At 43.3% G+C, this 121,896-nt stretch overlaps 1 protein-coding gene and 1 long non-coding RNA gene across 2 annotated transcripts; both read left to right on the forward strand.

The window, feature by feature from the left end:
• Nucleotides 1–3,875: 3,875 nt before the first annotated feature.
• Nucleotides 3,876–13,130, forward strand: LOC130360834 (uncharacterized). The gene is made up of 3 exons (XR_008890817.1): nucleotides 3,876–3,919; nucleotides 11,300–11,406; nucleotides 12,217–13,130. It is a non-coding gene; the product is annotated as an uncharacterized LOC130360834 (long non-coding RNA).
• A 29,413-nt stretch (nucleotides 13,131–42,543) lies between these two features.
• ISM1 (isthmin 1) lies at nucleotides 42,544–121,268 on the forward strand. Its single transcript, XM_056567880.1, has 6 exons — nucleotides 42,544–43,229; nucleotides 90,480–90,701; nucleotides 111,167–111,431; nucleotides 112,203–112,346; nucleotides 118,569–118,658; nucleotides 120,252–121,268. Exons 1-6 carry the CDS (start codon nucleotides 43,113–43,115, stop codon nucleotides 120,767–120,769), a joined length of 1,356 nt encoding a protein of 451 aa, XP_056423855.1. The 5' UTR covers nucleotides 42,544–43,112; the 3' UTR covers nucleotides 120,770–121,268.
• The last annotated feature ends 628 nt before the right edge of the window (nucleotides 121,269–121,896 follow it).

A 121,896-nucleotide genomic window follows, 5' to 3' on the forward strand; every position in this document is an offset into this window, starting at 1 on the left:
CAGATAGAGAGGAGGGATAAGCCACTGCCAGAGAGAGAGAGGAGGAGAAAGCTACTGCGAGACAGAGAGGAGGGATAAGCCACTGCCAGACAGAGAGTTGGGGTAAGCCATCGCCAAACAAAGAGGAGGGGTGAGCCACTGCCAGACAGAGAGGTGGTGTAAACCACTGCCAGACAGAGAGGAGCGGTAAGCTAATACCAGACAGCAAGGAGGAATAAGCCACTGCCAGACAGAGAGGAGAAGTAAGCCACTGCCAGTCAGAGAGGTGGGGTAAGCCACTGCCACACAGAGAGGAGGGGTAAGCCACTGCCAGACAGAGGGGAGGGGTAAGCCACTGCCAGACAGAGAGGTGGGGTAAACCACTGCCAGACAGAGGGGAGGGATAAGCCACTGCCAGACAGGTGGGGTAAACCACTGCCAGAAAGAGAGGAGTGGTAAGCCACTGCCAGACAGAGAGGAGGGGTAAGCCACTGCAAGACAGAGAGGAAGGGTAAGCCACTGCCAGATAGAGAAGAGGGGTAAGCCACTGCAAGACAGAGAGGATGGGTAATCCACTTCCAGACAGCATATCATAGAACAATAGTGTAAAGCAGTTGAAACCAACACACGCCTGACCCTTTCCTCCCCTGATATCATCTGTCTCTGCAGGGACGGCCTGCTTAGCCAATCACCGGTTGACGCTGGAAATGACTGTGGTTGGTGATTGGCTAAGCAGGCCGTCACTGCAGAGACCAGTTCATCTTGAAAGATTTAGGCTGGAGCGCTTATCCAGATGAATGGGACACTATTCTGGAGATCGGAGGGAGTCCCAGCGGTCGGATGGGGGTTACGTTTTTATGAACCGGATAATCCCCTTCAAGCAGAGTATAGGGACTGCTGAGGGGTGCCCTTTTAGCCTCTACCCTTCCCTCCTAAACACATGTATAGAAATAGTTTGTAGTGTTTTGTTAGGACGTTATGTACCTATTTACCATAGGCAGGATTGATTCATTCTTGTGCTCAGTAACCAGGGACAATTGTGTCTGAACATGTACTGTACATATTGCTGCTCAACTCTGACAAATTATGAATGAATACTGTCCTGTGTCTGTGACTCACATTGTAGCTTTGATATGTTGCCTAACCCCATTCCCACATCTACAAATATTCCCGTATACAGTTTCTAGCCTTTCATATTATCAAAAAGGAATGACCTGGATTACAATACAGTGAGTGTACAGAACCGGGAAAGTTCTTGCTAAACTTCAATGGGGAAACCCTGCAGGTCGCAGTCCGACTGTTGTATATTCCCGGCTAAATTTGTTTTATTGTAGTAATCCAAGCAAGACGCGGCCTCAAAGTAAAGCTGATTTACACAAAAGGTTTTATGTCCTAAGGCAGTGGTCTTCAAACTGTGGCCCTCCAGATGTTGCAAAACTACAACTCCCAGCATGCCTGGACAGCCAACGGCTGTCCTGGCATGCTGGGAATTGTAGTTTTGTAACATCTGGAGGGCCACAGTTTGAAGACCACTGTCCTAAGGTAAACTATTAGTAGTTCTTATCCATCTGTCTTTGTGCAGGTTTTTTCTTTTACTTCAATGCACTAAAAGCATTGATAGATTTAACAGTTCGCAGTCTCGAAGAGCCAAAATGACTGCCAGAAGGGAGTACCCAGCTCGGTTTACAGGGTAGATAGGTCAGGCCATGCATAGTAATAACTACTACCAATAGAAACACTATCTTCAGCAGTGTTTCTCAACCATAGTGCCTCCAGCTGTTGCAAAACTACAACTCCCAGCATGCCCGGACAGCCTTTGGCTGTCCGGGCATGCTGGGAATTGTAGTTTTGCAACAGCAGGAGGCATCCTGGTTGGGAGACATCATGCTACAGCGATTTCCGTTTGTAACCACACCTAAGGTTCTTGTGTATGCTTTCTTTTTACCTGTGCTAGCTGATGTGGCATGCAAACGATAGGTTAGCAAACGCACAGTCATGTGGTTCTTTAAAGGGGTACTCCGGTGAAAACCTTTTTTCTTTTAAATCAACTGGTGGCAGAAAGTTAAACATATTTGTAAATGACTTCTATTAAAAAATCTTAATCCTTCCTGTACTTCTTAGCTGCTGAATACTACAGAGGAAATTCTTTTCTTCTGGAATGCTCTCTGATGACATCACGAGCACAGTTCTCTCTGCTGATGTTATAATAATAATAATAATAATAATAACGCTTTATTTATTGTTGTACTTAGTGGGATTTGAACCAAGTCCCCAGCACTGCAAGGCAGCAATGCTAACCACTGAGCCACCATGCTGCCCTTAGCATACATCTGCTATGCATCTGCTATGCATGGTTGCTAAAATGGACCAAGATGTCAGCAGAGAGAACTGTGCTCGTGATGTCATCAGTGTTCCAAAAAGAAAGGAATTTCCTCTGTAGCATGCAGCAGCTAATAAGTACTGGAAGGATTAAGATTTTTTTAATAGAAGTAATTTACAAATATGTTTAACTTTCTGCCACCAGTTGATTTAAAAGAAAAAAGGTTTTCACCGGAGTACCCCTTTAATGCAGCCTACATGAATCCTCTGGCTGAGGATCTGGTGTTTGATCACTCCAGCTGGTCATCTAATTAAAGGAGAACTCCAGCAAAAATGAACTTATCCCCTATTCACAAGAGAGGGGAAAAGTAGCTGATTGCGGGGGGGGGGGGGGGGGGGGGAGTTGCGAGTGGGTGTTGCGGTTGGGTTCCGCCGTGATCTCTGGGACGGGACCCCAGCTCTTTCAGTGAGGAGGGCGTGTCGATTAGACAACACACACTCCATTTATTACTATGATGCTGCACTCGGGTCATTTTACCACTCTCATAGAAATGAATGGAGCGCGTGCTGTCTGCAGCACTTGCTCCTCACTGAGAGCCGGGCTCTGTTCTGGAGATCGCGGGGGGTTCCAATGGTCGGACAACCCCCCCAGGATTAGCTACTCATCCCCCTGTCTTGTGGATAGGGCATAAGGTAAAGGGGTACTCCCATGGAAAACTTTTTTTTTTTTAAATCAACTGGTGCCGGAAAGTTTAACAGATTTGTAAATTACTTCTATGTAAAAATCTTAATCCTTCCAGTACTTATCACCTGCTCTATGCTTCACAGGAAGTTCTTTTCTTTTTCAATTTCCTTTCTGTCTGATCACAGTGCTCTCTGCTGACACTTCTGTCTATTTTAGGAATTGTCCAGAGCAGGAGAGGTTTGCTATGCTGATTTGCTCCTACTCTGGACAGTTCCTAAAATGGACAGAGGTGTAAGCAGAGAGCACTGTGGTCAGACAGAAAAGAAATTCCAAATCTGTTTAACTTTCTGACACCAGCTGATTTAAAAAAAAAATGTTTTCCAATAGAGTACCGCTTTAAGCTGCTAGTGCTGAAGGTTACACTAGGTAAATTCATTAGACTCAAAAATGGGATGGGGTCAATTTAAATGTCATGCAGCTTAGATACATTTTTGTATTAAAAGTGCATTTTTTAGAGAAATGTTGCTTTGAGGCAAAAGTGATTTGACCTATAATCACAACTGATTGAATTTTTATAACATTTTTGCATGTTTTTACTACATTTTGGCAGTTTCTGCTGCAATTTAAAAAAAATGTGATAAAAATTAGATATTTTTACTGTGATTTGTGCTTTTTTTCCCCAATTTTAGGGAAAACAGCAAAAAAGTAAAACATTTTGCAAAAAATGCAATGCTTGAACAGGGTGCTTGATAAATTGATATTTACTAAATATCCTGATCCCATAGAGGTAGCAGATGGAGATGGTAAGGGAGGGCATCTGGAAGGTGATGATGTCATCTTGTAGTTTATAGGAAGTCAGATCCTATACTGACATCCTGCTCTAAAGCATTAAGCACTGGAGGATTTGGACAGTCAGACTGGTGATCACATGACCAAGTAAGAGTAATGAAACACATGGATGCAGCTATGGTGGAATAAAACAAGGGCGCTGTACTAGTGATAATGAGGGTACATGATATAGGCAAAAAAAAATATCCTCAAGTCCTTCTTTGAAGAGATTATGGTGCTCACGCCATAGCACCGTCTAAACAGCTGATCAGCAGGTGTACCAGAGGACAAGCCATCTATACACAAAGTCTGAATAACCCAATAAACAACATAACACTGTTTTTGTATCTGTTGTATTCTTGGAATTACCTTTTAAGGAACCTGTTAGTGTGCAGGTAAGCATTGCTAAAAAGAATGGACTTTAACCATGCTCGCATTGTAAATGCCAGGTGTGCTGTTTCAAGCAAAATCTCAAAAACATTTGCCTTTTGGGACTTAAGCATACAGCTGACTCAAGAATAGTATCACAAATAAAATAATATCAACCTAAACATTCCTGTGTCTCAAAACAACCTCTACAAACAAAAGAATCGACGTGCATTGTGCAAGCAATTGTGCCTCACCAATAGACAAATTGCATCTCAGTGGGACAATAGTGTGCAGGCAACCGTGCCAAAAACCATGACCCTTCTGTCCTTGTAACCAATGAGCTTCAACAGCAATTAAACAACATGTCTACTGCTATAATATAACAAAAAAAAGACTACAAGAAAAGCTTAAGGGGTTACTCCACTCCCCAGCGTCCGCAAAATTCCACCTCACACTGGAACATTGAGTTCCTGGACGCTGTGTGCGGGGCTTCTGTGTTCAGGCCCGCCCCCTCGTGACGTCACGGCCTGCCCCATCAATGAAGGCCTATGGGAAGGGGCGCGACGGCCGTCACTCCCCCTCCCATAGACTTGGATTGAGGGGGCAGGACGTGACGTCATATGACGGGGCATGAGGTATCGAGGGGGCGGGCGTGAATACGGAAGCACAGCGTCCAGGGACTCAATGTTCCGGTGTGAGGTGGAATTTTGCGGACGCTGGGGAGCGGAGTAACCCTTTAAAAATAAGTACTAAAACAACAACAAGTTAATACGATTTGGATTTAAAATAAAGCCACTGATTAGGTACAGTTACATGTACACAGGGAAGGTCAAATATATTAGAGAATATTTGTATAACCTGGTGCACCTCTCTATGGCTACTTCATTCCCTGCATTCGAGAAATACTTCAAGAATGACCTTTCATATTCACCATAATCAAAAAATATATAGTTCATTGCATCCCAACACTTTTTTGGCCTTACTTATGAATGTTGTGTCGTAGAACATTTTTGAGGTTATCTGAAAGATTATTCAGGACTTGAGCATAACACCCGGGCTGGCTATAGAGCAGATGGAAGGATGTGTGGAATTTCTTTTGGTGCTTTAATGAGAGAACATTGATATATTACAGCAGCGGCTGCCATCGATGTATGCCCCTTATATGTCTTATTATTGTCTGTTTGTAACCTAATAAATAGATACAGACAACAGACGTCACACTAGATCCAAACCTCAGACAAGACTCCAAAATAAATTCAGGTTCCAGACCAGACACTAAAATGTATTAAAACTCAAACCTTATAAATAACCCCAGGGCAAACTCCACAATTACTTTTTTTGTAACTTTGTTTTCAAATAATTTTATACAATAGTAGTAATAACAGAAAGTACCAATAGTTGCATGCAAAGGCAAGTGGGTAAAGCAGTACCCATGGTGCCACGAACAATAAGAACATAAATAACGGTACAATTAAGGCAATGAATAACATGGTCTTAAAAGAACCTCTCCCACACACATACACCCATACACACCTCAGACAAAACACACAAACCAACCAACACAAAAAAAAAAAAAAGAGAGAGAGAGAATAGGAGCAGATAGATCAGATGGAAAGAAAAACACCTAACACCCCACAAAAGGCTCCACCATCGGACAATTAGCAACACTCAGCCCAGGGGCAGAGTCACAGAGACGTAAAGGACCCAGGGTATTTCCCAGAGACGCCAAGCAGTACCACTCAGTGTGGCGGAAGGGGAGCACAAAAGCATCAATCTGATCCCTAGACTAATGGACAGTCAGAAAAGTATGCCATTTAGCTGAGAATTTTTTCGCACAATGTTCCTTATGCCGTTCTGCATCCATTAGCATATGCAAAAGTCGTGAAACACCTGTGGGGTATTAAGGCTCACTTTATTCCTTGTTATGTTCCTCAAGGGGTCTAGTTTCCAAAATGGTATGCCATGTGTTTTTTTTTTTTTTTGCTGTTCTGGCACCATAGGGGCTTCCTAAATGCAACATGCCCCCCAAAAACCATTTCAGAAAAACGTACTCTCTAAAACCCCTTGTCGCTCCTTCGCTTCTGAGCCCTCTACTGCGCCCGCTGAACAATTTACATAGACATATGAGGTATGTGCTTACTCGAGAGAAATGGGATTACACATACAAGTATACATTTTCTCCTTTTACCCCTTGTAAAAATTCAAAAATTGGGTCTACAAGAACATGCGAGTGTAAAAAATTAAGATTTTGAATTTTCTCCTTCACTTTGCTGCTTTTCCTGTGAAACACCTAAAGGGTTAAAACATTTACTGAATGTCATTTTGAATACTTTGGGGGGTGCAGTTTTTATAATGGGGTCATTTATGGGGTATTTCTAATATGAAGACCCTTCAAATCCACTTCAAACCTGAACTGGTCCCTGAAAAATTGTGAAATTTTGTGAAATATTGGAAAATTGCTGCTGAACTTTGAAGACCTCTGGTGTCTTCCAAAAGTAAAAACTCGTCAATTTTATGATGCAAACATAAAGTGGACTTATTGTATATGTGAACCCAAAAAAAATTATTTGGAATATCCATTTTCCTTACAAGCAGAGAGCTTCAAAGTTAGAAAAATGCCAAATTTTTAATTTTTTCATCAAATTTGGGGATTTTTCACCAAGAAAGGATGCAAGTTACCACAAAAATGTAACACTTTGTTAAAGTAGATTATGTCACGAAAAAACAATCTCAGAATCAGAATGATAAGTAAAAGCATTCCAGAGTTCTAAAAGTGACAGTGGTCAGATTTGCAAAAAAGGGCTTCGTCCTAGAGGTGAAAATGGGCAACGTCCTTAAGGGGTTAAATGTCTCCTTTCCTGTGCCCACTAAGTTTTTACATTGCCACCTGAACCCAGTGCCATATAGAAAAAAAATTGCCCCGTTGCAACCCCCCCCCCCCCCCCCCCCCCCCCCGGATTCGCCACTGGCCCTGAGCCCCACCTGCCTCTTACCTCTGCCCGGGATGGCCCCGCTGCTTCCCGCTGCATGGAGCCGGAAGCCAGAGCACTGACAACCGGAGCTCCGCCCACAGGGTGAGACCAATGAGAGAGGGGGGGTGTTGGTCTGCAGGAAAAACCGCGGTGACGCTTTAGCCGCAGCGCATAGGCCCTGAGCCCCAGGAATGTAGGAATTCAAAAAAATCAAACTGCCCTGACATTCGGGGAACCAGGGCTTAGCATTCGGGGAAGGGGCCCCGAATGATTTGACCTAGTGACGCCCCTGATATCAGTAAAACTCCACTTCAATGTGTATGTCCAGAAAGGTCTCAGCTACTGGGTCAATGGCTTCTGTGTTCTAGGGTTGCAATAAATGGCCTCCACCTCCTGGTGATAACCTGAGCCAAGACTAGTTCCTGCCCAGAGTAGACCTTTGCTGATGACACATGGCAGACTGGAAAGACATACAGTATAGTATGTCTTTCCATATGTCTGTGGCTCTTTCAATGAAGGCATATTTAAAATGCCCAAAAAGGGTAAAAACATTGCAGCAGCACTTGGCAACACTGCAGTGCCACCCACACATCCTTCCCAGAAGGACTGCAGGAATGGCAAACAGTACAAGGATAAACAGCGAGCACTGTACGGCTATTGTGTTATTGTTTATAGGCATCTTATAAACAGTGTTACGTTAATAGATGAATTTTAAAATCACTCTTTTTAATGCTTCTCATTTTGCACGCAATTTGCCATAAGGAGTGGTCATGTTAAAGAACCTTTTTTTCTTTTAAATCAACTGGTGGCAGAAAGTTAAACAGATTTGTAAATTACTTCTATTAAAAAATCTTAATCCTTCCTGTACTTATTAGCTTATGAATACTACAGAGGAAATTCTTTTCTTTTTGGAATGCTCTCTGATGACATCACGAGCACAGTTCTCTCTGCTTACGTTATTATAATAATAATGCTTTATTTATTGTTGTCCTTAGTGGGATTTGAACCCAAGTCCCCAGCACTGCAAGGCAGCAGTGCTAACCACTGAGCCACCATGCTGCCCTTTGCATACATCTGCTATGCACAGTTGTTAAAATGGACAGAGATGTCAGCAGAGAGAACTGTGCTCGTGATGTCATCAGTGTTCCTAAAATAAAGGAATTTCCTCTGTAGCATTCAGCAGCTAATAAGTACTGGAAGGATTAAGATTTTTTTAATAGAAGCAATTTACAAATATGTTTATCTTTCTGCCACCAGTTGATTTAAAAGAAAAAAGGTTTTCACCGGAGTACCCCTTTAAGTCTGTATAATGTAGCTGGTGCATTCTGTTTGTGTGTAGTTTAGGTGTGCATAGTCTGGTTGTGTTCTTAGTAGCCATGTGCTATTTGTTCAGGGTAGTTTTCCACCAAGTGTGTGTGTGTGTAGTATTCACTGTGTGCACAGGTGGTCAAAAAGACCACTCTCATAAGTTGTCTATCGTGTGTAAATGAACGTATTTGACTAGGAGTTCAACACTGGACACCATCCTCTAGGTCAGTGGTTTCAAACTGTGGCCCTCCAGATGTTGCAAAACTTCAACTCCCAGCATGCCCGGACAGCCGTTGGCTGTCCGGGCATGCTGGGAGTTGAAGTTTTGCAACATCTGGAGGGCCACAGTTTGAGACCACTAACCTAGGTCCTATGAGCCCACACAGATTGGGGACTCCTGGACATTGCTTATGTGTCGTGGCAGCTCAGTCCTTCCCTTGTTCTTCTCCAAGTTAGCTGTGTTGTGCATGTTCAGGGATGTTACAGGTTAAATTAGTACTCCTGTGGAAAACTTTTTTTTTTTTTTTTTTAAATCAACTGGTGCGAGAAAATTAAACAGATTTGTAAATTAGAAGGAGAACAGAGCAATTCGGCACAGCTTACTTCTGATCCTCTGGACTATATAGCTCAATATCGGGTATGGCGATGAGGTGTGTGTGGTGTTCAGACTGGCGCGTAGTTAAATCCAAACAATTCTTAAAGAAGAAGAAAGAAGCAGTCGGCAACTCACCAGTCCTCGGTTCAGCAAACTTCTTTATTGCACATACTCACAAACTGGGTTGCCCAGGGAGAAGACATGAAGATGGCACAAGCGGGGGGGGGGGGGTACCACAGAGGAACGACAACGTTGTTTCGCACTACATAGTGCTTCAACTGGCCAGTTGAAGCACTATGTAATGCGAAACAACGTTGTCGTCCCTCTGTGGTACCCCCACCCCCCCTTGTGCCATCTTCATGTCTTCTCCCTGGGCAACCCAGTTTGTAAGTATGTGCAATAAAGAAGTTTGCTGAACCGAGGATTGGTGAGTTGCCAACTGCTTCTTTCTTCTTCTTTAAGAATTGTTTAGATTTGTGAATTACTTCTATTAAATCTTAATCCTTCCAATACATTTTAGGGGCTGTATACTACAGTGGAAATGCTTTTCATTTTGGATTTCTCTGGTTTAAATGATTTTAATTGGTTTTTGAGAGCATTTTTAGAACAAGAAATGTTGGCCAAAGAAAACAAAACACGGCCAAAAGAACATTACAAAACAATGTATCATATTCATATAGAATTTGAATCGAACAAACACTCAGTAGTATTATAGGTTTGTCTATCTAAAAAATGGAATCAAAAAATTATAAGGATATTGTATAATACGGTTAAATGATATAAATTAATTTGAGTAAAAGAATTAAAGTTGCATATGATCATAATCACTAAGTATTATGTAATCATACTTATGATGCGTCAGCAAACGAATTGCTGACGCATCATTTTGGATATCTCTGATGTCACGACCATAGTGCTCTCTGCTGACCTCTGCTGTCCATTTTTGGAACTATCCAGAGTAGCATATGTTTGCTATGGGGATTTTCTCCTGCTCTGGACAGTTCCAAAAATGGACAGCAGAGGTCAGCAGAGAGCACTGTGGTCGTGACATCAGAGAAATCCAAAAATAAAAGCATTTCTTCTGTAGTATATAGCCCCTAAAAAGTACTGGAAAGATTAAGATTTTTTAATAGAAGTAATTTACAAATCTGTTTAACTTTCTGGCACCAGTTGATTTTTAAAAAAAAGTTTTCCACGGGAGTACCCCTTTAACCAGCCTCCGTGATTTCCTGAGTATCCCTTTTTTTCTTCATAGAATTCCATGTGTGTCCAGGACAGATGTGGTCAACGTTTATCCAGTGAGACAGTTCTTTAGTTTTTTCATGTCTGTCCATAGTAATAAATGGTGGTTGGTCTTCCAATAACCTCCCTGTTAAAAGTTAGGACAATGTCAGATTCTAATCATTATTCTTATTTAAAGGGGTACTCCAGACAAAAACATCTTATTCCCTATCGAAAGGATAGGGGATAAGATGTCTGATCGCAGGGAGCCCACCGCTGGGACCCCCCGATCTCCCTGCAGCAGCCCGCATTCTATGCATAGCTGCCTCTGCAGTTTTGGAAACCGCCGGGCTTCCGAGACGGGGAAGTGACGTCACGCCACGCCCGCTCCATTCATGTCTATGGGAGGGGGCGTTGGGGCCGTTACGCCCCCTCCCATAGATATGAATGGAGGGGGCATGGCGTGACATCACGTCCCCGTCTCGGAAGCCCAGCAGTTTCCGAAACTGCAGAAGCAGCTACGCATAGAATGTGGGCTGCTGCAGGGAGATCGCAGGGGGTCCCAGCGGCGGGCCCCCCACGATCAGACATCTTATCCCCTATCCTTTCAATAAGATGTTTTTGCCCGGAATACCCATCTAAGATAACAACATAGTCCCAAAGATCCTATGACCAGAAGATTGTTTTTTCTGTCTTGGGGTTCACCTTATAATAACCCTGTTTTCTCCTGTCGGATTCTTTAGACTACACCTTACATAAAACATCATGATAAGACACAAGCAGTGTTGTGATGTCATCCACTGTCAACTCAATAGGGTTCAGGGGCCTTATTGGAATCCATGGGTCCCAGGGCAAATTTGGGACTTGCCCCCAATATTATTCTGGGTTCCCCTCTCCTGCCTAATATCCCCCAATATAGTAATGATATAGCAGTAGATTCCTGCAGTGACTCACAGGTGACGTCTTCTTGGAGTCATTCTCTTTCCTTTTTTATCTCCAAACCGCCATGATGACTTCTTCCAGCCATGACTCTTTTCTGAAGAATGTGCCACAAAACCATCTTAGGCTCCTTCTTTTTCCAACACACAACCCACCTCTGGAAGGTCTACCAATTCATAGTCCCCAAAACGGTAAGTGCACAGGTAAGTAGGTCCCCTGAAATAGGTTTCCAATTATCTATTTCTCCTACAGCAGCTCAGGTAATTCTACCCAGTAGACAGGTGTAGTGCTCCCCCCCCCCAGTAGATAGGTAGGCTCACCATTAGCCAGGTATGCCCCCCCCCCCATTAGGCAGGTCATTTTACACAGTAGGCAGCTGTAGTCCCCATTAGGCAGGTATGTCTCACCAGTACAGGATAGTACAGGCTAGCTGGAGGTGGTAGTCCCTTGGTAGCAAAAGATAGTAGCGTCACATGGCAGGGTGGTTTTGCTAACCCTTGTGATCCCCTGTGAGCCCAACAATCCTTTCGTCAAGTAGATAATACTTGAGCTGTCAGATGCAAGGATATGAATCCTGACACTTGTATAACTTGCAACCAATAAAAACTTGAATGTTCTGTACAGATCCGAACAAAATATAGTCCCTGTAGCACAGAATTGTTGGTTACAAGTTTTTAAACAAATGTGTGAAGAGTTGGTCACTGTCCCTTTAAGAGATGCTTTACAAACAGATATACTGACTGGAAAGTTTTTGGTGTGCTTGTTTCACAGAATATAGTATGAAGTATCCAAATAGAAGGGTCTACATAGGTTGGCATACTGTGGTGTAGATACTTGAACTTTACTCATGGTTTTGCAGCACAGAACCATGCAGAGGATATGCTGAAGAACATTTGTGGACATGTTCAACCACACAGGGCTAACTCCAAACCTAGTTCCTTCAAGAGGTTAGTGGATGCAGAAGGGTTATTGTACATTGATTCTCCTTCTCTGACTAGTAGATCCCTCTTCTTGGAACTGGAACCCCGATACAAGAAGAACGATGTCCTAACACCATGGAATGGAGATGATCTTTTGCGTGAAATTCTCCAAACTCAGTCACTGCAGAGGGCCCTGCTTACTGCACACATGACCCAAATCTGTCTCAAGTTAGATGGTTCTTGCAACTGTAACAGGATTTGAGACTTGCTTGTAGCAGACTTTGGCTTGAACAGACAAAGGAAAGATCTGAACTGAATTTAACTGAAGACATAAATTCATGACCACTGCAAAGTGAAAACGGAAATTTACTTAGGTAAGGCTGTTTGTAACTTTTTGCTTACCCACAAAAGTCGCACAAAAAAGTGCTTAGGCGCATGTGCGAAGGCTCTAAATACCAAGATAAATGTCCCCCTATGGTGATATACGAGGTCTGTCTGGAAAGTATTCAGCCATGTAATATAAAAAATTGTAACATTTATTGAAGAATATACAGCGTACAGCAGCCAAAACATCATTGTTTGCGCATGCGCATTCCATGTCACTCAAACAGCAGCCAAATCATCATTGTTCGCGCATGCACATGCCATGTCACCCGACAGGCAGGCAAAACATCATTATTTGCGCATGCACATTCCATGTCACTCAAACAGCAGCCAAATTATCTTTGTTCGCGCATGCGCATTCCATGTCACCCAAACCGTTTTTGTTAAATCAGCAATGGTTTGATAATTTCTGGACATACCTTGCATAAATGCAGTACAATAAGTTTTGATTTGTGGAATTTGGGTGGTGTATTTTTAGGTAAATGCTGTTTTCTTTTCTTAAATGAGAGTTATACAGAAGAAAAAAGGGAAGAACAAAGCTCTCTATGTGCCGTTACTCCAATAAAAAGATATGTATAGGTGTATTAGACTTTTTTTTGTGCTGCTTACCTGGCTGTGTTGCACTATGAGCACACCTCCATAGTTGGCATTGACACAACAACTGGTGTGTCAGCAGGGTCCCGGGGATCAGCTGTAGTGTTTGACCCCAGACTCCTAGGGAAGTTGCATCTGGCAATATCGACTTGGATTTCTCCACGCGCTCCACCACCGGTAGAATCTCCATTGAGCGGACAGACTCTGGGCGTGTGGGGAGAGTGAGGAGAAGCGAAAGAGAACGCTATGTATGTAGGCGCTCCCAGGAACTTGTAATAATTAATCATTTGAGGAACGGACTTAAAATAAAAAAGATTTATTGTTCAGTTATAGGACAACACATTTCGAGTTGAAAACTTGGACCTGATGAAGTTTTCAACTCGAAATGTGTTGTCCTATAACTGTACAATAAATCTTTTCAATTCAATTCAATTCTCCGGGAGCGCCTACAAACATAGAATCCTCTTTCTCTTCTCCTCACTCTCCCCACACCCCCGGAGTCCGTCCGCTTAGTGGAGATTCTTTTCTTAAATAAAACTCCAAAAACAGTATGTTACAAACGTAATAAAAACAAAAAAATTTAAATAAAAACTTGTAAAAAAAGTTATGAAGAACACTTGTAAAATCTAAGCAATCAACATCCACATTGCAATTCCAATATATAGTAACAAATGAAATCTAGGTAGACCAATAAATATTGCCCGGCCTATATGAGGCCTAGTAAACAGTACATACGTGTATAAGTGTCACACAGTCGCCTTAGTGACACAACAAGCACAAACAAGTCCTGAAATGGAACTTGGCATTCAGTACAAATGGTGCTGACAGTGCAAGGGGTCACACGATGGTAGATCATCTCCAATGTGTATACACTAGCTTAATGGGATGTATGTTATGACAAAGTACAGGTTACCCTGCGTGTCTGCACACCATTTGCAGGATACAGCTTTTTTCTCTGGATTGATGAGTTTCTTTCTGACGTTGCGGGTTTTTCTTACCACGATGAACTGGACACCTGCAAATATTTTTAGGGGAAAAAAAAAAATGTGTCCATAAGGCTGCAGTCACTTAAGACATTTATCTTTTTCTTGAGCCACAGAAAGAAGTGGATTCAAAAAGAATGGTTAAAATAAGGCTGTGTTTTCCAAACAGTGTGCCTCCAGCTGTTGCAAAACTACAACTACCAGCATGCCCGGACAGCCTTCGGCTGTCCGGGCATGCTGGGAGTTGTAGTTTTGCGACAGCTGGAGGCACACTGTTTGGAAAACACTGAAATAATGACAAGATATAAACTTCTCCCCATTTTACTGGATCCACTTCTGGCTTTGGTTTAATAAATGTGGCGGCCGTTTTGGGAAAAAGTCTGATTCTTTGCTAGATATAGGGCACAACTGCAGTTTACAAGTGGCACGTTACTTAGCTGTGCAGATACAGTGATGGGTGCAGATGCAGACCTTAAAGGAGTGTTTCTTTTGGATTTTATTTATTCAATAATTTATTTTATTTATTTATTCATTTTTATTTATTTACTATTTTATTTATTATTTTATGTATTTATTTAGCTCTATTTGCATTTAAAAATTAAAAAGTCTTTTGAAAACATTGTATTTGTGTTTGGTCAGTACATATTCTCAACCTTTGTACCCAGTATCAAAGCTTGCACACTGCATGCACAAGAAGGAAGTTTAAAGGGGTACTCCGGGGATAAGATGCATGATCGCAGGGGTCCCGCCGCTGGGGACCCCCGTGATCTTGCACGCAGAACCCCGTTATAATCAGTCCCCGGACCATGTTCGTTCCGGGTCTGATTACTGGCGATCACGGGGGCTGAAGCATTGTGATGTCACGGCCCCGCCCCTGTGTGACCTCACGCTCCGCCCCCCCAATGCAAGCCTTTTGGAGGGGGCGTGAAAACTTTCATGCCCCCTCCCATAGGCTTGCAATGAGGGGGCGGAGCATGAGGTCACACGGGGGCGGGGCCGTGACGTCACAATGCTCCGGCCCGTGATCGCCAGTAATCAGACCCGGAGCGAACATGCTTCGGGGACTCATTATAACGGGGTGCTGCGTGCAAGATCATGGGGTCCCCAGCAGCGGGACCCCTGCGATCAGGCATCTTATCCCCTATCCTTTGGATAGGGGATAAGATGTCTTAGTGCCAGAGTACCCCTTTAAGGTATGTACAGGTTGTAGGAAAATGAGGAATGGGGCGGACATTCCGCACAGTTCCGGCAGGCACTAGGGTGCTTGGAAATGCACTGTCTCATAGACGGCAATGCAGTTTCGAGCGAAATCTGTAGAAAGACTAGACATGGCTATTTTTTGGCAATTCAAAAAAGAAAAAAAGAGAAGAAAAAACACTCCAAGATGGGGCACACGAAATAATGAAAAATACAATAGTTTATTAATTACACATGATACGCAATACACAGAAACCTTCTAAAATCTATTAAAACATGCCCATAAAGGCATAAAAGAGAGATTTTATAATAAACATAGTAAAGGAAAAGAAAAACATAATAAAGTTAATAAAAAATACCATGTCATCAATGAAAAGATCCAAATTGAGGTATCAAAATGAGGTATGATTTACACATGGACCATAAACAAAGCATATATAAAGAATAACAAGAAAATATATAACAAAAACAAAAAAACTAACAAAAATGTAACAAAAATGTAGCCAGCACCTAAAGCCAATACACAGGTGCACGCTGCTGTGGCAAGTTCAAAACATGTAAAAAAAGAAAATGGCAGCAGCACACTTGGTCAACAAAATGGAGGCTCTTAGCGCACTTTTTGATCAAAACGTCTCCCCCCATCCACCACGCGGTGGTGGCCTCGTATCGGATGGGACCCTAACACTCACTCACCTCAGACTGGGTGACATGTTGGATCCACTAACAATCCAAACCACCTCCTGTGAAATAGGGGAGGGGATGCACGGCTACAGAGGGAGCCACTCCCCCCAAATTGCACAGCAAAAACAAAAAACTAACAGAAATGTAGCCAGTACCTAAACCCAAAACACGGGTGCACGCTGCTGTGGCAAGTACAAAACGTGTAAAAAAAGAAAGAAAGAAAAGAAGAAAAGAAGAAGAAGAAGAGAAGAAGAAGAAAATATATAACACAAACTGAAAATGCCTTCATGATTTATGGGCAAACAAACCCCCCATCACTGCCACCACCCCAAATGTTGGCTATCCCTCTACTATTAATCCATATTTAAAGTGTTATTCCAGGATTTTTTTTTCTTCAGCTTTTGAGTCCATGATGCCAAGTTATAATACTATATAATATATTCTAATACCTCCGTGCGTCACTTTGTCCCATTTTCATGCACAGGGCCCAGACCTGTAAGTGTTGTAGTTCAATACTTTTTATTTTACTACGATATGTAGAAGAAAGATGCTGCACTCACCAATATGTTGAGACATCAATGTTTTATTACATCTTTTGGGATGTTACATGAAGCAGGCAGAAACGAACAGACAATGGGGACGATGCCTGGAGACAGACGTTTTGTGCGGCATCATGCACTTCCTTAGGGCCAATTCAGGTGTGTAGCAAAGAAATGGATGGGGGCAGTTTTTTCACCTCTTGCTGTACCTTTTTTTTTTTTACTGTTGCCTCTGACCTTTTCCAGCATTCCATGCGGCCAGAGACAATTTGTCATTAGTCATATTTTCTCCAGAATACCCCTTTACAATTTTTTTAACATGAGACAAAAGTTTTGACTGGTTAGGGGTCTGAGTGCTGAGACCCCGAACAATCAGTACAACGAGCCAGGAGAGGCATGTAGCTGTGTGCTTCACTCCCTGGCTCGCTACCATCTCTTCCCAGTTGCAAGATATGGAACTGGATGTAGAGCTGGGGAGTGAAGTACTCGCTCAGTCTAATAATCGTAGGTGTCTGAACACCCAGGTATCTGTGACAAAGTTTGGTGAAATGATAAGGACACTTTAAGCATTACAGTCAATGCTCATAGTTATATATTATATTTCCACATGCTTGTCTGGTTATTTTTTGACACATACAATAATGTTCTATATGCCCTTTATTGATTGTAACAGTGGATGCTGTTCACAAAGAAAAAAAGAAAAAGTAAAATAGCTTTTTTATGCATTTTTCCAATACCAAAAACATAAATTAAATGATACCATGTAGTTCCCCAAAAATGATGCAGGGAAAAAGCAAGTCTGTAAATAGATACATAGCCCTAAAAACATGGCTGCCAGAATGTAAGGAGGCAAAAGGTAAATAATCAGCTGGGACAAAGATGATGCTGCAAACGGGCAGGATTATGTTCTGGATGGTATGGGGACCCCTAGTGGTTTCTATAAAAAGAGATACAAAAAAAATTATGAAGTATATTAGAAAGTTTAATGTTTTGCCAATATAAAAAGTTTTTTTTAAGCTGACAATGCCCTTTATGGGGTTAATTTATTAACATATAGCTGTTTAGGCTGTTTTTAGGCTAATGTTGTGTTGTAGTTTTGCAACAGCTGGAGGCACCCTGGCTGGGAAACACTGCTCTAGTATTTTGCACCTATTTAAATAGAAATCTAAATGTACGACCTACCAAACAACCTGCGTCTGCAAACCTGTGTGATTCTGCTGGCTATTACAAGGTATGTACAGGGATATTTTGTTTGCCAGCAGTCCAGCAAGTTATTATAGAATTGTTCCTTCTTGGAAAAAGGAGTAATCCCTTTTTATTTTATTGAAATGCTCTTGTGCTTCCAAAGTATTTTTGCCTGTGTGTAAGAAGCCTAAGCATTGCTGCATACAGAATACTGTCCTTCTGACCCCAGTCTATAATATGTAGCATGATCTAGGGAATACACATCAAGATTTCTGTTTTTAACATACATTTTCTGCATACCTATAAAACTGCAGTCTGTGGAAGTTATACTCAGTCTATAAATAATTTTCTAACCTATTGATTTCTGTGCCTGGAAAAAATTCTGTCAGAAATCAAAGAAATATGGAAAGATTAAAGTATAAACTGGCTGCATTTTTCTCAGAAGTCAAAGATCACAGGGTGTCAGTAGCTGCTGGTATCAGTTAATATCTAGAAGCATTAACATAAGATCATTGAGTTAACCTTGTTAAGTTGGTAAAAAACAAATTCTATTCAAAATGTTTTATTAGTTATATTAGTTTTAAAGTAGCGTAGTCAGGAACATAGCAGATAGTCAGTGGGCAGGTGGCTAAGGAGCAAGGTCAGGTTAAAGAGCAAAGGGTACGATACACGGCAAGGCAATACTCAGAAATGCTTTCTCTCAGGCACTAGGGCAACAAAGATCCAGCAGGGAAGTGTGGGAGGTGGAGGAATATATTAAGTGAGCCACAGGTGTTAATTAATGGGCACACAGGCCCTTTAAATCTCAGAGCTCCGGCGCTCGTGTCTTTGGTGATGGGTACACGCTTCAGAGCAGAGAGGCAGACGAGGAGGCAGGAGGAGCAGGAGGTGAGTGAAGGGCTGGGATTCGCATGCGGATGTGTCCTGTGATGAGAATCCCAGCCCCGCGGGGCAGCAGGAGGAGACGGGGCCATGCGCTTACGGTCAGCGTGTGTGGCCAGAGCGCAAATCCTAACAAGAATGTTCTAAAATTTCTCCAAATCAGCCCAAATTGGCAGTGATACAGTGTAGTGTGACCAAAACAGTGGGCTCATCTGGTTCCTATGGATTTGGCTTTGGGTAAAATCAGGTTTAAACATTTTGCATTCTTTACCGATAAATAAATATTTCCCGGCTCAAGAAATTGTCTCCTACCTGCAGGATAAGGTATAACCTGTTGATCTTGGACCGACAAATGAGACCCCTACCGATCACGAGATCAGATACAAAATGTCCCTCAGTATGAATGGAGCACACAGAATGCAAACGCTGAGCTTGGCAATGCTCAGAAGCCCCATAGAGAATGAATGAATGAAGTATTGTACATACACACATGGTGTGCTTAATTTATTCCAGGGACAATTTTCCCCCCATTCTCAGTATTGGTAGGGATCTCAGAGGTTGGACCCCATTGATCACCTTGTTATTTCCTATCATTAGGATAGGGGGTAACTTCTTGAGATGGGAATACCCCATTAAAGGAGTAATAGAAACAAAGACGTTGCAGGCCAGAGACATGCAAAAACTTAAGATTTATTGGATAAAACTTGCTTCTTGGAGACATACACGGATAAAACCTACCATAGAACAGGAGAAACACCAATTTCAGGTCCTGTGACCCTTCGTTGGAATGATTTCACAAGGGAAATTCACAATTCACTATTTAATCGGTATTCCACTGGTGAGGCAGGGAACAGTCAATTAGAACCTTCATTAACTCCTATCCTGCCTCAGTAGGGAAATCCCTTACATAGTATGACAACTATAAAAATCATGATCATAATAAATAATCCCTAGGGGATAAGGGGATAAGTTATAGATCGTGGGGGGGGGGGGGGGGGGGTTGGTGTCCAATGGGACCTCCTGTGATCTCCTGCATGGCAGCCCAGTAGTCCGCACGAAGGGGGTGTGCCGACCCCCTGCAGGAAGCCACAGCCAACATGTCACCTCCATGTTTCTCTATAGCATACATGGATGGGGAATGTTGGCTTCTGCTTCGTGTGGGGGTCTGCACGCCCCTTTCCTGCAGACTGCTGGGGCGCCGTGCAGGAGATCGCGGAGGGCCCCAGCGGTCAGACCCTCCGCCATCTATAACTTATCTCCTATCCTTTGGACAGCAAAGAGTCATGGACAGAAGCGTTTGATGAGTACCACACTCCTCTGGATTGGTGCTTATACAAGTAGACCATTGCACTCCAAAGAATGAATAACAAGACTTTGGCCAGATATGGTCCTAATGATATCACAGCCCTTTTAGACCCTTGTGTAGATCAAGTTAAAACCATTATTTATTGGTATGCATTAAAAGGATTCAGATAACTATAATTGTGACTACACACTCGTGACAATTAATTATCAATAATGAACAATAAACACAGGCAAGTGAGACCTCATCACACTGATGTAGCAATATGCTGTCTTGCAACTGCGACCATTTGTTTACCATTGTGTGTAAACTGTAGTAATGTCATTTGTCGCTATACTGTTTTGTCAGTGATAATGGTGACAAAGACAGATAAATGCAACTTTCACTAATGATAAGGTATTCACTCACCATAAAAATCAGGTAATTACCACAAACGTAAACACCTCATGTGAATAGTGATTAAAACCAAAGTTACAGTTTTATATCCTCTTGTTCCGACGCGTTTCTCCTCATGATATTGGGGTTTCTTAAGGGACACCTGGGTAATTTGTCCAGTAGCTAAGGACCGATGTCAGAGAGTAAGGCTGACGTGTAAACGTCAAAAACCCCTGCAATCAAGACATCATTGAATGAGCGCGATTGCGTCCAGTGCACGTCCGTGCCCATCAATGCGTCGCCTGTGTTTATTGTTCATTATTGATAACATCAGGTATTAAGGTATCATTTTGGAGGTGTCGTGAGTGTGTAGTCACATTTATAGTTATGAGAATCCTTTTAATGGATACCAATAAATAATGGTTGTAACGTGATCTAAACAAGGGCCTAAAAGGGCTGTAATATCATACTTTAATTAACCTTTTGAGTTATATTTATTGCTTTTTTTTTTTTGCTGCCAGATATGGTCCTAGACAGATGAAAATGTCTTACACCTGCCTGGGTGCTCATACAAATAAACCTTGGCAATCCCAAAAAAATGCATAACCACACTTTGGCCAGATATGGTCCTAGGCAGACCAAAATGTCTTACATATATCTATTGTAACTGGACTGAAAATAGTTACTAAAATACAATTAGATGTAATGCATTTAGATAACCATCTATGAACATGTCATCCCTTCGGTCTTATAAAGGGCCAGTGGCACCAAATGTCTCTGTTTTCAACAAATTCTCTGCATTCAGTTTTTAAGGAACCCTTTCCAGTTGCTATGCAAAGTCGTAGTGTCTCCTGATTTATTTGGCATCGGCCTGGCTAGTTCATTGACCACATCTATTGCCCATCGTGACTTCTGCCTTCCTCTCCCTTTTTTTGCCCATTGCATTGGTACCTTTTTTTTGCCCATTGATTTGGTGTCTTCAGCCCGTTGTCACGATGCCGGCTGGCAGGTAGTGGATCCTCTGTGCCAGAGAGGGATTGGCGTGGACCGTGCTAGTGGACCGGTTCTAAGCCACTACTGGTTTTCACCAGAGCCCGCCGCAAAGCGGGATGGTCTTGCTGCGGCGGTAGTGACCAGGTCGTATCCACTAGCAACGGCTCACCTCTCTGGCTGCTGAAGATAGGCGCGGTACAAGGGAGTAGGCAGAAGCAAGGTCGGACGTAGCAGAAGGTCGGGGCAGGCAGCAAGGATCGTAGTCAGGGGCAACGGCAGAAGGTCTGGAACACAGGCTAGGAACACACACAAGGAACGCTTTCACTGGCACAATGGCAACAAGATCCGGCAAGGGAGTGCAGGGGAAGTGAGGTGATATAGGGAAGTGCACAGGTGAACACACTAATTGGAACCACTGCGCCAATCAGCGGCGCAGTGGCCCTTTAAATCGCAGAGACCCGGCGCGCGCGCGCCCTAGGGAGCGGGGCCGCGCGCGCCGGGACAGAACAGACGGAGAGCGAGTCAGGTAGGGGAGCCGGGGTGCGCATCGCGAGCGGGCGCTACCCGCATCGCGAATCGCATCCCGGCTGGCAGCGGAATCGCAGCGCCCCGGGTCAGAGGACGTGACCGGAGCGCTGCAGCGGGGAGAGTGAAGCGAGCGCTCCGGGGAGGAGCGGGGACCCGGAGCGCTCGGCGTAACAGTACCCCCCCCCTTGGGTCTCCCCCTCTTCTTAGAGCCTGAGAACCTGAGGAGCAGACTTTTGTCTAGGATGTTGTCCTCAGGTTCCCAGGATCTCTCTTCAGGACCACAACCCTCCCAGTCCACTAAAAAAAAATTTTTCCCTCTGACCTTTTTGGCAGCTAGGATTTCTTTGACCGAGAAGATGTCCGAGGAGCCGGAAACAGGAGTGGGAGGAACAGATTTGGGAGAAAAACGGTTGAGGATGAGTGGTTTGAGAAGAGAGACGTGAAAGGCATTAGGGATACGAAGAGAAGGAGGAAGAAGAAGTTTATAAGAGACAGGATTAATTTGACACAAAATTTTGAAAGGACCAAGATAGCGTGGTCCCAACTTGTAGCTAGGGACACGGAAGCGGACATATTTAGCGGAGAGCCATACCTTGTCTCCAGGGGAAAAAACGGGAGGGGCTCTTCTTTTCTTATCCGCGAACTTCTTCATGCGTGATGAAGCCTGTAAGAGAGAATTTTGGGTCTCTCTCCATATGATGGAAAGGTCACGAGAAATTTCATCCACAGCGGGCAGACCAGAGGGCAAGGGAGTAGGGAGGGGGGGAAGAGGGTGACGGCCGTACACCACGAAAAATGGGGATTTGGAGGAAGACTCAGAGACCCTGAAGTTATACGAGAATTCGGCCCATGGGAGGAGATCTGCCCAGTCATCCTGGCGGGAGGAAACAAAATGTCGCAAATAATCACCCAAGATCTGGTTAATTCTTTCTACTTGTCCATTGGACTGAGGATGATATGCAGAAGAAAAATTTAATTTAATCTTGAGTTGTTTACAGAGAGCCCTCCAGAATTTAGACACGAATTGGACGCCTCTATCCGAGACAATCTGCGTAGGCAACCCGTGAAGACGAAAAATGTGTACAAAAAATTGTTTAGCCAACTGAGGCGCAGAAGGAAGACCAGGAAGAGGGATGAAATGTGCCATTTTGGAGAATCGATCAACGACCACCCAAATAACAGTGTTGCCACGGGAAGGGGGTAAATCAGTAATAAAATCCATACCAATCAGAGACCAAGGCCGTTCGGGGACAGGCAGAGGATGAAGAAAACCAGCGGGCTTCTGGCGAGGAGTCTTATCCCGGGCACAGATAGTGCAGGCTCGCACAAAGTCCACAACATCCGTCTCCAGAGTCGGCCACCAATAGAAGCGGGAGATGAGTTGCACAGATTTCTTGATACCCGCATGACCTGCGAGATGGGAGGAGTGACCCCATTTGAGGATTCCGAGGCGTTGGCGAGGAGAAACAAAGGTCTTTCCTGGAGGAGTCTGCCTGATGGAGGCAGGAGAAGTGGAGATCAGGCAGTCAGGTGGAATAATGTGTTGCGGAGAGAGTTCAACTTCTGAGGCATCCGAGGAACGAGAGAGAGCATCGGCCCTAATGTTCTTATCGGCAGGACGAAAGTGAATCTCAAAATTAAATCGGGCAAAGAACAGAGACCACCGGGCCTGGCGAGGATTCAGCCGTTGGGCAGACTGGAGGTAGGAGAGGTTCTTGTGGTCGGTGTAGATAATAACAGGAGAACTTGATCCCTCCAGCAGATGCCTCCATTCCTCAAGTGCTAATTTAATGGCTAGAAGCTCTCGATCCCCGATGGAGTAGTTCCTCTCCGCTGGAGAGAAGGTCCTAGAGAAAAAACCACAAGTGACAGCATGCCCGGAAGAATTTTTTTGTAGAAGAACAGCTCCAGCTCCCACTGAGGAGGCATCAACCTCCAATAGGAAGGGTTTGGAAGGGTCAGGTCTGGAGAGGACGGGAGCCGAAGAAAAGGCAGACTTGAGTCGTTTAAAGGCGTCTTCTGCTTGAGGAGGCCAGGACTTGGGATCAGCATTTTTTTTGGTTAAAGCCACGATAGGAGCCACAATGGTAGAAAAATGTGGAATAAATTGCCTGTAATAATTGGCGAACCCCAAAAAGCGTTGGATAGCACGGAGTCCGGAGGGGCGTGGCCAATCTAAGACGGCAGAAAGTTTGTCTGGATCCATCTGTAGTCCCTGGCCAGAGACCAAATATCCTAGAAAAGGAAGAGATTGGCATTCAAACAGACATTTCTCAATTTTGGCATAGAGTTGGTTGTCACGAAGTCTCTGAAGAACCATACGGACATGCTGGCGGTGTTCTTCTAGATTGGCAGAAAAAATTAGGATATCGTCCAGATATACAACAACACAGGAGTATAACAGATCACGAAAAATTTCATTGACAAAGTCTTGGAAGACGGCAGGGGCGTTGCACAGGCCAAAGGGCATGACCAGATACTCAAAGTGTCCATCTCTGGTGTTAAATGCCGTTTTCCACTCGTCCCCCTCTCTGATGCGGATGAGGTTATAGGCGCCTCTTAAGTCCAATTTAGTAAAGATGTGGGCACCTTGGAGGCGATCAAAGAGTTCAGAGATGAGGGGTAAGGGGTAGCGGTTCTTAACCGTGATTTTATTAAGACCGCGGTAGTCAATGCAAGGACGTAGGGAGCCATCTTTTTTGGACACAAAGAAAAAACCGGCTCCGGCAGGAGAGGAGGATTTACGGATAAAGCCCTTTTTTAGATTCTCCTGGACGTATTCGGACATGGCAAGAGTCTCTGGGGCAGAGAGAGGATAAATTCTGCCCCGGGGTGGAGTAGTGCCCGGGAGGAGGTCGATAGGGCAATCATAAGGCCTGTGAGGAGGTAGAGTCTCAGCTTGTTTTTTGCAGAAAACATCCGCGAAGTCCATATAGGCCTTAGGGAGACCGGTTACTGGAGGAACCACAGAGTTACGGCAAGGGTTACTGGGAACCGGTTTTAGACAGTTCTTGGAACAAGAGGACCCCCAGCTCTTGATCTCCCCAGTGGACCAATCCAGGGTTGGGGAATGAAGTTGAAGCCAGGGAAGTCCAAGGAGAATTTCCGAGGTGCAATTGGGGAGGACCAAAAGTTCAATCCTCTCATGATGAGATCCGATGCTCATAAGAAGGGGCTCCGTGCGGAAACGTATGGTACAGTCCAATCTTTCATTATTTACACAATTGATGTAGAGGGGTCTGGCGAGACTGGTCACGGGGATGTTGAACCTGTTGACGAGAGAGGCCAAAATAAAATTTCCTGCAGATCCAGAGTCCAAGAAGGCCACTGTAGAGAAGGAGAAGGCAGAGGCAGACATCAAGGACTGTCTCATCTTTGTGCGGAGTCAGCGTACGTCTTTCCAGGCGGGGAGGACGGATAGGACAATCCCTCAGGAAGTGTTCGGTACTAGCACAGTACAGGCAGAGGTTCTCCATACGGCGTCGTGTCCTCTCTTGAGGTGTCAGGCGAGACCGGTCGACCCGCATAGCCTCCACGGCGGGAGGCACAGGAACAGATTGCAGGGGACCAGAGGAGAGAGGAGCCGAGGAGAAGAAACGCCTCGTGCGAACAGAGTCCATATCTTGGCGGAGTTCCTGACGCCTTTCGGAAAAACGCATGTCAATGCGAGTGGCTAGGTGAATAAGTTCATGTAGATTAGCAGGAATTTCTCGTGCGGCCAGAACATCTTTAATGTTGCTGGATAGGCCTTTTTTGAAGGTCGCGCAGAGGGCCTCATTATTCCAGGACAATTCTGAAGCAAGAGTACGGAATTGTACGGCATACTCGCCAACGGAAGAATTACCCTGGACCAGGTTCAACAGGGCAGTCTCAGCAGAAGAGGCTCGGGCAGGTTCCTCAAAGACACTTCGGATTTCCGAGAAGAAGGAGTGTACAGAGGCAGTGACGGGGTCATTGCGGTCCCAGAGCGGTGTGGCCCATGACAGGGCTTTTCCGGACAGAAGGCTGACTACGAAAGCCACCTTAGACCTTTCAGTGGGAAACAGGTCCGACATCATCTCCAGATGCAGGGAACATTGGGAAAGAAAGCCACGGCAAAACTTAGAGTCCCCATCAAATTTATCCGGCAAGGATAAGCGTATCCCAGGAGCGGCCACTCGCTGCGGAGGAGGTGCAGGAGCTGGCGGAGGAGATGACTGCTGAAGCTGTGGTAGTAACTGTTGTAGCATAACGGTCAGTTGAGACAGCTGTTGGCCTTGTTGCGCTATCTGTTGTGACTGCTGGGCGACCACCGTGGTGAGGTCAGCGACAACTGGCAGAGGAACTTCAGCGGGATCCATGGCCGGATCTACTGTCACGATGCCGGCTGGCAGGTAGTGGATCCTCTGTGCCAGAGAGGGATTGGCGTGGACCGTGCTAGTGGACCGGTTCTAAGCCACTACTGGTTTTCACCAGAGCCCGCCGCAAAGCGGGATGGTCTTGCTGCGGCGGTAGTGACCAGGTCGTATCCACTAGCAACGGCTCACCTCTCTGGCTGCTGAAGATAGACGCGGTACAAGGGAGTAGGCAGAAGCAAGGTCGGACGTAGCAGAAGGTCGGGGCAGGCAGCAAGGATCGTAGTCAGGGGCAACGGCAGAAGGTCTGGAACACAGGCTAGGAACACACACAAGGAACGCTTTCACTGGCACAATGGCAACAAGATCCGGCAAGGGAGTGCAGGGGAAGTGAGGTGATATAGGGAAGTGCACAGGTGAACACACTAATTGGAACCACTGCGCCAATCAGCGGCGCAGTGGCCCTTTAAATCGCAGAGACCCGGCGCGCGCGCGCCCTAGGGAGCGGGGCCGCGCGCGCCGGGACAGAACAGACGGAGAGCGAGTCAGGTAGGGGAGCCGGGGTGCGCATCGCGAGCGGGCGCTACCCGCATCGCGAATCGCATCCCGGCTGGCAGCGGAATCGCAGCGCCCCGGGTCAGAGGACGTGACCGGAGCGCTGCAGCGGGGAGAGTGAAGCGAGCGCTCCGGGGAGGAGCGGGGACCCGGAGCGCTCGGCGTAACACCCGTCTATGCAGCATCTGGTTGGTGCTTTTGGAGACAAGACCAGGGATGATGACTTGTGAGAAAGTCTACATCTTGAAATGGTGTGAAAAAGTGTGAATAGCTCAAAATCTCTTAGACTTCACTCCCAGCGGTTGAGCCCCACATCAAATCCATTGGCAACTCAGAAGGTCCACTTTATCTCCAGTTACATAGTTACATAGTTACATAGTTAGTACGGTCGAAAAAAGACATATGTCCATCAAGTTCAACCAGGGAATTAAGGGGTAGGGGTGTGGCGCGATATTGGGGAAGGGATGAGATTTTATATTTCTTCATAAGCATTAATCTTATTTTGTTCCAGGAATGTATCTAATCCTGTTTTAAAGCTGTTAATTGTTCCTGCTGTGACCAGTTCCTGAGGTAGACCGTTCCATAAATTCACAGTCCTCACGGTAAAGAAGGCGTGTCGCCCATTGAGACTAAACTTTTTCTTCTCCAGACGGAGGGAGTGCCCCCTCGTCCTTTGGGGGGGTTTAACCTGGAACAGTTTTTCTCCATATTTTTTGTATGGGCCATTAATATACTTATATATGTTTATCATATCCCCCCTTAAACGTCTCTTTTCAAGACTAAACAATTGTAACTCCTTTAATCGCTCCTCATAGCTAAGATGTTCCATGCCCCATATTAGTTTAGTGGCGCGTCTCTGCACCCTTTCCAACTCCGCAGTGTCCCTTTTATGGACAGGTGCCCAAAACTGAACAGCATATTCCAGGTAAGGCCGTACCAATGATTTATAAAGGGGGAGTATTATGTCCCTGTCCCTTGAGTCCATGCCTCTTTTGATACATGACAATATCCTGCCGGCTTTGGAAGCAGCAGCCTGACATTGCATGCTATTCTGTAGTCTGTGATCTACAAGTACACCCAGATCCTTCTCTACCAGTGACTCTGCCAGTTTAATCCCCCCTAAGACATACGATGCATGCAGGTTATTAGTACCCAGATGCATAACTTTACATTTATCCACATTGAACCTCATTTGCCAAGTGGATGCCCAGACACTTAGTCTATCCAAGTCATCTTGTAACTTATGCACATCCTCTATAGACTGTACTGTGCTACAAAGCTTGGTGTCATCTGCAAAGATAGAAACAGAGCTGTTAATACCATCCTCTATATCATTGATAAATAAATTAAACAACAGCGGGCCCAGTACTGAACCTTGGGGTACACCACTAATAACCGGGGACCAATCAGAGTACGAATCATTGACCACCACTCTCTGGGTACGATCCATGAGCCAGTGTTCAATCCAGTTACAAACTAAAATTTCCAAACCCAAAGACCTTAACTTACCTGTCAGACGTCTATGAGGGACAGTATCAAACGCTTTAGCAAAATCCAGAAACACTATATCCACAGCCATTCCTCTGTCAAGGCTTCTACTCACCTCTTCATAAAAGCAAATTAGATTGGTTTGACAACTTCTATCCTTAGTAAACCCATGCTGGCTATCACTTATAATACAACTATCCCCTATGTATTCCTGTATGTAATCCCTTATAAGTCCTTCAAACAATTTACCCACAATGCACGTTAAACTTACCGGTCTATAGTTTCCTGGGGAAGACCTAGAGCCCTTTTTGAAGATTGGCACCACATTCGCCTTGCGCCAGTCCCTTGGCACAATACCAGACACCAGAGAATCTCTAAATATCATGAACAGGGGTACAGATATTACTGAACTTACCTCTCTAAGAACTCTTGGGTGTAGTCCATCCGGTCCTGGGGATTTGCTTACATTTATATCACTTAACTTACCTTGTACCATCTCTACATTAAGCCAGTTCAGTACATTACATGATGTGTTACCAGCACTGACCTGGCCAATGTCAGCTCCTTCTTCCATAGTGTATACAGAACTAAAGAACCCATTCAGTAGCTCCGCCTTCTCTTGATCGCCTGTGACAACCTCCCCATTATCATTATTAAGGGGTCCTACATGCTCTTTCCTTGGTTTTTTTGCATTTATATATCTAAAAAAATATTTAGGATTAGTTTTGCTTTCTTTGGCCACCTGTCTCTCATTTTGAATTTTTGCTGTTTTTATTACATTTTTACAGATTTTATTAAGCTCCTTGTACTGTTTAAATGTTATAGCTGACCCATCAGATTTGTATTTTTTGAAGGCTATTTTTTTGTTGTTTATTGCTCTTTTAACATCATGTGTCAGCCATGTAGGATTTAGTTTTAATCGTTTATATTTGTTCCCCTTTGGTATATATTTAGCTGTATAGTTATTTAGAGTTGATTTAAAGATGTCCCATTTACCTTCTGTATCAGTATTTGAGAACACCTCCCCCCAGTCTATGTCCTGTAGTGCAGCCCTCAGCCCAGGGAAATTTGCCTTTTTAAAGTTATATGTTTTTGCCTTCCCCGCCTGTCTTTGTTTTCTACATTTTAAGTCAAAAGTAACTATATTGTGGTCGCTATTACCAATGTTTTCCCGCACAGTTACATTACCAACCAGCTCTGCGTTGTTGGAAATGATCAGATCCAACAAGGCATCACTTCTTGTTGGGTCCTCCACAAACTGGCCCATAAAATTATCCTGCAATAAATTTAGGAATTGTCGCCCCTTTGTAGTTTTAGCCAACCCCCGACCCCAATCTATATCTGGATAGTTAAAATCTCCCATTATTACCACTGTACCTGCCCGGGCGGCCCTCTCTATTTGTTTATACAGCCGACCGTCTATTTCCTCAGTGATATTAGGGGGTCTGTAGATTACACCAAATACTATTTTTTCAGTATTTCCCTCCTTTTGTAATTCTACCCACAGTGATTCCACATCCTCAGAATCATCACACACTATGGCATCGTTCACACTGACTTTCATACCACTTCTTACATACAGACAGACTCCACCACCTTTTCTGTTCATTCTATCCTTGCGAAACAATGTAAACCCCTGCAGATTGACAGCCCAGTCATGCGAGGAGTCCAGCCATGTCTCAGTGACCCCAACTATATCAATATGTTCCTCCAGTATCAAGGCCTCAAGCTCCCCCATTTTATTTGCTAGGCTTCTGGCATTTGTGAACATACACTTTACATTTCCATCCTTTATGTTATTGGGGTTAATGGGATTCAAGGGTGTAAGTTTTATTTTCCTATGAAGCTTATTCCTATTAACTATTCTAACCCCTCCCTCCGCTCCACCCCCAGGTACATTTATAATTCCCACCTCTCTATCTACACTATCTTCCCCTTCTTTGCTGTAGGTTCCCTCCCCCCAAGTCCCTAGTTTAAACACTCCTCCACCCTTCTAGCCATCTTCTCCCCAAGCAAAGCTGCACCCTCCCCATTGAGGTGCAGCCCGTCCCTACGGTAGAGCCGGTAACCGACAGCGAAGTCAGCCCAGTTCTCCATGAACCCAAACCCTTCCTTCCTACACCAGCTTCTGAGCCACTTGTTTACCTCCCTGATCTCCCGCTGCCTCTCTGGTGCGGCTCGTGGTACTGGTAGTATTTCAGAAAAGACTACCTTGGAGGTCCTTGCCTCAAGCTTGCGGCCTAAGTCCCTGAAATCATTTTTAAGGACACTCCACCTACCTCTTACTTTGTCATTGGTGCCAATATGTACCATGACTGCTGGGTCCTCTCCAGCCCCGCCCAACAACCTGTCAACCCGATCCGCGATGTGCCGAACTCGTGCGCCAGGCAGACAACACACTGTTCGGCGATCCCGGTCTTTGTGACAGATTGCCCTGTCTGTCCCCCTAATAATTGAGTCCCCCACCACTAGTACCTGTCTGGCCTGCCCTGTACTCCTCCCTCCCTCCTTACTGGAGCAGACACCCCCCTGGCGGTCAGAGGCGGTATCCTGCTGCAGTTCTGCTAGCTCTGTAATGGCATCCCCCTCATCTGCCAAGCGGGCAAACTTGTTGGGGTGTGCCAGTTCAGGACTAGCCTCCCTGACACTTTTTCCCCTACCCCTCTTTCTAACTGTAACCCAGCTAACTGCCTGACTGTCCTGCAACTCCGTCCCACTGTCCTCCCCCACCTCTATTCCCGAGAGTGCCTGCTCAGTGAGCAGGAGACTCCTCTCCATGTTGTTAATGCTTCTCATTGTTGCCAGTCGCCCCTCTAGATGCAGGATCTGGGCTTCCAAACGGACAACTAGCACACATCTCGCACAACAATATGCACCCTCAAACTGTTGTTCAAGGATTGCATACATTGAACAGGATGTACATTGGACAGTTGATCTTATGTTACCAAAATCACCCATGCCTAACATTATCTTAAGCATGTGTTACTGAAATACTGACTCAAGATGGAATCATCAGCAAATAATCCTGTAAGACTTCTTTGGGTCTGAAACATTAAAGAGTTTGTGCAATACTCTTTTGCTAGAATCGTGTTCCCCCACAGGGGAAAGTAAATGTTCTCCAAACAGCATGTTTCCAGCTGTTACAGAACTACCACTCCTAGTATGCCCCGACAGCTGGGAGTTGTCCCAAGATGCTGGAGGCACACTGTTTGGAGAACATTGGTTTAAAGGAGTAGTGCAGTGAAAGATAACCACGATGAAAGATCTAAGTTATAGATCACGGGGGGTCCGACAGCTGGGACGTTCGCCCCCCTGGCGAAGCGCAGCAGCACGAAACGTACATTGGGGTAAGTGCAGGTGGCATCTGGCTCTACATTGGGTTACTTATATGTCTTTATCTGTGCATTTTCTGTAGTTTGTACCACTCTGACTTTAGTTATTTATCCTTATTGCTGTATCTTCAGTTGACTACACTTATGCAGCCATACGCACTGTTACGCCGAGCGCTCCGGGTCCCCGCTCCTCCCCGGAGCGCTCGCAACATTCTCGCAATTGCAGCGCCCCGGTCAGACCTGCTGACCGGGTGCGCTGCGATACCTCTCCCAGCCGGGATGCGATTCGCTATGCGGCAGGCGCCCGCTCGCGATGCGCATCCCGGCTCCCGTACCTGACTCGCTCTCCGTCGGTCTTGTCCCGGCGCGCGCGGCCCCGCTCCCTAGGGCGCGCGCGCGCCGGGTCTCTGCGATTTAAAGGGCCAGTGTGCCGCTGATTGGCGCCTGGTTCTAATTAGTGAATTCACCTGTGCACTTCCCTATATAACCTCACTTCCCCTTCCCTTCCTTGCCGGATCTTGTTGCCATCGTGCCAGTGAAAGCGTTTCCCAGTGTGTTCCTAGCCTGTGTTCCAGACCTCCTGCCGTTGCCCCTGACTACGATCCTTGCTGCCTGCCCCGACCTTCTGCTACGTCCGACCTTGCTCTTGTCTACTCCCTTGTACCGCGCCTATCTTCAGCAGTCAGAGAGGTTGAGCCGTTGCTAGTGGATACGACCTGGTTGCTACCGCCGCTGCAAGACCATCCCGCTTTGCGGCGGGCTCTGGTGAAAACCAGTAGCAGCTTAGAACCGGTCCACTAGCACGGTCCACGCCAATCCCTCTCTGGCACAGAGGATCCACCTCCTGCCAGCCGAATCGTGACACGCACTTTGTTCCAATGTTCTTTGCCTATGCCTCCTGTGTTCTTTCAGTTCTGTGCACCATGCTTATGTATTTTGTTTTTAACATTTATGTATTCATTCAATAAAATGTAGCATTTTTCTGTATTTTATGTACTGCTAAAATTTATTTAGGTGTTGGATTGTACTTTATAACATAAACACCTATGAAATATTTTTCTTCCACTTTCGGAGACACCAAAAATTTGTCCTCATTGAAAAAAAGTGATTTTCTTTAAAGTATGCACCAAGCATTCCTCAGTTATGAGTTGCCATATTTATGTGAAAGTCAGTTGCTATTAGTCAGCATGCTCGGAACGTGAGGATGAACCCACCGCCACTGTTTATAATGCCATTTGGCCCAGGCACCATCTGCAAATCCTTTTTTACAATCCCGAGGAGCAGGGGCCACATTCCCACTCCTTATTCATATTTCTATTAAGAACGCCTAGAGAACACTTACAGCGAAGGCACTTGGAAACCATGTGGCAAAAATTACAAAAACCACAATAAGGCTCCTGTACACGCGCTATTCCGGGTGGACCTCGCTGACCTTTCGCTACAGTTTATTTATTTTATTTTTTTGAACACTTATTTGAAATGTATTGTAACCCTGTGTCTGATGTCACACTTTATGTATTTCTATACTGTGGGTATGCCAGCTTGTCACTTCTTATATAGTTATAAAATGGAATCTTCCTTTCTTACAGGAAATTTAAGCTGTTTAGAATTCACTTCTCTGACACGTGTGAAAAATGTTCTCTAAGAAAGACAGAAATTTCTATTGGTTGTAAAAACATCCCAGTCCTTGATGGAAAGCATCAGTGTGACATGAAAGATCAGGGCTGTAATTCACTTATCAAAGATCAAACTTGGGGCAACTTTCCAGAAAATATTTGGGAATTCTTCAAAGAGGATCTGTCAGCTCTCCTGACATGGTCTAATAAAGACTTGTATTTTACAGAAAATAACAACTCTGGAGCATCTTGTAAAAGAACTCTGCATTGTTCTTCGTTCTTCTGTTCTTCCTTTGGGAAATGTAAAACTAAATAGAAAACTAGGAATTAGAATGCTCCTTGTAAAGACGATATGGGTGCTACCAAAAACATAGCAATTTATAGTTTTACAAGCCACCCATATTCAGTATGTATTTTTAGCTGTATAAGACGCACTTTTTCTTCCCCAAAACGGGGGGGGGGGGGCAAATACACCATAAAACCCTGTCACATCGCGGCGGTCCCAGCGGCCATCAAAGGCCGGGACCCGTGGTTAATACAGGACATCACCGATCGCGGTGATGCCCTGTATTAACCCTTCAGACGCAGCGATCAAATCTGACCGCTGCGTCTGGAGACAAGGTGAAACTAACCCGGCTGCTCAGTCGGGCTGTTCGGGACTGCCGCAGTGAAATCGCGGCGTCCCTAACAGCTTACAGGACACCGGGAGGGACCGAACCTGCTTCCTCGGTGTCCGATCGGCCCTTAAGGGGTTATATGGCAAAAAATACGGTATTTATTAGGGATGTAAGAAAAAATCGATTCTCGCGATAATCGCGATTTTTCATTTGCCGATACAGAATCGATTCAAAATATTTTTGAATCGATTCTTTTAGGGATGTGGAATTTTTAATAAAACGCACTTTATCTTACCTGCCAACGAGCCCGCGGAGCTCCGGTACAGTCCGGTACAGGTGTTGGGTCCCCGGGCTGTATTCTTCTTACTTCCTGTTAGTCCGGCACGTCACATGGAGCTTCAGCCTATCACCAGCCGCAGCGATGTCCCGCCTCCACTGGTGATAGGCTGAAGCTCCATGTGACGTGCCGGACTAACAGGAAGTAAGAAGAATACAGCCCGGGGACCGAACACCTGTACCGGACTGTACCGGAGCTCCGCGGGCTCGTTGGCAGGTAAGAGAAAGTGCGTTTTATTTTATTTTGCAGCCCGGACGGGATAACATGAGAAAAGTGTGCACCGGAGTACTAGATCGCCGCTGTCAAAGCTGACAGCGGCGTCTATTGGGATCTATGAATGCTCCCAGGTGGGCGATATATCGCGATGTATCGTCACCTAGACGGTATCGCGATATATCGGGATATATCGAATCGCCACACTGGTATCGCGATTCGAATCGAATCGCCAAATTCTTGGCGATTCACACCCCTAGTATTTATTATTTGTTCTAGCATATACAGTGGTCCCTCAACATATGAGGGTAATCCGTTGCAAACGGACCATCGTTTGTTGAAACCATCACATGTTGAGGGATCCGTGCAATGAAAAGTATAGGATAGTGGTCTACAACCTGCGGACCTCCAGATGTTGCATAACTACAACACCCAGCATGCCCGGACAGCCGTTGGCTGTCCGGGCATGCTGGGTATTGTAGTTTTGCAACATCTGGAGGTCCGCAGGTTGAAGACCACTGTTAGAGGAAGTTGTACTCACCTGTCCCCGCCGCTCTGGACTGTCACCGCTCGTCACTGATGCCCAGGATGTCGCCGTCCATCGCTGTCGCCGCGTCCCCGAGGTGTCCCCGACGCTCCGGCAACCTCTATTTCCCCGGCATCCACGCTCTCCGTCGTCACCATCACGTCGCTACGCACGCCGCTCCTATTGGATGACTGGACAGCGTGCGCAGCGACATGATGACGTCGATGGAGAGTGCAACGATGCAGGGGATCCCGAAGAGGACGCGCCGGAGCCCCGAGGACAGGTAAGTGATCGTCAGCGGACCACACAGGGCACCGTAAACGGCTATCTGGTGGTAGCTGATGCAGTCTGCGCTGCCGGATAGCCATTTATGCGATGGCCCCGACATAAAAAAGCATCGTATGTTGATGCTGCCTTCAACATGCGATGCCGTCTGAGAGGCCATCGTATGTTGAAATTATCTTATATCGGGGCCATCGTAGGTCGAAGGGTCACTGTACAGTGCAACTGAAAATGCTCAATTACTGTGCGAGGGCAGGTTAAAGGGGTATTCCCATCTTGGGTAATGACTTCTCTGCCCCCTTTGTTTCCGGAGTTGACTGAAAAACCAAAAACAGACAAGGCGGTTGAGTTACGCAATTTGCTTGAAGGGGTAATCTGCCCCAAACATCTTATCCTTTGGAGAGGGGATAAAATGTCTGATAAAATGTCCGGCCGCTGGGACACCTCCATGATCTATGGGGTGGAAGCCCAGACATTCAGTGTACGGAGCGAACTCCACTCTGTGCCGGGTGATGGGCGACCACAGCCGTCATGCCCCCTCCATCCATGTCTATGTGAGGAGGCGTGACGGCTATGTACTAGCCATGACGCCCGCTCCCATGGACATGACTGAAGGGTGCGTAGCGTCACATCACGAACACAGAAGCTCCAAACATCTGAGTTCAGAACTCTGCAGTGCTGGCCCGGAGATCGCGGGGGTCCCAGCAGCCAGATCCCCCGCGATCAGACGTCTTATCTCCTATCTTTTGCAACTTCCATTAACGTTAATGTTCAATCTATGGCATGGTGTGGCACTCAAAAACAGAGAAGAAATAAGGAAAGCTTTTTATAGGGCTAAATGTCTTTAAAAAAACGTATTGTACGTTTTCTGCTCCTTTTTATGTGCTGTACAACATCTCATATCACCTTACATAAAGGAAGCCGCTGCCGTCTCTTCGCTCTGAACACTTGGCAGAGTCACAAATGCATCAATGCCTGAAAAGTGCGGGGGTCATGGATGTGCAGCTTCTGAACGACTTCTGAAAAACTATCCACAAAAATAAAGACTATACTTTCCTATGATCCATCAAAGTCGTTCAGAAGCAGCACATCAATGACCATGATTTAATAGCATTGACTTTATTTATAGCGTGAATATAAAGTTCATCAAAAGATCACATGACATTTACACCATTCAGATGGAAATTTATACATAAACATCCAAGCACATTACATGCAAAAAAAACCTACCCATAGAGCAGTGAAAGCTTTGTGACTCATATATCAATGGGATTGATGAAGGAATATTTTGATATGGACACTTTGAGTAACTTTGTTCTTAAAGGGGTACTCCCGTGGAAACCTTTTTTTTTTATTTTTTTTTTTTTTTTTTATTGACATGGAAATAATGCTTTAATGGGGTACTCCCGTGGAAAACTTTCTTTTTTTAAATCAACTGGTGCCAGAAAGTGAAACAGATTTGTAAATCACTTCTATTAAAAAATCTTAATCCTTCCGGTACTTTTTAGGGGCTGTATACTAAAGAGGAATACAAAAAAGAAATGCATTTCCTCTGATGTCATGACCACAGTGCTCTCTGCGGACCTCTGCTGTACATTTTAGGAACAGTCCAGAACAGGAGAAAATCCCCATAGCAAACATATGCTGCTCTGGACAGTTCCTAAAATGGACAGCAGAGGTCAGCAGAGAGCACAGTGGTCATGACATCACAGGAAATGCATTTATTTTTTGTATTCCTCTTTAGTATACAGCCCCTAAAAAGTACCGGAAGGATTAAGATTTTTGAATAGAAGTGATTTACAAATCTGTTTCACTTTCTGGCACCAGTTGATTTAAAAAAAAAGAACGTTTTCCACGGGAGTACCCCTTTAAAGCATTATTTCCATGTCATGAAGCAGTGGCATACTGCTGATACATGACATCACTTTATGGTTGGTGAATGCCTGACCTTTAAGACCCCCAGTGATCCTGAGAATGAAGGGGGCTCTGAAACAATGTACCTCTTAACTATCCTCCAGCTGTGCAAGGAACTGCACCTGGACCCCAGCAGTACTGCAGTCCCCCCCGGACAGTAGGTGGCTGGTGAAAGTCACAGAGATCGGACCCTTACTGATTATATAGTGATGGCATGTCATAGAGATATACCAATGCCTTATAAGATTGGTATAACTTTTTTATTTTTCAAAATTAAGTTCATTTTGGAGATATTAAAGGGGTATTCCAGGATTTTTTTTATTTGACTATTGAGCTGTAAAGTTAGTGTAGTTCATAATATACCGTATATACTCAAGTATAAGCCGAGTTTTTTCAGCATGATTTTTCCTGCTGAAAACACCCCCCTTGGCTTATACTCGGGTGAACTCTCCTCCGCCTGTCAATCCCTTCTCAGTGGTCTTCAACCTGCGGACCTACAGATGTTTCAAAACTACAACTCCCAGCATGCCCGGACAGCCGATGGCTGTCCGGGCATGCTGGGAGTTGTAGTTTTGAAACATCTGGAGGTCCGCAGGTTGAAGACCACTGCGGCCTTCGTCATCATCCAGATCCCTCCTTTAGTTTTCTACTCACCTCCCCTCGGTGGGAATGAAGGGTGAGCTGGTCTGGGCCATCTATACTGCAGAGACCGTCCGGTGGGGAGGGTTAGTCGTTCCTAGCTGTCCACTTTCACTGGGAGGCCCTCTTCTCCGCTCCGGGCCGGCCCCGGACTAGTGACGTTGCCTTGACGACGACACGCAGGGACGTCCGTGCGCAGCAGACCAGCTCACCCTAACTTCACACAGAGGGGAGGTGAGTAGAAAACTAAAGGGGGGTCTGGATGATGACGAAGGCCGCAGGGGTCTTCAACCAGTGGACCTCCAGATGTTTCAAAACTACAACTCCCAGCATGCCCGGACAGCCGATGGCTGGAGGTTCGCAGGTTGAAAATCACTGAGAAGGGATTGACAGGTGATGATGATGAAGGGGGGGGATGATGACGAGGGGGATGATGACAGGGTGATGATGATGGGGGTCTGGATGATGATGACAGGGGGATGATGACGGGGGTTTGGATGATGATGACAGGGGGATGATGACGGGGGTCTGGATGATGATGACATGGGGATGATGACGGGGGTCTGGATGATGATGACAGGGTGTAAATGACGGGGGTCTGAATGATGACGGGGGTCTGGATGATGACATGGTGGGATGATGTATTTCCCACCCTAGGCTTATAGTCGAGTCAATAACTTTTCCTGGGTTTTTGGGGTGAAATTAGGGGCCTCGGCTTATATTCGGGTCGGCTTATACTCGAGTATATACGGTAGTGTCTGTACTGTACCAGTGTTTCATGGTTTTCTCGCAATCCTTATGTGATCTTTGCCCCGGATGTTTATTTTTTAGCAGCATACAAAATGAGTGTCAACCAGAGCGTGCTCAGGACGTATAAGTAGGATAGACCCCCATACAGGGGGATGTGAGCGTCCTGTACCCCCCCCCCCCCCAACCACCCAGGAATAGAGGATAAGTTCACTTCAGAGTATCTACACCAAATAGGGGAAACAAAGGGGAAAGAATTATCAAACTTTTGCAGAAGAACATTAGAGAAGTTGCCCATAGAAACCAATCAGATTCCAGTTTTTATTTTTCAGAGGCCTTTTAAAAAAAGAAAACTGGAATCTGATTGGTTGCTATGGGCAACTGCTTTACTGCTCCTCTGCACAAGGTTTGATAAATCTCTCTCAAAATATAAGTTTACCCATACCCCTTCCCTTTATCTAAGTCCTCCTCCATCCCCTGGTTGGACTTGATGTATATATGTACACGCATATAATCATTTCATGATCAGACACTGATATAACAATTTTAAAGTGGGACAGATAGATATGAGGTAGGTAGATAGCTAGATATGAGGTAGGTAGATAGATAGATATGAGGTAGGTAGATAGCTAGATATGAGGTAGGTAGATAGATAGATATGAGGTAGGTAGATAGATATGTGGTAGGTAGATACATAGATAGATAGATATGAGGTAGGTAGATACATAGATATGAGGTAGTTAGATAGATAGATAGATATGAGGTAGGTAGATAGATATGTGGTAGGTAGATAGATCTGAGGTAGGTAGATAGATAGATCTGAGGTAGATAGACAGATAGATATGAGGTAGGTAGATAGATAGATATGAGGTAGGTAGATAGATATGTGGTAGGTAGATACATAGATAGATAGATATGAGGTAGGTAGATACATAGATATGAGGTAGTTAGATAGATAGATAGATATGAGGTAGGTAGATAGATATGTGGTAGGTAGATAGATCTGAGGTAGGTAGATAGATAGATCTGAGGTAGATAGACAGATAGATATGAGGTAGGTAGACAGATAGATATGAGGTAGGTTGATACATAGATAGATATGAGGTAGGTAGATAGATATGAGGTAGGTAGATAGATATGAGGTAGGTAGATACATAGATAGATAGATATGAGGTAGGTAGATACATAGATAGATAGATATATATGAGGTAGGTAGATAGATAGATATGAGGTAGATAGATATGAGGTAGGGGAGGTAGGTAGATAGATAGATATGAGAAAGATAGATGGATAGATAGATATGAGATAGATAGATAGATATGAGATAGATAGATAGATATGAGATAGATAGATAGATATAAATTGAAAGGAGAGCAGCACCCGAACAAACAGGAATTGGTGCACGCAGAGTCCAGACCCGGGTCAGGGATCCATATATAAACAAAAATTGGAAATATCCGCAGCACACTGAATGATAAAATCCAAAAAAAAGTTTTATTCCATCACAGTGAGGGTGTCCAGAACAACGTTTCAACCAGCTCCCTGGTTGTTCTGGACACCCTCACTGTGATGGAATAAAACTTTTTTTTGGATTTTATCATTCAGTGTGCTGCGGATATTTCCAATTTTTATTTTTTTTAAGATAGATAGATATGAGATAGATAGATATAGATAGATAGATATGAGATAGATAGATATAGATAGATATGAGATAGATAGATATAGATAGATGATAGATAATAGATCGATAGATGAGATAGATAGAACTTTCTACCATCAAAACTCTTCTGCATATATGTAAATGAGGTTATTTCTGCAGCATGTCCTTACATTTCTGTAAACCTGATGGGGCAGTCAGAAAAATGAAACAATCCAGACAAGTAATCTAAGGCTGACTATACAGATGAGATCTCCGGTGCCCCCAGCACTGCCCATCAGTCATCTTATACAGGAGACAATATTAGATGTTTGTAGTTTTCAGACATTTGGATCCATCCGAGAAAAACTAACTCATATATGTGGACAAGGTTTTGATAAATTTCTCTCATTGAAACTTTACTGAAAGAACGCTGTTATGTCATATGGGACCGAAACCATAATTTAACTTCGGAGTAACAAGTCATTTAGAATAACGAATAGGATTGAAAAACAAAAGCGACAGAACGAAAAATCCATTCGACAAAAACTAAACTTTACAGAAATGTTTCTATAGTGTGAATAGCGAAAGCAACAGAATGAAAAAGTGTACTTAACAAAACAAATGGATCCCACTATAAGATAGACGGATAGATAGATAGAAGAGATAGATAGATAGATAAGAGATAGATAGATATGAGAGAGATATATAGATAGATATGAGATAGATAGATAGATAGATAGATATGAGAGAGATAGATAGATATGAGAGAGATAGATAGATATGAGATAGATAGATAGAAGAGATAGATAGATAGAAGAGATAGATAGACAGAAATATAAGAGATACATAGAAGTGATAGATATGAGATAGATAGATATGAGATAGATAGATATGAGATAGATAGATAGATAGATATGAGATAGATAGATATGAGAGAGATATATAGATAGATAGATAGATAGATATGAGATAGATAGATAGATATGAGATAGATAGATATGAGATAGATAGATAGATAGATAGATAAGAGATAGATAAGAGATAGATAGATAGGAGATAGATAGATATGAGAGAGATATATAGATAGATAGATAGATATGAGATAGATAGATAGATATGAGAGAGATAGATAGATATGAGAGAGATAGATAGATATGAGATAGATAGATAGAAGAGATAGATAGATAGAAGAGATAGATAGACAGATATATAAGAGATACATAGAAGAGATAGATATGAGATAGATAGATATGAGATAGATAGATAGATAGATATGAGATAGATAGATATGAGAGAGATATATAGATAGATAGATATGAGATAGATAGATAGATATGAGATAGATAGATATGAGATAGATAGATAGATAGATAGATAAGAGATAGATAGATAGGAGATAGATAGATATGAGAGAGATATATAGATTGATAGATAGATATGAGATAGATAGATATGAGAGAGATAGATAGATAGATATGAGAGAGATAGATAGATATGAGATAGATAGATAGATATGAGATAGATAGATAGAAGAGATAGATAGACAGATATATAAGAGATACATAGAAGAGATAGATATGAGATAGATAGATATGAGATAGATAGATAGAAGAGATAGATAGAAGAGATAGATAGACAGATATATAAGAGATACATAGAAGAGATAGATATGAGATAGATAGATATGAAATAGATAGATATGAGATAGATAGATATGAGATAGATAGATAGATATGAGATGGATATATAGGAGATAGATAGACGAGATAGATAGATAAGAGATAGATATTAGATAGAAGAGATAGATAGAAGAGATAGATAGATAAGAGATAGAAGAGAGATATATATGAGATAGATAGAAGAGATAGATAGATAAGAGATAGATAGAAGAGATAGATAGATATTAGATGGATAGATAGATAGAAGAGATAGATAGATAAGAGATAGAAGAGATATATATATGAGATAGATAGAAGAGAGATAGATATGAGATAGACAGATATATATGAGATAGAAGAGATGGATAGATATGAGATAGATAGATAGATATGAGATAGATAGATATGAGATAGATAGATAGATATATATGGGATAGATAGATATGAGATAGATAGATTGATAGTGTTCCAAAGAAAAATGGAGAGAGATATGGCTGGAAGAGAACTGTTGCACAACTACATCTCCCATGCTGGCATGCTGGGGGTTGTAGTCTTCCATCATGAGGAGAGCTATCTATGTCGGAGTTCTGTCAGAATCCCTTGACATGACCCTTCCAGCGACCCCCGGCCGCCATGTTGAGCAGTGTGGGGCGGCATCGTCCCCCTGTGGAGAAGAGAGAGGAGATTGTTTGTAAACTATCCCTGACTGAGCTGGAGCAAACACCACAGGGGAGAGAGGGGAGAATGGAGGGGGTGGGAGGGCAGGGGAATGACAGGGGGAGGGGGAACACACAACAACCCTGGGACCGCCGTACTATAAAGCCCATTTGACACGCTGGGCGTCTGTGTGCAGAGACCAACAGAGCAGAGAGGCTTCTGCCCAGGAGGAGTGGTAGTGGGGGCAGGCGGTAGTGACCGGAGGAGGGCGCTGTGCTGCAAGGGGAAACTTTTTTTCTCGGTGCGGCAGGTAGGAGATCGCATGGATTCCTGTAGGATGGATACACAGCGGAGCCCTTATATGTGACTGTCGCCTGTCACATTGTATCAGTGCCTGAGAGACACAGCGACCCCCGCACTGGAGCCGGTGGATCGCGGTACTGCACACCTGTGCACGCTACTTGGGGGACACGTCGTGGTGGGGTGCAGCCCATGTTGAATCTGGATCTCCGCTGGCTCAACCAAGTCCTGCCCGCTACCGATCCGCCTCCACCCCCGGCTTGGGGAGACCCTGACTCGCCTCCTCCCTCTGCTGAAGCTTTCCCTGGGGCTTTGTTCCTTCCTGTCCCGCAGTGGCTCCCAAGTGCTGCTGCTGCTGCTGCGGTGGTGGTGGCGGTGCTGGCGGCGGCTCCTCCACCCAGCCGGCCCCCCTGGACCCGGAGAACGGGGGTTCAGCTGGCCCGAGCCCGAGGGCACTGAAAGCTGGACGGATCAAGAGGATGGTGCGGCTGGCAGCGGAGCTCCTGCTACTGCTGGGACTTGTGCTACTTACACTGCACATCACTGTGCTGAGAGGGAGTCCTGCCAGCCCTGCCAATGTCAGCAGCCAGCACCAGGTGAGGACGGGGGCACCAACCGCACTCATTCATTGTGTGAGGAGATGGGGCACAGCCGACATTGTCTTCTGGGACAGCTCATGACGGGGTTTCCCAACCAGGGCGCCTCCAGCTGTTGCAAAACTACAACTCCCATCATGCCCAGACAGCCGAAGGCTGTCTGGGCATGCTGGGAGTTGTAGTTTTGCAACAGCTGGAGGCGCCCTGATTGGGAAACACCATCTCATGATCTCCATGTGTAGAGAACTTTCTGCAGGGAATCTTACTATTCCGTCTCACTATCTTGCTATTCTTAATGGCTGTCCCAGCTCTGTTATATTGTCTAGTTTTCTGGTTGTTGTAATTGTGCAACAGCTGGAGGCACCCTGGTTGGGAAACACTGTCTCACGATCTCCATGTGTAGAGAACTTTCTGCAGGGAATCTTACTATTCCGTCTCACTATCTTGCTATTCTTAATGTCTGTCCCAGCTCTGTTATATTGTCTAGTTTTCTGGTTGTTGTAATTTTGCAACAGCTGGAGGCACCCTGGTTGGGAAACACTGGCTCGTGATCTCCATGGTAGAGAACTTTCTGCAGGGATTCATACTATTCTGTCTCAATATCTTACTATTCTAAATGTCTGTCCCAGCTCTGTTAAATTATCTAGTTTTCTGGTTGTTTGTAATCTTGAAACAGCTGGAGGCACCCTGGTTGGGAAACACTGGCTCGTGATCTCCATGTGTAGAGAACTTTCTGCAGGGAATCTTACTATTCTGTCTCAATATCTTACTATTCTAAATGTCTGTCCCAGCTCTGTTATATTATCTAGTTTTCTGGTTGTTGTAGTTTTGCAACAGCTGGAGGCGCCCTGGTTGGGAAACACTGTCTCACGATCTCCATGTGTAGAGAACTTTCTGCAGGGAATCTTACTATTCTGTCTCACTATCTTACTATTCTAAATGTCTGTCCCAGCTCTGTTATATTATCTAGTTTTCTGGTTGTTTGTAATTTTGCAACAGCTGGAGGCACCCTGGGCAGGGATAGGTTGCCCTAGTAAGATCTAGTGCAGTGTTTCCAAGCAGGGTGCCTCCAGCTGTGGCAAAACTGCAACTCCCAACATGCTGGGAGTTGTAGTTTTGCAACAGCTGGATGCACCCTGCTTTGGAAACACTGATTTAGCACATAGTATTTTAATTAGAGAATTTTGTATAAGATGAAGCAATAAATGTAAATATTATCAGGAACTATTTTTAAATCTTATTAACAATTTCCTTTCTATTTGGAAAAGTATTCAGCACCTTAATACTTATCAGACATCCCAAGTAATGGCATTTCCCAACCCTTGCCAAACTTGTGGGGCTCACATAGTCTGTGGCGGTGTAGCTCCCATCACGCCCTGTGTCTCCAGCTGTTGCAATAGTGTTTTTCACCTATTTAGATAAAAAACAAGTTACCCAATGTATGATCTATGAAACAGTCTATGGAAAATACTATATGCTAGATCTTGCACTTCCCAGCCAGGGTGCCCCCAGCTGTTGCTAAACTACAACACCTAGTCTTCGGCTCTCTGGGCAATGCTGGGAGTTGTAGTTTTGCAACAGCTGGAGGCACACTGTTTAGAAGACACTGCCTTAGTGTGACACCTACGGGGGAACAGTTTTCTATGGGCAGCTTTACATTTGTAGGATGGCTGTAGTGCAGTGTTTCCTAACCTGTAGCTCTCTAGCTGTTGCAAAACTCCCATCATGCTGGAGGCTGTGAGGGCATGATGGGATTTGTAATTGTGCAACAGCTGGAGAGACACAGGTTGGTGAACACTGCCTTAGAGCAGAACTGAAGGGCATTTACTATGTCCTCTTTTCTTTCCCTGCACACATGGCATGATGGGGGTTATAGTTTTGAAACAGCTGGAAAGCCCCAGGTTGGGGAAGCATTAATCTATGGCAGCTTTACATTTGCTGGGAGTTGTAGTTTTGCAACAGCTGGAGGCACCCTGGTTGGGAAACACTGGCTCATGATCTCCATGTATAGGGAACTTTCTGCGGGGAATCTTACTATTCTGTCTCACTATCTTGCTATTCTAAATGTCTGTCCCAGCTCTGTTATATTGTCTAGTTTTCTGGTTGTTGTAATTTTGAAACAGCTGGAGGCACCCTGGTTGGGAAACACTGGCTCGAGATCTCCATGGTAGAGAACTTTCTGCAGGGATTCATACTATTCTGTCTCAATATCTTACTATTCTAAATGTCTGTCCCAGCTCTGTTATATTATCTAGTTTTCTGGTTGTTGTAATTTTGAAACAGCTGGAGGCACCCTGGTTGGGAAACACTGTCTCACGATCTCCATGTGTAGAGAACTTTCTGCAGGGAATCTTACTATTCTGTCTCACTATCTTACTATTCTTAATGGCTGTCCCAGCTCTGTTATATTGTCTAGTTTTCTGGTTGTTTGTAATTTTGCAACAGCTGGAGGCACCCTGGGCAGGGATAGGTTGCCCTAGTAAGAGCTAGCGCAGTTTTACCAAGCAGGGTGCTTCCGGCTGTTGCAAAACTACAAATCCCAGCATGCAGGGAGTTGTAGTTTTGCAACAGCTGGGGGCAACCTGCTTGGGAAACACTGTCTCACGATCTCCATGTGTAGAGAACTTTCTGCGGGGAATCTTACTATTCCGTCTCACTATCTTACTATTCTTAATGGCTGTCCCAGCTCTGTTATATTGTCTAGTTTTCTGGTTGTTGTAATTTTGCAACAGCTGGAGGCACTCTGGGCAGGGATAGGATGCCCTAGTAAGATCTAGCGCAGTGTTTCCAAGCAGGGTGCCTCCAGCTGTTGCAAAACTGCAACTCCCAGCATACTGGGAGTTGTAGTTTTGCAACAGCTGGAGGCACCCTGGTTGGGAGACACTGGCTCATGATCTCCATGTGTAGGGAACTTTCTGCAGGGAATCTTACTATTCTGTCTCACTATCTTACTATTATAAATGGCTGTCCCAGCTCTGTTATATTGTCTAGTTTTATGGTTGTTGTAATTTTGCAACAGCTGGAGGCACCCTGGGCAGGGATAGGTTGCCCTAGTAAGATCTAGTGCAGTGTTTCCAAGCAGGGTGCCTCCAGCTGTGGCAAAACTGCAACTCCCAACATGCTGGGAGTTGTAGTTTTGCAACAGCTGGATGCACCCTGCTTTGGAAACACTGATTTAGCACATAGTATTTTAATTAGAGAATTTTGTATAAGATGAAGCAATAAATGTAAATATTATCAGGAACTATTTTTAAATCTTATTAACAATTTCCTTTCTATTTGGAAAAGTATTCAGCACCTTAATACTTATCAGACATCCCAAGTAATGGCATTTCCTAACCCTTGCCCAACTTGTGGGGCTCACATAGTCTGTGGCGGTGTAGCTCCCATCACGCCCTGTGTCTCCAGCTGTTGCAATAGTGTTTTTCACCTATTTAGATAAAAAACAAGTTACCCAATGTATGATCTATGAAACAGTCTATGGAAAATACTATATGCTAGATCTTGCACTTCCCAGCCAGGGTGCCCCCAGCTGTTGCTAAACTACAACACCTAGTCTTCGGCTCTCTGGGCAATGCTGGGAGTTGTAGTTTTGCAACAGCTGGAGGCACACTGTTTAGAAGACACTGCCTTAGTGTGACACCTACGGGGGAACAGTTTTCTATGGGCAGCTTTACATTTGTAGGATGGCTGTAGTGCAGTGTTTCCTAACCTGTCGCTCTCTAGCTGTTGCAAAACTCCCATCATGCTGGAGGCTGTGAGGGCATGATGGGATTTGTAGTTGTGCAACAGCTGGAGAGCCCCAGGTTGGTGAACACTGCCTTAGAGCAGAACTGAAGGACATTTACTAGGTCCTCTTTTCTTTCCCTGCACACATGGCATGATGGGGGTTATAGTTTTGAAACAGCTGGAAAGCCCCAGGTTGGGGAAGCATTGATCTATGGCAGCTTTACATTTGCTGGGAGTTGTAGTTTTGCAACAGCTGGAGGCACCCTGGTTGGGAAACACTGGCTCATGATCTTCATGGTAGGGAACTTTCTGCTGGGAATCTAGTTTTCTGGTTGCTGTAATTTTGCAACAGCTGGAGGCACCCTGGACAGGGATAGGTTGTCCTAGTAAGATCTAGTCCAGTGTTTCCAAGCAGGGTGCCTTCAGCTGTTGCAAATCTGCAACTCCCAGCATGCTGGGAGTTGTAGTTTTGCAACAGCTGGAGGCACCCTTCTTGGGAAACACTGATCTAGCACATAGTATTTTGAATAGAGAATTTTGCTGTAGTGCAGTGTTTCCTAACCTGTAGCTCTCTAGCTGGTGCAAAACTCCCATCATGCTGGAGGCTGTGGGGGCATGATGGGATTTGTAGTTGTGCAACAGCTGGAGAGCCCCAGGTTGGTGAACACTGCCTTAGAGCAGAACTGAAGGGCATTTACTAGGTCCTCTTTTCTTTCCCTGCACACATGGCATGATGGGGGTTATTGTTTTGCAACAGCTGGAGAGCCCCAGGTTGGGGAAGCATTGATCTATGGCAGCTTTACCATTTGTGGGGTGCTAAGAATCTGCCTGTCAAAGATTTATCTCCTGTGTGTGTATATGTGATTACTACTTTATGCTATCGTACATCCTTCTAGCTTACTTTGGGTGATACCTTGTAGTATGTTCTAGTAACTGTTTAGCTGCCACACACAGGATGATGTCAGATTTTTGGTAACTAGTACTGGGGGCAAATAGCTGTATACAAATGCCAACGTGAGCCCGGGACGTGCAATACTTTTTTTAATATATTCATCTAGGACAGATGTCATCAATACCATGAATCCTATCACAGACATAGTGAAGATTCCTACTAGGGTTGGGCGGTATACAGGTTCATACCTCGGGAATTAATTAACAGCCACAGCACGCTGCCCCCCCCCCAATTATTAGCCCAGCGCTGCACTGTCCCCATCGGGGTACTACTCACATATGTCACCCGGAAGCGCTGCCCTCTTTGTCCTCCTGTTTGTTGCGGCTGCCGGCGCTGATACTCTATACCAGTGGTCTTCAACCTGCAGATGTTGCAAAACTACAACTCCCAGCATGCCCGGACAGCCGTTGGCTGTCCGGGCATGCTGGGAGTTGTAGTTCTGCAACATCTGGACGTCCGCAGGTTGAAGACTACTGCTATACTGTATCCCTATGCCCGGGCTGCAAAAGGTAAACAAAAATAAACTAACGCATGTTCTGACGTCAGCCTTACGCTGGGGACGGGAACGTCGGACAGTCGTCATCCTATCACTGGCCGCAGCGATGTTCCTCCTCGGCCGGTGATAGGTTGAGCGCACTGTCATGTGAGAAGCCGGCCCCTTACATGACAGTGGGCTCAGCCTATCACCGGCCGAGGCGGAACATTGCTGCTGCCAGTGATAGGATGACGGCTGTCCGACGTTCCCGTCCCCAGCATAAGGCTGACATCAGAACATGCGTTAGTTTATTTTTGTTTACCTTTTGCAGCCCGGGCATAGGGATACAGTATAGAGTGTCATACAAGGGATAGGGATACAGTATAGAGTGTCATACAAGGGATAGGGATACAGTATAGAGTGTCATACAAGGGATAGGGATACAGTATAGAGTGTCATACAAGGGATAGGGATACAGTATAGAGTGTCATACAAGGGATAGGGATACAGTATAGAGTGTCATACAAGGGATAGGGATACAGTATAGAGTGTCATACAAGGGATAGGGATACAGTATAGAGTGTCATACAAGGGATAGGAATACAGTATAGAGTGTCATACAAGGGATAGGGATACAGTATAGAGTGTCATACAAGGGATAGGGATACAGTATAGAGTGTCATACAAGGGATAGGGATACAGTATAGAGTGTCATACAAGGGATAGGGATACAGTATAGAGCGTCATACAAGGGATAGGGATACAGTATAGAGTGTCATACAAGGGATAGGGATACAGTATAGAGTGTCATACAAGGGATAGGGATACAGTATAGAGTGTCATACAAGGGATAGGGATACAGTATAGAGTGTCATACAAGGGATAGGGATACAGTATAGAGTGTCATACAAGGGATAGGGATACAATATAGAGTGTCATACAAGGGATAGGGATACAGTATAGAGTGTCATACAAGGGATAGGGATACAGTATAGAGTGTCATACAAGGGATAGGGATACAGTATAGAGTGTCATACAAGGGATAGGGATACAGTATAGAGTGTCATACAAGGGATAGGGATACAGTATAGAGTGTCATACAAGGGATAGGGATACAGTATAGAGTGTCATACAAGGGATAGGGATACAGTATAGAGCGTCATACAAGGGATAGGGATACAGTATAGAGTGTCATACAAGGGATAGGAATACAGTATAGAGTGTCATACAAGGGATAGGGATACAGTATAGAGTGTCATACAAGGGATAGGGGTACAGTATAGAGTGTCATACAAGGGATAGGGATACAGTATAGAGTGTCATACAAGGGATAGGAATACAGTATAGAGCGTCATACAAGGGATAGGGATACATTATAGAGTGTCATACAAGGGATAGGAATACAGTATAGAGTGTCATACAAGGGATAGGGATACAGTATAGAGTGTCATACAAGGGATAGGGATACAGTATAGCGTGTCATACAAGGGATAGGGATACATTATAGAGTGTCATACAAGGGATAGGGGTACAGTATAGAGTGTCATACAAGGGATAGGGATACAGTATAGAGTGTCATACAAGGGATAGGGATACAGTATAGAGTGTCATACAAGGGATAGGGATACAGTATAGAGTGTCATACAAGGGATAGGGATACAGTAAAGAGTGTATACAAGGGATAGGGATACAGTATAGAGTGTCATACAAGGGATAGGGATACAGTATAGAGTGTCATACAAGGGATAGGGATACAGTATAGAGTGTCATACAAGGGATAGGAATACAGTATAGAGTGTCATACAAGGGATAGGGATACAGTATAGAGTGTCATACAAGGGATAGGGATACAGTATAGAGTGTCATACAAGGGATAGGGATACAGTATAGAGTGTTATACAAGAGATAGGGATACAGTATAGAGTGTCATACAAGGGATAGGGATACAGTATAGAGTGTCATACAAGGGATAGGGATACAGTATACAGTGTCATACAAGGGATAGGGATACAGTATAGAGTGTCATACAAGGGATAGGGATACAGTATAGAGTGTCATACAAGGGATAGGAATACAGTATAGAGTGTCATACAAGGGATAGGAATACAGTATAGAGTGTCATACAAGGGATAGGGATACAGTATAGAGTGTCATACAAGGGATAGGGATACAGTATAGAGTGTCATACAAGGGATAGGGATACAGTATAGAGTGTCATACAAGGGATAGGGATACAGTATAGAGTGTCATACAAGGGATAGGGATACAGTATAGAGTGTCATACAAGGGATAGGGATACAGTATAGAGTGTCATACAAGGGATAGGGATACAGTATAGAGTGTCATACAAGGGATAGGGATACAGTATAGAGTGCCATACAAGGGATAGGAATACAGTATAGAGTGTCATACAAGGGATAGGGATACAGTATAGAGTGTCATACAAGGGATAGGGATACAGTATAGAGTGTCATACAAGGGATAGGGATACAGTATAGAGTGTCATACAAGGGATAGGGATACAGTATAGAGTGTCATACAAGGGATAGGTATACAGTATACAGTGTCATACAAGGGATAGGAATACAGTATAGAGTGTCATACAAGGGATAGGGATACAGTATAGAGTGTATACAAGGGATAGGGATACATTATAGAGTGTCATACAAGGGATAGGGATACAGTATACAGTGTCATACAAGGGATAGGAATACAGTATAGAGTGTCATACAAGGGATAGGGATACAGTATAGAGTGTCATACAAGGGATAGGGATACAGTATAGAGTGTCATACAAGGGATAGGGATACAGTATAGAGTGTCATACAAGGGATAGGGATACAGTATAGAGTGTCATACAAGGGATAGGGATACAGTATAGAGTGTCATACAAGGGATAGGGATACAGTATAGAGCGTCATACAAGGGATAGGGATACAGTATACAGTGTCATACAAGGGATAGGGATACAGTATAGAGTGTCATACAAGGGATAGGGATACAGTATAGAGTGTCATACAAGGGATAGGGATACAGTATAGAGTGTCATACAAGGGATAGGTACAGTATAGAGTGTCATACAAGAGATAGGGATACAGTATACAGTGTCATACAAGGGATAGGGATACAGTATAGAGTGTCATACAAGGTATAGGGATACAGTATACAGTGTCATACAAGGGATAGGGATACAGTATAGAGTGTCATACAAGGGATAGGGATACAGTATAGAGTGTCATACAAGGGATAGGAATACAGTATAGAGTGTCATACAAGGGATAGGGATACAGTATAGAGTGTCATACAAGGGATAGGGATACAGTATAGAGTGTCATACAAGAGATAGGGGTACAGTATAGAGTGTCATACAAGGGATAGGGATACAGTATAGAGTGTCATACAAGGGATAGGGATACAGTATAGAGTGTCATACAAGGGATAGGGATACAGTATAGAGTGTCATACAAGGGATAGGGATACAGTATAGAGTGTCATACAAGGGATAGGGATACAGTATAGAGTGTCATACAAGGGATAGGGATACAGTATACAGTGTCATACAAGGGATAGGGATACAGTATAGAGCGTCATACAAGGGATAGGGATACAGTATAGAGTGTCATACAAGGGATAGGGATACAGTATAGAGTGTCATACAAGGGATAGGGATACAGTATAGAGTGTCATACAAGGGATAGGGATACAGTATAGAGTGTCATACAAGGGATAGGTACAGTATAGAGTGTCATACAAGGGATAGGGATACAGTATAGAGTGTCATACAAGGGATAGGGATACAGTATAGAGTGTCATACAAGGGATAGGGATACAGTATAGAGTGTCATACAAGGGATAGGGATACAGTATAGAGTGTCAGCGCCAGCGGCCGCAACAAACATGAGGACGAGGAGGGCAGCGCTTGCGGGTGACATGAGTAGTACCCCGATGGGGACAGAGCAGCGCTGGGCTAATAATTAATTTTGGGAGGGAGGGGGGGGAATACCGTTATATACTGTGGAACCGCCATAAGTTACAAAAATACCGCGATACACATATTTGGCCATACCGCCCAGCCCTACTTCCTACTAAAGCAGTGGATGAGAGATGACCTAGTGGGGTTTCATTGACTAGTCAAACTCTAAGCTTCGTCCTAAGCCGGGAAGGAGTGCCAGAAATCAAGTGTATATTAAAGGGGTACTTGGGTGAAAAACTTTTTTTTTTTTATCAACTGGTGCCAGAAAGTTAAACAGATTTGTAAATTACTTCTATTAAAAAATCTTAGTCCTTCCTGTACTTATTAGCTGCTGAATACTACAGTGGAAATTATTTTCCGTTTGAAACACAGAGCTCTCTGCTGACATCATGAGCACAGTGCTCTCTGCTGACATCTCTGTCCATTTTAGGAACTGTTCAGAGTAAAAGGAAATCCCCATAGTAAACATATGCTGTTCTGGACAGTTCCTAAAATGGACAGAGATGTCAGCAGAGAGCACTGTGCTCGTGATGTCAGCAGAGAGCACTGTGTTCCAAAAAGAGAAGAATTTCCGCTGTAGTATTCAGCAGCTAATAAGTACTGGAAGGATTAAGATTTTTTAATAGAAATAATTTACATATCTGTTTAACTTTCTGGCACCAGTTGATTTAAAAAAAAAAAAAAAAAAAGGTTTTCACCGGAGTACCCCTTTAAAGATCCCCCGCTGACATTTTTTCTTTTGGCAAAACTTTCCAAACAGACCCAGGTCAACAATGCGACATCTTATCTTGTCTCTTCTTTAAATGCTAAGGAACAGCCTTAAAGGGGTATTCCAGGCAAAACCTTTATATATATATATATATATATATATATATATATATATATATATATATATATATCAACTGGCTCTGGAAAGTTAAACAGATTTGTAAATTACTTCTATTAAAAAATCTTAATCCTTCCAATAGTTATTAGCTTCTGAAGTTTTCTGTCTAACTGCTCAATGATGATGTCACGTCCCGGGAGCTGTGCATGATGGGAGAATATCCCCATAGGAACTGCACAACTCCCGGGACGTGAGTCATCAGAGACCAGTTAGACAGAAAATAACAACTCAACTTCAGAAGCTAATAACTATTGGAAGGATTAAAATTTTTTAATAGAAGGAATTTACAAATCTGTTTAACTTTCCGGAGCCAGTTGATGTATAAAAAAAAGTTTTGGCCTGGAATACCCCTTTAAAGTATTTTGGGACAAACATTCTACAAACTTTTAACACCATAAGTAATGTCTGGGTAAGTCTCAGGGGCCACATTGCCAATGCACTTAGAAATCTGCTGGTTTTTGGTTTTGAAGTGTGGAAGCTCTGTAATATGACATACCGTATATTGGTGACCGGTAGCTTTTCTACGTCTAGTCTAAATATTACTAGCGCTGTACAGGACTTGGCATAAGATTAATAAAGACCTATCGGCTGAACCGTCAGAACTTATGCCATGGAGGTCCTACCTTCTAATTTATAGCGGAAAGAACCAATAGGGACTGTAAACTCTCAAGGGTAAGCGTCAGGATTCATTTCTTGTACCATAGCAAAACCTAAACATTAGACATCAAAACGTTGGCATCAGATTTGTGTGATATTTCTTCCAGAACATGACCCTGTTGTATACTATATAAAAAACCGAGATGACAGTACTGTAGATATGTGGGGAGGTGAGAATTTCAACGCTGGGTTTAAGATGTTGGTAGCCTAAAACAAATAGGTGATGACAGTGGTTGGAACATTAAAATGTTAACCCTATATGAAGTGGATTGGATGTATATGCTGTAGCATCAGATTGAAGCTAAGTGATACGATTCCTGGTTGCCGCAAACTCTCAATACGTTCTGTAACGAAATGATCATGAGAAAAAAGTAGTCGCTGACTTTAGAACTACAGCTCGGTTTCTAAGCATTAGGTTATGTGTATATCCAACCCCCCTTCCAATTTAGGATGAACACATATTGAAGCAATTCTAACAAGGAAGTTAAAAGGCGCACAGCGAGGTTCTGCTACTACTGTGTGCTCATCTCATACATTGTGCAACACTTACATGGATCTTAGAAAGGTATATATTCCTTATTTATATTAACCCCCTATTGATCCATTGCCTGAGTCTGTACTTTGAAACATTTGAACTGTGCAAGACTGTTGGGTAATGTCCCAGGACCCTTTTCCACAGTATAGTATAACATCGAGCCAATCGATAACAACCAATATGCTTCTTCACTAAAGTGTATTTGACTTTCATCTGTTCAATCTAATGACATATTCAGTGATGGGTTTTTATCAGTGTTGGTATAAACTAGGGATCGACCGATTATCGGTTTGGCCAATATTATCGGCCAATATTCACGATTTTGGACGTTATCGGCAATTACCTTGCCAATAATCCGATAATGCACCCCGCACCGTCCCGGCCAGAGACCTTCGGCGCCGCTGCTTCCCAATTGCCTCCCCCATCCCCGGTTTTATAATTACCTGTTCCCGGGGTCCACGCTACTCCTGGCTCCAGCGGTGTCCTGAGCTGGCACTGGGAGCAGGTAGTTATAAAACCGAGGATGGGGGAGACAATGGGGCAGTGACGGCGGTCTCTGGCCGGTGCGGGGAGCAATGCGGTGGGGGGGGGGTTGCGGTGCGGTGGTTGGACTAAGGACCGGCAGGGGGAGAGAAGCGGTCGGCATCAGGGTCCACAGAGTATCGGTATCGGCCCTAAAAAATCGATATCTGTCGATCCCTAGTATAAACCATTCTTTACAAACAAAACTTCACTGAAAAAATCACTAGACTAATGTTAATGGGTATTAAAGTCCTATAGATTTAATGGCAGTGCCTTTGTTCTTATATACAGATATCTCCTAATAAATCCAACAGAAAGGACTCTCTTCTCATAAGAGCACTGTGCCTCTAGATTCTTAGGGATTCCTAAGGATTTGGCCTGTACGAATCATCAGTAACCTCTTCCAGCATGTCAAAAGTTCTTTAGGATGATACAAGAGAAAAATCCCCAGAAAGGTCTATCTAAGGTAGTGGTATCCAACCTGTGGAGTTGTAATTTTAAGAAAAGTGGCAGCACCACAGGTTGACGGCTCCGAAAAGTTAATTTCCCAGCCAGTCCTTATAGTAACCAGACTAAATCTGTGCCAACGAAACCCAGAGAAATTAAGAAACTCTATAGTAGCTTCCTAGGAGAATAGACTTATCCTTAAAGTTAGCCATACACAACAGATAGAAGGTAAATGGTTGTACAACCTTTGATTGAAGGAATATCTGATGGATAACCATACAGTTTTTATTCCATGTTGGCTTCTACAGTTGCTCACACTGGTCATATGTTATCAATAGTAGATGCTCGGCTTCAAAAGGATCCGGCTCACGGCGCTGATCGACCAGACAGGTAGGTAAACTTAAAAGAGGATTTATTGACCAGTATGCAACGCGTTTCGCTGCGCATGCGCAGCGAAACGCGCTGCATTCTGGTCAATAAATTCTCTTTTAAGTTTACCTACCTGTCTGGTCGATCAGCGCCATTAGCCGGATCCTTTTGAAGCCGAGCATCTACTACCATTTATGTTCCGGAGGGCAGCAGACGATCTTTATACCTATTCCCATTGTTGTGTACAATTAATCAGCTCTCTGGGTCCAGCAATATTATTCCTTGTTATCATTGACCTCAGGAGAGGGATGAACAATCTTTCTAGGATCATTCTTTCCTAAAAGTTTGTTCATAGAGAAATGATCTATCGTTTGACAATGGTCCAAAAATGTCTGACACCGCCAACCCATTTTCAAACAAATGATGATCATTGTTAAACTTCCATGACTGTTATGGTTGAAATAATCTGTTTTTAACATCTAGATACTTGTGAACGAGTGACATGATCACCTATTTTTACCATATGGGCCACCAAAAAGTGCCACAGCTTAGGGTCCATTGGTTAGCATCTGGACTTAGTACAGTGGCAATAGCATTGGGATTATGCCGCCAACCCCAGACATTCCCTCACCTCTTCTTCTCTAAGTAAAATGCCCGGGTACACCCTTGATCCCTAATACTATAGGTGGAAAACGTTTCGGATTATGTACAGCGTTTTCTATGCAAAGTCATAAAATTGTTGTAAATCGGCATGTCTACAGAAATATTATATAACCTGATGATAGTTCATTTTATTCTTGATCAACCAAACCACAACAACCTCGGGGTCTTGACCCTTTTATGTAGTGTTCCCTTAATTTTTGAATATACAAAATTACTATTGGCAAAGTCAAAACCAACCTAGCACCCCACCTCCTGAAACTTGACCGCTATTTTTGGTATACACTGTATATACTCCAAAACACTCCTCCTGAAAACATCCTCTTGAAAACCCTCCTTTGGTTGTGAATGGTTTCAATTATCCTCTTCAATGTAACAGGATTTGAAGCTTCAGTATTGTAATTCTATCTCCAAGTCCATTCAAGTAAACTATTTTGGTTCAAGCAGCTGGATAACTATAAATTGTCAGAATAACAAGTATTAGCACGGCCATATTAATCATGTAAACAAATATATATATATATATATATATATATATATATTCCTGTATCAGCGTTAAAGAGTACTCTGCCCCTAGACATGTTATCCCCTATCTAAAGGATAGGGCATAAGATGTCTGATCCCAGGGGTCCTGCCGCTGGGGACCCCCGCAATCTCCCTGCACCCGACATTTGTTTAAGAGTGTCAGGTGCAGCGCCGGAGGCTCGTGACGTCAGTCACACCCCGCTTGTGATGTCATGACCACGCCCCCCTCAATGGAAGTCTATGGGAGGGGGCGTGGCAGCGGAATACCCCTTTAAGGATATTGGGGGGGGGGGGGGGGGTATTCATGAAAAGTGTTGCAGGTGAATGTCTCTTTACTCCATTAATGTCACTGTGTACCTGCACCAAACATGGAGCGGGGCATGTGATCAATCTGGTGCTGTTCACCTTTCTTGCATCACTACTGCACTTTGTATGGCGTATGTGTGCGACTTTTTTTAACCTGTGTGTTGTGTGCGACAATTTATTCGACTTTTTAATAATGTTGTCCACTGTTAGTTTGTATGCTGTTATTTGGTGGTTATTTGCACCCTTTTGGGTGCTTTGCGCCAAATTATGCAGTTTCATAAATTCCTGACCCCTGCAAAAAGAACTCAAAACGCGTCTACTACAGCAAAACACTGGACTGCACGTATATAGAAAGTCACAAAAAACGCAGTGCCAAAATAGTGCGACAAATTTTCCCAAGAAAACAAGGGTAAAAGGCTTCATAAATACCCCCCCCCCACACCCAACATTGTCACTACACAATATTTTACAACATAAGTATGGCATCTACTTGGAATAAGAAAATAATCTGGCCAGCAATTCTTTAAAGGGGTACTCCGCTTCTCAGCATTTGGAACAAACTGTTTTCAAACACTGGAGTCGGCGCCAGGAGCGTGTGACCTCGTAGCCCCGCCCCCTCATGATGTCACGCCTCGCCCCTCAATGCAAGTCTATGGGAGGGGGCGTGACAGCTGTCATGTCCCCTCTTATAGACTTGAATGGAGGGGGTGAGGGTCGTGCTGTCACGTCTCTGTCTCGGGAGCAGCACCCAGGACAGAATGCCGGGGGCTGCACCGAGCTCGCGGGGTTCCCCAGCGGCGGGACCCCTCCGATCAAACATCTTATCCCTATCCTTTGGATAGGGGATAAGATGTCTAAGGCCGGAATACCCCTATAAAGAGGACCTGTCCCCTCTCCTGACATATCTGATTTCATAAACCATTGTTTTGCCTATGAAATAACAATTCTGGAGCATCTTTTCTGTAGTTCTGTAATTTCTCTTATATGTTTATGAATAAATTGACAACTTGGTGTTACCAGGTTGGGGTGTGTCTCTAGTCTTCAGCACTTTTCACTATGACTAGGGCATTGTAACAACTTTTGTCATTTTACTGTTCTTCTTAGTCTACTGGGGGCAATATTAGACCATGTAGGAATACACTGCTTTGACTAGAAAATTTGTTAGGCCCAGTTGTCCTTGGATTTCGCAGTACTTCTGGGTGGATTCTGCATGGAGAATCCACAACTATTTGTGTTGCTTCAGCATCATCTGAACACGGGCTAAGATTTCTGTAGTGATGGAATCATTATTGGCTTTGAAACGTACTGTTGCACTGTGGAATATATAGTGGTGGAGTCTAAGGCTATGTTCACACTGTTTTTCAGGTGTATTTCATTTGAAAAAACCCATCTGCATATTTAAATTTGAATGTGCTCTATGTAAGTCTATGGGAAAGTGGTTGTATGTGCACAATGTATGTAAAAATATAGCCACTTTTTTTATTTTATTTTTTTACATATTGAGGGACATTTATCAATGTTTGCTTATGTATTCTTTTTTTTTAGTAATTTTTTCCTTACTTTTTTTTTTGCTTATGTGTGACGTATTTATCAACTGCTTTCAGCCTGCTGATAATTTTCTTTCTAGTAAGCAATTTTTCCTTTTTTACTTTGGTAGTATCTTTTTCTGCTCCATGTTTGAGCTGGAGTAAATTTAGTCAATTTTTAACGCTGTTGCGACTTTTTTTTGCGCAGTTGCGACTGTCGCAGTTAATAAATACCTGACTACCCTTAGTCCATTTTAAAATTATTACTATGTAGTTAATTTTTGGAAAACTTGCTTTTCTCGCTTTCCAGTCAAAATGTCGCACGAAAAATCGCGTAGTCGCAGTTGCGACAATTTTGCCACAATTATAGTAAAGAAAACCTGACTAAACCCGTTGATAAATGTCCATAATTGTGTCCACAGACAACAATGCTCCCATAGACTTACATAGAGCACAGTAATGTTGAAAAATACATTTTTTACAAAAAAAAAAAAAAAGCCTGAAAAAACTTGGGGGAAGATTTATGAAAACCTGTGCAGAGGAGAAGTTGACCAGTTGCCCATAGCAACCAATCAGATCGCTTCTTTCATTTTTTTTTTAAAAAGGCCTCTTAAAAATGAAAGGAGTTATCTGATTGGTTGCTGTGGGCAACTGGTCAACTTTTCCTCTGGACAGGTTTTGATAAATCTCCCCCACAGTGTGCACCTCATTGAGTTCTGTAGGTGACTCGAAACCGTTGTCAGTTTCCGTTCCATATCGTCAAGCATGCACAGACTTTATAAGCTATTGGCCACCATATCCCAAGTTTTGCGCGCACGCCCATATTATGAGTCTGCTTTGTACAGGGCGGTAAGGGTCAATTCATATTTGGCAGATTTGATGCAAAAGTGTCTGCAATATCATCTTCATCTTAATGGGGCTTGACGCCAAAATGACCCCAATCGAATGGACACATATAGACGTACCCAGGACTTCCACTGTCCCTCCGTATGCCTCTGTTCTAACAGATTCCTATATGTATGGCGGAATTCTCCCCTAAAAGCCATATCCAATATATAGAAGGGCACAAGGAGGTACATTCACACGGGTGCGATGCTTGTAGTAATTCCAGGAAAAAAATACCGTGCTGCCATATTATCAGAAAATCATATCCTAACCTATTCTAAAACAGAAATGCATTTATTTATTTATTTTTTTTACCAGTTTTTCCAATTCTTGTGTCCACCCCTTTTTTTTTTATTTTTGAACTCTGTTGTAAAAATAAGATGGAAAAACGTAAATGCAAAAGCCACATCGTGTTTTTAATGGCATTTTTTCTCCCCCATAGACTTCTATAGGAGAAAATCGCCCAAGATTACAGTGAAAAAAAAAAAAAGGATTTATGTGATTTTTTTTTTCACGTAACTTTGGCGCAATACTTTGGCGCAGTGTCTTTTTTGCGCCAAAGTTTGGCGCACCTTCTCCACTGTCATTTTTACAACTTTCTCAAAATCACACGGTCCTGTGTGTGATTTCAACTTTAGTCAGTAATTCATCATCGATCTTTGGCGCAAATCCCCGCCAAGAAATTTTGCACATAGAAAACACACTTAGCAATGTCAGAAAATGTAAAGGCGTCAAAATGCATAACATTTTTTTTATTGGGGTGAAAGCAGCGACGCCTCCAGGGCTGCTCAATACTATCCTGCGACATAGTTGTCTCTGAGGAACCTTCACCCTCCGTTGAGCCAGCATTGGACATGGCCGCACAGGTTCGGGAAAGGTAAGCACTAAAGCAGTGGTCTCCAACCTGCGGACCTCCAGATGTTGCAAAACTACAACTCCCAGCATGCCCGGACAGCCAACGGCTGTCCGGGCATGCTGGGAATTGTAGTTTTGCAACATCTGAAGGTCTGCAGGTTGAAGACCACTGCACTAAAGTAACAAAAAAAAAAAAAAACTACCCAAGTTGAAAATAAAATCCATTTCACATGGTGACTATAAACCCCACAAAAGAAAATAACTCATGTCGCTTGCTGATATACTGCAGGAGGGACTCCGAAATGGCCGCTCTACAGGGTAAAATACGCGTCCTCTGTGGTGGTAAGGTCTATGTAAAAGGCGCTGGGAACAGCTGATTTCAACATTTGAGCCAAAATTACTAACAACTTGCACCAAATGATAAATTTGGTGCATGTCCACGAAAACCAAAGTTAAAAAAAAGGGTAAAAAGAAACTGTCAACAGGCAAAATTGAGAAATACCCCCCCAATAGTCTCAAAATCTGCCCCTGAGCCCAAAGTGGGTGTTGCGTTTTGTAGAGATGAGCGAACTTACAGTAAATTCAATTCGTCACGAACTTCTCGGCTCGGCAGTTGATGACTTCTCCTGCATAAATTAGTTCAGCTTTCAGGTGCTCCGGTGGGCTGGAAAAGGTGGATACAGTCCTAGGAGACTCTTTCCTAGGACTGTATCCACCTTTTCCAGCCCACCGGAGCACCGGAAAGCTGAACTAATTTATGCAGGATAAGTCATCAACTGCCGAGCCGAGAAGTTCGTGACGAATCGAATTTACTGTATGTTCGCTCATGTCTAGCATTTTGCAGTTCCTTATTGACGTGCAGCTAACATCTGACCACTGCATTTTTTTTTTTACCAAAACTCAGCCGTGTGAAGATACCCTAAGAAAGTGATCAAAACGTTGAACAAGGAAAGACTTACATTGAGTTTCATGTAGATTTTTGGAAATGTGTTTGGTGTTATTTAAGAATATTGTCTGTGGATCTACAGGAGGATTTTCCTTAAGCGATTTTGCCAGTAGCTTTGAACTTGACTTTGCTTCTGATAAATTGGAGAAGAGCGGTCACAGCTGGAGAAGTGATAAAGAAATGATGGCCAGAAAAAACCACGGACCATCCCCAACAAAATCCTTCTGTTGAAAAGATCATTGATTCCCCCCCTGACAATTTAAGTGAACATCTGTGCGGTATTGAAGTGGATTTTTTTTTTTTTTCGGAGGTAGCATGTGCTGTGGTGTGTGATATTTGAGATCACAATGCAGGACCTTCTTTCCGCACCCCATAATGAATATAGCAGGTCTGTTGATAATTCATTACGCCGCGCCGTTGTGTTTCATCACTATTTAACGTGCGCGTTCCAGGAATGATCGCTATGTCTCATCTCTCGTGAGTTTTTTTTATTTATGCAAAAAAAAAAAAATGTAGTCAACAGCCTCCATTCTTTCCTTTCTCAGTGTCATAACAACCTGGACCTGCAGCGATAAGGTGATCTGCAAGTCTCTGCAAGACAAAAAATTATGTTTAGGGAAAAAAAATTGTCTTGTGATAGAAGCATAAAAATTACTTTAATATTAATTTAACATTTAAAAATAAAAAAAAAGTGCTGTACAGTAAATGTCTATTAAAGTCAAAGTTAAGCGCCCATTCATTCTGGAGATTTTAAAGGAAAACTGTCACATATTTTCTCTCACACTATCCACCGGTATTGGTGGATAGTGCGGGAGATGCTGATTAAAACGAGCCCTACCTTGGTCTGATCCGCGCCGCCGTTCGCCCACACTTGTAGTTTTAATCTCTGTGTATATCCTGCTGTAACTGGCAAAGGCGGGGCTTCATGCGGGCTAACGGACACTGACGTCAGCGCCGCTCATGAATATTCATCCTTCCTGTTCTCCCTCTCTTCGCCGCTCCTAACCAGAGGGAGGGATGAATATTCATGAGCGGCGCTGACGTCAGTGCCCGTTAGCCTGCAGAAGCCCCGCCTTTGCCAGTTACAGCCGGATATACACGGAGATTAAAACTACAATTGCGGGCGAACGGCGTCGCGGATCAGACCAAGGTAGGGCTCGTTTTAATCAGCGTCTCCCGCACTATCCACCAGTACATGTGGATAGTGCGGGAGAAAATATGTGACGGTTTTCCTTTAATGAGCATGCCAATGCCATTATGTGAGCCGCCTGATGGCATGACAGAAAAGGTTTTATCGGAATAATAGTATACCGGTAATTTTTTTTTTTTTCCGTAGCAGGAAATGATGCATTTTTTTTGTTTGGGTTTTTGCAATGGTAGCCCTTCAGAACTCGCCAAAACTGAAAAGGTTTGACAAATGCCCATAGGGCTGGTTTCACTCGTCCTTTAGCCATTGCAGTTTTTAAATATTTTTTTTTTTTTTTTTTTTTACTGAGGCTGTGACAAATTATTAAAAAGTAATGCACAGTGTGACATTTATGGGGTGGATGGTATGAATTTTTAGTGTATTATTTTTTTTTGGGAGGGGGGTCCAAAATGCAGCACATGTTGTTTATGGTGTTTTGTCTGTTACCGCACTCGTGTCTTATGGCCACGCTATAATTCCACATTGCACGGCTCTTGGCCGACTTCTCCTGCTCTCCGCACCAGTCCTGTGTAATTCTGATGAAGGTCCTGGTAGGGCCGAAATGTAAAAATTTATTTAAGGACTGTGAAAATAAAACTCTTTGGATTATACATTGGAGTGCCAAGTTTTCTTTACAATTATTAGAATATTAGTCATGGAAAAGTTACTCTTAGGCCTTATGTACATGGTGATATTATGGAGCTGCTATAGAGGTGCATGAGGTCTCGGCTGTACCCCTGTATACCTCTAATTTGATATTTAGGCACATAAAGATCTTTTCTGTTGGATGCCGTACAAAACTCACGGCATGCTTCATTATGTGGAGGTATTCTTCTATTATTGAATTGCAATGTCTCCGTACATGTGGACTGAGGTTTCGTGGAAGCCTTCTGGAGTTTCTCACAGGTCACATTCATACGGTAGTACGGCATAGTCTGTTTTGTAGAGGAAAGTAAAGAAGAAAAGCAAGAAATGTTGAATAAATAACTCGAAATACATGAGCTTTCTCCTATATACACCTCAAAATTGGTTTGAAGCTGCAAAGTGTTATTGGTCTGTTTGGTGTAGGACTCTTTTTGACCACAGGTATTTTAAACGACAGTTTTTCCGGTGCAATCAATTTAACAAGTGTCAGGTGGCATTACTGGTACTGTAAATGCTTTGTGTCTATAAATATGGCATTTCCAGACTTCCTTGGGCTAATTATAAAAGCAGGCCTTATTTGCTCCACATTATCACGGGGTGTGCAGCAGAATTAGATCATTAACTATTATATGTACCTGCTCGGTTATTCAACCATAGTGAAAGAAGGAAAAACAGTAAAAAAAAGAAAAGAAAAAGGCAAACAAAGGGTAAATCCTTGGTTGTATAGATCATTTTGGGCTTCTGGGGGGTTTAAAGGGGTACTCCGGTGAAAACCTTTTTTCTTTTAAATCAACTGGTGCCAGAAAGTTTAACATATTTGTAAATTACTTCTATTAAAAAAACCTTCCAGTACTTATTAGCTGCTGAATGCTACAGAGGAAATTCCTTTCTTTTTGGAACACTGATGGCCATCACGACCACAGTGCTCTCTGCTGACATCTCTGTCCATTTTAGCAACCGTGCATAGCAGATGTATGCTAAGGGCAGCATGGTGGCTCAGTGGTTAGCACTGCTGGCTTGCAGTGCTGGGGCCTTGGGTTCAAATCCCACTAAGGACAACAATAAATAAAGAGTTATTATAATGACGTCAGCAAAGAGCACTGTGCTCATGATATCATTAGAGAGAATTCCAAAAGGAAAAGAATTTCCTCTGTAGTATTCAGCAGCTAATAAGTACAGGAAGGATTAAGATTTTTTTTTAATAGAAGTAATTTACAAATCTGTTTAACTTTCTGGCACCAGTTGATTTAAAAGAAAAAAGGTTTTCACCGGAGTACCCCTTTAAAGGGGTTATCCAACATAAGGTGATTTTAGTACATACCTGCCAAGCCATCTTTTTGTGAAGGGGTATTTCCTGTTGAGTTTGGTCTCTTAAACTACACATCCCATAATCCCATGCTTGCAAGTGTGAAGTTACATTCCTCCCTCACACACATCAGCCACCACACCAATTGCAGCACATATAAGCTCAAAAGATCAGTGTTTTCTAATCAGGGTGCCTACAACTGTTGCAAAATTATCCCTGTCGTTCCACCCATTGAAGCAGGACTGGCTCCCTCTGATCACCTGACTAGTGATGTAAGGTCTCGACGCACTGCAATCTGGGATATTCCGAGACATGAGTAATTTTTTATGCTTTTAAAAATAAATATTGGGACGATAATCAGAAGAATTGTGAGACCTCAGTCACACACAGGTACAGACACTATATTATGAACCGCACTAACTTTACAGTCCCTGTAGCATAGTCAAATAAAAAAAAAATCCTGGAATACCCCTTTAACTATGATGTCCCAGTCCCTAGGGAATGAGCTGCCTTGCACTAAAACTTACTTGGAACAATTAGTTTTTTCCTTTTAAACTTACCTGTGATAACCCACAGAAAAATATATATTACTCAGTACCTAATCTTGATCATTTACATAAATGTTTGTGTCTAGCACCTATATGTCTCTTAAATACTTTCTATCTGTTGCTCACTTGGTTTGTCATTCTGTGCTTTGGAGGGGGCATGTCCTCTCTCTGCATGACTCATATTCCTCCCTGATTGCTGAGGCTCTTCATCCAATCCTACTGGTCTTTTTTTTATAAGCCATGATTTCTATAAAAGGAAATGAATGTGAATGAAAATGTAGGGACCTGAGCCAGGATAAGGGCCATGCAGAGTATGGTGTAACTGAGGGAGGTGTTGTGATTTGTTAACTAAAAAATAACTTTATAGAGCCGCGTAATGCTGTATGTAAATAGCACCTTACTCCTACCTCTATGGACTTCTATGGGCATCATGTAACTTGCTCCACCTGGAGATGGATTTTAGCAGTTATTCAGAGTGAATGTTGAGGAGTGAAGGAGGGAAAGGGTCAGAAAAGGAGTCTGATAGTTTTGTAAAAGGTTTGTGACCTTTTGAATTTAGAAGTGCTGAATATGGCCTAGATAGGGGTAGTGTATTTATTATGGATTATTACACATTCATAATTCAGGTTTTGCTTTAACCCCTAAGGACTTGCGCCGTAAATGTACGGCGCTGCATAGCGTCACTTAACACACAGCGCCGTACATTTACGGCATGGCTGTGACCCGAGCGCAGGAGATGCTCTCGCTTCATTCCGGGTGGGTCCCGGTGGCTGTCCCTGCCAGTAATGGCAGACACTAGCGATTGCGCTGATGTCTGCCATTAACCCCTCAGATGCCGTGATCAATACAGATTACTGCATTTGCAGCAGTGCGGCACTTAAAATGGCTGATCTAATCGCCCACGGCACTGCTGCGGGGATCAGATCAGCCATGATGGGGGATGGAGGTCCCCCCATATTAATACACAAAAGCGTAAAAAACGATAATCATATTTGGTATCGTTGCGTGCATAAATGTCTGAACTATAAAATATAATGGCAAACGGCATAAACGTTAAAAAAAAAAAGTCAAAAATTTCAGCTTTTTTGTCACATCAAACTCCAAAAAATTTTAACAAAAAGCAATCAAAAAGTCACATGCGCAAACATGGGACTAAAACTACAGATCATGGCGCAAAAAATTATCCCTCACACATCCCTGAATACGGAAAAATAAGAAAGTTAGAGGTGGTCAAAATAGGGCAATTTTATACGTACAAATTTTTGTAAGAAAAAAAAGGGAGAGGGGCGTGACATCACACGGGGGTGGAGTCGTGACATCACGATACTCTGACCCCGTGGTCGGCACCCGGCAGTTTGTGAGCTGGTAGCGCGGCATGCAGCTCAAAGAGGTGGGTGCTGAATGCAAGATTGCTGGGTTCCCCAGCGGTGGATAGGGGATAAAATGTCTTAGGGCGGGAGTACCCCTTTTAAGGTCAAAATGGGCTGTGTCAGGAGTTAAAGAGTACCTGTCTTCAAAAAAACTTTGGATATATTGTATAATAATGTATGCTAAATATCTTCCTAATTGCCTGTTATTTAAAAAAAAAAAATAATTATGTTTATTTTATGTTTGAAAAACTGACAACTAGGTGTCTCCCTACATGTCCCGGCCGCTAGTCTCTTATAGAGTTCAGATTCAGGCTGGCCTGGCATGAGTCCGAACACTCATACTGCAGCCGGGACACTGACGAGCACAGTGCAGCTCCCTATCAATCAGACAGGCAGGAGCGAGCGCTGTGCCCACAGCACAGCTCCTGACATGGCCGGCCGGTTCCTCCTCTCTGTATGGCATGTACAGTGCTAAACAGAGAGGAGGAGACTCAGCAGCTGCCGGCCGTGCATTGTGCAGAGCTTCTATGCAGCACCCTCGTGAGGGATTGCAGCATAGAGGAAGAAGGGCGGAAGTGAGCCCAGGCCACACCTTCCTCCCTCACACACGGCCAGCAGCATGAGCAGCAATGATATCAGAAGATAAGGTATTTAGAAGCTGTTTTAAAGGAAAACACAGCGATAGTGTCCGTGAGAGTCAGGGACAGATTGTGGGGGGGGGGGGGGGGGGGGATTTTAGTCGGTTTATTTGCTGATAGGTACTCTTTAAGGGAAGTCCCCTACCCTCCCAAGTCAGTTTGGATATTTTCATTTCTCCTTTCCTGCTTCCTGCAGGATCGAGAACTAATGTTACCAGGAATGTTCATTCAGCCGATAATCGGCCCTTGTACGGGGGCTTTTATTATACGGTGACCAATGATTCTACAGTGACATTGTGTTGTAGTTTTTTTTTCTTTTTTTCCACCTTGTGATTACTTTTTGTCTTCTCATGGAGGAAATGACAGTGATGTCCAAGTCTAGGCCTAGACAAGTAAGATTTTAGTCGCATATAACCTTTGTAGTTTTTAAAAACAAAAAAAAAATCTCTGGTGGTTAGTGGTCTTTTTAATATACAGTAGTCTGTGGGGCATTCTTCCTTCCAATGAGCAATGTCTTACCGGCCAACATTATAGGTGTTAGAAGTTCTCATGTTGATGTTTAGGATCGTAAAAATTTTCCCCTTGCCCCATTTTAAACCTCCCAGTATATCCTCAAGAACGGGCTTTTGGGGTTTCTTGGCTTATCCAGGTGGTTTAAATTAAGGCAATTAACATATATTCTAGCTTCATGCCAATGCATCCTAAAGCAGGTGCTGGCACACCATAAAAAATATGTAAGATTATAAAATGCTCAAATGTGTTTTATTTAAACTTGATGAATTTTTATTTGTGGTAAAACTGGGCTTTTTCAGAAAGTATACCAACATACATACTTATTTTTTTTGTAAACTGCAGCTTTTAAATATTTACACATTTAGGCTAAGTTCACACATTGTAAAATGTGCACCGACGTATCTTATTTTACATGCCTATTTTCATCCGTAATCTGAAAAATAGGATGTCATTTATTTTTACAGTCCTTTTTTGCTGTTTACGGACAAAATTGAGTGGTAATATAAAATGTCTTATGCTGTGTGAACTTAAGTTTTTGTCTACGTTTTGAGAAATCGCTAATTTCAGCAAAAACTTTTTTTTTTCACTTATTTTCTTTACGAAATCATAAGTTCCCCTATTAATGTTTGGAATATTTATGTCTGAAACAGACAGAACCTAATGTGATGGTGTTTTTCTTATAGCGGGGTTTGGCACAAATTTAAACTGTGTCGGGTAGTGTCGGGCCATGTTCACAAGGTGTAAAATGTGCAGAATATCCACCTGAAAAACATGGAAAAAACATGAATAATCCGGCGGGTGCTAGGACTGCTCAGAAATACAGATTCATAGACTGCAGTGCATTTCCAAGCGAAATCCGCAAAAAGAAAAGACAAGTGGACACCGGCATCCGTATTTCAGCAGCAGAACATCTGCTGTGGAAATTCTACCTTGTGCACAGTGCAGCAGAATCCTATTGAAAACAATGGGACTCTGCTGCAGCGGAATGTCCGTGCTGAATATTCCGCCGCGTGAACATACCATCACACATACCAACTCCACAAAGTATTTTGTGCTGTATTTTCTGCTGCATATTTTTCCTACCCATTGGCTAATCGTTCCGATTTTCCTGATACAAAGCTCCAAATCCACTATAATCAAAGGTTAAACGTTAATCTGTCATTTTGAATATGCAGACAGCATTGTAGAGCAGGAGGAATTCCAGATAATTTGACATTTATCCACTTAAACCTCTGGTCATTGTGAGCTGGAGAGTCCAGTGGGCGGTCTTATTCAGGAAAGGCTGTCAATAACTGAGTAGAGTTAAATATAGACTAGGCACACCACAATTGATAATGCAAACAAAATAATTGTATTTAGCACACAATGGGGGATATTTATCAAAGTTGTCTATGTCCCGCATCAATATAGACCAAACTACAGAGGGTTAGTCTGGTCTATTGTGCGCCTAATTTATTAAATGGCGCACAGCTCTTGATAAATTCTGTGCACAGACTGCATGATCTATGCTTTAGTCTATATTTAAACCTGCTCCAACATGGTCTGACATTTCGGCGTACTTTCAGCCTATGCGACTTGTCGCTGAAAAGTCGCTTTTGATAAATTCAGCACCAATGCATTTTTCAATGCATTTCAGTCTAAAATAGACTTGCATGCATCATGTTCTAAAAATCCTCTAGGGAAAGAGTCGCAGAAAAGTCGCACATATTTAGACTGCGACTTTCTGTGCGACAAATTTAGACAAGAAAAACCAGTCTAAATCCTTTGATAAATCTCCCCCAATGTCTTAAAAAGACTAAAGAGAAAAAGACTACTAGAGTCACTTATAAGTAAGTGACTCTAGTAGTCTTTTTCTCTTTAGTCTTTTTGAGACATTGTGTGTCTTTGATTAATTAATTATTCTCATGTTTTATTATGTAATTTCCTTGACTATGGACCGAGATATCTTGTTTTGCTTATTTCTGTTTATTTGTTCAAAATCCATAGGTCTGATGAAGGTCTGTTTATGACCGAAATGTAACACTTAATACATTGGATTGCTAAATAAAATTATTTTGTTTGCATCAATTGTGGTGTGCCTAGTCTATATTTAACTTGGATGTAACGGAGCGGGATTCCTACTACGGCACCCCCGCCATTCATACAAGAGAGTGATGTAATTTGTAGGGATCGTCCGATTATTGGTTTGGCCGATATTATCGGTCGATATTCATGATTTTGGGTGGTATCGGCAATTACCTTGTAATTGATAATCCGTAATTGATAATCCGATAATGCCCCCCACCGCACCGCCCCGGCCCCATTGCCTCCCCCATCCCCAGTTTTATAATTACCTGTTCCCGGGGCCCACGCTACTTCTGGCTCCTGCTGCGTCCTGCGTTACGATGTGTGCAATGACGAGTGACATCCTCAACGTGACAACACTGTCAGTGCGCACAGTGACAGCTCAGGAGGAGGCCATCGGAGCCAGATGTAGAGTGGACCCCGGGCCCCGGGAACAGGTAATTATAAAACTTGGGATGGGGGAGGCAATGGAGCTGGGGCTGTGGGGGGGTGCGGCACGGAGCGGTGGTAGGGGGGGTGGTCTCGGTGATAGGACTCAGGAGGACCCCCGGACAGGCAGGGGGAGAGAAGCGGGTGGTGGCGGCGGCCTATGGCACCGCAAAAGCCGCTGCAATTCATTGATTTAAAGCGCCAGCTTTAAATCAATGATCTGCAGCGGTGTCGGGGGGGGGGGGGGGGCTAAATAGCCGATAACTTATACCGGAATATCAGGATAAGTTATCGGCTATTGGCCCTAACCTCCACAGATTATCGGTATCGGCCCTAAGAACCACCCACTGGACTCCTAAACCCACAGTGAGCAGAGTTCTGAGGTATATTATAAGGTACTGATAGTTTACCATTTGGAAGCAATGATGTCTCGTCCTAAAGTGTACTTATCATTTCATCAATCTTCTGACATGTTTTAGTGTTGATCGGTGAGCGTCCAGGTGCTGAGACCTCACCAGTTACGTAAATGGATGGGCAGAGTGCTCGGCTTCATGTTCTGTGCTCCTATTTTTTTTTTTTTTTTTGCTCTTTACACTTCAGAAAGCAGAAGCAATATTTGGACTTTACCAAAGTCTCTTAGACTTTCGTTGTATGTATATCTGTATACTGCTTCCTACTGCTCCCCAAGGTTTGCAGAAGACACATTAAGAATCACAGCGGTAACAGCCGAGCACTCTGTTCAGGATATCCACCGATCAAAACTTCTGACACATCACTATAACATGTCCGAGATTGATGAGATGATACATACACTGTATATTTTTGGATCACTATCTTGACTTATCATGGTCAATGTCTTTCCATATTTCTAACATGCCATAAAATGTCAGTCTGCAAAGCCCTAGTAGGCAGTCCAGGTATTTTGTATATTTTTATCATAAGCACACCTGATGCTCTTACGTAGCCTTTATGTGTGCTCTTATGAGGGTTAAATAATTCTTAGACTGCAGAGGTTAGACATGATCCAGAAAAGCCTCCTGAGACAGCAGAGGATGGCAGTTGTCTCAATAGAGAGTGAGGAGCCGGGGAACTGCTGAGACAATCCAAGAGGTTGTCTCATGAAAGTGGCAAACTATCGATATACTATATTAGGTTATATGGGCACTATAGAGAGATCCCCCTGTAAAGGATCCGGGCATAATGAAGAGCAACAGTATAGGAGTGTTACCTGTTCTGGCGGACTTAAGTCATATTTGTAGTAAATGGATAGCCAGTTTCTTAATGGCTGCCATGTAATACCATGCCTGGTTGACTGTAGCTTTCCCTGGAAAAATTAACCGGTTTCTGGGGGCTGCCAGAAAAAGTATCTGGGTGCAGCCTGCATCTTATTGCTTTAATAGTGAAAACATTATGTATTATGTTATTACCGAGATATACAGTTATGGCTGTAAATGTTGGCACCCCTGAAATTTTTCTTGAAAATTGAGTATTTCTCACAGAAAATGATTGCAGTAACACATGTTTTGCTATACACATGTTTATTCCCTTTGTGTGTATTGGAACTAAACCAAAAAAGGGAGGAAAAAAGCAAATTGGACACAATGTCACACCAAACTCCAAAAAATGGTCTGGACAAAATTATTTGCACCCTTTCAAAACCGTGGAAAAATAAGATTGTTTTAAGCATGTGATGCTCCTTTAAACTCACCTGGGGCAAGTAACAAGTGTTGGCAGTATAAAAATCACACCTGAAAGCGGATAAAAAGGAGAGAAGTTCACTTATTTTTTGCATTGTGTGTCTGTGTGTGCTACACTAAGCATGGACAAAAGAAAGAGGAGACGAGAACTGCCTGAGGACTTGAGAACCAAAATTGTGGAAAAATATCAACAACTCAAGGTTACAAGTGCATCTCCAGAGATCTAGATTTGCCTTTGTCCACAGTGCGCAACATTATCAAGAAGTTTGCAACCCATGGCACTGTAGCTAATCTCCCTGGGTGTGGACAGAAGAGAAAAATTGATGAAAGGTGTCAACGCAGGATAGTCCGGATGGTGGATAAGCAGCCCCAAACAAGTTCCAAAGATAGTTCGCGCTGACACTGATGCTCCCTGAGCCTGCAGGACAGCTTGAATATCAGTCGATGTTCAAATGAAATGCTATGGCGGGAGACCCAGGAGGACCCCACTGCTGACACAGAGATATAAAAAAGCAAGACTACATTTTGCCAAAATGAACTTGAGTAAGACAAAATCCTTCTGGGAAAACTTTTTGAGAACAGATGAGACCAAGATAGAGCTTTTTGGTAAAGTACATCATTCTACTGTTTACCGAAAACGGAATGAGGCCTCCAAAGAAAAAAACACAGTACCTTCCGTGAAATATGGTGGAGGTTAAAAGATGTTTTGGGGTTGTTTTGCTGCCTCTGGCACTGGGTGCCTTGAATGTGTGCAAAGCATCATGAAATCTGAGGATTATCAATGGATTTTGGGTCACACTGTACAGTCCAGTGTCAGAAAGCTGGGTTTGCGTCCAAGATCTTTGGTCTTCCAGCAGGACAATGACCCCAAACATACGTCAAAAAGCACCCAGAAATGGATGGCAACAAAGCGCTGGAGAGTTCTGAAGTGTCCAGCAATGAGTCCAGATCTAAATCCCATTGAACACCTGTGCAGAGATCTTAAAATTGCTGTTGGGAAAAGGCGCCTTCCAATAAGAGAGACCTGGAGCAGTTTGCAAAGGAAGAGTGGTCCAACATTCCGGCTGAGAGGTGTAAGAAGAAGCGACTGATTTCAGTTATTTTTTCCAAAGGGCGCGCAACCAAATATTAAAGGGGTGGTGGGAAATACTCTGGTGGGAAACTTTTTTTCTTTTCTTTTTGGAACACAGAGCGCTCTGCTGAATCACGAGCACAGTGCTCTCTGCTGACATCTCTGTCCATTTTAATAACTGTCCAGAGTAGGAGAAAATCCCCATAGCAAACGTATGCTGCTCTGGACAGTTCCTAAAATGGACAGAGACATTAGCAGAGAGCACTGTGCTCGTGATGTCCTGGTCAACTTTCGCTTTTACACTATCGTTTTTTTCCTCCTCGGTCTATAATAGCCATAACTACCTACTATAATGATACCTTTTTGATTTTTCCATGACATATGCTCCGAAACAAAAACTAAAAATATTGGTGAAGTGATAGTAAAAGATAATTTAGCAAATTTGGTGGTTTTCTTTTCTACACCATTTACCTTGTGGTCAGCTAACATGATGTTTTGATACTTTAGGACGGCCTGATTACAGCAATACCAGATTTGTATAGTTTCTGTCATGTTTTACAAATTTTAATTCTGAACTTAAAAAAAAAAATATTTAATTGCCATTTTCTGACCCCTGTAGCTTTTATTTTTTATTTTTTTCACATACCAGGCTGCATGAGGGCTAATTTTTGTTGCACCATAATCTATTTTTGTATCTGTACCATTTTGGTATTGATCTGACTTTTTAATTGCTTTTAACTTTTTTTTTATATTATTATAAAAATTGCAATTCTGGGGTTTGGAATTTTTTTTACATTTACGTAATTTACCATACGGGATACATAATGTTATATTTTAATAGTTTGTACAATTACGCACTCAGCAATATCAAATACCGTATATACTCGAGTATAAGCCGAGTTTTTCAGCACGATTTTTCGTGCTGAAAACACCCCCCTCGGCTTATACTCGAGTGAACTCCCCCACCCGCAGTGGTCTTCAACCTGCGGACTTCCAGAGGTTTCAAAACTACAACTCCCAGCAAGCCAGGGCAGCCATCGGCTGTCCGGGCTTGCTGGGAGTTGTAGTTTTGAAACCTCCGGAGGTCCGCAGGTTGAAGACCACTGCGGCCTTCAACATCATCCAGCCCCCTCTCACCCCCTTTAGTTCTGAGTACTCACCTCCGCTCGGCGCTGGTCCGGTCCTGCAGGGCTGTCCGGTAAGGAGGTGGTCCGGTGAGGAGGTGGTCCGGGCTGCTATCTTCACCGGGGAGGCCTCTTCTAAGCGCTTCGGGCCCGGCCTCAGAATAGTCACGTTGCCTTGACAACGACGCAGATGCGTCGTTGTTAAGGCAACGGCTCTATTCCGGGCCGGAAGCGCGGAGAAGAGGCGCCCCCGGTGAAGATAGCAGCCCGGACCACCTCCTCACCGGACCACCTCCTTACCGGACAGCCCTGCAGGACCGGACCAGCGCCGAGCGGAGGTGAGTACTCAGAACTAAAGGGGGTGAGAGGGGGCTGGATGATGTTGAAGGCCGCAGTGGTCTTCAACCTGCGGACCTCCGGAGGTTTCAAAACTACAACTCCCAGCAAGCCCGGACAGCCGATGGCTGCCCGGGCTTGCTGGGAGTTGTAGTTTTGAAACCTCTGGAGGTCCGCATGTTGAAGGCCGCAGTGGTCTTCAACCTGCGGACCTCCGGAGGTTTCAAAACTACAACTCCCAGCAAGCCCGGACAGCCGATGGCTGCCCGGGCTTGCTGGGAGTTGTAGTTTTGAAACCTCTGGAGGTCCGCAGGTTGAAGACCACTGAGGGCGAATGATGAGAAGAGGATGATGAAGGGGGGGGGTGTGGGGATGATGAAGGGGGGTGGGGATGATGAAGGGGGGGGTGTGGGATGATTACAAGGGGATGATGAAGGGGGGATGTGTGGGATGATGACAAGGGGATGATGAAGGGGGGATGTGTGGGATGATAAGGGGATGTGTGGGATGATGACAAGGGGATGATGAAGGGGGGATGTGTGGGATGATGACAAGGGGATGATGAAGGGGGGATGTGTGGGATAAGGGGATGTGTGGGATGATGACAAGGGGATGATGAAGGGGGGATGTGTGGGATAAGGGGATGTGTGGGATGATGACAAGGGGATGATGAAGGGGGGATGTGTGGGATAAGGGGATGTGTGGGATGATGACAAGGGGATGATGAAGGGGGGATGTGTGGGATGATGACAAGGGGATGATGAAGGGGGGATGTGTGGGATGATGACAAGGGGATGATGAGGATGTTAATGACGGGTCTGGATGATGACAGGGGGGGATGAGGTATTTCCCACCCTAGGCTTATACTCGAGTCAATAACTTTTCCTGGGATTTTGGGTTGAAATTAGGGGTCTCGGCTTATACTCGGGTCGGCTTATACTCGAGTATATACGGTATGTTTATTTTTATTATGTTAACATGTTTTTATATAGGAAAAGGGGGTGATTTAAACTTTCAATATGGAAAGGGTTAATGTGTGTCTTTTAAAAACTTTTATTACATTTTTATTTTTACACTTTATTAGTCCCTTAGTGGACTTTTGGGAGGCTTTAGTAGATTCCTCATACAGATCAATAGAGTTCTATTGAACTCCATTGATCTGTGTGCTCTGCGAACTATTGATATAGCCTAGCCCAGCAAGGCTCTATCAATGACAGAGCCACGGACACCAGGGAAACAGAGGTAAGCCCAAGGTTAGCCAAAGGTCCCAGCTATGACGCACGCTGCATAGCACAGGGCACCTTCATGATACCTGCCGGAGGGGTCTCACTGGCAGATATCGGAGACATTTGCACGAGTACAAGTACTCCCGCAAATGTCTAGTATCGATAATGATACCAGTGTCTGTATCGGAACACCCCTATTAGAAAGCACCCTAAATATTTTTTAATTGCTTTAGAATGTATATTACTATTGATATGTTCTATTATGATTTAGATAATCTAGTTATAACTTTGGTATGGACAAGCTTACTTTTTAGTCATCCTCTGGTCTTTGTTCCCTTACATGTGGTGGGGGCTTCTCCTGAAAGCAGAGTTTTTATGCAGGATCTTACGGGGAGGTTATACCGGACAGACCTTTCTTTAGGATGTGATGAGTGTGACTGTCCTATTTAAAGGGAATGAAGTCAAGCAGTAAATTCACTGTTCACTCTTTTCACATTGACCGTCTCTCCCAGCATGGTGTCTTTGATCTTGTAACAATAGAACATTGACATGGTGTAAGATTGGGACCCTTGAGGAATAAAAGGAGAGCCCATGCTGTAATCCTTTGTTTGAATATAGCCCTAGCTTCTCTTCTACACAGTATGAGGAACTCCACAATACTTATTAAAATGTACTGCAGTAAAGATTAAGTGTTAAACTTTATTACTGTGTTTTTTTTTGTATTTTTTCTTGTTTTTTTATTTTTATTTACTATATTCATTGCAATGATGGGTTGTCTTGTCATATCCTATGGCCAATGGCCAATTATCCAGTGGACAATTCACTGTATGTAGTTTTACATGTAGCCTATCAAATAAAAGCCATACCATATGAAGTTGGAAGCAAGTTGTAACGGCTGAACGACTGAGTTGGATCATCTTAAAAACTGCATCAGAATTGGACATTAGAGCAACGCAGGAAAAGGCAGGAACTGCCTCTTTGCATCTTGTTAGATGCCAAAGAAGATCTTCAAAGGTCTAGTTTAATCCATGCCTCAACTGGTCAGAGCTATTTTGATAGGGGGAGCATAAGGGGAACCTACACCATATAAAGTTTTAAAGGGGTACTCTGCCCCCTAGACATCTTATCCCCTATCCAAAGGGCTGCTGGGACCCTCCGCGATCTCTGGCATTTATGTTCAGAACTCCAGCTGTGCTAGGATTGGGGCAGCCGTTGTCTTCACATCCCCTTCATTAATGTCAATAAGAGATATATGGAGGGTAGTGACGGCTGTGGTCACTCGTAATCCGGCACAAAGTGGTGTTCGCTCCATGCATCCGGATTACTGGGGTGTCGGGCCATAGAATAGGGGAAAAAATCTCTAGGGGCAGAGAACCTCTTTAATGTTTCTTGGCGAATGACTATGTCTTTGAAACTTTGTTTTTGATTTGTAGTCACATGTATGCTTCGTGCAAGATATCATATAGACACTTGGAACGACCTGAATCATTTTGTAGAATTCCTCTTTGACTGCTGAAGTGGAGCCCCATTTGACTTTTCCTACAAAAGACCTATCCATTACTTCTCTCGGGACCAGTGTCTGAGGTCCGCACTGTTCATATCTGCTGATACTATGTGTCTTGGTGATAATTGTAAGGAGGGTGTGGAGGGAAAGCTGCTGGAATGTATATGCCAAAATACAGGAACATGTTCAATAGCAAAATCTTGAACCACTAACTGAAATCTTAAGGATATTCGAGCAGGAAAACATTCATTACTTGATACCCCCAAAGATAATTTGGTTGCTAATGGCTCAGAGAGTGTTAGAAATATTAAATGATCGAAACTAAACAGGTTCCAATATAGGAAGACTTTAATATCCTTGGGGATTAAAAGAAATTCCAGATTTATTTTAAATATAAAGTGAAGATTTTCTCAAATTTCCTCTTAAAAGTATTTGCTGGAAGAAGGAAAGTACATGTCCATTAGATTTAAAGTGTCCCCGTCATTAAAAAAAAAAATAAATTGGCATGTCCGGCAGACATGTCAAAAGTTTTGATTGATTGGGGTCTCAGTGCTTAGACCCCCACCAATCAGAAGAATGAGCAAGAATTAGTGTGTGGTAGTGATCATTGTCTCGCTACTCCATTCTAAGTCTATGGGGTAGTTAGACAAAGATTGCTGAGAGCCAGGGAGTAAAGCCCGCTACCACGCAATATAGATGGCGAAATGGAAAAAACAATACCAAAAATGTTTTACATTAAAAGTTGATTCAAACAATTGGTCTCAAACAATGACACATTACTGATCGAAGATGCCAGGAGTCTAGAGCTTGTGTGCCGAGACTGCTAATTGGTGTCGGTGGTCACATGACGTCCGCTCTTAAAGTAAGACCAGAGTACTTACCGGAAGCTGAATGGTGGATCAACACTGGGGAGAGATATGTAACAATGAGTTTGTTATTTTGATGTTGTTGGAGCCTTAAAAAAAATAATAATAAAACAACTTGTTGAACAGCTTGGCTGATCTCTTCTGCCTTTAAACATTTTCAGCTTACAGAACAGTATATGGTGTAGAGTCTACACCTTCCAGAGATCATGTCACCAGTACACGCTATTTGCAGCCATCGAGTCAACATTGGAATTCTGGGAATTTTCTTGTCTGAAGCTTTAGAATTGTGACTTCTTCTGAGGCCTAAGGGTGCGTTCCCACAGGGCGTATATGCAGCATATTTGACGCTGCGCAAAATTTATGGCAGCAGCGGGAAATACGCTGCGTATTCCTTGCTTACTATGCACACATGGCTTTCTGGCGGCAGCTCTGTGTGTGTGTAGTGAGATTTGGAGGCGGGGCCGTGTGTCGGCGTGTCTGTGATACGCGGCTCCGCCTCCAAAACTCACTACACACATAGGGCTGCCGCCAGAAAGCCCTGTGTGTATAGTGAGCAAGGAATACGCAGCGTATTTCCCGCTGCTGTCGTAAATTTTGTGCAGCGTCAAATTCGCTGCGTATACGCCCTGTGGGAACGCACCCTTAAAGAGAAGTTTTCAAACAAATTATGTTTATAATCCAAATGGTAAGTTCAGGTGGAAAACTTATTGGGGTCCCATACTAAGGGTATGTTCACACGATGGAATTTCCATGCATTGAAATTTCTCACGGAGATTAATATTAATGGAATTCTGCTGCACTGTGCACACGCCAGATGTCTCTGCTGCAGAAATCCCAATTCCGGAGTCCGCAGAAACTCTGATATGGGAAATGTCCTAGTACCGGCATGTTGTGCTGGTGCTCTGCTTTCGGGCAATGTCCGCACAGAAATTTTCCATGCAAACATTGCTGTGTGAACATAGCCTAAAGGTTTAATTTGACTTACGGTAGTTATTTAGTATTCAGAGTAAATAGGGTGAACATACACTTTAAACCAAGTTGTTCTCTTGCATCAGCTTAACTTTAAAGTATAGTAGTATATTAATATGCAAAGGTAGAATATTGAATTTATTTTTTTATTTTTTTTATTTTTTACAAAACTTCAATATGATCACATTGTTTGAGTTCACACTTAAAATTATGCTGATGCAAAAAAAAAAAAAAGTTTAAACTAGCTATGTTCTTACATGATAGCATGTTGCCTGGTTAAAATAGGCAGGACTGGCTCTGCCTATTGGCAAAATAGGCATCTGCCTAGAGCACCCTCTTGAGGGGGGCACTGCTTTGCTTGCCGCAAGAAACTTAGCCAACCAGGATTCCTAACCACCCGCTCACAGCCAGTACCACTTTCCCCTACACAAACCCAATTCCCCCCCTCCATAATAATTAGCATGTTCTAGCCTGTTAGAGGAGGGCTGTACCACTGCACACCACTGAGGCACACAGGCGTGATCACCCAGGTCAGGTTTGTCCAGCATCCTGACAGCGCGAGTGCACCCACCACAACCCTCAATAACCATAATAATTAACATTCTTCAGTCTGTTAAGATTGCAGCAATGCACATAGCGCTCCTCTCTGAGGTCCATCCAGCATCCTGACAGCGCTTGCATCTCATAACAGCCGTCTCTCTGCCAACCTGCCCCCCCCCCCAGTGTGCCACCTCAGTAGTAAGTTGACATGGGTAGGGGGTGGTTACAGTGGGTCACCCCTGTAGTAAGGTGGGGTGTGTCAAAGGGTGGAGACAATGAGTGGGGTGAAGGGGGAGGCAGAATTAGCTTTCGCCTAGGGTGGCAAAAATCCTTGCACCAGCCCTTAAAATAGGGTACGTAGAGAGGCGTAAGCACAGGATTTGCTGAAGGGTTTGCACTTTGTGAGCTCCCTGTCAGCCGTTCTCTCACAGCTTTATATCAGCATTGTTTGCGGATCCAGCTTAGTGACAACTGCTGCCCCCCCCCCTTAAGATGTCGAGCAATGAAAAGAAGCGAGATGGAAATGATTCTCTGCCTGTATCACCAACTATTCCCCAGATGGTCATGGTGGACTTTCCATCCAACGTGGCACCGGCTCCTTCCTCCCCACAGGACCCGCCTCCTGATGAGGAAGATATCTCGGACACACTGCCGTCCATCTCTGCAGCTAATCCCCCACTGGATACCTTGCCTCTATTCCTCCATATTCAGCGACTATTCAAGGATGAGCTTTCCAAGACAGTTCCTGACTTATCTAAGCAGGTTGGTTAGCTGGGTCATCGTGTCTCCGACCTGAAGATCGAACATGATAAATTGGCTGGTGACATAGATGAGGACAATCAGACCCTTACTGATGATAAACTTGAGGCCTTAGTATTAAAGTTCTAGGATTTGGAGAACAGATTCCACAGATGCACTTGCACATGGACACGATCTACATGGTCTCGATACATCCTTTCTTTTCATGTCCAACCTGTCTCCTTATTCCTCATAAGGGGGGGGTCACTCCTGGGGTGGCGTCACTCCTGCTGCACTACTCCGCACCTTTAATACATCTATACAGGGTATGAAATGGCTTCACAATAATATTTTTAGATGTTTATCTTATGAATGTCACGCTATGCACTTTCTTCTGCCCTATTTGCACAAAGTGTAATATGTTTACTATGTTATAATGTAGCAGGTCTGTGACGCCCTTTCTGTCTAGTCCCCCTCTGTGCCAGCCTCCCCCCCCCTTTTGTGCTTTTAATTATTTTAATCATATTCAATAAAAATATATTTTATTTCAACAAATGACTCCAAATTCTGGCGTTTGTATATTATTCCTCAGCATGTGTAGGGGTCTGTCACACAATCTTAGGAGCTTTAATGGGGTACTCCTGTGGAAAACAATCTTTTTCTAATCAACTGGGGCCAGAAAGTTAAACAGTTTTGTAAATTACTTCTATATAAAAAATCTTAATCCTTCCAGTACTTATCAGCTGCTGTATGCTGCAGAGGAAGTTGTATAGATTTTTTTCAGTGTGACCACAGTGCTCTCCCTTGACACCTCTGTCCATGTCAGGAACTGTCCAGAGCAGGATAGGTTTTCTATGGAGATTTCTTCCTGCTCTGGACAGTTCCTGACATGGACAGAGGTGTCAGCAAAGAGCACTGTGGTCAGACAGAAAAGAACTATACAACTTCCTCTGTAGTATACAGCAGCTGATAAGTACTGAAAGGATTAAGATTTTTAAAGAAGTCATTTACAAATCTGTTTAACTTTTTGGCACAAGTTGATAAAAAAAAAAAAAAAATATATATATATATATATATATATATATATATATATATATATATATATACACATACAGGTTTCCACCAGAGTACCCCTTTAAAGCACAACTGTCATGAACTCTGGGTGCTATATCCTACACACAGCCTCTGTACTGTGTGCAGATGGTGTGTACAGCATTGTTTGTACCTTATTTTTGCAGGTTTTCAGAGTTCATGACTGTTGCACTTTAGCTCTGCCTGATGTTGTTTGCTGCAGGAATCCCACTTCAACCAATCCTCCCTTCCAGCTTTTCTGCATTCTAGATATTCTAGGTCATACTAGGTGGACTTGCCCACAGGTGATCTACTTTTGGCACTATTTTAACTACTTAAAGGGGTAGTCCAGTGGTGAAAAACTTATCCCCTATCCTAAGGATAGGGGATAAGTTTGAGATTGCGGGGGTCCGACCGCTGGGGCCCCCTGCGATCTCTCTGTACGGGAGCCAGGCTCTCCGGCCAGATAGCGGTGTCAACCCCCGCACGAAGCGGCGGCTGACACGCCCCCTCAATACATCTCTATGGCAGAGCTGGAGATTTCTGAAGGCAGCGCTTTGGCTCTGCCATAGAGTTGTATTGAGGGGGCGTGTCGGCTGTCACCGCGTCCCCAAGGTGTCCCCGACCCTCCGGCAAGGCCTCTGCTTCCCCGGCATCCTCGCTCTCCGTCGCCGCCATCACGTCGCTACGCACACCGCTCCTATTGGATGACGGGACGGCGTGCGCAGTGACGTGATGACGACGATGGAGAGCGCCGACGATGGAGGGGATCCCAAAGAGGACGCGCCGGAGCCCCGAGGACAGGTAAGTGATCGTCACGCTGCCGGATAGCCATGTATGCGGGGCCATCGTAGGTTGGGGGGGGTCACTGTACTTGTTTTGTAACTGCTTTAGTAATTGCTTTTGATTCTTTTTGGTTTCAATATCATTGTTATGTTATAACTGTGCCACGTAACTTCATTATTTAGTAAGCAAATCACGGTGACCACCACATCAGGCCATGTTCCAACAAAGTGTATTGGGTTATTTTTAAACTTTAAAATTGCAGTTTTACAGGTAAAAAAAAACGACCCCAAAATGGCCCAATTTTTTATTTTTCAATAGTATGGCTGGGTTTACACACAGTATTTTCTGGTGGTCTCATTTAGCTTTATAATTCAGTCAAAATCAGACACAAAGATAAACTATACTGAAAAGATTTACACTTATTTTTCTGTGTTTTGGGCCAAAATATTGGCCCTTATTTACTAAGAGTGTTGTGTAGGTTTCTTTATGGGTTTTAATTCCCTACAATTTATTTTCCACAGTATTTACTAAGGTTTCCCTACATTTTCCACTTTCCCTACATTTTGCTTTTTTTACACCTGCTCTGATCTGTCGGGTTTTCCTCAGCTCAAATCCAACAGTTGTTATGTAGAAACCTTAGTAAATATCTTGGGTTTCTGTGAAAATGTCGGAACACGCCCCTTTTCCGAGACCACACCCCCTTTCCCCATCGGCCACGCACCTGTTTCGGGTTTTCTTAGCATAATGGAGAGTTAGTCTTTTTTCAATTCTGGCACAAAATCTGGCGCAGACAGAATTTCTGGCGCAATGCGAAAGAATCTGGTGCACAACCTGACAAAACATGTCGGGTTTGCAATAGTAAATGAGGGCCATTTTGTGTGAACCCAGCCTTAAAGGGAACCTGTCATCACTTTCTTGCTACTTAAACCACAAGTCATTGGGGCGGTCCCTGGTGGCATCTCCCCACCCCACCTGCCTTGACTGATAGATCTCTTCCTGTTTGGGTTTAGGGAGAGATCTATTAATCAAGGCTGTTGGGGCGAGGTAAAGCCACTGGGAACCACCCTGGTTACTTGTGGTTTGGGCAGCATAAGAATGGTAACAGGTTTCCTTTCAAAATGGACATTTCATTAAATAGTGCATCAAATTATGCTCCTGGCGGCAGGATATGTATGAAAATTTTGGGACCGTTTTTGATCCCGTCACTTGCTTGCAGACTATCACGATCTGAAGAAGGAGTTGCCAGAAGTCCGATACAAGTCTATGGGACTTCCATTTTTTTTTTCAGCTGTAAAATGATGGCTTAGGGTGTGTTCCCACAGGGCGTATACGCAGCGTATTTGACACTATACACACAGGGCTTTCCGGCGGCAGCCCTATGTGTGTAGTGAGTTTTGGAGGCGGAGCCACGCGTCACAGACACGCCGGCATATGGCTCCGCCTCCAAAACTCACTACACACATAGGACTGCCGCCGGAAAGCCCTGTGTGTATAGTGACCAAGGGATACGCAGCGTATTTCCCGCTGCTGCCATAAATTTTGCGCAGCGTCAAATACGCTGCGTATACGCCCTGTGGGAACGCACCCTTAAAAAACAGTGTAAACATAAACTGATAGGGGGATATTTACCAAAGGATTTAGATTGTTTTTTCCTGTCTAAATTTGTCGCACAGAAGGTCGCAGTCTAAATATGTGCGACTTTTTTGCTCTAGAGGATTTTTAGAACATGATTAGAGATGAGCAAACTTACAGTAAATTCGATTCTTCACAAACTTCTCGGCTCGGCAGTTGATGACTTTTCCTGCGTAAATTAGTTCAGCTTTCCGGTGCTCCGGTGGGCTGGAAAAGGTGGATACAGCCCTAGGAGACTCTTTCCTAGGAATGTATCCACCTTTTCCAGCCCACCGGAGCACCTGAAAGCTGAACTAATTAATGCAGGAAAAGTCATCAACTGCCGAGCCGAGAAGTTCGTGACGAATCGAATTTACTGTAACTTCGCTCATCTCTAAACATGTTGCATTCTAGTCTTTTTTAGATTGGAAAATGCATTGGTGCTGAATTTATCAAAAGCGACTTTTCAGCGACAAGTCGTATCGGCTGAAATACGCCGAAATGTCAGACCATGTTGGAGCAGGTTTAAATACAGTCTAAAGAATAGATCCTGAAGTCTGTGCACAGAATTTATCAAGAGTCTTGCGCCTTTTGATAAATGAGGTGCACAATAGACCAGACTAACCCTCTGTAGTTTGGTCTATATTGATGCGGGACATAGACAACTTTGATAAATCTCCCCCATAATGTTTACTTACAAGTTTGTTTGTTTTTCTGGCGTTTTTTTTACCTGAAACAAAACACCATATTAAAAAAATTAATAAATAAATAAAAATAAACAATGTAAACATAGACTAATAATAATCATGTTTTATTTTGATAGCGTCAACAATTCTGAGGGTACAGAAACCTGAAAAAAGACATAATGGTTGTTATGCACTAACCCCCCCCCCCCCCCCCCCTAAATACTCTTATCAAATAATAGTAAAAAAATAAAAATAAGGCAACCTTCTTGTGTCACACACCTGAGGGATGTATGAAAGACGGTATAGAGGAAAAAGGACCTATAAGTGCAGCGTCTACAGCAGCGGTCTTGAAACTGTGGCCCTCCAGCTGTTGCAAAACTACAATTCCCAGCATGTCCGGACAGCCGTTGGCTGTCCGGGCATGCTGGGAGTTGTAGTTTTGCAACAGCTGGAGGGCCACAGTTTGAAGACCGCTGGTCTACAGCTTTGCCTCCCCCCTGGGGCTGCTGTATAAAGTGATTGTGTTGTGGGCAGTTTCGCTGCCGCTGTAGCGTGGACACCACTTTACTACACTCCGCAGGGTGCACTGTACACTGCTGCCTCCAAAAATTCCTGTCATTCCTGTGTGTTAGTGCAAGGTTATTTAAACTTCTCATTTAAAGTTCAGGAATTGCCTTCTGACAGGTCTGCGCTGTGATGTTTATTTGTCAGCACAGAGATGTAATTGTCCGCCAGCTAGTCCTGTGTCACCTCCATACAAATGTTAAGGAATGATAAATAGGAGTATGTAGCGGGATTTGCTGCTTCCCTTGCATTTCGTGATCTATACCAGTGGCCTCCAAACTGTGGACCTTCAGCTGTTGCAAAACTACAACTCCCAGAATCCCTGCTGGGAGTTGTAGTTTTGCAATAGCTGGAGGTCCACAGTTTGGAGACCACTGGTATATACTATGCAAGGCTTCCTGATCATCACAAGCCGTACAGACCAAGGACTGACCTATGAGTGTTTGTGGTGAACCTTCAGCACTGCAGATGTTGTGGACTACATCTCCCATGATGCTCTTACAGCCAAAATGCTCCCGAAGCATCATGGGAGCTGTAAACATCTGTAGTGCCTAAGATTGCCTGAGCTAAACCATCGGAGCCAATTTGGTTTTAAAGGAGTACTCCGCCCCTAGACATCTTATTCCTTATCCAAAGGATAGGGGATAAGATGTCTGATCGCGGGGGTCCTGCCAGTGGGACCCCCGCGATCTCCGTGCAGCACCTGCCATTTTAAACAGTTTGTTTTGAACGGTGGGTTCCTGCAGCATGAATTGAGGGGCGTGGTGTGACATCACGAAGGGGCGTGGTGTGATGTCACTTCTCCCGCCGTGGGAACCCGGCATTCTAAACATACTGGCTAGAATGCCAGGTGCTGCACGTAGATCCTGGGGGGTCCCAGTGGTGGTACCCCTAGGATCAGACATATTATCCCCTTAGGCTACGTTTCCACACAACTTATTTCTTGCCTTTTTTTTTGTTTCTTTTTTGTTTACCTAAATAATGAACTAGCAATGAGTTTCCCGCTTAAGAAATCCACTGTCAGTTGCGCTACCATTCACTTGTATTGGCCTGCGGACAGTCCGCAATAGTGTCAGATTTGCAGATTGACAGAGGACCCTTTGCAGTGAAAGGTAACATAACTCACAGCAGGAAACCCGCTGATGGTGATGAGCGTGTGAAAGCACTCTAAAGGTAGGGTCACATGTGCCGTATTTTGCTGCTGCGAATTTTCCTACCTATTGAAGTCAATGGGTAGCAAAATCTACTGCGTATTTTGCTACCAATTGACTTCAATGGGTGGGAAAATAAGCAGTAGCAAATACGCAACAAAATATGGCACATGTGACCCTACCCTACAGGCTCGTTCACACAAATGGATTTCCTTTAAACTCGCAGCGTGATACCCACTGTGTGTTTGAAAGAAAACCCGCCGCACACCCATTAAAGTCAATAGGATCTGCGGTGGGGTGCACGTCCTCTTTTTGCAGCGGGAAACACTCTGTTTGAAAGGAAAGCCGCTTGTGTGAACAAGCCCTAATGGTGTAATTTGTTCTGGCTTTTTAGGCAGAAAATGGATTCTACAACATGTACAGCAAACAATACTCCTGCATTACAAACAGGTGTATGTATATGTTGCATTTTTTGTTTGTTGTGTTTTTGTAAATTTTCACATTAGGAGAAGAAATACTTAAATCACATAAACTATTAAACACATGGTTTACTATGGGGAAAAAATGTCAGAGCAAAAGCACTGCCAAAAACTCTATATCATATGCTAACCACCCCTCTTGGGTAAAAAAATATGTCCTTGTGGTTTTAGGTGGTCATTTCAGAGGATTTACATTGTATCAGACAAAAGTCTTCTAAAAATGTGTCTTAGGCTAAGTTTCCACTTTTTTTTTTTTTTTTGTGGCAGTTTTTGGAATACTGCCACTGCAGTTTTTGAGCCAAAGCCAAATGTGTATTCAAAAGGAATAGGACACATAAAGGAAGGACTTACACTTCTCCTCCCTTATGGATCCACTTCTGACTTTGGCTGAAAAACTGCAGTAGAAAGTTAGCCTTAGGCTAGGTTCAGACTACGGAATCTCTGGGCAGAAAATTTCCGCCTGTAGATTCCGAGTGAATCAGTCGGTGCTAGGACCGCGCGGCCACTGCAGTCTCCAATAGACTGCAATGCGTTCCATGAGTATTTCTGCCTGAAGAATGAGCAACACCATTCATCAGGCAGAAATTTCCAAGCGGATTTTCCGTTCACAAATTCCGAAGTGTGAATTTGAGAACGGAAACCCATTCACTACACTATACATTTAGCAAGCAGAATTTCCGCCTGCAATTTCAAAGCGGAATTGCCGCTTTTTTTGGCCAAAAAACGCTGCGGCCAGATGTTAGCTGTAAATCAATGAAAAAAAACGCAAAATTCTTTTTCCACTTTGCGTTTTTCAATTAGTTTTTTTTTTTTTTTTCCTTTTGGAGTTTTTTCACTCTTTTTCAGCTCCTTGGCGGTTTTGCAAAATCGCAGCATGTTGAGCCCATGGCGTTTTTCCCCCTGAAATTGTGGCATTTTTCCCCCATAGAAGTCTATGGGAGTAAAAAAAACGCCATATGGGTTTTAACTGCCGTTTTTGCAGGCAGTTTTTATTCTTTTTTGGACTTAAGCAATCAAAAAAGTGATGGAGATACCTTTTTAATAAAATTTCATAGGGTACCATAAAATTTTTTTATAATAATTAAAACGATACAGTAGTAATGGAAAAAATTGTATTTAAAGAAGTGTATCTTTTTTATAACAAAATCTTTATGAATTTTTAAACAGGGATCAATTTATGTTGGCAGGCAGGGCACTATAAATGTAGCCAACAATAATAAAAATGTAGTGTGTGTGTGTTTTTCACTTTTTATTCTTTATTTTTGTACATTTTTTAGGTTGTACTACTACTCCCAGCATGGAGCACACTGTTCCATGGTGGGAGTAGTAGTACCTGTACTAATTGTCAGATCGCCCCGGGTCTGTTGCGATCCTTCTGTATAATTTATAGATGCTGCAAGCCAGCCGCTCTTCTATGGTCCCCTGCACTGACATATATATATATATATATATATATATACACACACACCTATTCATATTTCCCACAGAGAGCTGTGATTAGCCAGATGGTTCCAGCCAATCACAGCTCTCTGCAGGAAATATGAATAGGTGTGTATATATATACGTCAGTGAAGGAGACCATAGAAGAGCGGCCGCCCGCATCTATACATTATACAGGAGGATCACATTGCGTGTCAGGAGTGACATCCACTGTGATCTTTCCTTAACTGCAGGTACTACTGCTCCAAACATGGAGCATACTCTACTCCATGCTGGGAGCTGTAGTACCTGCATTAATAGACAGATCGCAACTGGTGTCAGAAGTTACACTCGCTGCGATCTGTCTATTAATGCAAGTACTACAGCTCACAACATGGAGCAGAGTGTGCTCCATGATGGGAGTAGTAGTACCTGCAGTTAAGGACAGATCACAGCGGGTATCACTCCTGACACCCGCTGCGATCATACTATCTATTGCAGAGATGTGGAGCGGCTCTATACAGCGCCGGCATCTCTGCTCTGTACTCCGGCCAGTGATGTGAATAGAACATCACTCATTCATATTTCCCTCTGAGAGCTGTGATTGGCTGCAACCATCCGGCCAATCCCCACTCTGGGCAGAAAATATGAATGAGTGACGTTCTATTCACATTACTGGCCAGAGTATAGTGCAGAGATGCGAGCGTTGTATAGAGCCGATCCAAATCTCTGCTATATTATGGACGATCGCATCGGGTGTCACGACTGACACCCGGGGTGCTATGTCTATTAGTACAGGTACTACTACTCCCATCATGGAACAGTCTGTTCCATGCTGGAAGTAGTAGTAAAAAATTAGATAATAGAGGAAAAAAAGTGAAACACACACACTTTATTAAAAATTAATTAAAATTTTGTTATAAGAAAAATATAAATGTCATAAACCCCTTGGGGACCGAGCCCTTTTTGACCTTAAGGACCGGAGCATTTTTTGCAATTCTGACCACTGTCACTTTAAGCATTAATAACTCTGGGATGCTTGTACTTATGAATTTGTTCTGAGATTGTTTTTTCCTGACATATACTACTTTATGTTAGTGGTAAATTTTCATCGATACTTGCATCATTTCTTCCAAAATTTAATGAAAAATCGGCAGCTCTCTGAAGCTTTCTGCTTGTAAGGAAAATAGATATCCCAAATATACATTGATTCACATATACAATATCTTGATATTGGCATCATAAAGTTGACATGTTTTTATTTTTGAAGACATTAGAGGGCTTCAAAGTATAGCAGCAACTTTCCAATTTTTCAAGTGAATTTCAAAATCAGAACTTTCAAAATCCGAATTTTAACCCCCCACCCCCAATCTGCTATTGGTCGGTCACTTCTGACCGACCAATAGCAGGGATAGGAGGGGTGGCACCCCTGCCACCTAACTCATAACCCCTCAGGGGGACCAAGGTGCAAGGGCGTACCCATATGCCTGTGGTCCCCAACAGGTTAAATACATTCTTTCCCATCCCTACTGCATCTTTTATTTTTTTATTATTTTTTTTGTACCCAACAAATTTAGAAAAAAACACCAAAGGGGCCAAAAACGCCAGACGCAGGAAACTGCACTGGCGTTTTTTTTTCTGTGAAAAAAACGGAGGAAAAAAACAAGTGGAATCCTAGCATTATACTGGAGTAAATAGCTCAGAACTGGTGAAAGCTTTGAATGTAAATACACCTTGATTCCATGATTATAAACCAACCATTTTTATTCTTAAAGGGGTTGTGCGCTGCCCTGCCTTTCGGAGCTCCGCTCGCAGCGTCCGGAAGTTCATTACCGCTGTCTCGCCCCCTTCCCATAGACTTTCGTTGAGGGGCCGGGCGTGACGTCACGAGGGGGCGGCCGCGAACACGGAAGCCCGCACACAGTGTTCGGAGTAATGAACTTCCGGACGCTGCGAGCGGAGCTCCGAAAGGAAGGGCAGCACACAACCCCTTTAAGGCTATGTTCTCACACTGTAAAATAGGTATAAAAAGCTTCCATTTTCTTTATGTATTAATGTGTTATATTAGTCTATGAAAAAGTGGTCTTTCAGTGTACATAATGTGGGAAATTTATCAAAACGTGTAGAGAAAGAGTGGCGAAGTTGTGCAAAGCAACCAATCAGATTGCGTCCTTCATTTTTCACAGGCCTTTTTAAAAATTAAAGAAGCTATCTGGCTGCTATGGGCAACTGCACCACTCTTCCTCTACACAGGTTTCGCTAAATTTCCCCTATTGTTTGAAAAATTGTTCATAATTCCAATGTTTGAAACAACAAAGTAGACTTTAATATAACACAAATACCCAGCACCATTGACATTTGTAATTTGTATATATTTCTATATTGTAAGTATTCATAATTTTACGGCAAAGATTGCTTTCATAACCTAACATTGAGTTTGAAGTTTATGCTTTTCCTTCTACAGAATGGGGAGTCCTCTTCAGAATCAAGCTTTCCATTCTACCATGGTGAGAGACAAGAATATCTTGAGGACCAGGCGACACGCCGGTCTCTTCCCAAACATCATCTTATGACCAATGGACACTCCTCTTTACAAAGAGATGGACCGGGCTCATTCCTTTTGGATCTTCCAAACTTTCCTGACCTGTCCAAGGCAGATGTAAACGGACAAAATCCAAACATTCAGGTACAAAGCAACTCTTCTGCTTGGAAATGTTGGTCATAGACCAGTGTTTCTCAAGCGCGGTCATAAAGTCCCCCCAATAGGTCATGTTTTCAGGATTTTCTTAGTCTTTCACAGGTGATATAATTCTGGTCAGGAATCACCACAATTATATCATCTGTGAAAGACTAAGGAAATCCTGAAAACATGACCTGTTGGTGGTATTTGAGGACTGCACTTGAGAAACATTGTCATAGACGTTGGTTGTTGGCCAGAAGTGCCAAAAGCTTTGGGGGACATTTATCAAAGCATTAAGTAGTTTTTTATTTTTTTTTTTGCTTAAAATTGTCGCAGAAAAGTTGCATGTGCAACTACTCTATTTTTTGTAACTTTTTGATTGTGCAGTGCCCTAAGCAAAGAAAAAAAAAAAACTTGCTAACCAAAGCAAAAAGTGATTTTTGACTTGCAGTGGTCAGAGATTTATCAAGTGCGAAAGTCACAAAAAGTCGCATCACATGAAAAAACCTACTAAATTTACTCCAGCTCAGACATGGAGCAGAAAAAGCCACTTCCAAAGCAAAAAAAAATAAATAATTGCTTATGTGAATGAGATTTATCAACAGGCTGAAACCTGTTGATAAATAAGTCGCACATAAGCAAAAAAAAAATTTAAGAAAAAAAATTACTAAAAAAAAGCAATACATAAGCAAACCTTCATAAATGCCCCCCTTTGTTACTATGCTAAAGGATGAAACGTAATTGGAATTCCATGGCAGTGGTAACCATTAGTGTATAGGTAACCATACTACAAAGTCATGTAGCTAGTTAAAAGCCGAACCTCATAAAGTATGTAACCCAATAGGTTACCAAGGGCTGCTTTAGGCAACCCTTGATTCCACTATACTGTTTTTGTTTTGGTTTAGGTATGAAAAAAAAGTTTGTTATACTTAACATGAACCATGAGTCATCAGGGTGGTCCTCTGTGGCTTTACCCCACCCCACTAGCCTTGATTGTGTGGGTATAGTAAGATCTACCAAGGCTGGCAGGAGGTACTAAGGTCTGCCCGATAACCCCTTGTTCATGCAACAGTACTCCGCCCCTAGACATCTTATCCCCTATCCAAAGGATAGGGGATAAGTTATTAGATCGCGGTCATCCTGCCGCTGGAGACCCCCAGGATCTACCATGCAGCACCCACCTTTAGCGGCTTCCGGAACCGCTGGAGTTCCTCAGGCTGAGTCCATCTCGACCACCAGGACGGAGCATAGTGACGTCACTGCCCCGCCCCTGTGTGTCATCATGCCCCGCCCCTCGATGCAAGTCTATATGCAAGTCCCATAGGCTTGCATTGGGAGGGCGGAGCATGATGTCACACGGGGCGGAGCCGTGATGTCACTATGCTCCGTCCCCGTGATCGCCAGTAATCCGTCTCGGAGCGAACACGCAGTAACGGAGTGCGGCATGGAAGATCACGGGGGTCCCCAGCAGCGGGACCCTCGCAATCAGGCATCTTATCCCCTATCCTTTGGATAGGGGATAAGATGTCTAAGCGCCGGAGTACCCCTTTAACATTTTTCTTACTTCATTTTACTCTGATACAATAAATTATGGGCTATACCATTAGAGTCTTGTAAGGGCATGTTTATATTTTAAGCTACAGACAATTACGTGCAGTATTTAGTTTTTTATTTGTTGTTTACTATGTTACTGTTTACTATAGATTATTGTTTATTGTATATTTGTTTACAATACAAATAGTATGTATTGTTGCCTGCTAAAGTCTGTGATTGTATATCAGCATGACATGCTCTTGCTTACTGATCAGTAAGGACCAACGTGATACCTAAATAAAGAGGCTGTAGTGTTAGGCTGGGTTCACATATCAGTTGTCCAGCATAGTTTCCCTGATCCCATTTATTTGAATGGGACAGTTCACAATCATCCAACGTCTCAATTTTGATGCCGGATGGTTAGACACGGCAGAGGGCACTGGACAGGGGAACACAGCTTGCTGCGTTCCCCTGTCCACTAACAATGAACGCCGGATGTTATATAACTGATGACAACTTATCATCAGTTGTGGCATCAGTTGCGTCGAGATCTAGGCTGAGTTCACCAATGCTGGATGCCGGACATATGTGAACCCAGCCTTACTTGACTGCCATTGTTCTTGCTCTAACTATTCCCTTCAAAGTGTCTGGTCAGAGAGGTGAAATTCTGAAGCAATCTCTGTCCCTTTGTTCTCTATACTATTGGGTCCCAGAAGTTGCACCCCCCAAGACTGTAATATTATGACATATCCTGACAATAAGCCAAAACATTAAAGGGGTACTCCCGTGGAAAACTTTTTTTTTTTTTAAATCAACTGGTGCCGAAAAGTTAAACAGATTTGTAAATTACTTTTATAAAAAAAAAAAAACCTTAATCCTTCCAGTACTTATTAGCTGCTGAATACTAAATGGTTTTCTTTTTGGAACACAGTTCTATCTGCTGACATCTCTGTCCATTTTAGGAACTGTCCAGAGCAGAATATGTTTGCTATGGGGCTTTTCTCCTACTCTGCACAGTTCTTAAAATGGACATAGATGTCAGCAGAGATCACTTTGGTCATGTCAGCAGAGAGCTCTGTGTTCCAAAAAGAAAACCATTTCCTCTGTAGTATTCAGCAGCTAATAAGTACTTTCTGGCACCAGTTGATTACAAAAAAAAAAGTTTTCCACGGGAGTACCCCTTTAAACAATAGGTCTACCCCTTTAAGGACATAAAGCAATTGTGTAATGCTGTTCCATCTGAGGGTAGCTCAGGTTCCCCTTAGGCACTGTGACAAATATGAGGTACTAGCAGATCCCCTTGGGCAAGACTAATACTATCAAACGATTGCAGGGTCTGTGTTGGCAGCATAATACATTGCCCAGCATGGGCTACATTCTCTCCTGTTAGGTCTCTGTCTTTCTGCTGACCTGGCGCTACCAATACTAGACAGACTGGGTGTTTACATGTGGTGACGTTAGTAGCAGATCGTTTTGTGATCTGTATGGGATACTGGTTACAACAGCTGTCTTAAGTCTGTTTATGATACATAACGTGCTGCAAAAAGGGTAATACAAAGGGAACGGTTGACGTAAGATTGTTACACTAAACATAGCGCTGTCTCATTTCTTATCTTGTTTGCAATTGTACAAAATAAGCAGCTGGAGATGCTGAATCTGGAACAGCTGTTGTGGGACTGTGGAATAAATTTACAAAGAACGACTCAATTTTTAAATTGTCTATTAGGGAGTCTTGGGTCTATACAGTGGAGCCGCTGTCTTCCATATGGCTTGTTGCCTCTCCTCTATACAGCAGAATTATTAAATCTGTCTATAGGATCAGGATCAATATGCCTACCATAATCCTCTTATCCATTTAGTTAACATAAAACTGTATAGTCAGAAAGTATAGCGTCATTCAAATTTTTGGCATCTTTATTTAACTTTTCTATTCCAACCTGTTCATTGTATTAAAACAAATCATGATAAAGCTTTTTAGTGCTCTAAGTGCACAAGGGTGTAACCTGACTTCTGACGGGCTCAGCAGAATTTATTTACAGGAACAGCTATTAAGAATACAAATGTAAGTTAGACAGTTCATACATTTATTTGGGAGGCAGCTCCTACAGTATTGTTTTGTTTTTAGCTTTTCAATATGCATAGAAAAAATAAATATGAAAAATACATAAATAAATGCAAAAAATTTAAAAATAGAAACATAGGAGATTGCCAACTGGAAAAACAGACCCCATGGTCCATCTAGTCAGCCCTTTTATTATTTCATTTTTATCTTAGGATAGACATGTTTATCCCAGACATGCCTACATTCACATACTGTATCTTTACCAACCACATCTGCTGGAGGTTTGTTGCGAGCATCTACTGCCCTTTCAGTAAAATATATTTTTCTCATATTGTTTCTGATCTTCCCCCAAACTAATCTCTGATAATATCCCTTGTTCATTTGTGTGATGCAGTTGCTTATATAGACAAATTTAAATGGGGATCCTATTTAAAGGGAATTTGTAATCTGTATTTGCTGCTAAGAGCGACATACACAATGCCTTCTGGCTTGCCCTTGCCTCCCTGCCCCTCCTCCTTGACACTTGGCTGAGAAGCGGGTTTGATTAGGCAGTGAAGGGGGCCAGAATCGTGTCCAGGGGTGTGACTATTTATCTTCTAACCATCAAACCCCCCAAGCCCATTATTAACCCCAACTGCTAAAAAGTTCCTAGTCATCTGACTATATAGTGAAAAAGTACAGATAGTCAACCAACTAGTTAAACCCCTATCTAATAAATTCGGGTTGGGTGTAGCATGATATTAAATCACTGTTGGAATCAGAACACCCCTGACTCTATAGTGATATCAAAGTAAATTTTTTTTGATTGGCCACAGGTTCTCTTTAGCCTAGGTTTCCACTTGTTTTTTTCTCTGGCATTTTTTTAGGTAAAAAAACACCACAAAAACTTCACTTTTTTGGGGATGTTTTTCCCTTTTTGTGGAAATTGCATTTTTGCCCCCTTTGTCAGTGTTACCCTGTTGGCGTCTTTTAGGAATTTTGTAGGGTACCATTAAATAAAAATGTAAAAAAATTATACAGTAGGAATTTTGTAGGGAACGAATTTTATAATTTTTATAACAAAATTCTTTTTCAAGAGCGGGCAAGGGGATTAATAGCGGCCGATTAATATAAAAATAGTCAAAATGTAAGGTTTTTTAATGTGTAATTTAAGAATTAATGTTGTGTAATGTATTTTTATGTGTAATTTCTTCTAGGTACTTTGAATTTCCCTTCAAATTTCCATCATGGAACAGCCTTTGTCCCATGATGGGAGTAGTAGTCCAGCTGCTGAGGGATCGATGGCACCGGGTCTCACTCCTGAAACCAGCTGCCATGATAACTTGAAAGTTTGGAAAGCGGGTGGCATGCCGCTCCACTCCCCTGCCAGCTGGGGCTACTGAAAACCTCGGGTCCCTACTAGTAAATTCATATTTCCCGGTCCAGAGCCCTCATTGGTTGCATTTAATTGACCAATGAGGGCAGCCAGTGGGCAATATGAATTTACAAGTGGCCATATACTTTACACACAGTATCCTGCACTCTCTCCAGCCGCCCGACCCTACAGAGCCGTCGCTGTCACCGTGGCAATCAGCCCCTATTACCTGCTCGCCTCTGGATCGCTCTGCGCTACCTACAGACAGGACACAGTATCCTGCGCCCCCTCCAGCTGCCCGCCCCTACAGAGCTGCCACTGTCAGCCCCTGCTCGCCTCTGCATCGCTCCCAGCTACCTACAGACAGGACACAGTATCCTGCGCCCCCTCCAGCTGCCCGCCCCTACAGAGCTGCCACTGTCAGCCCCTGCTCGCCTCTGCATCGCTCCCAGCTACCTACAGACAGGACACAGTATCCTGCGCCCCCTCCAGCTGCCCGCCCCTACAGAGCTGCCACTGTCAGCCCCTGCTCGCCTCTGCATCGCTCCCAGCTACCTACAGACAGGACACAGTATCCTGCGCCCCCTCCAGCTGCCCGCCCCTACAGAGCTGCCACTGTCAGAGGACATGCTGGGAGTTGTAGTCTTGTCTATATTTAGCAGGGAGTGATGCAGCGGCTAGTGGGGCTGAGGTGCTTAATAATTGCTAAAAATAGGGACCGGCGACAGTTGTCAAGCAGCACGATGTACGTGTTTGATAACTGTCCGTGGATATCGCTGATCCCACATCATACACAGTTGTAGATATGTTTTAATTTTCTTCCAGAATTTTATAAAAAATCTGTATTTAGCACATTATTATTATTATTATTGAGGCCCTCAGCCCCGCTCGCCTATACATCGCTCCCCGCTAAATATAGACGAGACTACATTTCCCAGCATGTCCTCAGTGTCAGGACATGCTGGCGGCAGCGAGCGGCGGCGAGCGGCAGCTCTGTAGGGGTGGCTGGAGGGAGCGCAGGACACTGTGTGTAAAGTATACGCCCACTTGTAAATTCATATTGCCTGCTGGCTGCTATCATTGGTCACCACTGATAGACCAATGAGGGCTTCTGGCGGCCAATATATGAACTTACAGAGCTGTAAATTCATATTTCCCACCACAAGCGCTAATTGGTCAATTAAAGGCAACCAAGAAGGGCTTTGGACTGGGAAATATGAATTTACTAGTAGGGACCCAAGGTTTTCAGCGTCCATGGCCGGCAAAAGAGCGGAGCGGCATGCTGCCCACTTCCCCTCAGGAGTGAGACCCACTGCCATTGATTCCTCAGCAGCTGGACTTCTACTCCCATCATGGAAATAGCGCAGCGCTGAGGGAAATTAAAAGCACCTAAAAGAAAAAGTTAGTCAATAAAACGCATACATTACACATAAAAATACAATAATTACACAAAATTACTTATTAAAAAAGAAGACATTTTCCCAATTTTTTATATTATCGGCCACTATTTATCCCCTGCCCCGCTCCCAATAATTGTTCTCTGCTTTAATTTAAAAAAATCATTATAAAAATTATAAAATTTGTTCCCTACAAATTCATGTATCCCTACTGTATAATTATTATTATTATTTTTTTTTTTAAATGTTACCCCACGAAATTAAACAAAAAAAGCTATGCTCATCCCTTTTTTACAATGTAAAAACTTCCTCCAAACCTGCGACAGGAGTAAGAGGGCGCTGGACACACAGCAAAAGGAAAGGAATCCGTTAATTCACCCAAGATGCAACGTGTTTCAGGCATGAAGAAGCAGTCTTACTGTGAAACGCGTTGCATCATGGGTGAATAAATGGATTCCTTTCCATTTGCTGTGTGTCCAGCGCCCTCTTACTCCCATCGCAGGTTTGGAGGAAGTTTTTATACAATGGATTTTATTAGAAGTAGAGTGGCTGCAGACACCTTGATCTCACACTTTGTTCCGTGGAGTGTAACTTAATGGGGTAAGCGCTACCTTACTTACCCTTACATTATTTCTAACGGTATAACACCACAGAGCACTTTATTTTGTTTTAGTAACCATTTTTTAGATAGCTAAAACTAAAAGTAAAAAAAAATAATTAAAAAAAGCCCCCAAAACATCAATGTTCTCAACATACTGTGGCAAGGAAACGCCAAGTGGATATTGCATTTTGCATTTTCACATTGATTTACAGCTAACATCTGGCCGCAGCATTTTTTCACAGAAAATGTTATTGGCATTTTTGGGGGGAAAAAGTGGAAACTTAGCCTCTAAGGTGTTTTTCCATCTTATCCATCCTGTAGATAGACAATAACTTAATGTAATGGGAAAACCCCTATCAGACATTGAGTGTGGAGAGACATGCCTGTTTGCTGGGTGTCCTGCCTGCGGTTCAGTTGTCTCTTCAAATTTCATTGGAGAGTTTGCCTGCAAAACCTTAAAATCTAAGCGTGTGAACAAAACCTAACATAGTGCATAAGAACTATTTTTTTGCATTGCCAGAATTTGCATCACTTGAAAAAAAATGTTTACAACATTAATATTTTTGGGAAATGTACAACAATTTACCACCCTCCCTCTTACTATTATTTGCTGAGGATTACTGGCAGTTGAATTAAGGAGTAGACATAGTACCAGTTTTTCAAGACCGATCTAAATACAGATGTTAGCAATTTGAGTGACCTGTTTTGAGTGCAATTTCCTACCTTTAATAATGTAAACAGTTATTTCAGTAATGCCTGTAATTTCTTTAATCGGGTCGGTTTATCCTGAAGTGGGTTGTCTACATGTCATTTTAGTTGGTTTAGAAAGTGTCTGAATTCCAGAACTAGTATTGTACTGCAGGATGGAAGCTGGGTAAGGGAGCCAGACCCTTTACCATGGACCATACAGTGCTGCATAGTTCTGGGTAGTAGTCTATTTGCAAAAGTATCTTCTAGTTAAGAGGGGGGGGGGGGGGGGGGGAAAGCATTCACATTTTTTGTAATAGTTTTTTTTTTTTCTTTTGTAATCTTATTTTATTGTCACAAATGACTTAAAGTGTACCTGTCATAGTGAAGAAAAGGAAAAAAAGGGATATGTTACTCAGTACCTAATCCTAATCATGTACATATCATTTTTATGTGTCTAGGACCTATATATCCCTAACAAATAGCATTTATATGTTGCTCACTTGCTTTGTGTTCTTGCCTTATGGTAGGGGCGTGTCCATCTCTCTCCCTCACTATGACTCATCTGCGCTGAGTCTGGGAGCAGCCTGGCAGTCTGCAAATCGCTGCACAGTCATTTTTATACATACGTCATCTGTTAAAGCTGGATGCTAATCAACATTGTCACTGTGTGTCATTCAACTTTCACAGACTCCTGAATGTCTGATCAGCTTCTTTATCATTCAGGAGTCAGAGAAAGCTTTGGCTGTTTAAGCATGCTGAGAGTTGTAGTTTTGTAACAGCTGGAGCTGCAATGTTTGTAAAGCACTGTGTTAGAGTGTAAAAGAATTCAAAAGGGGTCTGGATGCATTTTTGGAGAGTAATAACAATGCTGGTTATGTATACTAGATTTATAGGGACAGGACGTTCATCCAGGGATTTATTCTGATGCCATATTTGGAGTCAGGAAGGAATTTTTACCTCTAGTATGAGGGTTTTTTGCCTTCCTCTGGATCAACTCAGTAGGGACTCATTAGGGATATAGGTTGAACTTGATGGACTCTGGTCTTTTTTCAACCTTATTAACTATGTTACTATGTTAGAGCAGTGTTGCCTTTAGCTGTTGCCCAGCATGCCCACACATCCTTAGTCTGTAGTTTTGCAAGAGCTGGATGCACACAGCTGGAGAATACACAGCTCTAAAACAGAGTTTTACAAAGATTTTATCCCCAGCTGTTTTAAAACTACAACTCCCATTATGGGAGTTATACCGTTTTTTCCGGCATATAAGATGACCCCCAACTTTTCCAGTTAAAATATAGTTTGGTATATGCTAGCCATATATACTGTACCTCCTTCTCTGCCTCTCAGATCTCGCACATACGCCGCTCTTGTATCCCATTACCATACCTCCTTCTGTGCCTCACAGTTCACGCACATGCGCGCCTGCGCCGACTCTCAGATCTCGCACCTGCGCCACATTCTCACCTGCGCTGCCTCAGATCTCGCACATGTGCGCCTGCGCCTCTTCACTGCAGTCCTCAGGAGCTAGATCTGAGAGGCAGAGAAAGAGGTACGGTAATAGGATACATACATACAAGGGCGGGCCGGACAGGTGAAAGATGCATGTTTTTCTGGGCACATCGCCGCTCTATCCAGGGGCAGATCCAGAGTCTAGTCTTGGGAAGGGCACTATCAGAGTATCGTGCGGTGGTCGACACGCCCCCTCCTATAGATTTGCATTGAGGGGGCATGGCATGATGTCACAAGGGGCATGGCTGTGATGTCACAACCCCCGCAGCCCGCACCCAGAGTTCGGAACAAAATGTTCCAAACACTGGGGCAGTGGAGTATCCCTTTAAGTAAGCATCATAGTTCCCCCACACTAGGTTGTCAGCATAGTTCCCCCCACATTAGGTTGTCAGCATAGTTCCCCCCACATTAGGTTGTCAGCATAGTTGCCCCCACATTAGGTTGTCAGCATAGTTGCCCCCACATTAGGTTGTCAGCACAGTTGTCCCCACATTAGGTGGGCAGTCCCCCCCCCCCCACATTAGGTTGGCAGTATATTCCCCCCCCACATTAGGTTGGCAGTATAGTTCCCCCCCTGCCCACATTAGGTTGGCAGTATAGTTCCCCCCCCCCCACATTAGGTTGGCAGTATAGTTCCCCCCACATTAGGTTGGCAGTATAGTTCCCCCCACATTAGGTTGGCAGTATAGTTCCCCCCACATTTCGTAGGCAGTGGCCCCCCACAGACATACAGCCTTCAGCCATATTCAGTGTATGGCTGGAGGCTGTATGCTTGTGTACTGCCCCACTTCATTGCTCTGACCACCACTCCTCTGGTCAGGGGCCATAGCAGTAGGTCCCGGGACTGGAGGAGCGGTGGTTGGAGCACCGAAGATGATGTTCCGCTGGTAACTTACCATGTGCGCGTCCTCCTCCTTGCTGCCCCGCTCAGCTCTGCTCTGTTTCTATAGGCACATGCAGGGGACGTCAGTGACGTACCTCGTGCGCAACCTCCCGGTGGCCCCTGCATTTTTAAAGTTAACGTGGGGCCGCAGAAAGGTAACCGGGACATCCTAATGTCCCAAAAAGATCTTTTGGATCCACCACTGGCTCTATCGCTATCCATACCCCGGGCGTCCCGGCTGACTGCAGCACCCGCCCTATAAGACGACACCCGGCGTATAAGGCAACCCCCGACTTTTGAGAAATATTCCTTGGTTAAAAAGCCGTCTTATACACCAGAAATTATGGTAGTTTAGGAACATCTGAAGGCTGTAGTGGTGCAATGGTGATCTCCTATACTGGATACCAACACACTTTACGGCCGGTATCCAGTATGCTTCAAAATACAGAGTAGTCTGTTTACATAAAGACAGATGACCCCTAGTGGCGGCTATTTTTGATTTTTTTTTTTTTTTAGTAAACATTCCTTTTTTTTTTATAAATGTATATTTAAGAAGTTATTTGATCAGTAGTGCTACAAAATATAAAAAGTTTTTCAGAATGACAGTGCCTCTTTAAGTGGTCAGCTTTTAAAACCACATATGATGAATAGTATAAAGTTAAACTCCACTCTTGCTTTTGATCATTTAAAATTTTAAGGGAAAATTAAAAAGAAAAAAACTGTCCATCCTTCAAGTGTAAAAAAAAACTTTATAGGGAAGCTGTCACCAGGTTTTACCCCATATAACCAATAGCAATATATTGGGCCTCATTTACTGAGCTGAAACCCACCAGTTTTTTTGGGTTATTTTGGCGCAGAGTGTCTGTAACATTTCTGCGACAGTGTGCACCAGGAAAATATGACAAACCCGACATTGCACTGTGAAAAGCCGAAATAGGGGCATGGTCTGCCACAAAGGGGGTGTTACTGGCCCGAAAAGGGGTGTGGTTTCACAACCTGACCTATTCACTATTGAATTCACAGAAAATCCTGTGGATAAATGGCTGGAGAATTCCACCTAGAAAAAGCTGGTCAGAAAATGTTCCCGACTTGTAAATCTGTGAATTCCCATAGTAAATAAGGTGGAATCCTGCAAGTCTGAAACAACATTTCCCGGTAGTAAAAACCCGACACTCTTAAATGAGGCCCAAAGTAAATGAGGCCCATTATTGTTTAGGTTTCATACCATGACTGGATGTCCTCATGGCCAACTAGGAAAGGTTAGAAAACTGTTATAAAAAATGTCCTGTGCTTTATGTAAATGATGATCAACTAATGATCGGGGCGTGTGGCTTCCCAAACTTGTCACCGTGCACCATGTTGTAATCACGCCATCTTAGGCTAGGTTCACACTAGGTTTTGTAACTACGGTTCCCGTATACGGCTGGGAGGAGGGGGCGGGGCTTAATCGCGGCGCCAGCACTCAGCCGTATAGAGGAACCGTATTTAATGCATGTCTATGAGCCGACCGGAGTGAACCGCAGCCTCCGGTCGGCTGCTTTTTCGGCCGTATGCGGTTTCCCAACCGTAGGCAAAAAACGCGGTCGACCACGTTTTTGCCTGCGGTCGGGAAACCGCATACGGCCGAAAACGCAGCCGACCGGAGGCTGCTGTTCACTCCGGTCGGCTCATAGACATGCATTAAATACGGTTCCCGTATACGGCTGAGTGCGGGCGCTGTGATTAAGCCCCACCCCCCTCCCATCCGTATACGGGAACGGTAGTTACAAAACGTAGTGTGAACCCAGCCTTACTCTCCTATGACGCCTACTCAGGTGTCAGCAGATGCGATTAACTGGGCTGTCAGTCACACCAAATTATGTCTAAGTAAGCAGAATTACAGCATGGGTAATGGACGCTGCAAGATTTTAATACATCTTGTAACCCTTTGAAATAGATATCATTGGCAGAAAGACAATCCCACAGCCAAATAAGGGCCGTAGACACCATTATATGTGTCCTGAACTTAACAAGCAAATAAAATATTAGTGTTATCAGAATATGGACTGTCCATCTCAGAGCCATATTAAAGGGAACCTGTCTGCTACCTTATGTCCTATAAACTACTTCTAGTACTGGGTTTCCGTAGGGCACAGCATACAGACATTGGGGGAGATTCATCAAAACCTGGGCTGAGGAAAAGTCAACCAGTTGCCCATAGCAACCAATCAGATTGCTTCTTTCATTTTTAAAGAGGCCTGTGAGAAATAAAGGCAGCAATCTGATTGGTTGTTATGGGCAACTTTTTCCTCAGAACAAGTTTTGATGAATCTCCTCCATTGTGTTATAACTTTTCTCTGATTCTGCACTTGCATGAAAAACAACTTTGTTCATTGGTCCCGGCAATGGGTTAGTAGCCATGGAGACTGTGCTGCTGTAGCATGTAGTTATGAGTAAATGGATGAAAACAGTTTCAAGCTCTGTATATAAATATGAATAAATATAATAAAAAAATATATAAAATAATAAAGTTTGCAGTGATGGTAAAATGCTTTGGAGTATTTGTTTGTTATATAGTGTCCAAGGTTCTAAGCAGTGCTGTGGAGTCTGAGTCGAGGAGTCGGACGAAATTTTGGGTACCTGGAGTCGGAGTCGACAAACAATGCACCGAATCCGACTCCTACTAAATTTAGATTGTAATAAAAAAAAAACAAGTTTAAATGTCCCAATTCACTAAAAGTTATAATTAATGACTTCTCTACTGTAAGAATAAAGACCAATGCATGCCGTGCCTCACGTAACCGCAAAACGAACATGTTAAGTGACTGTGAAGAAGCATGCTTTTCATGTGCTTCACTATATGGCACACAACGCACAATTAGGAGCGGCAATACTTATACTTTCCATAGTGTTGTGTTCTGCTTTTACAGGGAACCCATGGGTAACCTAGCCTCTCACTGATAATGGATTAAGTAAATATGTTTTTTGCAGGACTAGAGACACTTGTATAAGAGAAGGGAGTGGAGGGTCAATAGTTCAAGACTGAAGCTGTAAACCATTGGAAAAACTGCTGTCATTCAGCTAAGGCTATAAAAACTTGTAAACTCTGATTGTTAGTTTAAACGTTAATAGATTCGCATATTAATACAGAGGAGTGGGAGTCGGAAGTGCAAAAAATTGCGGAGTCGATACATTTATCTACTGACTCCACAGCCCTGGTTCTAAGTATTATTTTTATTACTAGCAGAGTACCCAACATTGCCAGGTCTTTCTACCTAAACCTTGTGGGAGAGGAAAAGCAACAATGACACTCTTGTCCTCATATCCCATCCTCCTATTTTAACCTCATATCCTGTCCCCATATTCCTTCCTCATCTTTTTCATGGTAAGGGGACCTGTAATATATTAATATTGGTGTATTTGTCTAATAAACCCCTTTTATTCAGGGTTTGTGCTCCCTTTTTATCCGGCTTCTTTCAGGCTACACAATAGTATACTTATTATTAGGCAAATCCTGGCTGAAAATTAGCAGTCTACAAATTCCTTCCCCGTGGAGCTGCCAGACTGCACAACACGTTCTGCCCATGCATGTAATCACCAAATTGGATTACCTTCAGACCAGGTCACCAGGTTATCTCAATGGTTACTGTATTACCTCTTCATTTATTATTGTAGCCAGGCTGAAAAAAAAAGAATTCTTGAGAGCACTTTGTTTCTGTGGGTTCATGATTGTTCTTTGTATAAATTTTATTGGTGGGCGTCTTCCTGTCTTTTGAATAATGGAACTACTAGAAGTTAGCTGAGACGGGAAAAAGACGTCAAATCTGCTTTCTACACCCCTTGACACACATAAGCTTGTCACATATATATTTATCGTGTGTCTAAGCTTTTGTTATACTAGAAGTTGTTGGAGAGCGGCTAGGTACGGGTCCAGTTTAATTTTAATCATATGTGAAGAAGGTGTTTTGGCTTCGCAAGGATGAAGAAACTGTCTTTCAACTCTCGGCCTTGGACCATTTGGCTAAACTTTTTGCCAAAAACTTTTTAGAGTTTTCAGACATACAAATCCCAAATTATATTCTTTATGATAACGCTCAGTAAAAAGAATATTAACTTGCTAGGTCTGCGTTTTTTTTTTTTTTTTGTGATATCTAAAACCTTATTTTATTAGTGAGAGCACTGTCTGACCCCTAGGTGTATGCACACATGTATTAAAAATCCTGAGCTGAGAGCAGATGTTACTGTCCTTGAATTTGCTGGGATTCTGAAACATCTGTAACACACATGGATTTCCTCAGTAGAAAGCCAGCCCACCATCTATGACAAGTAAATGTCATTTACAAATATCTATTTATCATATAATGCAAAGTTTAATACATTAGTTTTTTTTTTTTTTTGTTTTTTGTTTTTTTGCTAAATTTTCTAATATCTAAAAATACTTATTTGGTACAGAAGAAGGTGTATTTCTTAGATCAAGGAGAAACCTAGTTTTAAAGAGGTTTTAGCCTAAAGAAATAATTTACCATATACAGTGGTCCCTCAAGTTACAATATTAATTGGTTCTGGGACGACCATTGTATGTTGAAACCATTGTATGTTGAGACCAGAACTCTATGGAAACCTTGTAATTGGTTCTGAAGCCCCAAAATGTCATCCAAAAATAGGAAAAAGTGAGGATTAAAGAAAAATAAGTAGATAACTAATAAATCACTGTCTATGTCAGTGTTTTCCAAGCAGGGAGCCTCCAGCTGTTGCAAAACTACAACTCCCAGCATGCCCGGACAGCCAAAGGCTGTCCGGGCATGCTGGGAGTTGTAGTTTTGCAACAGCTGGGGGCACCCTGCTTGGGAAACACTGGTCTATGTAGAGGACAGGAGCTTCTTCGGGGTCCTGTACAGTACACGCAATGTCCTAAAAAAGTAACATGGGGTCGCCCTCACCTGGTGTCCAAAGGAGCAGCTAACCCTGGAACAGGTAAATAGTACAGAATATGTAATACCTCCCTGTACTGTAGGGGGCGCTACCAGACACCAGTCAGTGCATACACTTCAGAAATACAGGTGTTTTACCGGTAAATTGCCCATTCTGATTGGTCAGATCTTCCAGCCATTGACGCGTTTCACAGATCTGGACTGTCCGTAGCATTGTATGTCGAGTCTGGTTTCAACTTACAATGGTCCAGAAAAGACCATTGTATGTTGAAACTATTGTATGTTGAGGCCATAAGTTGAGGGATCACTGTAAGTGAATGAGAAGTTTACAGTTGTTTGCCGTTATTACATTTTGCAGTTTCGTTGTTGCAGACAGAAAAATGACACCCGCATTTTTACAACTCCTTACTTAGCCCTGCTCTCAGTTAAAAAGGTGAGCATGATTCGATTGTGTTTCTTCCAGGCAATACTCTGTGAGATAAACAGCCTGGATCCTAGACTAATTGTGGTAAACTTCCAGAACATTTCCTAGACTTGATACAATTCCATCCACCTCTCGGTTGCTCTCCTTCAAAATGAAAAGAATTTGCTTTACATTGCTATATAGTGGAAGTAACTTCCCATCAAATCATTGTTCGATCCATAAAGGGGTATTCTACGGGGGCTGTAAAGTTATTGTAGTTCATAATATAGTGTCTGTACCTGTGTGTCGGTTTTCTCACAATTCTTCTGTGATTTTCACCCCACTATTTATTTTTAAAAGCATACAAAATGACTGTTGTCTCAGATTTTTCCCAGGTTGCAATGCGGCTGAGACCTGACTCACTAGTCAGCTGATGACAGGGAGGCTGTCTTCTTCAATGGGTGGAGGGATCAATCTGCAACTAATGCAACAGCTGTAGGCACCCTGATTGAAAACCACAGGTCTTTTGTTTCAATGGGTGGGGTGGTTTATGTGTGGGAGGGAGGAAAATGGAATTGTGGGATTTGTAGTCAAAAAAAGAAAAGTCAAACAGGAAATACAAGTTCACAAAAAGCTAGCCACGGTATTATGGTAATCTCACTACATAGTCATTTAGCCCCAAGACAAGAGCAGATCCTTCCTAAGCATGTCCATTACTGTCTGCCAGGTACATACTAAGATCACCTTATGGTGAATAACCCCTTTAAAGTGCCCCGCAGGGACATGTCAAAAGTTTTGTTTGGTTGAGGTTTGAGTGTTCAGACCGATACTGATGTCTTGATTTACCTAGGGGAAGCAAACTCCTTTCTCCAGCTGGCCGAGATTTCTGTCAAGTCGCCAGAGTTGTATAGACTTTTATAATGGAGCCATCTCCTGCCGGGAAGTGAAGCATGCTACTGTGCAATTCCCCTAGCTGTATCTAGAGATATGTATGGGTCAGACCCCAATCAATCAAACCTTTTAAAATGATCTGCGACATGTCAAACATGTTGTATAATGACACTTTAAAGAGCCTTAAAACATGATTTGGGATTATATACCAAGCCAGAATCCCTCCCAGAAGGGAAAGCTACCAATTTGTAGACGGCAGTTTTGAATTCTTGCCCCTCGTCTTTAGAAATGGGAAACTTTCCCTTCTTGAAAAGACTCTCTAAGGCTTACCTCCAGTAGGTGGCATGGTAGAGCATGTTCTGTACCTTCTGGAGAAGAGCTACTCTGCATAGCTTTTTTCCCCTGGAGCATTGCACGGCTTGTAAGACTCATATGCCTGTTTGATTCTCCCTAAAGGGGTTGTGCCATTAAGAAAAATGGGAAAGGTGTAAACAGATGCATTGTGTGAAATTAAACAGATTTCCAATGTACAGGCATTTCTGAAAATGTCCAGTTTGATAGATACAAGCGTTACTCCGGAAGGTACAGGCAGTTGGCCTCCACTGTGCGTGTAATCAAGGGGGATTGTGGGAAAGTGTGTGCTCTGTTGCCTGGCAACAGCAGGGTTACAAATTTAGAGAGTAAACCAGAAAGTGATCATGTCAATGGGGGAGAAGAACAGTATAGGGGTGTAGGTCATTTTAAGAAACAGCCCGTTTGTTCTCCTCTATATGTATGTATGTGGTGCCCATCTGATTTATGAACTTTGCTTCATGGGAGAAGCAGAATATGCACATAAAATGCCATAAATCTCTAATAGATAAGACAGATAGGACAGTTGCTGCAACTCTCTCCAGGACAGAACAGAACCATTATCTCTATGCCTCCTGGTGCTTCCTGTTCAGCTGTTTCCCTAACTTCCATAGAAGTTAAAGGGTTACTATCCTTGTTGCCCAGACGTGTCAAACGTTTTATTTGCACCAGGTCTCATGCTTGATACCTGCTGTGATCGCTAGTTATAAGCCCAAGAAGTCTGCAGCAGCACGCAGCTCGCGCCTGGGCTTTCATTCAAATCCGACAATTGTAAGTCCATAAGGTCAGATCTGCCAGCCATGGAGTGTGATCATGTGCACTTACCATGTGTATAACTACCAATCGCTGTAGGTCTCAGGAGTGAGAACAATGTGATAAAAACGTTTCACATATCTGGGCAACATGTTAATGGTCTATTCACACGTACAGTATTCTGCGCAGATTTTAAGGGGTACTCTGGCCCTAAGACATCTTGTCCCCTATCCAAAGTATAGGGGATAAGATGTCTGACTGCGGGGGTCCCGCCACTGGGGACCCCTGCAATCTTGCTGAATGCAATCTTGCATTCGGCACCCACCTCTTTGAGCTGCACGCCGCGATGCCAGCTCACAAACTGCCGGGTGCCGACCACGGGGTCGGAGTATCATGACGTCACGACTCTGCCCCCGTGTGACGTAACGCCCCGCCCCTGCTATGCAAGTCTATGTGAGGGGGTCTGACGGCCATCACGCCCCCTCCCATAGACTTGCATAGCGGGGGCGGGGCGTGACATCAAACGAGGGCGGAGTCGTGACGTCATGATACTCCGACCCCGTGGTCGGCACCCGGCAGTTTGTGAGCAGGCAGCGCGGTGTGCAGCTCAAAGAGGTGGGTGCCGAATGCAAGATTGCGGGGGTCCCCAGCAGCGGGAACCCCCCGCTCTCAGACATCTTATCCCCTATCCTTGTCTTAGGGCCAGAATACCCCTTTAATGGGGAGAGATGCTCAACTGCGCGACCACCTTTTAAATTCTATGCCGCTGCAGCTGCTTCACCAGACATGACAGGGGACCCCCAATATGGAGATAAGTGCAGGACCCAGAGATTGGACCCACACCTATCAGACGTTTATGGCATAATGTGTAAAGTGGGAAAACCCCTTTAGAGGGAATATGTCATAATAAAATGATCTATTGTTTCAGTCAAGTTTTAATGGTAAATGTATTGTTTAAGGATTTTGCTGGGTTTTTTCTCCTACATTTTCCAATTAACTATCTATATTATAAAATAATCCTGAAATCTTGCAGTTTTTAGTCTGTCCACTAGGTTGAGACTTCCTGTTCTGTACAGATCACTTTACCGCAGTGTCCTCCTTATTATCACAGACATGAGTACAGTGTAAGGTGATCCAGAAAATGATGTTGACTCACATGGAATTGGTCTAAAAGTTATATTCTATTGTAGCTTACAAAAAGTGCAGGGGCCTCTGCGGGTGGCTAAACGTGTTTAAACTTGAAGTTTTTGGTCATAGAGTTTTATGGCAAACATATCCTCTTAAATACAATTCTTGAAATTAGTTTCTCCTCCAGCCATGTGGGAACAATCTCCCTAAATGGTTGAAGGACGGAACTTTACATACAGACATGTTCAGCACTAAATGAATGCGTAAATGCAAGTAAAGGATTAAAAATGTTATCATTATCATTCATAATTTTCAACATAGTTAAATAAAATAAATTTACTAAAAATGATGATATGCAAGTACCGGAGTATGATTGGCCAGAGAGACACACTGGATCCAAGAAATGTAATCTAAAATGTTATTCTTTTGGCTATTTCATCTATCTCCTCCGCACACCGGACAGGGGACACACTCTATCACTCTGCACATTAATGCACCAACGCCAGGAGTCTGATAAGACAGGAGTGAGCACAGAGGAGTGCTAGGCCACCTTCACTCCCTGGGCATTGTCCCTGCCTGTGCTTTAGCTGGGACAAAGAGGATGCTATGACAGGGTTATATTTGGATGGTATGGTTTTTTTTTTTATTTATTTTTTTTTTTTTATAAACCATGATTTCTATAAAATCATGATAAAAAAAATGTGATGTAGTATATTAGAAAGGTTAGTGTTTTGCTAAGATGTACAACACATAAAAAGTTTTTTTATTACGACTGTTCATTTGACAACAATTATTTCTTTATTGTTAGGTGTCTAACTATTTTTTTGAACCAACTTCATACCTCATCATATTCTTTAACCCAAATAGCATTGTCTGAACAGTGTAAGGCCCCTTTTCCACTACCATTGCTCCCTGTCGAGAACGGCGGTTAAAGTCTCCTTTTTTTGTGTGACTGTAACGGCCGTTCTCATGACGGGGAGCATTGGGCAACAGGTCCTGGTGGCTCCCATTTACTATTATGGGGGCTGTCACGCGCTGTTATTTTTTGACGGGAATAGTAGGAGAAAAAAACGGCACAAGAAGTAATTTTTCTCCTGCTATTTCCCCAGGCTCCCCTGACGGCCGTCACACTCGTAAAAGAAGCCTTAGGTGACACCAGTAGATAGATAAGACATCTATTCACAATAGATGTCTTATCTATTTAGTCATATGCTGTAAAGCATATCACTAAATGCTGTTAAACAGCTCAGGCAAGATGGCTGCCCCAGAATGTACAAAAATGAAATCAGAAAATAGAAAAAGATTAGAAATAAGAATGTTATCACCTAGATTTTTTTTTAAGCCAGATATTAAAACACACTTTTAGGCTAGGTTCACACTGCATAAAATTATCAGGCATTTTTTTGTGTGGTCTTTTTTTTCCCACCTTTTTTATTACCCTTTGCAGTGGAAAATGCATGAATAAAATGAAATATTACATTACAGAGTTTGAACACAGCTTTATTAACATAAATCCAAAGTATTCCTTTTATAATCTGTTTATGTGATGTATTTACCGGCTATGATGTACAATGATTTGAGAATGCGCGTGGCCCCTTCTAGATATATGCTCTATTTGTTTCATGGTTTCTTAGGAGTAGAATTTGTTTCATTAACAATTCTGATGTTTAAAGGGACTGTCTCAAAAAGATAACTGTCCTCATTCCTTTATATATTTATGTATTTTTTTTATAAAGGCACTCTGGGTTTTTTATGTGTTTTTTTCTTTTTTTTTTTGCTTGAAGTTTCAACAGGAAATTAGTGATGTTTTGTGTTTGTATAAAGAGAAGTCATATTCTAATGTCAATCAATAATTTTCCTACACAGTATGTTTCCATGCTAATATATGTAATATGAAATATTATATGCAAAACCAAAATAATAAGTGATCACCGATATGGCGAGGTTTCACTTGTACATTTAAACAGGCCTCCGTTTTTACCCCAGTACTTTTTGTATTTTCTCAGGTTACAATTGAAGTAGTTGACGGAGCAGACGCAGAGCCGGAAAATGAAATGCCAAAGGACAACAAGCCCAGCTGGCCAGTTCCATCACCGGACTGGAGGAGTTGGTGGCAGAGGTCATCAACATTACCCAGGATAAATTATGGAGGCCAGGATTACAAATATGACAGCACCACTGAGGATAGCAACTTCTTAAACCCTCTGAGTGGGTGGAATAGACAAATTCCCAGTCACCGTACACTTGATTTGAAAGAACAGCCAGAGTATGGTGAGTTCACATTACACAGCTCGTCCTGTACACACAGATGGAGGATCAATAAAGGACAGTACAATTAATATTTCAGAAGATTGGTTGGGTGGGAAGTTTTTCAAAGGGTTTATTTTCATTATTATTATAATTTTTTTATGTACTGCCCCTGCTTTGATTTTGACGTAGTAACAAGACTTGTACAATAATGTCACTTCACAGGACCATGGCAGGTAGCTTCTAAATTATGTGGTATATATATTACCATGGTGTAAAGTGACAATGCCACTACATTTATAGGTGTACTACAGCATTTAAAAACATACCCCCTATCCACAAGGTAGGGGATAAGTGTCTGATTGTGGGGTGTCCAACCTTTGGCACCCCCCGTCATCTCCAGAATGGGGCCCAAAATCTCCCCTGCTGCCTAGATAATGCATTCAGCACATGCTCCACGCAGCAGGGAGAATCAAGGCCCCGTTCTAGAGATTGGGGGGAGGGGAAGAGGTCAGTCCCCCATTCCCTCTCCTAAGGTTTGAGGGTACGTTTTTAAATGCTGCATAAAAAAGTACCCTTTTAATCAAAACAGAGTAAAGGTACTAGAAAGTGTTCATGTTTGTTTGTCTTTTTTTTTTTTTTTTTATTACCGAGGAAATTATAGTTTTTTGCCCTGGATCTGGATAGGGGGCGGCCTTTTGGAGGCTTTCACCTGTACAGGTATTTCATAGATTCATTCTAACTATTCTTAGACCTTTATCTGACTATGTTTGTTCTTGTTGCTGTTATTAAAAGATTACGCAGATGGAGAAGGAGACTGGAGCACATGGTCTGTGTGCAGCGTTACATGTGGCAGCGGAAACCAGAAACGTACCAGATCCTGTGGATATGCCTGCACAGCCACAGAGTCCCGAACGTGTGATATGCCAAATTGTCCTGGTACGTGTAAGAATTTTTACTCACGGGGAACTGATTGACTGACTGACTGACTGAGTGACAAAGTGAGCCTCCTCCCACTGTTAAACACTTTAGATGCCTCAGTGTGTGACATCTAAGGGGTTATACATCCAGAATCAGAGGTTTCTCTGGGTGTAAACCCCAGGCTCACACATGTGACATATATTTATGTCTATTTGCCTCTTAAAGGAAAAGTATCCCCTTCGGATAGGGGGATAAGTGTTAGATCACAGGGGGTCCAAGCACTGGAGCCCCCCGCAATCTCCTGTTGGAGCCCCGGCTCTACCTTCACAGCGTCACGACCCCCGCCCCATGCCTCCTCTGTATAGCTCTATAGGAGAGCCTAAGATTGCCAAATGGCTCTCCCATAGAGCTATATGGAGGGAGCGTGGTGGCCCTCACTGACACGCCACTGTGAAGGAGAGCCGGGGCGCCAAACAGGAGATTGCCCCAGCGCTCGGACTCACTGTTATCTAAAACTTATCCCCTATCTTTTGGATAGGGGATACGTTTTCTTACATGATATTTCTTCTTTAATTAAGGGGTTTTACCACCATGCACGCTTAGCCATCATTTTGCGGATAGGAGATAAGTGCCAAATACTGGAGGTCTTATCAGTTTGACTCCTTATAATCTCAAGAATGGGACTCCTAATGTCGAAGATGCAGTATAAATACTTGCCTGTCGCTCCATTCATTTTCTATACATGTTCCAAAAGATAGGCAAGGTCTATAATGGGTTATATTCAGGGGGGTCTTAACAGTTAGTCTCCACACGATCTGACAGCAGATAAGGGATAAGTGTCCATGGTGGCCAAACCCTGATGTGCATTTGCATGAGTTTGCGGTAAGGGGTTAAATTGGGTGTTAATGAGGTTCTACATGGAACATGCCAGTAGCTGTGTAATGAATGACTATAACCATCTACAGCTTTGCTGATTCTTGCTCAGTTTTTAAGAGAAAAATTTGGACTGAAGCAAAAAAAAAAAAAACAGGAAAATCTTATCCAAAGATGACAAATTTCTTCATTTCATAGCGGTCTATAGCTTTATTCGCCCATTTTGCCCATGTGGCATCTTGTGATCAGATTTTACACGGCAACAGGGGAGGTGTAATGGAGGATTTGGTCTAAAAACTTTATTTTATTTCTTCACTTAGCGTCCAGTACCACTTAATTCCTTTTAGAGAAGTCATTTTTTGGCAGTAAAGGGCGTTTCCTAAAGTTGGTAAGAAAAGTGTAGCATTTCATAGCCAATGAGGTGTTTGTAATGAAAGTTGTGTGTGGTCTCTGATCCTCTGAGCCTTTTACAAAGCTGCCATTTCCAGCACAATGCATTTACAGTAAGTAAGATTTTACGGTTTACAGGATGCAAGGTTATGGTTGACTTTTTTTTTTATACTAATACACGTATTGCTGTCTTTGGCTAACGACTGAACATGTCTGGGTACACTTAAGCAGTGCTGCACTTTACAACACCAATTACAAGGGCAAAATTGTGTTGGTGTCTTTTTGTGACTGGCTCCATCACAAAAATAACATGAACATGACAGGAAACCTCACAGGGTCCAATTCACTAAACTAGTAGCTAATCTACCACCTCAGTACTAAATAGTGGCCAGCTTGGAATCCACCCCTTGAAGTCGCTAAAATTAGTTAAGGGTGTTATATTTATAATGAAACTTTAGACATTTCATAAAATCAAAGTACTTGAGTTGTCCACTTGTATGTCGTCTTGAAAAGTTCCATTCAACTGTTTATTGGATATGTCTTTAAAGAGGACCTTTGGTTGGCCTCTAAATTGAGTTTTTTATACCATTTTGTAGGCTTGTGTGCCTCGACTCCAACATTTTCTTTTTACATTTTGCTTCATCACCCTTTTCCCGAGATATAGAGGTCATATTTGGTTGACTATCTGTGCTTTTCACTGAATAGTCACATGGGTGAAAACTTTTTTGCATATAGGATGTGAATGTTTGGCTCCGTGGCGTGAATGATGATCAGTCTACCAATCGCACCCGATTTTGTAACAACATTCCTGCCCATCTGACTAATCGGTGGAAAAAGCATAGTAACAGAAAATAGTAAAATGCTGATATTATCTCAGGAACTAGAAAGCTCAAAAATAAAAAAACACAGTTGGAATTAGGGTACCAGATGTTATAAAAGAACATTTTATAGACTGACAACAAGGTCTGTTGAAGAAAACTTGGGAGACTACCATTATGATCACCATTGCTGCTTACAGGAAGGCGTTACCCAAAATAATTTGACTCTTAAAATGAAAAATCTGTCTAGTTATGAGACAGTATGGAAAGAGTGGTTGTATTTTCTACATTTTAGAAAGTAGTAGTGAAAATAGACAAGTTTGGTTTCCATGTGTGCAGAAAAAAGTGTTCAGGCATTTCTTTGTTGTATGTTTCTTTATGATGATATTCAGTATGGCTGCCCAACTGTCCTAAAGTACCGAAATACAATCAGCATGTGTGTCAGCTATACTAGTAGTCTAGAATGTCATCCAGCATTTGCCATCTATTACTGGGGGGTGTTTTTCGAGGGTTTTACTTTTTTTTTTTTTCCTTGTTACATAGAACAGTTAAAAAAAAAATAACACATGTTCATCAAGTGTAAACAAGGGGAGGAGGAGAGGAATGAAGGGAAGGGATATGGGTGGATGAAGGGGAGGGGAAGTGATTCTAGATTTCTGCATATGCATTAGTGTTGTTTTGTTTTAAGAATTCCATAAATTTGCAGTTTTTATGGTAAAAGGAGGGTTTTCTCTGAAGAATAAACTTTTTTTCTACAGAGTGTCCCCTTGTCTTTTGAGGTGGTTTTACTTAAAAAAAAATTCCCCTTTTTTTTTGTGTATGGGCCATTTACATACTTAAATAAGTTAATCATATCCCCTCCTTAGGCGCCATTTCTCAAGACTAAAAAAAATGATTTTACCTTTTTTATTAGGTAATTAATTGTACCTACCGTATATACTCGAGTATAAGCCGAGTTTTTCAGCACGATTTTTCGTGCTGAAAACACCCCCCTCGGCTTATACTCGAGTGAACTCCCCCACCCGCAGTGGTCTTCAACCTGCGGACTTCCAGAGGTTTCAAAACTACATCTCCCAGCAAGCCCGGGCAGCCATCGGCTGTCCGGGCTTGCTGGGAGTTGTAGTTTTGAAACCTCCGGAGGTCCGCAGGTTGAAGACCACTGCGGCCTTCAACATCATCCAGCCCCCCTCTCACCCCCTTTAGTTCTGAATACTCACCTCCGCTCGGCGCTGGTCCGGTCCTGCAGGGCTGTCCGGTGAGGAGGTGGTCCGGTGGGATAGTGGTTCCGGGCTGCTATCTTCACCGGGGAGGCCTCTTCTAAGCGCTTCGGGCCCGGCCTCAGAATAGTCACGTTGCCGTGACAACGACGCAGAGGTGCGTCATTTGCGTCATTGTCAAGGCAACGCATCTATTCCGGGCCGGAAGCGCGGAGAAGAGGCGCCCCCCGGTGAAGATAGCAGCCCGGACCACCTCCTCACCGGACCACCTCCTCACCGGACAGCCCTGCAGGACCGGACCAGCGCCGAGCGGAGGTGAGTACTCAGAACTAAAGGGGGTGAGAGGGGGGCTGGATGATGTTGAAGGCCGCAGTGGTCTTCAACCTGCGGACCTCCGGAGGTTTCAAAACTACAACTCCCAGCAAGCCCGGACAGCCGATGGCTGCCCGGGCTTGCTGGGAGTTGTAGTTTTGAAACCTCTGGAGGTCCGCAGGTTGAAGACCACTGAGGGCGAATGATGAGAAGAGGATGATGAAGGGGGGGTGTGGGGATGATGAAGGGGGGTGGGGATGATGAAGGGGGGGGGGATGATTACAAGGGGATGATGAAGGGGGGATGTGTGGGATGATAAGGGGATGATGAAGGGGGGATGTGCGGGATGATAAGGGGATGATGAAGGGGGGATGTGCGGGATGATAAGGGGATGATGAAGGGGGGATGTGTGGGATGATAAGGGGATGATGAAGGGGGGATGTGTGGGATGATAAGGGGATGATGAAGGGGGGATGTGTGGGATGATAAGGGGATGATGAAGGGGGGATGTGCGGGATGATAAGGGGATGATGAAGGGGGGATGTGTGGGATGATGACAAGGGGATGATGAAGGGGGATGTGTGGGATGATAAGGGGATGATGAAGGGGGGATGTGTGGGATGATGACAAGGGGATGATGATGAGGATGTTAATGACGGGTCTGGATGATGACAGGGGGGGATGAGGTATTTCCCACCCTAGGCTTATACTCGAGTCAATAACTTTTCCTGGGATTTTGGGTTGAAATTAGGGGTCTCGGCTTATACTCGGGTCGGCTTATACTCGAGTATATACGGTACATACAGCACAATTACAATGTGTGAATATATCCTAAACGTTGGAGGAGCTTTTGATGTGTATCTGCTGTACCAGTGCAACAGTGTGCAGTGGATGCTATTGTAATGCCAAAACAGATTCCATAGTCTAATAGACGTCACAAATATCTGTCTAGCTACAGCCGTAGAATGATCACAATTATATAAAATCAATTGCATCTATTAAGAAAAAAGCTCTAAAAAAGCTCATTCAGTCCATAGCGATCCCAGTTTCTTTAAAGGGGAACTCCGGTGTAAACAAGTGGAAAACAAATGTTTTCAAATCAACTGGTGCCAGAAAGTTAAACAGATTTGTAAATTATGCAGAAACAAAGAGGTAGTATGCACTCACCGCTGGTAAGCCTCCAAGGCCGGGAGAAGGACGTTCCTACATCCGAAACAGCCAGCGTAGCCTCTGAGCGCCCCTTATCGTCTCTATACATGCCGTGGTAATCCCGGACTCGGAGCCCGTAGCAGTTTACCAGCGGTGAGTGCATACTACCTTTGTTTCTGCATATATTGATACTTTACCTAGTGTGTGCACCCCGCAGGTGCTGAGTACATATTGAAGTGAGTCCGGACGCTCCTAACAGTTACCTCGCGGTATCGTATGTTTGCCTTTTTCCACTTATTTGGTTTGCTACCTGGTGTGCTCTCTCCTTCTTGGAGTTTCTATAGATTTGTAAATTACTTCTATTTCAAAATCTTAATCCTTCCAGTACTTATCAGCTGCTGTATGCTACAGAGAAAATTGTGTTTTTCGTTTCAGTCTGACAACAGTGCTCTCTGTTGATACCTCTGTCTGTGTTAGGAAATGTCCAGATTAGAAGCATATCCCCATAGCAAACCTCTCCTGCTCTGGACAGTTCCTGATATGTACAGAGGTGTCAGCAGAGAGCACTGTTGTCAGACTGAAAAGAAAACCACAATTTTCTCTGTAGCATACAGCAGCTGATAAGTACTGGAAGGATTAAGATTTTGAAATAGAAGTAATTTACAAATCTGTTTAACTTTCTAGCACCAGTTGATTTGAAAACATTTGTTTACACCGGAGTTCCCTTTTAAGAGAAACTGGGATCCCTATGGACTTACTGAATTAGCTTTTTTAGAGCTTTTTTCTTAACCGATTCTTTCTTTATTTTAGATTCTTAAAATCAATGTCCGCAAGATACATTAGTAGACCGATATATATATATATATATATATATATATATATATGCATGCTGAAACTTGGAGACACGTATCCAACGCGTTTCAACCCGCTCTAGTATTTGGTCATAGACTAAAGCTGTTCAAAATGTTTTGGCCAAGTTTTTACATGCGTGTATTCCCGTCTACTATTGTATCTTGAGGATGTTGATTTAATTAATCTAAAATAAAGGAAGACATTTTTATGTTTACAAGATCGTGCTGGCTTTAAACTCATGGTAAATGGTATTGTTTATTGCCATCCTTAGCCGTTGGCTTTTTATTTCACCTACAGACGTTAGAAGGTTCAATGCTGTTAACTTGCTAGAGCATACGGTACACATGTGCTAGTTGCACCTTCTTTTAGTACACAGCGTCTGGGACGCAGGTGCCAGGGATGGCTTTATGAATAAAGTATGGCTTGTACAGTGATGGGCATTTCAACGATGCAACTTTTTAGTGTGTGTTCTCAATAACCTTATGCCCCTTACTCAATGAAAGCCATGCTTTACCACCTGCTTTGATGTGTTTCAACCACCTGCAAATACTTGTGTGCAAATCAGATTTGTTTCTACTGAGAATCCTGTAGCTGCCATTTATTAACTGGCTTTCCTTGTTTTTTTCCAGGAATTGAAGACACGTTTAGAACGGCAGCAACAGAAGTGAGTCTCCTCGCTGGGAGCGAAGAATTTAATGCTACAAAGTTGTTTGGAGTTGGTAAGTGGTATGTTATAGGGGTTCCTAGCTTTGAACAAATCCCTGATGTTAAGCGGATCATAGGGTGTCCTACTGCAAGGTCTGGCAATGATTAAACAGGTTGTTACCTTTTTTTGCTCATTGGAGCTTTCTGAATGATCTCGGTGAGGAGGTGGGTACCAAATTGCAACATTGTGCGGCTATTGCTCACAATGTAGTACCTGCCCCCTCTAATGTTGACAGGCATACTTCTCAGACAACAGGGAGTTGGATGTGGAGTGTCGGGGATTGAAAAAAGGTAATACTTGTTCTGCTGCCCCAACAACCCCTTTAACTGTAATCTGTGAGGATACTTGGCTGCAAGTACTGTGGTCCCTCAACATACGATGGTAATTCTTCCAAACGACCCATCGTTTGTCGAATCCTTCGTATGTTGAGGGATTCGTGCAATGTAAAGTATAGGAAGTTATACTCACCTGTCCCCGCCGCACCGGACCACGTCCTCACCGCTCCCGATGCTGTCCCAGGGGCTTTCGATGCTGTCCCGCTGCTCCCGGTCCACTTCGGGATCCTCTGGCTTCTTCTGCAGGGTCCGGGCCTCGCTTTCTGGTGACGTTATTACGTTGTGCGCCGGCACGACGTGCGTAGCGACGTAATTACGACGCCAGAAAGCGAGGCCCGGACCCTGGAGAAGATACAGAGACACCGGAGGATCGCGAAGTGGACCCGGAGCAGCGGGGATAGGTAAGCGAACCTGTCCGGGATGCTTAAACTGCTATCTGACAGCAGCTTAAGCATTTTGCGCTCTCGGATAGCAGTTAATGCGATGGCCCCGACATATAAAAGCATCGTATGTTGATGCTGACATCGACATGTGATGGCCTCTGAGAGTCCATTGTATGTCGATTTCATCATATGTCGGGGCCATCGCATGTCAAGGGGTTACTGTAGTCAGTTCCCTGCAGCACCATCAAAGGAGAGAAGCAGTATTACGGGCTGTTCTTGTAATGCATGGGCATTTTGGGTCCTGTACACTGTTTGTAGCCAGTCTCTTCTCTAAGTAGCACATGAAAAATGGTAACGTGGGGTTGATTTGGTTTACAATTTGTTTTTCAACATTAAAATATAATTTATTTACTAGCATCTGCTATTCCACTAACTTGTCTGTAGAGTACTGGCAATTTCTACCTGCCTGCCATCCTTGAATGATAGATCTATCTCTATACCCAAACAGGGAAAGATCTATCAATCATGGCCAGAAGGGCAGACAAAAACCACCAGGAAATGCCCCTACGGCTTGTGGTTGAGGCAGCATGAAAAGGATGACAGGTTCCTTTTTAATTCCAAGATTCCTATGGATTAGGGTGGTGGCACTTAGCCCATTCTTGTGCCACTATGATCTGCACATCTACAAGAGAAGGTGCCAATATTTTTTTTAAATGCTTGTGGAACATTTAGATATGACGGGCCCATGATTGCTGGATAATAGTATATCAAATAGTCTGTGCCTAAGTTCCATAGCAGCCATACCAGTAGGATATCTAATAATCATTACAGATGCTAGCGTGACCTTTAGTATGCACAAAATAGATATCTTTTCTTCTTTGTTCCTAGATACTGACAGTTGTGAACGTTGGATGAACTGCAAAAGTGAATTCCTCAAGAAGTATATGCATAAAGTAGCCAATGATCTTCCAAGCTGCCCTTGCTCATACCCTACAGAAGTAGCCTACAGCACCGCTGACATATATGACCGTATTAAAAGGAAGGAATTTCGTTGGAAGGACGCAAGTGGTCCGAAGGAGAAACTTGAGATTTACAAGCCAACAGCCAGATACTGCATACGGTCAATGCTTTCTTTGGAGAGCACAACTCTAGCTGCACAGCACTGTTGTTTCGATGACAGCATGCAGTTAATAACCCGGGGTAAAGGTGCAGGTACCCCGAATCTGATCAGCATAGAGTTTTCTGCAGAACTACATTACAAAGTAGACAGATTACCATGGATCATGTGCAAAGGTGACTGGAGTCGGTATAATGATGTGCGACCTCCAAACAATGGACAAAAATGCACGGAGAACCCCTCAGAAGAAGACTATTTAAAACAGTTCCAAGAAGCTCAAGAATTCTAGACATTCGTTATGGTAAAAAGATATTTATAGCAGGATTGAGTCACCATTTTACAGCTAGTCTTGTGTACTGTGGGATGTACAAGACTAGTACAAGTACCTACCTTGTTTGTAACCAATGTGGATACATGCCTGTATCTAGATTACCCTAGGCTTCTCTATAAACATTTTTGGCAGATAGCAATTTTTTACTTTGGTCCCGTGAATTATTTTCCATAATGAAATTTTGCTTTAACCGACCATGTTAAAGTTGGAGCTCTACAAAGACAACATTAGCAGCTTTTGGTTATGGTAACTTGATCAGCTACCATTACTTGCTGCTGCAAAGACTGCTTTTGATGCTGCTGCAATGGCCAGATAGTCCTCCAATTTCTCTATGAGATTAATCGTTGGTAGCCCTAGCTTTAAGGACTACATGGGCAGTTCATATAAATGGCCCATAAAGCCCCTTTTTTGCCCCTGCAAAAAAATCTGGTTAATAGAGCTGTATCCCGTTCACACCAATGAGTCAGCTAGTGACCATGGTCGGGGTTATTTTCAGACTGTATACATTTAATTTTCGGACTAAAAACTGCGGTCTTCTGCCATTTTCAGCCCAGCAAAAAAAATGCATACGGTCAAAAAATGACCCGGCCAGAGTCCCTAGCTGACTCTGGTGTGCTCATTGGAATGAATGGGATACAGCACAAGTCTGGCAGGGATACGGCAGCAGCTGTATTTTCAATTTTCTCACCGGAGCTCACTGCCCTATGCCCGAACCATGGTGTTTTTCTTCCCCTCTACCCCCAATCCCCCCGCACCCCACTGTTCCCAATGATCAATCAGTTGGATAGATGTGAAAAATTCTCCAGAACAAGCAATGGCTAATAATGGAGAGTCCTGAAGCGAAGACCCCATAACTTACAATTCTATAACAGTATTTTTAAAAATAGGTTTGCAAACTAACCCCTTTAAGATTTCAATGATGGTCTTCTAGTCTGCCGACACATTTATGACATTACTATGATTGATGGATAACTAAGTCAGAAACACAAATCGTCTTATATTAGCAATTTATTCATAAAAAATATATTGGGGGAGATTTATCAAAACCTATACAGGGGGAAATTTCACCATAAGCCCATAGCAAC

This window comes from Hyla sarda, chromosome 3, assembly GCF_029499605.1.
Source record: "Hyla sarda isolate aHylSar1 chromosome 3, aHylSar1.hap1, whole genome shotgun sequence".
Lineage (NCBI taxonomy): Eukaryota > Metazoa > Chordata > Amphibia > Anura > Hylidae > Hyla > Hyla sarda.

Excerpts from the sequence above, each read along its gene's own strand:
- ISM1 (XM_056567880.1), top strand. The coding sequence starts at position 43,113 with ATGGTGCGGCTGGCAGCGGAGCTCCTGCTACTGCTGGGACTTGTGCTA. Across the intron at positions 43,230-90,479 it reads ATGTCAGCAGCCAGCACCAG|AATGGGGAGTCCTCTTCAGA; the intron begins GTGAGGACGGGG and ends TTCCTTCTACAG. Across the intron at positions 118,659-120,251 it reads TACAAAGTTGTTTGGAGTTG|ATACTGACAGTTGTGAACGT; the intron begins GTAAGTGGTATG and ends CTTTGTTCCTAG.